This window comes from Trachypithecus francoisi, unplaced genomic scaffold (genome assembly GCF_009764315.1).
Source record: "Trachypithecus francoisi isolate TF-2019V2 unplaced genomic scaffold, Tfra_2.0 Lachesis_group16, whole genome shotgun sequence".
Lineage (NCBI taxonomy): Eukaryota > Metazoa > Chordata > Mammalia > Primates > Cercopithecidae > Trachypithecus > Trachypithecus francoisi.
In genome coordinates, this window is record NW_022681461.1 from 18,661,641 (window position 1) to 18,805,819 (window position 144,179).

Consider the following 144,179-nt stretch of genomic DNA (forward strand, 5'->3'; position numbering starts at 1 on the left):
AATTTACTAAGCTCTGCTGTTTCCTAGCCAGGCCACTTAAACTCACTCAGTTCACTTTTCCACTCATAAACTTGTGCTAATAACTTCACCTGTAGCAATGGTTTAAATGATTAAATGAGATTATGCATGTAAAATTTCCTTATAAACTGCTTGCTTCTTTGTAAAAGTTATTATAACTACTTTTTAGTTTTTCTTTTGCATCTTGATTAAATATAAAGACATTTTAGTTTTTCTTTTGCATCTTTATTAATTATGTCTCTCTCATTGGACTATAATGAGATTATAATCTCATAATTAATAATTAGATTCTTCATTCCACTTTTTCTCATTAGATGAGACCATATTCATTTTAATTCATTAAAATGAATTAAAAGTGACATAATCTTATGATAAATTATGACTTTCATTCTTCCAACATGTCTTAGTTGTTTTTGAATGTTTTCTAACCATTTCTCTCTCACTAGATTATAAGATATTTGAGTGTAAGAACTCTTTCTGAGACAGTTCCTCATTATTGATAAGGTCAGGTCAATAATTTGCAGAATATTCATTAAAATTATTTAGTGATCCATTTAGTCAAACATTTCAGGGATATTTCAGATTTGGTGCACCAGGAAACCACCCTGAGATGGAGGTTAGTATGCAGAAGATTTAGTAGGAAGTTTTCGTGGAATTTACATCTGTGCAAGGAAGGGAATTTGAGCAGCAGTACGGACTTGGCTAAGTCATCAGTCAACCTCAGAGAGCTGGAATAACTTCAGATTTGGAGATAAGAGGACTTTCTACCCCTGTGTTGACAATATTTGATTGTAGCCTCTCCCGTGGTGAGGCAAGACCTCAGAAGAAGCAGTTGTTCGCAACCAAGATGGTGCCCAAACAGGGCAACTTCTGCTAGCATTCCCAACTGATCAGAGAAATAATCCTTCATTCCTGAAGGTGGCTCTGAGTAGTGTACTGTAGCAAGGAGAGACATGAGGAAGAAAAGGAAGGAAGACAAGCCACACAGTTCAACATAACGTAACACTACAGATTTCCATTAAATCATCCTTCTCCATTCCACTTTCCTACACTCTCCCCACCACCTCCAACCCTCACCTACCCACCTCTGCCCCTGCTGCCACAACCAACACACAGAGTCTTAACATTGCACCCTTAAGGAGGAATAGTTTTACAACTCCTGGAAACAGATCACTTGTATGCCTTCCCTTTTCAGTCATTTAAAATCCTTAGATTTCCCCCGCTTTCAGAGGGTACTAAAGTAACAGATTAAACAGTAAAATGAATACCAATGTCAAAACATTTTTTAAAGTTAAAATTTCAGACCTTTCCATATTATATTAATAGATGACTCTAAATATAACTTTGAAATTTGCCCTGAATTTTAAATAAAAATGAATGATTCTTTTTTAACATGTGACAAATAGAAAAGATAAAATGATTCTTAATTGTTGTTCACAATTATTCTTTCTGTCACTTAAATGCAAGCTACTTAAAATACAGCTATAGACTTTGAAGCATTTATATTTAATTCCAGAACCTACCCGAGACATATAGTGCTGAATAATTTTTTTCAAGGAATTAGTATTGATTATTTTCTTTTACGTTGAGTACATATACTTTAGATTTCCTTATATACAGATACATTTGCTCCCACATAGATAAATGTACCTGTTTTCTTATTCTATCCATACTATAATTGACAGCAGAGAGCATGCAAGGAAATATAAAAACTGCCCTTAAGAGATGCTGTTTCTTTAGGCTTACAGCACACTACTTGCCTTTTTTGTATACATCTTGGTGCTTTCTGTCAGAATCAGGAAATCTCCTAGGAAAATCTTTCTTCTGAAATCTGCCCTTGCTACCTAATTCGATTATTTATTGTATAGCTCAAAACCTTGCATCACCGTGAGTCACTTATATTTTTATTTTTTAAGTTCTAAAGCAATTAGAATTGTGACTACTTCTGAGAAGTCTGAAAATTTTGATGGTTTTGCTATAAAACCACCCTCTTGCAGGGACATTAATGAAAGCAGCGTGGCAAGGGAGGAATGATGAGCATGGATGGTTTTCAAAATCCAGGGAAGCCAACTAAATGAGCACAGTGACAGCTGCTCTTTTGAATCTTTGGATTAGGAGAAATGTCTTCAGAACTATGGTTTGATTCTTTAGGAAGGCATGCCCTTCATGAATTTCAGGTTTTTTGCAGACATTCTCAACAAGGCCACCACTTGCCAAGAATAAAACTTCATAACTTCATATAACAAGAATCTGTATGGTGTACGCCAGTGGTACCTTTAATAACATCAGATCTAATATTTTTCCTGGCCCCTATTTTCTTTCCTCCAGGCTCCCATTAGTGCTATTTCTTTGCCTACACACGTTTTGTTCACTCCACAAAACCTAATTCTAATCCATTAACTCCAACTAAAATTGTCATGTCCTCTAAAGGGCCTTTTCATATCTTGTTCCTTCTCTGAATTTTCTAGCCCTTTATCTGAGTCTCTCACATTTCGGGTACTCATTTATTCAAAAAGTATTTGTCAAGTGCGAACAAGAGTAAAATAGGCAGTCTCTAAGGTGGCTCCGGAGACCCCTCGTCCTGCTTTCCATGCCCTTGTGTAATCACCTCCTTCCCTCAATTGTGGGGTGTACTTTGTGGCTTGCTTCTAATGAACAGAATAAGGAAAAAGTGAGGGGTTCTCAGTTCTGAGATGAGATTACAAAAGACAGAGTCTTTCATCTCCCTCGCTCTCCTTTACCCTCCGAGGACAGCCAGCGCCATACTGGGAGCTGCCCTATGGATAAACCCACGTGTCAAATAACTCAGTCCAATAACTTGCGAGGAACTAAATCCCACCAATAACCACATAAGTAAGCTGCATCTAGATCCTTCACCTACAAAAACTGTGAGAAGGAATATTTGTCATGTAAAGCTGTTAAATTTTGGGGGTAATTTGTTACATAACAATAGACAACTAAAACATAGAGCTAAGCACACTACTAGGAAGTGATCATGTCTTCTCTAGAATGGTCACTTTTTATTGCCATATATTTTGCTCCTTATTGGCTCACAGGCCCCTTGAAGACAGGATTCTTCTTCCGGGAAAGACGCACTATGTACATGAGGGTGTTCACAAAGTGCCCGCCTGCACCCAGCCCAGCCAAGTGAAGCCAGCTCGATTTCTTCCCTTTTCACTTTCCCCCTTTGGCCACCGTTTTTCCACCTTCATCACCCCCAAAAAAGTCTATTTTACCAGAAAGGGTCAAAGATGTTTGTAATGTTCCATCAAGGAAGGGCATAGAGGAGAGATCTGTGAGGCTAGAGGAAGAAGAAAAATCCTTAGCCAAAACTGCTAAAGAAGCTGGGAGGAGGGAGGAACCAGGAGAGAATGTAACTCAACAGCCAGAAGCAGAGAGCAGAATTGTCTTGGTGTGTTCACTAGTGAGGTGCCAGAAAGATGTGCTTAAAAAGAACAAGGGGAATTATATAATAACAAGAACAGTTGCCTGTTTAGACTGTGCTTCTTCAATTGCGAAACCAACCTACAACCCAAACAATGGGCTTTGTTCAGCAGCATGCTCAGTTATTCATCCATTCCACAGATATTTACTGAACACACTCTGCAGTCATGGTGCTTACAATCTGGTGGAATAGGCTGAAGACAAGTCAATAAAATACTAATTTGTGATATAATTACTTAAACTTATCCAATTCCTTGTTATCTCTTTCGGCAACTAACAGATTGCTTTTGCTTAATAGAAGATAACATTTGTTGGATAAATGAATGAATGAGAGCCTACATTTTGCATATTTTAGTAGTACCATTTATTCATTATTATGTAAGAAGTCTTGTGCTATATGTATTAGCTTGCTAGGGCTACCATAACAAAATACCACAAACTGGGTGGCTTAAACAATAGATATTTGTTTTCATGCAGTTCTAGAGGCTGGAAGTTTGACATCAAAGTGTTGGCAGGGCTGGTTTCTTCTGAGACCTCTCTTCCTCCCTGGACTGTAGATGGCTGTCTTCTCCCTGTGTTTTCACACAGTATTCCTTCTCTACAAATATGTGTCCTAATTTTCTCTTCTTATACATTCACTAGTTATTTTGGATTAGGGCCCACTTTAACGACCACATTTTAATTGAATCACTTTTTACAGATCTTATCTATTTATAGACTCACATCTCCAAAAACCGAGCTCCCCAAGTGAGCAATTGCTGTCCCCCTGAAGGGCTTACAACTCTAACGGGGTCCATGTGAGAGGGTCATGATCGATTGAGCAAGCAGCGGGCGCGTGACTAGGGGCTGCATGCACCGGTAATTAGAAGAGAACAGAACAGGACAGGGATTCTCACAGTGCTTTTTCACACAATGTCTGTAATCTATAGACAACATAACTGATTAGGTCAGGGGTCGATCTTTAACTATCAGGCCCAGGGTGTGGCGCCAGGCTGTCTGCCTGTTGATTTCATTTCTGCCTTTTAGTTTTCACTTCTTTTTTTAATTTGGAGGCAGAAATTGGGCATAAGACAATCTGAGGGGTGGTCTCCTCCCTTACCACGACAGGACAGAAAGAGATAATGCTGAGTCATGCTAGGGATGCAAAGATGTTACCAACAGGGCCACAGGATGACATTCATGTGTCCTGTGCACTTTTGCCTCTGTAATGCCCTTTCCTTTATTTACATGTTATTTAGTACATATTAAATATTGCATATGATATATAACAACTTATGACTGTGTTTGTAGAAAGATGAATGCATTGTTATATATTAAAACATTGTCTTTAACCTAGAAGTTCACATTTTTCTTTCTGATTTTAAAAGAAATTAAAACATTTTCATAGGCCCCTAGAAGTATCAAGAGTCCTCAGTACTGTGACTACTGCTGGTAAGTTCATCCTGGTTAACTAAAGAAATGACTCAACTTGAATTTTGAAGCATGAGTAGCTGTCTGGAGTAGTAGTTCTCAAACTTTACAGAACATGCAAATCATCTGAAGATCTTTTTAAACGATAGACTCACTTTCAGTATGTTGAGGTTGTAGTCCAAGATGTTGGATACTAAAAGTTCTCCGGTGATGTTACTGTGTAGGGACCACTCTTTAATAGTAAAGATCTAGAGCTATGTCTTCTACTGTGTAGTCACCAGCCACATGATGCTATTTTAAATTTTAATCTAAATTAATTAAAATTAAATAAAATTAGAAGTTCAGTTCCTGCATTGTTCTAACTGCATTTCAAGTGCTCAATAGACACACGTGATAATTGGCTACCTTAATAGTGCATTTATAGGGCATTTCTATAACTGCAGAAAGTGCAGGGGAAGCAAATAGTATTCTAGATATAGAAGAGCAGGGAGAGGCTAGGCACAATGGGTCCCATAATTGAAGGTCTATCAAAGCCAAGTAGAAATATGTGTTTTTGTGGAGTAAAGCATCATAGACTTAAACAGAATAGACTCTTCTCAATTCAGTCTGTTTCTTTACTTGTAGTGAAACCACTGCTGCAGATGTGTTTCTTGTTACTACCAGTGAATATTCATTCTCAAAGTCAGTTGCCCATATATGTGCTCTCAGGTGCCCTTTGGTTGGAAATTTAACTGGACTAAACCATTAGACGTTAGGCTTCTGCTTAAAGTATCATGAGTTTGGAGCAAAGATCTATGAAACCAAAGGCAGCTGCTGTGTGTATGTGCATGTGTGGTATGTGTATGTGTGTGTGTATGGGTGTAGACTGACAGCTTCATCCTTTGAACTCGGTTTCAGCAAAACTAAATGTCCTTCCTGAGGAAAGTAAAGTGAATGGTCCCTGTGAGCAGTCCTTGTGACTTTTCTTGATTGTCTCTCAGATTTGTCCCACAGATGTGCTGAGCTGAGGAAGTATTTTTCACTTGGTGACTCATTTATTTAGTTGCAACCTTTGTTATTTTTCAGGTTTATAAAGCAAATCAGAGTCCATGAGGAAAAGTGCATGTGAGCTCGTCAACATGCATCAAACACACGCAGGGCATCCACGCCACTGAATGCTTGTGCTCTAGGCTTTCATCGAAAGCTGAGACCTAACCATGCAGAAATCTCAGTTGACAACTCCTGGGAAGCATGTTGAACAATAAAACTAACCCTCAAAGGTTGCCAGGGCTTCAGGTGAGGTTGAACATGTCCCTGTGCTGCTAATTGTCTTTGTGCTAACCATCCCACAATGATGAGGTGTTAATGTTTTCCCCATATGGCTCATTAAACCCAACACAAATAATGAAACCCAAAAGCTTTGTGCTTTGCATAATGTCAAGCGAATCTGATCACTTTACAGTCCATAGGTTTTAAAGATTTTGAATCAGGATTTGTCCTGCTGAGGGAAAAATAAAAATAAAAATAAAAACTCCAAAGGAGTATCACAGCACATTTTGGCTGCAGGCCACGTATGAGCACAAACACCACTCTCTCTTCTTTCAGCTTAAAGTGCATGTGGCTGAGAACTTCTGCTGCAGCCTCTCCAATTTATCACTAAAATACCTATGAAGAAACAGAACAAGATAAAAATTCACACCTCCCCAAAATGAAGACTGATAGAAAACCTATTACTTAAGTCTGGAAATTCCAATTACTACCCAGCTCTAGGTGCTAGATTAACAAAAAATAACAACAACAACAAAAAAAACCACTTGTGACTTCGCAAGCCATGTTTTATGAAACAAAAAATAAATAGTGTAGGAAGTTATTTCAATTCTCTTCACTGTCTGTTTTCTGACAAACAATAAAACCAGGTAGATATTCTCCTGCTTTTGGGGACAGAGAATGCTGACCCCACCACCAATCTTTCTACATCCATTCCAGGACTAAAACTGTACCAAAAAAGAGAGAAGAAAAGTGGGTATGCACAAATAAATATGTGTGTTTGGAGAGCGGGGACACTGGGAGCTAAGAAATAACATCAGCGGGTATTTTGTCCCCAAATATTAGGTATAGCAAATGCAGGAATCTGTTTTTGTTCTTGTATTTTAACAGTTTGGAGGGTTTCAGAACCAGACACAAATATGAAAGGAAAATCCTACCTCATCTCAGTGGTATTTCAGAAGAATAGCTGTGAGGCATTGACAATTGGGGTGCAAGCTCTACATAACTACCGTTGTTTAAAACGACATTAAAAAGAGAACGTAAACTGACCCAAATTGGACAGTGGAGAGAGAAAACAAGAAATTAATTGCCCCAATGCTGGCAGTTATGCTGGGTATCTTTTTTTCTCACTCCAATATTTAAAAAGAAAAAGCAATCTGCACTCTTGTGTTTATTGCAGAACTATTCATAAAAGCCAAGATATGGAATCACCTTGGTGTCCAACAACAGATACATGAATAAAGAAAATGTTGTGTACAAACACAGTGGAATACTATTCAGCAATAAAAAAGAACAAAATCCTGTTATTTGCAACAACATGAATGGAACTGGAGGACATTATTTTAAGTAAAATAAGCATGGAACAGAAAGTTAAATGCCACATGTTCTCACTCATCATGGAAGCCCCAAAAAATTGATTTTATAGAAGTAAAAAGTAGAATAGAGCATACTAGAAGGTGGGAAGGTTGGGGGGAGGGTGGCATAGGGAGAGATTTCTTACATGATACAAAATTACAGCTAGATGAAAATAATAAGTCCTAGTGTTCTATACCACTATAAGATAACTATAGTTAACAATAACATATTGTTTCAAATAGCTAAAAACTGGATATTGAATACTCCCAACACAAAGAAATGATTAATGTTTGAGATAGTGGATATGCTAATTATCCTGATCTGATCACTATACAGTATATGTATTGAAACATCACTATGTACCTCATTAATATGTACAATGATTATATGCAGATTTAAGAAGGAAAAACCAACAAAAATGCTCTTAAAATGCTGCATAAACAAAGACAAAGAAGTATCGTGAATATCCAGAAGAACAACAGATTCACGAAGATGATTTACAACAGAAGCTAGAAGACATTGTTAGAAAACAAATCGCCATATCCAATAAGAACACACACGTAATGGCATCCCTTTAATAAATATGCTATCTAGTGGCCTATGGTGAAATGAAATAATGGAATAACAAAATATTGAAGAATTGCAAGAATTAAAAGAAAATCAGAATTGAAATCAAAGTTGAGAATATTAAAGAGTAAAATTAAAGATTTAGAAGATCAAATCAAATATGTTGAATAGTAATTTGAGAGCCTTTCTAGTTCCAGGTACTGATCTAAGCACTGGGGTGTGGTAATGTCCCATAAAGATAAGGCATCCGTTCATATGAAGCTTACATCTTAATGGCAATAATGTCAACAAAAAGTAAATCATAATTAAGTTCAGAAATGGATTAGTACTTCCAAGAACATAAAATAAGGTAATGGAATTGACACAGATGCCAAAAGGAATATTTTAGATTAGCTGGTCACAGAAGCCCCTCGTAGTGACATCTGAGTTGATCTTGAATGAAGTGACACAGCAAGCCACGGACAATTTGCAGGAAGCCTAGACCAGCTATAAATATAATGAACACAGACACCTTAAGGAAGATAAATTTGGCCATATTCATGAAACAAAAATGTAACAATCAATTAAGAAGGCAGAAGAACAGAGAGGCAGCTGAAAGATTACAATGTGAATTGTTTCTAGTACTGCCTAACTATGGGCTACAATTCCAGAAACATGAGTTCAGTTCAAGCTCAAATACTTGTTAGCTCATGGAGAAAGGACAGCAGGAACTAGGTGGATGAAGACGAACAAATTCCTGAGGATATCATTTTAATCCTTAGATGTAATTATGCCTGAAGCCTGACTCATCCTAGAACTTCCCAGTTACAGGAGTTAGCGCGTTCTCATTTTTGCTTCATTTCGTTTGGGTATTGTTCTGTAATTTTCAATATAAAGATAAAGTTGAAGTATTACTATTTGAATTTTTACCTTTGATAAACAAAGAAATATACAATTAGGCTCATTTAATTCAAAGTATGACAGTCAGTAAAATCAAATGAGCGTCTACTCTCCAGGTCACTGCAGCAACTATAGTCAAATAAAATATATTCCAATAACAAAAGCAAAATAATACTAAACATCAAGGAAAGCATTAAATATTATCCATAAAACTTAAAAAGAGTAAGATCAGACCTGTCTGTTTTGATGATTAGTAGGCATAATATAAATAGTCTAGTTCGAAGATGAGGGCTCTTTAGAAAAAAATGACAATATATAACAGTGTACTATCTACAAGAGGTATACCTAAAATAAAATGGGACAAAGTGGTCATTAAAATGTTCAGGAAATATTCACTAGAAGAGTATAAGCTAAAAGAAAGTGTATATTGCCTACCTAAAGTAAAATTTCAGAACCAAAAAAATGCTTTAAATGGCTCAAAGAGGGTAACTTTATATTAATAAAAGTGTCAAACAATAATGGAGCTATGGACAACCATGAATTATCTGAATTGAGGAAGAGAGCATAAAATTTATAAATCCAAAACTTTTAGAAAAATATTTGAAATGGAACACTTTTACATATTTTCTTTAATGTTTTATAATTCATCTTAACAAAAATAATCACTCGAATAATATATTTAGTGACATTGAATTAAAGTATTTTGGACTTAGCTTATTTAAAATAGAATATACATATCCAAGAGTCTACCGAAAATTTTATGTATTAGATTTGAGTGAATACAACAAGAATTTCCAAAGTCCGCAAATGACACAGACTGTATTCGCTAACAAAGAAATACAACTAGATATAAAAATATTCACATGTAGGTCTTGACTCAAAGAGGAAACAAAACAAAATCCATGGAAAATTTAGAAAGTCATGACAGTAAGGATACTACTCCTGAGACTAAAAATTCTACAGCCTAACATGCTTCCACTAAGGAACTAATAACTTATAAATAGTCAATAATTCATTCAATAACTTGATTTCTGAATAAAAGCCAACATACAAAAGAAGAGTTTATCAAATTTATTCTAGAAAAACAAATAAAATAGACAAAATTAGAAATCTAAAGATAATTTGACCACTATGAAAAAATTTAAATATTATTTCTAGGATAACATTTGTAATTCTAAATTGCCCTATTTTACAATTTCAGTAAAGTATATAATCTTTGAGGAATATGAGATAGTAAAAATAAGTAAAATTTCTAAATAGATATTTAAATTACCATGGATTAAAACTTAAAACGTGAACAAAATTTGTCTTTATGCATTTCCTCATCACCAGGTTTTTGTTACCAATGGGATCCTTCAGACTTTTCACAATCAAAAAAGATAAAACAGCACAGAAACAGAAATCAGAGATATTTCTTACTATAAATAGATACAAAATAATGATAAACTGAAGGCAATAGTATCTTTTTTAAAGTCTACTACTATGAGTATATAGGGATTACTCCTGAAAATATGAACTTTTTTTAGTATTAAGAAGCTAATATTAGGAAATCAACACATTCAAGATAAAAAATGTATAACCTCAGCAAATTTTAAACCACTTAAGGTTCATTTGAATAACATTTAAGAAAAATTATAACTAGAAAACTTACTCAAAATTATTTAAAAATATTTATCATGAGCCAGTAACTATCTTATTTTACTGAAAAAATGAGGAGTGTATCTTTATTCTGTTAAAATGTCTCCTTAAACAATATATATCAACTATAATTGTACAATAATCTCTATTTCCATTAAAATCTGAAACAATATAAAGATACCTCACAGTAAGTAACATTATTCGAAATTGCAATAGAATCTCTTATCATTATAGAAATGTGAGAGTAATTAAAAAGCGTATCTGTGGGAAAGAGAAGACAGGGGCACAATTCTTTGTGGGTTACACAATGACATATAGAAAACATGCACAAAACAATCAACCACATTATGTTTTACAATAAGTCAGAGAGTTAAATAAAGTGAACATTATGAGATGTTTATGTAGTATATATGTATATATGAATATGTTTGTGTGTGAGAGACACATGTATATCTCTCACACACAAGGTATAGCTTCTCAAAGTGGTATCAGTGAAAATGGCTGAGTAACAAATACAAAATTCTGTCCCTCCATAAAAGGGATAAATTTGCTGGGAAACCTGTCAGAACCAACTTTTTCAGAACTCTGGGAATTAATTAAAAGCTACTAAGGGAACACTTAATTAGGAAAAATAGCTGAATATCAGAAAGAACAGGGAGCTTTAACCTGTTTTAACTTACCCTGTTCTGATCTCCACTTCCCAGCGCAATGGTGGCCTTGAAGATCACAAGTCACACTCCTGGTACAGGTACTGATACTAGAGGAAGCAAAACAAACCTCACTTGCAAAAAAAATGACGATTGTTTGTTTTGACTATCTGGTAGTTCCTCAGAGGACCAGCTTAATGGTACTTTCTCACCTAACTTGAACTCATCCAGTGGTCACCCAGAGTGGGTTTGCTAAAAATGTTTAGAAAGGCAAGTGTTTTAGTTACATTTACCTGGCACTGTATAACAGTTGGGAAAAATAATAAACTAACCAAAAAGTTTAGGAGAAAAGAGTGAGGAATGAGATGCTTTGGGGAATAAGGACTTTGAAAAGTTCTGGCAGAATCCTGGGAATCTAGAAGGCCATGTGCATCCCAAAAAATACCCGAGAAAGCCCTAAGCTCTTACTTCTGATTGACCTCAAGGCTCTACACAAGCAGAAGTGAGAGCTAAAGCAAAGTTGTAAACTGCCTGAATGAATACTGAAAGTGTGCGTGAACACACACACAGAATCCATCTTAAATGACTGAGAAACATTTTTGGTTCCAGGGGCCTCAGAAAATCTGTCCAGTCAGTAGCTAAACACTAAGTCAATGAAACAGAGGCATTAGTGGCCACAAATGACAAAGAATACAGACTTCACAAAATATGTTCAGAAAAGTAACTAAACAAACAAAAACTGCCACAATCAGCAAAAATCAATCCTGGGAACTGGGGATAATCTAATTTCCAGCATTGCTACATTATAATATGTCAAATATCCAGTTTTCAACAAAGAATTACGAAGAATACAAAGAAACAGAAAACTACGTTCCATATAAGGAACAAAATCAATTAATAGAAACTGTCTTTGAGAAAGCCCAGATATTGGATACTAAGAAAACACTTGAAAGCAGTAGTATTAGGTCTGATCAAGAGTTGAAGAATACCATGGACAAAGAACTAAAGAAAATAATGAAAATATGTCTCACCAAATAGGAAATATCAATAAAGAGATATAAATTCTAAAAGGAACAAAATAGAAATTTTGGAGTTGCTATCTATAATGACTGAAATAAGATACTCACTGAAGTTGTTTAACAGAAGATTTGAGCAGGCAGAGAAAAAGGTAGGTAGGGCATGCAAAGGTAAGTTTATTGAGATTATATAGTATGAGAAACAGAAATATAAGAGGGGAGAGAGAGAGAGAGAGAGAGAGAGAGAGAGAGAGAGAGAGAGAGAGGCAGAAAGAATATTTGAAGACATAGTGGCCAAAAGTTCCCCAAATTTGATGAAAAACTTTATTTTACACAGCCAAGAAGTTCCACAAACTCCAAGTGCAATAAACACAAAGAGATCTGTACCAAGACACATTAAAATCAAACTGTCAAAAGCCAAGGACAAAGAGAAAACATATAAAAGTAGCCAGAAAGAAGCATCTATTATCTACAAGTCATATCAATAAAATAAACAGATGATTTCTCATCAGAAGCCACTAGAACCCAGTGAGATGGCATATTCAAAGTGCTGAAATAAATAGTCAACTAAGAATTATATATGCAAAAACATCCTTCAAAAATGAAAGAGAAATTAATACATTCTAATATAAACAAAAATTGAGAGTTTATTGATAGTAGGCTTTCCCTACAAGAAATGCTAAAGGAAATCCTTCAGCCTAAAATGAAAGGACACTCGACAGCAATTCAAATTTTAAAAAGAAATACATAATGTAGATAAAAGTAACTATAGAGATAGATATATAGAAGTCAGTGTTTATGTTTTGTTTGCAACTTCTTTTTTCTATGTAATTTTAAAAAACGACTACACAAAACAATATTAAATCTTGATTAAATTGTACATGAGTATAATATATGAAATAACAAAATAAAGAGGAAAGATGGCTATATATTTATTTATACTATTTATATATAAATATGTCACCCCATACCCCCTTTATGTAGCAACATTTATGTATACTATCATAACTAAGTTGCTATTAATTTGAACTAAATAATTATAAATTTAAATGTTAATTATAATACCCTAGGCAACTTTTAAAAATAACTCAAAAAGATATACTAGAAGAAGTTAAAGTGAGTTAAAATTTTAGAAAATAACTGTTTAACAAAAGAAGACAGTAATCGACAAATTAAGGAATAAAAAGATGTAAGATACATAAACAAATAGTAAAATGAGGCAATAATGGAAGTTGATCCATAACTTGACTACCTGTAAATGGATTAAAAATCTCAAATTAAAAGGTTGAGAGAGTATCAGAATGGATTTTTTAAAGTTATTTAACTATATCTTATCTATAAGAGACTGATTTGCAACACAAAGAAACAATCAATTTGAAAGAAAAAAATGGAAAAATGGTCCTCCATGCAGAGTAACAAAAAAAAGAGAAAGAGAAAGAGAAGCTATATACTAATATCAAACTAGACTTTAACACAATCATGATTTGAGAGACAAAGAAGGATATTAAATAAATAAAATGGTCTATTTATCAATAAGGTAGAACAATTATAAACACATATGAAGATTAAAACAAATCCCAAAATACAAGAAGCAAAAACTGAGTGTATAGGGTAAAAAAGCCAATTTAACTGTAGTAGTCAGAGACTTCAATACCCCACTTTCAATAATGGACAGAACAATTAAACAGACTATCAGCCAATAAATACAAGAATTAAAACCCACTGCACCATCAAGAACTAACAGACATCTATAAAACATTCTGTCCAACATCAAACTAAACATTCTTCTCAAGTGCACGAGGAATGTTCTCCAGAATAAACCATATGTTGAGTCACAAAAGAAATCTTCATAAATTTAAAAATATCAAAATAATATAAAGTGTGTTATTTGTATGACAATAAAATAAAACTAGAAATCAATAACAGAAGAAAATTTGGGAAATATATAATATGATACACAAATATATGTATATTAAACACTTTCTTAAATAATCAATGGGGCAAATAAGCCAAAGACATCACAAGGAAATAAAAATACAGATCAACACTTTTCATGAGTGTACATGTAATAATCATCAGTAAAACACTAGCACAGTAAATACCACAGCATGGTAAAAAGATTAAATACCATGATCAAGAAAGATTTATCCCAGAAATGCTAGTATAGTTAAACATACAAACTCAATTAATATAATACGCTACCTTGATAGAATGAAGAAAAAAAAAAAAAAACTCCACGTGATCATCTCAGTAGATCCAGAAAATCAAAATGTGTATTAGTCAAAATGGATAAATCATTTTGATTTTTACAAAATGCAATACTCTTTTGGGATAAAAACAGACAACAAACTAGGAATAAAAGGGAGTTTCCTCAACTTGAGAAAGGCTATATGTAAAAATCCCACAATTAACGTAATACTTAATAGTGAAAGACTGAAAGCTTTCTTTTTCCGATCAGGAACAGGAAAAGAATGTTGACTCTCACCTCTTCCATTCAACATTATACTGGAAGTTCAAGCCAGGGAAATTAAGCAAAAGAATAAGGAAACAAAAAAGAATTCAAATTGAACAGAAATTAGTAAAACTTTTATAGATGGCATGATCACTATATACAGAAAAGCCTAAGGAATCTACTTTAATAAATTATTGGAATTAATACCCTAGTTCGGCAAAGTAATAATATGTAAGATAAATATACAAAATCAATTGTATATCTACATATATGCAATGAGTAATCTGAAAATAAAATTAAGAAAATGTTTTCCTTTGCAATAGCATCAAAAATGTTAAAAAAGGAATAAATTCAACTGTAGCAGGACGAGCCACAGACAAAACTCTTCAGACACCAAGTTAAAGAAGGAAGGGGTTTATTCGGCCGGGGGCATAGGCAAGACTCCTGTCTCAAGAGCCGAGCTCCCTGAGTGAGCAATTCCTGTCCCTTTTAAGGGCTCACAACTCTAAGGGGGTGTGGGTGAGAGGGTCATGATCGATTGAGCAAGCAGGGGGCACGTGACTGGGGGCTGCTTGCACCGGTAATTAGATTGGAACAGAACAGGACAGGGATTTTCATAGTGCTTTTCTATACAATGTCTATAATCTATAGATAACATAACTGATTAGGTCGGGGTTGATCTTTAACTATCAGGCCCAGGGTGTGGCACCAGGCTGTCTGCTTGTGGATTTCATTTCTGCCTTTTAGTTTTTACTTTTTTTTATTTGGAGGCAGAAATTGGGCATAAGACACTATGAGGGGTGGTCTCCTCCCTTACAACCAAAGTACACTGAAAACTATAAAACATTTTTGATAGAAATTGAAGAAGCTATAAATCTAAAAGGATATATCAAGTTGATAGATCAAAAGACTTAATAGTGTTAAGACAGCAATACTCTAAATTTATCTACAGTTTCAATGCTGTCTTTGTCAAATTTCCAATTGCTTTGTTTCTTTTTTCCCCATAAATGGATAAGCCAATTCTAGAATGCATATGGAATTGCAAGGGACCCTGGATAGCCAAAACAATCTTGAAAAATAAGTACAAATTTTGAGGACTCACAGTTCTCTATTTTACAATTTATAAGGTTACATTAATCAAGTCAGTAATATACTGGCATAAGTATAGACATATAGATCAATGGAATAAAATTTAGAGTTTGGAACTAAACCCATACATCTGTGATTAACTGATTTTCACCAATCTTGTCAAGACCATTTACTGGGAAATAATAGTCTTTATAACATGATTCTGGAACTATGGGAAGATCACATGCCAAGGAATGAATTTGGTCCCCTACCTCACGTCATATGCAAAATTTAACTCAAAGTACATGAAAGGCCTAAATACAAGAGTTAAAACTGTAAAATCCTTAGAAGGAAACATAGGTGCGGTTGTTTGTGACTTTTGGTGAGGTAATGGTTTATTAAATATGATACCAAAAGCATAAGGAAAAAAACAGAAATTAATTTGTCAAAATTAATACTTTTGTGTGTTTCAAAAGACACCATCAAGAATGTGAAAAGACAACCCACAGACCTGAAGAAAATATTTGCAAAGCATATATGTGAGAAAAGTTTGCACCAAAAATATATGAAGAACTTTTAACAATTCAACAACAAAAAGACAATCAATGGACAAAGGACTTGAATAGACATTTCACCAAAAAATGTATACTAATGGCCATTAAGTACCTGAAAAGGTGGTGAACATAATTAGTAATTAGAGAAATGCAAATCAAGACCACAATGAGCTATTATTTCACATTCATCAGGATGGCTATATTTAAAAAAAAAAAAAAAGAAAAAGCAGAATAACAACAACAACCTCAGTACTGATGAAGATATGGAGAAGTTACATTGCTGGTGGCAATGGAAAATGGTGCATTCACTGTGGAAAACATTTTGGCTTTTCCTCAAAAAGTTAAACATACAGTTGCCTTATGACTCATTTGAAATTCCACTCCTAGGTATATACCCGAAATAATTAAAAATATATGTCCACAAAATCGCACTCATGTATGTTCATAACATTATTATTCATAATACCCAAAAAGTAAAAGCAATTCAAATGTTCATTATCTGATGAATGGATGAATGAAATGTGGTATAACTGTATAATGGTGTGTCATTCAGTCATAAAAAAGAAGTACTGATGCATACTATAAACATAGATGCACATTGAAATTATTATTCTAAATGAGAGAAGACAGTCACAAGAGGTCCCATACCGTATGATTCCATTTATATGAAATGTTCAGAAGAGGCAAATCTATAGTTGCAGAAAAGTGGTTGCCAGTGGCTGGGGTAAGGAGCTGATGGAGAGTGCCTGCTTATTTGGGTATATGATGTTTTGGAGAAGGTGATCAAAATGTTCTGGAATTAGATAACAGTGATTGTTGCACTATGTTATAAATATAATTTTAAAACTAATGAATTCTACTCTAAAATGGTTAAGATGGTTAATTTTATGCTACGCGAAGTTTGCCTCAAAAAATAAAAATAAAAAATATTTAAAAAATAGTGTTTTCATAGAAAAATGAATTAAAAAACACATCTTATTTAAAATAATCACCAAAAAAATCATAGAAATGAGCGGGAAATACAGAGGCATGGTATCTTTTACGGTGTCAGGAGACAGAGAAAACTGTTGTCAGCTATTCCTTAGTACTCACCCAAACTACTGGTCTTTGCCTTGTTCCATCGTCATAGAAATAAAATTTGGGATGCTCTTCCCAGGCAATATTCATAAGTAATGTTCTGGAGTTCAATATTGAGGGAGTTACTGGTTTAACATTGAGGAGAACAGAAATCTTCCCAGGATATTAATGCTCTAAGCATCTCCTCTGCTCAGAATATATGACCTTTCAGACACTTGAGAATATTGGGAATATAATTCTGGAGATACAGGCAGGAATATTTTTGGGTGGCTGAAATAGTACTGGCAGAAAAAAGTGTCTCCAACCAGACACAAGCTCCATGGGGTGACAGGCGGTTGTCTGCCTGGGTGTGATCTCGATTTAGTCCTTGATCCCAGCTGTTCTCTTTAGTCATAGCCAATTAGTACTTTTTAGGTACAAACTGAAACATACTACTTACAAATGGTCTCTGAATATATCAGGCTGGAAGACTGTATTTATCCTACTGAAATCTCCCTAGCTGTCATCTTTTCTATCATATAATTGTATACTTATATTGACAGAAAAGATGTTGGATTAGGGAAAACCTGATGTTTTATTGATTTTTGACATCATTTCTTCATAACTGTAGTCACAAGGTGGTTTGCTTTCACTGCAAAAAAATAAGGCTTTGAACATTTATTTTTTGTGACTAACTGGATGCTATCCACAGGAATAACCTCCATCCCAGAACTAGTGGACTTCAGACTTTTTTGTTTATTTGTGTGTCTGATAAAAATTTAAATGATTAGAAGTTCTCTTCTAAGATTATAAGGCAACAAGAGGAACTTAAATAGGACAAAGAAAGACTTCTTTGTGTGTTAAAACCATAGCAAAAAGAAAAAGTTGCAGGAGCTGAATTTTATAAAAAGAAAAGGAACTAGCAAATTAAAAAAAAAAAAAACTATGACAGAATATTAGATGTCAGATAAGGGTAACTATTTTCCTCTGGTGGTAATTTTTTAATTGTATATCTAAACTCTGAATAATATAAATAACTGTAGAGTATAATATGTTATAAAGTGTTTTCAAATACACTATTTAATCATCACATTTTTTTCTAAATGAGACAGACATATAGAGCTTAGAAAGTTTATGTAATTTATCCAACATCATACAGCGAGTAAAGGAAAAAGTGGAACTTAAATCTGTCTTTTGAAGGAAGTTCAGAATCCTTTAGAGAATAGGTTTTTAATAAGAAAAATGTCATTTCATATATTAAAATTGCTCAAATCTAAGCCTCCCTTGCTGGGACACCATAGATAGATAGATAGATAGATAGATAGATAGATAGATAGAGATAGAGATATCTATATATACATATATATATACATATATCTTACATGTTAACTCCTATTTATATTATTCTAAGTATGGAAATACATACAACAAACACAAAACTTTGCATTAAATATCATGGCAAAGATGAAGAGTTGTTTTGATTATAACAGCTGCTTCTATCTTTTCAACGAGCCACATCCTAACCCTCATCCTTTTCTACGATTAAAGGCAGTGATATCCACATATTTGGGAAAGAATATTAAAAGCTATTATAATGTCTTGAGTTTTACGTCAAGATGAAAATTAGTACATATCATTTTATCCCATACCAATGACTCAAATCACTGTTATTTTTCTTGTGTGTTTTATCTATAGTAGTAATTTAGTAAAATATTTGCACATGATATTTATACAGAACTATCTGTCTGTGATGTGATGGTATAGCATGCTTTATTCTACATGGGTTCATTCATGTGCCACCATTGTCTTTTACATGGTCCTCATAATCTATGGACCCAACTGTGAGTTGGTAATCCCTAGATATATGTCTTCCTGGGTGGATTCAGGCGATATCATGTAAATATGCCAGACAACTAAAGACAGAAGCAGACATACACCATTGGAATGGTTTCTCACTCATAAACTGTAGGATCATGAAATCCTAGACTGAAATGCCTACCTTTCAAATAGTGCTAGAAGTAAAACCCTAACTACTGAATGAAAGCCTAGCAGTAAACCCTTACAACTTCACCTGTTCTCTGTTGCTTCAAGTTCTCTTTCCATCAGTCCAAACATACCTGATTATCAAGATTCTCCCCCCATTTCTATTAGTAAAAGATCCACCCAGATATACAATATGATTTTAAATAATGTTAATATATTTAATTTGTGCAGCTTGCACTTCACAAAATAAAATCAGTTCATAAATTAAGAGAAAACCTGGGATAATGATGCCAGAAGGAAAATGGTAATAACATAGTGACATCAAATCTGTTCACTTAAAAAGCAAAGAGAGCAAGAGAAAGATATTTTCTGGCTATTAGGAAAGGGAGATATTTTCAGCATGACAGAGATGAACAGATATTACCTGCTATGAGAATAATGAAAGTTTCAACTGTAGTGACTTCAATCGTATGGAATTTATAGTAACTTTGTAAATAATACTAAAAATGTATTTAACAAGTGGGACTTTGTGGGCTTGAAACTAGATAATAAAAAAGCTGAGAGAAAGTGCCAAAGTAAAGTTATCACAACAATCAGGTTGAAAACAATATATACCAAATATTTTTGTGCTCTGATTTTTTCTTTGTAAATCCTTGCTTCATCTGGTAGTATGAATAAAATACATTTTTTGTAGTACAGGTACTTATCTACATTTTGATAGATAAATGTTTATACTAAAATACCAGCATTTTATTTGCCTGTGGTATTTAGTTTTCATTGCACATTCGTTCAGTAAATTCACTCTACGAAGTTTTTTGGGGTGCCAATTGTGTGCAAGACACTTGGCCAGACACTGAAAGAGATGTGAATTTACAGAGTCTCTATTTTTTTGAAATCACATTTTCTAATAGTGAAAGTGAAACATATACTTAAAAATATTCTCAGCACAAAATAGAACAAGATAAGAATCATTTTATATATTACATAGGTGTTACACAGGACAATAAAGGAAAGAATAAACTTAATTTGGTTGTTATGGAAAGCATCAAAAAGATGATTTTGAGATAACATCATAAGAAATTGCTTAAGTAGAAGGTGGGAAGAGATGGGGAGCAAAGACCTAGGGGGGAAATAAAGACCACACAAGGTCACAGGTCATGATAGTGTGTATGGCAGAGGCACCTTGCTCACAGCCCTTGGGACTCCTACTTCAGTGGTCAGCTTCTAACCACGAGTATCTTAACCTATTTGCTTGAGGGTGTTCTCCGAAGTGACTGGATGCCACTGTTTCCTATAGGGAGGCTGGCCAAAGAGCTGAGGAATTAATATCCCCTAAGAATTTGTGGATAAATGTCCAGCTCCCTTGCCACTGAAGACTCTACCCTGCCTTTCACAGTTCTCCCAGTGAAATTAAGTTCCAGTTCCTTCTAATAGAAACAAATCTACAAGCCTTTAGTGTATTCCTTTATCAGTTTCTTTCCCTTTCCTGTCTAATTTTTCCATTCTTCTACTGATGTTTCCTGTACTTTCCAAACAAACATGAATCCTTGCCCTAAGGCTGTTTCTGGGGTAACCTAAACCAAGACAATATATGTGTTCAAGAATGAGGAAAAGTTTTAAAAGTTGGGGGAACACAGTCCACATTAGGTGTCACAGAAGAAATGACTGGAAATATAAGGTGTATCCATTGTTTCATAAATCAGGCACTGTATCTACTATATTATTAGACAAAGTCATAATACATTAACTAAGGGTAGTACCTAGAGATAAGAGGAAAATCAAGAGGAAAAAATAAATTACTTCTTTTACTTCAAATCACACAAATGGAAACAAGATAGCTCTCTGTATGCATCAACTAATGTTTCGTGTTGATGAATTCATATTGGTTGAGTGACGGAAGATGGAAGTGGAAGGGAGTTTGGCATGAGGGTATTGGAAGATGTCTTCTGGTTTCCATCGGATTGTTGGTACCTGTGTTTTATAGGGACGAATGTGTAAAACATTTTTTTCCTTACATAATAGAGAAATGCTTTACACAGTGCTTTGAACATAGCAGGTCCTCAATAAATATAGATTTTAAAGAGCTTTTCTAAAACTGATTAACTTTTCTTCATAAGGCCAACCACAAAGTACTTTTATTTCTTGAGACCATCTTTTAACCACCATAGTATCTCCCAACTTCCTAAAACAAAAAGGTAGTTATACATTTCCTGTTATGGTCGCTGACCTTAAACCCTTGAGCAAATGTCATCCCCCTCTGTTAGACTTACCTGTTCACATTTCATTGAATTTTTACAAAAGTTTGAATGCATCTTAGTATTTGACAAATACTAACTTAACATCTGTTAGCTTATTCATACATATGCATCAATAAAATAGAGACATCTCTTGGTATCTTATGGGGATTGATTCCAGGACCGCCAGTGAATACAAAAAATCTGTGGATGTTCAAGTCTCTGATATAAAATGATGTTGTGCAGTCAGCTTTCCATATCTACGGGCTTAACATCTGCAGATAGGGAGGACCAGCTGTACTATCAAATAACTTGTAGGTATCTTCCAAAATTATCAAGGAGGCCATGAATGATATCTCAGGTCTCAGTCCGTGAAGTGGATATTTATTTCTTCACGAGTCATTTTTCTTACCTTTATTTTTAAACAATTCTGAAATTTCTATCTCAGAATTTTCAAATCTTTAGGAAGGAAATGAAAACAGTGAAAAGTGGATTCATTTTAAACTCTCATAAGACAAATAAAATGCAAGCTTTCTCATCGTTGTATTAGAAGTTTAAGGTGTTGGGATAGATAAAGGAGCATCTAGGAAGAGTGGACTTTGTACTTTTTCAGAGATGCTCATACTAGAGGTATGAAAAGCTTGTGTCATTTGTAAAATCAAAACGTGAAGCATGATGTACAGAAAAGTCTCTGAAAGAAAGCCATGGCCATTAGGAGGAAATCAACCCAGGTGGTTGCTTCTTTCTACTTCAGAAGTTCCTTCTCTCCCTCCATTTCAGATTGCTCTTACAGTGAGTTAACAAGCAATTATACATATTTTTAAAGGCCATCTCACTAGAGATGAATGATGCAAAAGACACTGTAGTTAGTTATGGTTCTAGGTAGTGACTTTTCATCTCAGTTATACAGAGAGAGCTGCGTTGTGTTTAACCTGCAGGAGTTATAAAGAAAACAGATTTATATTTTGCTTTTCCTTCTGAATTTTACTTCTTTTACTTTAATAAGGTACTTCAGAATTATAGAAGTAACAGAGGCAATAACAGTAGCATATTTTCTTCCATCTTTACTTTTTGTGGACATCATTAAAACCAAACAGATAAACAAACAAATGAACAACAAAAAAAAACCCAACCCAATTCTTTCCTGTTTACACTTTGAAAATGAGTTCTATGACCAAAGCTACAGCTGCTGGCACCAAACAGATGTGTTCTGTCAGTGCCTGACTCTGGCGCTGTAAGTTCAACTTACCCTGAGTTAACTCTCAGGGCATACATAGCAGGAATAAATTGCTACATTTTATGATAATTTCTGCCGAGAAGGGAAATGATTTTGAAAGGAATTGAGGAGAAAATTCACCTTCAGGGACTGACAGGATATTGATAGCATTAGACATCACAGTCATCCCCTATATAAGAGAAGGCATTTCTTGAACTTTAAAATGAAAGATAATTTGCCCAGGTTTAGTAAACATTCATTCCAACCTCTTTTTTAATGCCCTGAAAACTAAAAGTTATATTTCCCATTGAGTCAGTGTTAAATTTCTTGGGTATGTTAACGGTATTATGGTTAAGTAAGGAAATGTCCTTGTTCTTAGGATATTCATGTTGAATGATTTAGAGATGAAGTGTCATGATGTCTGCAACTTACTTGCAAAGAGTTCTGTGAAATCTAACTCACAGTAACAGGTGAAGGTATGCAGAGAATAAAGCATTTATTTATATGAGAGCGAGAGAGAGAGAGAGCAAGTGTAGCAATAGTTTAATAGTGACATAGGTGAATGGTTATCAGGTATTCAAACACTATTCTTTCAACTTTCTTGTAGCTTTCTTTCTTATTAAATAATATTTGAAAAAGTGATCATTTTCTTTAACGTTGATAAACAAAAGCATATTTAATTTCATATCAAATTCTGGTCAGAATGTTCTCTCTTTAACTGAGAGTTTGTTAAATGTGAGTCATTTTTTTGTTTCCCACCTTTTTTAGCCTTAGAAAAGAATGTCTTTCAATTCTTGGGACTTTAATTTTTCTACCTGATATACTACTGCATTTCTTAAAAAAAAAAAAAATCCCATATGGATTTCTAAATATGTTTTATTTCTTTTATTTATTTACTTACTTTCATTTCCTGTGTGATTAGTAGAACACAAGAAACCAAAAGAACACTAACCAAATAGCATAATTATTATAAAGATTAAATAAAGCCTGTCTGTTACTAAAAAACACAAGCTTCCCAGATTCTTTTGTATCCAGATTTCTCAATGTGATTTATATTCCACCAATCAATGCTCTTGTGTAAATCTTGATCTCTAACGTCATGTGAAAAGAGGGGCAGGGGTAGAGCATCTATTTAGCTGCATACAATATAGCAGATATTATGGTTCTAGAGCTGTCTCAGCAGCTTTCCATTCTGGCAGCTTATTTTCCAGGTTATGGCAGAAGTTGTGTGTTTTGCAATCAGAAGTGGCAATAGTGGATTAAAAACTTTCTGTAGAGGAAGAAGTAAATTTTACAATTATGTCAGAGGTGAATTAGTTCTGAGCCTGGAAATTATTCCTTGAATTGGGAGCCAAATAATTTTGTAAGTTTCTATTTCTTACTGTAAAAATTCCCTTCTGATTAAACTAACTAGAGTGAATTATGCTGTCTGCAATTTAACCTGAACAATATGCAAGGCCTCTGCTTTAGCCATATAGGAGCCATATAGGAGCTATTGCTCATATGTAAACGCCATACAGGGACATATTAGATAGGTGCTATCCTATCTAAACCCTTGCAAATTCATTTTAAATGTACGGTCTCTGGTCTCTTTCTCAGTCTTTCTGCTCTGTCTTCTAAAAGAATTATTCAAATTTTATTTAATTAAATATCAATTATTTCAAATAATATTATCTTCTTCACTTTTAAATGGTTACATTTCTCCTCACTCATTAACATTAACTTACCAACTGGCTTGCTTTGGCCAGTGGAATGTGATCAGAACATATGCTATGCCTGAGTTGACGCTTTATGAGTCATTGCCTTCTTCCGCCATTTTTCTTTCCTTACCCCAACAAAGATTATTTGCCTCACATAAGGTCTGCTCCCTTAGGTTGGAACCCAGAATTAAGAAGGTATAGAGTATAGAACCATCGCCAACCCAAAGATGACAGGTAATGTGAGTTTGATATAACTATTTGTTTTTAAAAACCATTTTGGATTTGTTTAGTGGAAGCTGCACTACTGTAGTTACAGTATTTGAATGTATTCCTTAGTTCTTTCTCTGTTCTGTAATTTCTAAACTTTTTCTAAACACAATTTAATTTAGAATTTATTATCAATCTTATTCATAGATCTTTTTGGAAGGGGTTCAGTGAGGGCATAATCAAGGTTTTCTGTTTTGAACGAATGCTGCTATGTACAGGGAAAATGAACTCTCCACTCCTTTACAATTAGCCTTATTCTAATAAACATGTTTGTCAATTGTTTTCATTTACCTTTTATTCATCTTTATGCAGCTTATAGCCCAGTACTTGACAGAAAATAGATGTTTAATGAATATATTCAGTGCATGAATGAGTGAATAAATTAATTTTTCTCAAGATGTGTGGGAAGTGGTTGGATCACAGGATTTTTAAGGCTTTAAAGGTGATCCATTTCTCCCAAACTAATCTTTTTGTAAAAGTTTTTATGCTGCTCCTAAATGATGAAAGAAAGCAGAGTTGTCATTGAAATGGAGGATTTAAAAGCAGGAAACATTCTTCTTACAGTTGTTTTAATTCCCTAATTATGGTTTCAATATCTTCTAGCAGCTCTCTCTTTTAAGAATAAATATACAGAAGGTTGTGGCTAGTGATAGCACCTCTTTTGTTTTCTTCTCACCTTCTATCTCCTTACCTTTCCAGGAAGACAATATGCCATTAAAAATATCAAGCTGACATCCAAAATGTCAATCTTGTAATTTATTTTAGTTCCAGAAGTATCCAAGAGAGGCACTGAGTATTAAAAATCAACACGGTATAGATCCACCTCCCCACCCCCTACCCCATTGCTATGAACCTCCTCTAAAGTGTCCAAAGGAATGTGGTCTCATCTATCTCTTTTGAATCACCAAATTCCTTTGCCTCTCAGGTTCTCTGGTATCCAGGTTATACTGGTTGATTTATTTTACTAGGTTGATTCATTTTCTTTTAATCATCTTTTTTTTAATGGGCCTTTCTTATCTACCAAATCAAAACCTAATTAAAAGGCATTTTAACAATGCCTTTAAAAACAGTAGGATATTTGTTGAGTGAAACTATGAATCCTCAATGTGCATTTAAATTTTCAGGGTGAAATATGCTCCTGGGACTTAAGACTAAATAATTCAGTTTTGTATGGACAATGTTAAGATCAGGCTGCATGAACAGGTGATCATCCTAGAAAGTTAGATGAATTTTCAAGACTATTTTGTTATTACATTTTTACATTAGTCAATCACATTTATCAAATTTCTATGGAAATATTTTTCTGATATTCTTTCCCATTGTCCTTCTAAACTATCAAAATACCCTGACTTATACTATTCTAACATTTTAATATCCTTGCTCTGCAAAGTGCATTTCATACCCAGAAGAGGTAGGGCAATCCTTTGTTTTTCCACCAGTCTCAACTTACGTTTCAGAAAACACAGGTACAAAGCAAAGAATAAGCTATTTAATTCTTTCTCTGAATTTTGTGATAATATTAAAAACTCGAGTAAAATATATCATGAAAACCAAGCTTAATGACAAATATAAACAGATTCCCATTTCTTAATATATGAAAGAAAAACACAGATTTAAAATATGGTATAAAATGCCCCCAAAAAATATCAGGGTAAAACAATTCCAAACTTAAAATAGTAGTTTTATTATAATTATTAGTGAGAAAAATTGCATTAGCATCAATAACACAGCTGTTGACATCTCATAACACGTAACAAGCTGTATTGTTGCAAAGCAGCCAGAATGAGTGGGAGCACAATAAGTGCTAACCTTGATAATAAATTAACACCGTGTTTTGAATACGCACAAAAAAATTGACCAACACAAGCAAAAATTTTTTCCACTTTCCCCCATGGAATTTTTTTCTGGCAGTAAAATAAATGAAATCATCACTTGACTCCTCACCTGGCACTAGGATCAGCTCTAGGTAAAATGTTGCTATCTGAAAGCCTCTGGTTCACTGCAATTTACAACGGCACGTGCATCAACTTGGAGCTTGTTAGAAATGCAGAATCTCAGGCACCATCCAGAACTGCTGAGTCTGAATCTGCATTTTCACAAGGTCCTCCAGGAGACTGGTTTGCACATTAAAGTTTGACAAGTCCTGCTCTAGTTCATCTCACTTGTTGCTTTCTCTTTTTGATCCACTTCCCTACAGGGTGTTCTTGCCTGGATAAATCATTTTTTGTACAGGGCAAGTAGACAAGTGGCTATTTTACAGGCAGAACAATATGTTCATAACCTATGCTTGCTGTTTCTTTCTTCTTCTAACACTGTACCCATCAATGCCTTCCCTGAGTCATCAAGCATGCTGGCCTGATTCAGGGCAAACCAAAAGATTTTCATCTCTCTATGAACGTTTCATCCTTTATTCACTAGAGCACAGAGAAAGAGAAGTCAATGTTGGCTGCTGCTTCTCTTCCTTGCCAACTTCCCTCTCCCCTGCTGCTTTCAGAAATAAGGGCAATTAACACCAGGGTGAGTTCAAAGAAAGCCCACTAGTATTTTCATCCATTTGCAAAATTACCAAAGAACCTTCCACGTTGAACAGTAACAGTAGTAGCTTTAAGCAAGCACACTGCTATCTAGAGGTCTGAACCATCCAAATGTAGAAATTATTGAATTTCCAGAGCAACGGACAATCTACAACTTGTGGTTATTTATATGTAAGGAGAACACATTTCCTGAATTGTGTTTGACAAATTCAAGTGTATATAAAATAATATAGAGCTAACTAGTTATGACTTGTTTTAATACTTCTGTAAGATTTTTTCTTTCTCTAAAGGAAATGTACATGTTTCTGGTATGAAGCATGAGCTCATACATAGCAATCCTCCTGCAAATAACAGTTATCAACCCTGGAAAAATCCAAAAAATAACTAATAGAAGGATTGGGAGGATCTGGAGTGACCTAGAGGGCACTGGGACTAAAAGCAACAATATTCTGGAGGGGAGTTGAAACTCAGAGCAAGGACCCTGTATGGAATGTGTTTTTTTGTTTTCTTTTGTATTTTTACAACTTTGCCCTGTGGACAGCCACAGCTGCAGTGGTGGCTAAAACTTTGGTTACAAAAAACTAATCTTTTTACCCAGAGGAATCAGAGAAAAGGGCTCTGGGCAAGGAGGACCAGAGGGTCACGTGGGAACTCCAGAACGGAGACAGGCAGAGAAGAAAATGACTTGCCGACCCTGGAATCAGCTTGCACAGGAAAGAGAGAAAGCAGCTGGGACTGAAGCTTACATAACTAAATTTAGAACCAAGCCACTGCCCACAATAGGTGTGATGATGGCAATTTAGATGACTAAGACACAATCACTGATTACATGGAGCTGAGAGTACAAAGTACAGATTACCAGTGGAGGCATTTTGAATATTTGTTGTCACATTTTTGGTTGCTATAATAATTACAGGATGCCATTAGCTTTTTTTTTTTTTTTGAGACAGAGCCTTGCTCTGTCGCCCAGGTTGGAGTGCAGTGGTGTGATCTCGGCTCACTGCAACCTCTGCCTCCCAGGCTCAAGCGATTCTCGTGCCTCGGCCTCCCAAGTAGCTGGGGCTACTGGCATGTGCCACTGCACCTGGCTAATATTTTTCTTTTTGTATTTTTAGTAGAGATGGGGTTTCACCATGTTGGCCAGGCTGGCCTCAAACTTTTGGCCTCAGGTGATCCACTTGTCTTGGCCTCACAAAGGGCTAGGATTACAGGCATGAGCCAGTGCACCTAGCCTTAGGATGCCATTAGCATTTAATGGGCAGAAGCTCAGGATGTCAGACATTTTGCAGAACACTTCCACACATGAAGACTGTCCCATGTCACACATGACTTACCAGTCTCTTACCAAATATTCATGTGGTGAAACCGTTTTTTAATGTTATCTGAGTCCAGAAAATAACCAATGAACACAAAGAACTTTCATGTAGTTTTAATTTACAGCAAATTCTCCAAGAATACAACTACCACGAAAGTAAAGAAATAATTCTATTTTCATCTGATTTCTTTTTAGAACTTACCAAGAGTTCTGCATGATTTCATAAACAAATGTCATACACAGTAAGCCTGTTTTACAATGTAAAACATGCTTATATTGTAGGTTTGCATACACAGCTGTCACATACTTAATGATTCTATGTATAGGAGCCAATGTTTGAATATCCTAGTTGTTCTGACATGTAATTATGTCCATATAGTTACACACAGAATAAATATCATTTATTATTGATTCCTTTCCTTGTATTTCTTTATATATTATAGGTAGCACATTTTCAAATTATGAATGTAGATGAACTTAATTTCAGTATAGTGGAAGGGGCATTAAAAGATAGATAGTTGGAACTGATCCTTTAATCTAGTGGGAAGGCAGGTACACAGATGATTACAAAAGCCTGAAACCCTTGTTATAATAGAGGTGCACAGTGTGGAGAAGGTGTTTTCATTTTCTATTGCTGCCATAACAAACTACAGCTAACTTAGTGGCTTAAAACAACAGAAATGTGGCTGGGACTGGTGGCTCACACCTGTAATCCCTCCAATTGGGAGGCCGAGGTGGCAGGAAGGCTTGAGCCCAGGAATTCAAGACCAGCCTGGACAACAGCCAGGCATTATGGTGTACGCCTGTAGTTCCAGCTACTCAGGAGGCTGAGGTGGAGGATCACTTGAGCTGGGAGATCAAGACTGCAGTGAACTGTGATCGCGCCACTGCACTCCAGCCTGGGCGACAGAGTGAGATCCTGTCTCAAAAAAAAAAAAAAGGAAAAGAAAAAACAATAGAAATTTCTTCTTCTCTGGAGGCCAGAGTCTAAAATGGGTTTCACTGGCCCAAAATCAAAATGTTGGTGAGCCCACACTTCCTCTGGAGTCTCTAGAGGAGAAGTCACTTCCTCGCCTTTTCCAGCTTCTAACAACTGCCTCTATTTCTTGGCTTGTGACTGCTTCTTCCATCTTCAAAGTACTCACTCCAGTGTTTGCTTCTGTCATTACATACATAGCCTTTTCCTCTAAAGCCACATCTCCCTCTGCTTCTCTTTTACAAGGCACTTGTGATTACATTTAATGCCACTTGGATAACTTAGAAGAATTGTCTTATTTTAAGAAGCTTAATTTAATCACATCAGCAAAGTCATTTCTGTCACATAAGGTAAGCTTTGCAGGTTCCAGGGATCGGGACTTGGACAACCTTGGGGGCACTAGTTAGCCTCCCATGGAGGGCTACATAAGAAGGTCTGCCTCAGTCAACCTGCATAGTTAAGGCAAGCCTCACGCGGGAGATAGTTTCAGTAAAAGGGCTAACAACCTTTTATGTTGTAAACAATTAATAATGACAACAGCAGAGGACAGACTGGGTAGAGTTTAGAAGGGTTTTTCCAGACTCAGGAAAGCTCAGGGAAACATCGTGAGTCATGAGAAAGAATATTAGGTTTGTCCAGGCATGGTGGCTCATCCCAGCACTTTGGGAGGCTGAGGCAGGCAGTTCACCTGAGGTCAGGAGTTCGAGACCAGCCTGACCAACATGGTGAAACCCCATCTCTACTAAAAATACAAAAAATTAGCCAGGCGTGGTGGCGGGTGCCTGTAATTCCAGCTACTCGGGAAGCTAAGGCAGAAGGATTGCTTGAACCTGGGAGGTGGAGGTTGCAGTGAGCCATGATCATGCCACTGCACTGCAGCCTGGCTGGGCAACAAAAGTGAAATTCCATCTTAAAAAAAAAAAATCAGGTTTGAAGGAAGAGTAGGAGCTTAGCGTTACTGCAACTTAAGACATAGTGGACAGTGGAATGAATCACGTGCAACCCTGTCTGGGATACAACACAAAAGGTAGTCGATTATTTTCCTGCAGAAAATGGTGAATTATTAAGGAATTCTAAGCAGGGCAGGAATAAAATCATATTAGAAAGAACACTTGGATGGGAGTGGAGCGAACTGAAGCGTCACTAAAACTGGAGGCTGCTAAGTAACTGGACAGTAACGCAGGTTGGAGGTAATGAGGAGCTGAAGAATATCCTCTAAGAATGTTTTTTTTTCTATTTCTATTTTCAAATAATCATCTTGTTTACCACCCTGTGTCTTTTAATGACAACCACTAAATTGCAGAGCTTTATTTTTTAAAACTATCTCAGAATTTTAATATGCTAAGGGTCACATACCAGGACACACCATCTCTGAAGATAGTCACAGAGCAGGAACGGGCCACCTCTCAGAAACCTCTGGGAAAACACAAATAAATCTCGAAAAGATCCACATTGCTGAACCTTTGCCCTACTTGACGGGAATCACCTTTAAGAAACTTTAATTTCAATCCCGAAAGCCCCAAAGAAGGGCTGTTTGCCACATCATTGTATTTTTTAGTGTTGCACTATTTTGCCTCTCAGAAAATTTTTCAAAGGAAAAGAGAATTTTTATTATAGTGTTTCCATTAACATCACCCCAAAATTAAAATGTGCTTCCATTTGAAAAATTCTCCAGAGGCTTCTCTTTTTATTCATTTTGTGACAAAGTTAAGATTAAAAGTCAGAAAACTTGTCCTTGGAAGAAAAAATGTTCATTTATTCAACATGATATTAAAAAGCATGCTTCTGAGTCTAAAGCACAGGTCAGCTCTCAGAGCCCATTTCTGCATCTGTAAAGTTGGAAGAGAAGAAATGTCTTACATTCTCTCCAATTGATCTAGAATTCTACCAGTAGGCAGTAGTGATCATAATTTAACATTCTCAGATGTTTTTCATATCACTGGAATGTAAATAAATATAAACAGACATTATAAGCTTCACTAAACCCCTTCCCTTCTTTCCCTTTTCTTCTTTCACTGTATAACCTTCCCCTCTAATTTATTTTTAATCTAACCTATTAAATAAGATTGACAGAAGAGGGAATTTAGGATAAGCAATGTTCACAACATCTTTTGATAATGTAAATTCTGCCATTGTTCAGGTATTCATCTCACCTAGTTCAATGAAAGGGAGGCAAGGAGGCAACCAGTGTCATAGGTCAGGGGTTCTCAAACAGTAGTTCCTGCAACAACAGGAATATGGCCTGGGAAGTTTATAGACGTACAAATTCTTGAGTTCACCCCAGATTTACCGGAGCAGAAATTATGAGGGTGGGACCTATCTGATTTTTTGTTTGTTTTTGAGATGGAGTCTTACTCTGTTGCCTAGGCTGGAGTGCAGTGGCGCAATCTTGGCTCACTGCAAGCTCTGTCTCCCAGGTTCACGCCATTCTCCTGCCTCAGCCTCCCGAGTAGCTGGGACTACAGGTGCCTGCCACCATGCTCAGTTAATTTTTTGTATTTTTAGTAGAGACGAGGTTTCATCGTGTTAGCCAGGATGGTCTCGATCTCCTGACCTCATGATTTGCCTGCCTCGGCCTCCCAAAGTGCTGGGGGTACAGGCGTGACCATCTGTGTTTTAAATAGCCTTCCAGATGATATTGATACACCTTAAAGTTTCATAAGCAGTGCCACAGACACCCCAAGAAGCCTCAGATTACTATCTGCAAAAAGGGGATAATAATAATAATAATGATAACTGCACAGGACTACTGTCATGCTTACAGTGATAAAATTCTAGAAAGCACCTAACAAAGGTAATACAGGTGCTAAATACATTTTCAGTCTGACCATAATAATTGCGCATCTGCTGAGTGTAAGGCACAACATTAGGTGCTGCAAAGGACATTAATCAGACTTTTCCTTCAAAGAATCTTTGGTCTGGGCTGAGGTTGAGGGAGTAAGCAATTTGCTGAACTATATCGGAAATTAGCAAATAAATGTTCTGTTAGGGCACTCCAGAGAGACAAAACCAATAGAATATAGATAGATAGACAGACAGATGAGGGGGGTTTATTAGGAGAATCAGCTCACGCAATTATGAAGGCTGAGAAGTCTCATGACAGGCACTCTGCAAGCTGGAGACGCTGGATGATTGTAGCATGGCTCAGTTCAAGTCCAAAAGCCTCAGAACCAGGGAACCTGATGGTAAAATTCTTAGTCTAAGACCTAAGGCCTGAGGACTGAGGTGGCCACTAGTATTAGATCCTGGAGTCCAAAAGTCAAAGAGCCTGGAGTTATGATGTACAAGAGGAGGAGAAGGAGAAGGTCCCAGCTCAAAGAGAGAGAGGAAGAGAAAAATGCTTTTCCCTCCTTTTTTGTTGTATCCAGCCTCCAACTAATTGGATAGTGCCTATCCAACTGAGGGTGGATCTTTTTCATTAAGTTCATTGACTTGCATGCCTGTCTCCTCTGGAAACACCCTCACGGATCCACCCAGAAGTAATGCTTTGCCAGTTCTCTAAGTATTCCTCAATCCAATCAAGTGGACATCTAAAAATTAACCATCACATGCCCTGATGAAGGGGAAGATAAAGACTGGCATGGGAGAAATCAAGGCTGCATCTGGTGGAGGCATTATTTGTTAGGTAGAGGAAGGCTTTGAAAGGTGGGTAGGATTTGAACCCATGAAGATGGAAAATAGGGCCTCGGATTGTGCAAAGTTATGGAGGTTGAAGAATACAGAACACATATGGAAAATAATTTAGTTAATTAAAATGTAAGGAGCACACTTTGGAGAAGTGGAAAATGAAGTTGCAAAGTTAGATTAACAACAGGTTATGCAAGGTACCAGGTTTAGGATTTTCGCCTTTGTTATTAACAGGAATCCGTTAAAAAAAATTTTGGATAAGACAGTGACATGTATCAGAGAGTTTCCTATGGCTTTAAAGTTGGGCATGGTGGCTCACACTTATAATCCCAGCACTTTGGGAGGCCAAGATGAGAGGATTGCTTGAGGCCAGGAGTTTGAGACCAGCCTGAGCAGCATAGTGAGATCCCGTGTCTGGAAAAAAAATAAAATTGCCGAGCATGGCGGTGCGTCGTGCCTATGGTCTCAGCTACTCGGGACTATAGAGAAATAGGAGGCTTGGGTTTTTTTGCATCTCGTAGACCCAGTAACTTTTGCAGTCCATATTTTCTGGGAGGTGGTTACCCAGAAATCACATCTTGACAGTCTATTTCTTTGGCTCTCTGGACAGGTCACTTTGGTAAAGCAGTTACAGAATACTGGTAATATTTGATCCAAATAAACACAGATATTATTGTCATATTGTCAATTAATAAAACTTCTGCACAAGTTCTACCTTGTCATGTTTAAGGTTGGTGTTTTTCCCCCAAAGAACATAGTGAGATTTTAGTCAAGGTGTCTCATGAGTTCTGACGCTGAATAGCGAGTTCTGGAAGCACAAAGAGGGTTGAGGTGAAAAGTTCACCTCAACATAGGGGGAGAAGTTCCCCTCTCTGATCTATATTTCCTTTAAAGTCACTGTTTACTCAGGGAAACAGGCAGGAAATACTCAGTACTAAAGTTGCTTCTCTCCATAGTTTTCAGTGAGAGAAAACAAAGCCTAAGGAATGATGAAGTGAAGGGGTTCAGTCATGAGGGCATTTTAAGGTGTTCACGGAGGTGTGATTTACCACCAAAATGTAAGGAGTCAAGCTGGGACAAACAAATTAAGAGGCAGTGGTAGTAAAGGCCTTCGTTGTCGCCAAGCAGCTTCTTCATGCTGCCTCCGCCACGGACTGGGTGAAAATAACTATATTTGAGTCAAAGGAAATATTTTGCTCTTGACATTTTGAAACAATTTGCTGGTAGTTTCTTTTAATATCCCCATCCCCACCTTTTTCATGTCGTCCGGCCTTACTTATTGGGCTTTTATGGTCATGAATGAACCAAATGATATGTTTATTACCTCTATTTTATCTGTACTTTTTGCCACACTGTCTCCTTCTGTTAATAGCTTTTGAATCTTAAGACATTCATCTATATTACTCAGAATCAAATTTGAAACTTTTATTAACATTGAATGTATTGTCTCCAATTAAATCTACAATGGGTATATAGTACGAATGAGAAACAAAATTTTGTTATTTTAAGTCACTGATATATAAGGGTTTACTTGTTTATGTATTAAAAGTCTTTTCTAATTGATAGAGTATATTATTTCAATAGTTTAATGAAGATAGTTGTGCTCTAAGGAAAATCCAGAGAAAACTAAAAGTAGAGAGTATAAGAGATGCTTAAAGAGCTTTAGTTTAGAACTATTCTTACTTTGCATCAGTTTCTCTAGAATTATCACCTAATCAGTTGTTTTCGTATTTAATTATGCATCAGGATCACATGGAAATATTGTTAAAAATTCAGATTCCCGACTGCAATTGCAGGTTTTGTGATTCAGGAGGTTTGAAATGGACCACAGAAGTGTTTACTTCAGGCCGGGCGCCGTGGCTCAAGCCTGTAATCCCAGCACTTTGGGAGGCCGAGACGGGCGGATCACGAGGTCAGGAGATCGAGACCATCCTGGCTAACACGGTGAAACCCCGTCTCTACTAAAAACTACAAAAAACTAGCCGGGCGAGGTGGTGGCGCCTGTAGTCCCAGCTACCCGGGAGGCTGAGGCAGGAGAATGGCGTGAACCCGGGAGGCGGAGCTTGCAGTGAGCTGAGATCCGGCCACTGCACTCCAGCCCGGGCGACAGAGCGAGACTCCGTCTCAAAAAAAAAAAAAAAAAAAAAAAAAGTGTTTACTTCAGCACATCTCCATACCTAGGATCCTAATGACAGTGACCCATGGGCCATGCTTAAGAAACACAAACTTTAGTTTTTTGGTAATCATAAATTATTTATTTTATAAAGGGTTAACCTACCGGAGATCTGGATGCATCATGGCTGATGGGACACATCTTTTGGTTCCCATAATGATATATTTTTCACTCTTTTAAGACAAAGACATGGCCGGGCGCGGTGGCTCTAGCCTGTAATCCCAGCACTTTGGGAGGCCGAGACGGGCGGATCACGAGGTCAGGAGATCGAGACCATCCTGGCAAACACGATGGAACCCCGTCTCTACTAAAAAATACAAAAAAGTAGCCGGGCGAGGTGGCGGGCGCCTGTAGTCCCAGCTACTCGGGAGGCTGAGGCAGGAGAATGGCAAGAACCCGGGACGCAGAGCTTGCAGTGAGCTGAGATCCGGCCACTGCACTCCAGCCTGGGCGACAGAGCGAGACTCTGTCTCAAAAAAAAAAAAAAAAGACAAAGACATTTATAACACACTTATGTGATTTCTGCCATCCAATATTGGCAGTCTCTGATGTTTATATGTGACCCAGACTGGCTTCAGTGATAACAGAAGTGAGATCCAGCAAATGCAATACAGCCACTTAGCATGACTATTAAAGGAGAAGTAAAGAAGAACCCCTTAACCAACTGAAGTGACAGCAGAGTGAGCTTCAGATCATCAGAGTATAATTGCATAAACTGAAATTGAGCCAGTAAGTGAAGGTCAGCAGTGAAGTAAGAAACAAAACACAGGCAGAAAGGAAGTGTTTGCATGGAATATGAACTGATTCTTTTTGGATTTGCACTAAAAACATTCCTTTATCTTCGTCCCAAACAGACTATAACTCAGTACTCACTGGGAGGAATGTTATCAGGTGCCAAAAGCCTTTTAAAACAGAGAACTCTGCCCGTGGAGTCACATATTCTATTTTTACCTATGCAAGGTAAGACACCCAAATCACACTTCAGAAGACGTGTGTTTTAGAGAATGTTTTCTGATTTTGCAAAATCTTTTGTTTTACTGGCGTGAAACAGTCTAATTCTTCAGAACTACTTTAGAGACAGTGACACCACATGTGTTCCTTTATGTCCCTGGCACAGATGTGTTCTGTGTAAAGGACTTCCCCTTTCTTCGTGAAGGGGAGTTTCTGCGTTGACTTAGAGGTGCTGACAACTCTGATTATCATCTTCCGTGGGTGTGAGAGTGGTCCAACAAAGCAGAAGTGGAACCTTGAAAGAACAGGGATAAAGTTGGACCAAAATTTTATACCTGAAAACATCTTCTAATTACAGTGAGCAGTTCTTTTGATGGCACACCAAATTAAAATGATTCTGAAAGTCTTTAAATATCACTAGAGAACCTTCTCTTGTGGCTTAAAGACTAGCCAAAGTGTGCTAGTCTGCTTTGTCTAAGCAAAGATTTTTTGCCTTGGGAAGTATTTGCCTATTGGTTTATTTTTGAATCTTTACACTTAGATTACGAACTCATTGAGGACAGTAGTTTCATGCTCCCTTTTGTGTTCTATTCTATATTGTGTTAAGACTGTTTTGATTGAAAGACATTGAAACTCATTTGAGATAATAAAAACAATTATTTGAAGAACTCTAATTGAACCTGTAATCCCAGCTACTCCTCGGGGGGACTTGCGCCAGCAAGTTCAAGGCTACAGTGAGTTACGACTGCACCAATACACTCCAGCCTAGGTGACACAGTGATAATCTGTCTCTTAAACACACAAACACACACACACACACAAACACACACACACACACACCCCAATAAAGAAAGAAAGGAGAAAAAAAGAAAATTAAGAGAGGAAAGAAAAACCTAATTGATGAGGAAAATAAAATAATGGCTCACACAAGGATATACACTAAGGCTGCTTTTAAGGGCAGGAAGTGAGGTGCAGCTGGGCCTCAAGAGGGATTAGAATTGAATGTCAAGAATTGAAATCACTCTTTCCATATTTCTGTAACCCCATTTCCTCTCTTATTTTACCACTCTCTAAGGATCAGCTTCATTTTCCCTTTCTTCACAGCATCCTATTGATTGTTCATGTTGCATACACTTAGCTTGCCCCAATTCAACAAGATCTTCCAGATTCAATACTAATTACCGATCAGTTACTTCAAATTGCTAAGAGAGCCAGACTGATTTGTCCCATGCCTTTTTATTTGTGCAGAGTCCTATCATTAGTTTGTATGTGGTCGCTCCCTTCAGGTCTATTGTAATGGCATAGTACATTGCTCATTAGCAAATTGGCAAAGGTTGTGTGACTGATCAGATTGTCTCATAAAGAGGCATAGATAATGTGGGACACTCAAAAATGTCTAGTACTTATCTTCAATACCTATGGGGCAAAAAAAGTATGTGTTGCATAAATGAACAAATAAAGGTGACAGACATTATAGGTACCATGCCAAACAACAATTTTCCCTTCTCTCTCTCTAAAATAATCTGGATTTGGTTCAGATATTGGGCGGAATCAGCTCAGGGTAAAAGGACCCAGTCCAACGGGTGCTGGAGATAATTCATTCTGGCTTGCAGGAGCCTATTGCGCATCACTCTTCCCAACTCTGCTTCAGTGAAGCCACATTGGTAGCCTGAAATCAGCCAGGATGGAAGTGTTTGCACTACAGAAATCAGCCAATACTACGATCAAAGAGTGTTCTTTTTTCCCCCTTTAGAGAAAAGATTATTGCACATTTACCACATACCACTGGCCCAGTCCTAAGTTCATTATTACTCTATGCCAATAATGGCAATCCCAAGTCTCCTTTGTCAGGAACTGGATAAGGAGTGGACCACTGGCTCAGTTCTACCACCGGGACCTGGGGCTTTCTGGAATTTTCTTCCCAAATAAAAAGGGAGGCACCCAAATTTCTTATCTTGGAATATTGTCTATTAAGAGTGTGATACTTGTAGTCAGTTTTCAGTCAGGAGGGACAAGCTTAAAAATAAAAACTAACAGGCTTGAAATGAATGAAAGAAAATATCAAAGAAACCTGGTTCCTTGACAACACCATTGAATTATTGCACCAAACACGGAGCTTCCCTGCCCCAGGATATCTTGTTATGAGTCAACAAATGACCATCTCTTAAGGCACTTTTAGGAGAATAATATGTAACTTGCAGCCAAAAGATTCTGATACAAGAGATAGATAAATTGATGGATGAATGGACGGATGAAGGGACAAATGGATGAATGAATGAATGAATAAATGAGGTCACTTATTTAGCTGTGTACTGGGCAAAGAATCCCTGAGACAACTACATGTATGCAACACAGATTTCTCTGTTGTATTTTTAGTATTGTCAAATACTATAAGCTTTCCTCATTCTTTTAAATCCTGGATGAACAGAGACCTTCCTACTAAAGCATGCACATTGCTCTTTTATATGGCTATATACATTTAGGAACATTATCAATGAAGAACATGTTGTTTTCTATCACTCAATACACACTAGAAAATATTCTAACTTATTTATTTATTTATTTGAGACAGAGTCTCGCTCTGTCTCCCAGGCTGGAGTGCAGTGGCGTGATCTTGACTCACTGCAAACTCCACCTTCCAGGTTCAAGTGATTCTCCTGCCTCAGCCTCCCAAGTAGCTGGGACTACAGGTGCACACCACCATGCCCAGCTAATTTTTATATTTTTAGTAGAAACAGGTTTTCACCATGTTGGCCAGGCTGATCTCAAACTCCTGACCTTGTTGAGAGACAGGACTAGCTGGATTTCCTAGGCCGAGTAAGAATCCCTAAGCCTAGCTAGGAAGGTGACCACATCCACCTTTAAACATGGGGCTTGCAACTTAGCTCATACCTGACCAATCAGGTAGTAAAGAGAGCTCACTAAAATGCTAATTAGGCAAAAACAGGAGATAAAGAAATAGCCAATCATCTATTGCCTGAGAGCACAGCAGGAGGGACAATGATCAGGATATAAGCCCAGGCATTCCAGCCCGCAATGGCTACCCTCTTTGGGTCCCCTCCCTTTGTATGGGAGCTCTGTTTCCACTCTTTCACTCTATTAAATCTTGCAATTGCACTCTTCTGGTCCGTGTTTGTTACAGCTCAAACTGAGCTTTCGCCCACCGTCCACCACTGCTGTTTGCTGCGGTCGCAGACCTGCTGCTGACTTCCATCCATCTGGATCCAGCAGGGTGTCCCCTGTGCTCCTGATCCAGTGAGGTGCCCATTGCCACTCCCGATCGGGCTAAAGGCTGGCCATTGTTGCTGCACGGCTAAGGGCCTTGGTTCGTCCTAACTGGGCTGAACACTAATCACTGGGTTCCACAGTTCTCTTCCCTGACCTACTCCTTCTAATAGAGCTATCACACTCACTGCATGGCCCAAGATTCTATTCCTTGGAATCTGTGAGGCCAAGAACCCCAGGTCAGAAAACACAAGGCTTGCCATCATCTTGGAAGTCACCCACTGCCATTTTGGAAGCAGTCTGCCACCATTTTGGAAACAGCCCACCACCATCTTGGGAGCTCTGGGAGCAAGGACCCCACGGTAACATTGTGATCTGCCTGCCTCAGCCTCCCAAAGTGCCCGGATTACAGGCGTGGGCCACCACGCCTGGCCTATTCTTTTAAATAAAAAGATATAAAATGTATGAGATCATTAATTTTCTATATTAGCAATTTAAACTCTATGGGACAATTTATATATGTGTGTGCATGTATGTGCATGCGTCTTTGTTAAGGATGACAATGTTATTTCATTTTATATTCATTACACAATTTCATGTTATTGTAATGGTCAAGATAGAAATAAACATTACATGCATCGAGGATGCGTCACAGTATAATTTTTATTTTGACTTTTTTCTTCCTTTGAGTCTAAGAGATGGGCTCAGGCAGCACATCTTTGCTACTGGGAAGAGAGTTCACCTGCAAGGAATCATTGTTTTCATCCTATATGCGTGTCAATAAATCCAACTTCTCTCTAGAAACGCTATTGAGTTGTGATTCCAGAGAAGAGGAAAGGTATTCCAATATATACTTGACCATGAATGTTACCTAAGAGGTGTCTAATGAAAGAAAATACACCAAAGCTGGCCACTTTACTCTTCTAGAAAACAAAATAAAAAAAAGTCAGGTAGCTGAGGTGAAAGCCTCTTTTACCAAGAGCCATTTTTTTTCAGTCCCCTATTACCCTTCTGATGACTAGCTATATGCATAACAATAGCAAAAATGTTGTTCTGGACGTTACTTCTTTCAGTTTCTATTAACACTGTAATAGTGCCTGCTTCCATTATACATTTCCTTGTGTATTTCAATCAAAATGCCACTTAGCTGCTGTTCCTAGAGTGCACTTAATATTTTCATTAACCAATAAAACCAAGAAATGACAAGGGTGCAGGTGGGTGCAAGCAATTAAACTCCTCCTCTATGTATTGTGAAATAGCAGTTGGGGAAAGAAAGAAGCCCCATTGAACACCTGTCCCTTCTCCTGTGAATGGCAGCAAGCAGAAATCCACTTAGCTAGCTATTGTCTGCTTATTTTCCTGACAGATCATGTGAAGAAGCAGGCAGTTATGGGGCCAGTAATTCAGAATTAATTTTCCCTTCACTAAAGTGCTGTGGACACTGAGTGCAGTAATGGTGCCCGATCAGGATTCAGGGGAGTAAACAAGACAATTTGAGATGATGGGCAGGAGATAAAAGCCCTGTAAGGGGTTGTTCCTCCTTCCAGTCTTATCTGTGGTTTTTGCTGGCAACTTTTATTATTATTATTTTTTAAAATCTGCCTCAATGAAAGTCTGAAGAGTTAATCATTAAACCATTTGTCTGGTGTGTGTGTGTGTGTGTGTGGTGTGTGTGTGTTGAAAGATAAGACGAAAGAAAACTCTAAGTGTTGCTCTCCATCTTTTCCAACTTTATTAAAAATGTTAGCTGCTGCAAGAGACAGCTGTTAAGCTACATATTGAGATTGTTTACGGAGCTTCCTCCTGTGAGCGTCTACCTCAATTGAGAAAACTACCACATTTCCTCTAATGAACTGAGACCTTTTGCTAACCCACTATTATTGCTTATTTCATTCTGATAGGAAACACCCACCCCTAACATGCACAACAAAAATTTGTTCTCACCAGACGGAATTAAAATTTTCTCTTGCTCTTATTCTTTCTGCCTCTTTTCTGTTCCCTCCCTCCGTCTTCTCCATTCTCCCTCACTTTCTCTCGTTTTTCTAACTCCCTGTTTCTAAATAGTAGCCACTCAAGTCATTTCACAGACCAGCTGAAAGAAGCCTCTGTGGGGATGAGCTAACAAGGAGGATTAGATACAACTGTTCTCTGGCCAGGTGTCAAGACCCTGTTGGCAGAGGAACAGCAGACAGATCTTGTGAATTATCTCCCAGTCACTGACGCAACCACTCAGAATAAATCAGGATTGAAGATTGATTTCTACGAAATTGCTTTATTACTCAGGTAAAATTTATTGATCTGTTATAGAAAGAAAAAAAACATAATCGAAAGAGGATAGTCCATGCCTAAATAGCAAACATAAAACCTCCCATAAATCCTTCCATTTCAGATATTTAGTGCAGAATATGTTCTTGAGGAAGTTCATCTTTGTGTAGATTATCTTGTCTGGGAGGAAACTTATAGAACCCAGGCATCTTAAAACCCATGAGTGAGTTATTAAAATACACACTGATAAGTATGGTGACCCTAATTTCCAAGCCCTAAATCAGGACACATAGTTACAAAAGAGTTTTTTTCCCCCTCTCTTCGTAAAAAAAATTATTCTGACAATAGTTTCCCCCATGAAAACACTAAATCTGAATAAAATCACTTAAAGTTATCTCTACCCAGAATATCTGAGTTGTAGACTTTCTACTCATCGGGGCCACTCCACTCATCTCACAAACTTCTCAACACTATTTTTTCATACTCACTCATTTCATAAGCATCTCATTCATTCATTCATTCATTCATCCCCTCAACCTTCAATACATGACTACCCAATACACAGGCCTATGTTGCTACACTCCCACTTTTATACCCTACAAATCCCCAAATATTTTTAAAAGTTAATTCTATATATGAACACAGCAGAGGAAAGTTGATGAGTTCTGCACCTGTGCATATCATAAATTCTTCTTCTTGTAACCACCCAGTGAGTTCTTCTTGCCCACTACCCAGATAGGGCCAACTTATCAGGGCAGGGGAATTGCAATAGAGAAAGACTTTTACATGTGTAGAGCCAGCTAAATGCGAGACTGGAGTTTTATTATTACTCAAACCAGTCTCTCTGAAAATTCAAAAATTTGAGAGCTAGGGTTTTTCAAAGATAGTCTAGGAGAAGAGGAGGGCATGGCTAGGCAATGGGTGCTTGCTGCTGATTGGCTGGTGGTACATTCACAGGGGTGTGGGAAATGATCCTCATGCATACTGAGTCACTTCTGGGTGGGGCCACAGGAGCAGTCTGTAGGTGGAACCATCGGTTGTCAGAATGCAAAAAACCTGAAAAGATATATTGAATGACCAATCTTAGGTTCTACAATAGTGATGCTATCTGAAGGAGTAATTGGGGAAGTTGCATACTTTGCAACCTCTGGAATAATGGCTAGTAATAGCTTATGTCTACACCTTAGCCAAATTTACACCTTACCCAAACTCATATTGAAGCCATAAACTATTCTCATTCTCCTAGTCTGGTGGCCTTTCATTAGCTTTACAAAGGCAGCTGAGTTTTGGGTAAGAGCTATTACTACTATGATATTATTTAATATCATTTAAACTATAAACTAAATGTCTCCCACAGTTAGCTTGGTCCAAGTCTAGGAATAATTAGGAGCAACTTAAAGGTTAAAGATGGGGGCTGGCCAGATCAGATCGCCCCTACTGTCATAATTTTCTCACTGTTATAATTTTGGCAAAAGTGGTTTCATTCTTTGTGGTGTTCCTTGCAGAGCCATCTATGGGGCTGGACAATAGGTACTGGATAGATGCAGCTCTTCTTAAATGAATTACCCTAGAGTTCCTATTCTACAGTTGGTACTTTATTTTCTAGTCCCCAAATTAGTCATTGTTTCCCTTCTCCCATATCAAAATAAACCTACGTAGGGTGGTGTTCAAAATATATAGACTATGTCACAATTTAGGAGTATTATTTTATTAGGCTATCTATAGGGTTTTTTAATTTTTAATTATTTTTTTAATTTTTCTTTTTTTATACTTTAAGTTCTAGTGTACATGTGCATAACATGTAGGTTTGTTACATATGTATACTTGTGCCATGTTGGTGTGCTGCACCTATCAACTCGTCAGCACCCATCAATTAATTCATCATTGATATCAGGTATAACTCCCAATGCAATCCCTGCCCGCACCCCACTCCCCATGATAGGCCCCAGAGTGTGATGTTCCCCTTCCCGAGTCCAAGTGATCTCATTGTTCAGTTCCCACCTATGAGTGAGAACATGCGGTATTTGGTTTTCTGTTCTTGTGATAGTTTGCTAAGAATGATGGTTTCCAGCTGCATCAATGTCCCTGCAAAGGACGCAAACTCATCCTTTTTTATGGCTGCATAGTATTCCATGGTGTATATGTGCCACATTTTCTTAATCCAGTCTGTCACAGATGGACATTTGGGTTGATTCCAAGTCTTTGCTATTGTGAATAGTGCCACAATAAACATACGTGTGCATGTGTCTTTATAGCAGCATGATTTGTAATCCTTTGGGTATATACCCAGTAGTGTGATGGCTGAGTCATATGGTACATCTAGTTCTAGATCCTTGAGTAATTGCCATACTGTTTTCCATAATGGTTGAACTAGTTTACAATCCCACCAACAGTGTAAAAGTGTTCCTATTTCTCCACATCCTCTCCAGCACCTGTTGTTTCCTGACTTTTTAATGATTGCCATTCTAACTGGTGTGAGATGGTATCTCATTGTGGTTTTGATTTGCATTTCTCTCATGGCGAGTGATGACGAGCATTTTTTCATGTGTCTGTTGGCTGTATGAATGTCTTCTTTTGAGAAATGTCTGTTCATATCGTTTGCCCACTTTTTGATGGGGTTGTTTGTTTTTTTCTTGTAAATTTGTTTGAGTTCTTTGTAGGTTCTGGATATTAGCACTTTGTCAGATGAGTAGATTGCAAAACTTTTCTCCCATTCTGTAGGTTGCCTGTTCACTCTGATGGTAGTTTCTTTTGCTGTGCAGAAGCTCTTTAGTTTAATTAGATCCCATTTGTCAATTTTGGCTTTTGTTGCCGTTGCTTTTGGTGTTTTAGACATGAAGTCCTTGCCCATGCCTATGTCCTGAATGGTATTACCTAGGTTTTCTTCTAGGGTTTTTATGGTATTAGGTCTAACATTTAAGTCTCTAATCCGTCTTGAATTAATTTTTGTATAAGGAATAAGGAAAGGATCCAGTTTCAGCTTTCTACTTATGGCTAGCCAATTTTCCCAGCACCATTTATTAAATAGGGAATCCTTTCCCCATTTCTTGTTTCTCTCAGGTTTGTCAAAGATCAGATGGCTGTAGATGTGTGGTATTATTTCTGAGGACTCTGTTCTGTTCCATTGGTCTATATCTCTGTTTTGGTACCAGTACCATGCTGTTTTGGTTACTGTAGCCTTGTAGTATAGTTTGAAGTCAGGTAGCGTGATGCCTCCAGCTTTGTCCTTTTGACTTAGGATTGTCTTGGCAATGCGGGCTCTTTTTTGGTTCCATATGAACTTTAAAGCAGTTTTTTCCAATTCTGTAAAGAAACTCATTGGTAGTTTGCTGGGGATGGCATTGAATCTATAAACTACCTTGGGCAGTATGGCCATTTTCACGATATTGATTCTTCCTATCCATGAGCATGGTATGTTCTTCCATTTGTTTGTGTCCTCTTTGATTTCACTGAGCAGTGGTTTGTAGTTCTCCTTGAAGAGGTCCTTTCCATCCCTTGTAAGTTGGATTCCTAGGTATTTTATTCTCTTTGAAGCAATTGTGAATGGAAGTTCATTCCTGATTTGGCTCTCTGCTTGTCTGTTACTGGTGTATAAGAATGCTTGTGATTTTTCCACATTAATTTTGTATCCTGAGACTTTGCTGAAGTTGCTTATCAGCTTAAGGAGATTTTGGGCTGAGACAATGGGGTTTTCTAAATATACAATCATGTCATCTGCAAACAGGGACAATTTGACTTCTTCTTTTCCTAAGTGAATACCCTTGATTTCTTTCTCTTGCCTGATTGCCCTAGCCAGAACTTCCAACACTATGTTGAATAGGAGTGGTGAGAGAGGGCATCCCTGTCTTGTGCCAGTTTTCAAAGGGAATTTTTCCAGTTTTTGCCCATTCAGTATGATATTGGCTGTGGTTTGTCATAAATAGCTCTTATGATTTTGAGGTACGTTCCATCAATACTAAATTTATTGAGCGTTTTTAGCATGAAGGGCTGTTGAATTTTGTCAAAAGCCTTTTCCGCATCTATTGAGATAATCATGTGGTTCTTGTCTTTGGTTCTGTTTATATGCTGGATTACGTTTATTGATTTGCAAATGTTGAACCAGCCTTGCATCCCAGGGATGAAGCCCACTTGATCATGGTGGATAAGCTTTTTGATGTGTTGCTGGATTCGGTTTGCCAGTATTTTATGGAGGATTTTTGCATCGATGTTCATCAGGGATATTGGTCTAAAATTATCTTTTTTTGTTGTGTCTCTGCCAGGCTTTGGTATCAGGATGATGTTGCCCTCATAAAATGAGTTCGGGAGGATTCCCACTTTTTCTATTGATTGGAATAGTTTCAGAAAGAATGGTACCAGCTCCTCCTTGTACCTCTGGTAGAATTCAGCTGTGAATCCATCTGGTCCTGGACTTTTTTTGTTGGTAGGCTATTAATTATTGCCTCAATTTCAGAGCCTGCTATTGATCTATTCAGGGATTCAACTTCTTCTGGTTTAGTCTTGGAAGAGTGTAAGTCTCCAGGAAATTATCCATTTCTTCTAGATTTTCTAGTTGATTTGCGTGGACGTGTTTCTAGTATTCTCTGATGGTAGTTTGTATTTCTGTGGGGTCGGTGGTGATATCCTCTTTATCATTTTTTATTGCGTCTATTTGATTCCTCTCTCTTTTCTTCTTTATTAGTCTTGCTAGTGGTCTATCAATTTTGTTGATCCTTTCAAAAAACCAACTCCTGGATTCATTGATTTTTTGGAGGGTTTTTTGTGTCTCTATCTCCTTCAGTTCTGCTCTGATCTTAGTTATTTCTTGCCTTCTGCTAGCTTTTGAAAGTGTTTGCTCTTGCCTCTCTAGTTGTTTTAATTGTGATGTTAGAGTGTCAATTTTAGATCTTTCCTGCTTTCTCTTGTGGGCATTTAGTGCTATAAATTTCCCTCTACACACTGCTTTAAATGTGTCCCAGAGATTCTGGTATGTTGTATCTTTGTTCTCATTGGTTTCAAAGAACATCTTTATTTCTGCCTTCATTTCATTATGTACCCTGTAGTCATTCAGGAGCAGGTTATTCAGTTTCCATGTAGTTGAGCGATTTTGACTGAGTTTCTTAGTCCTGAGTTCTACTTTGATTGCGCTGTGGTCTGAGGGACAGTTTGTTATAATTTCTGTTTTTGTACATTTGCTGAGGAGTGCTTTACTGCCAATTATGTGGTCAATTTTGGAATAAGTGCGATGTGGTGCTGAGAAGAATGTATATTCTGTTGATTTGGGGTAGAGAGTTCTGTAGATGTCTATTAGGTCCGCTTGGTGCAGAGATGAGTTCAATTCCTGGATATCCTTGTTAACTTTCTGTCTCATTGATCTGTCTAATGTTGACAGTGGAGTGTTGAAGTCTCCCATTATTATTGTATGGGAGTCTAAGTCTCTTTGTAAGTCTCTAAGGACTTCCTTTATGAATCTGGGTGCTCCTGTATTGGGTGCATATATATTTAGGAGAGTTAGCTCTTCCTGTTGAATTGATCCCTTTACCATTATGTAATGGCCTTGTCTCTTTTGATCTTTGATGGTTTAAAGTCTGTTCTATCAGAGACTAAGATTGCAACCCCTGCTTTTTTTGTTGTTGTTGTTCTCCATTTGCTTGGTAGTTCTTCCTCCATTCCTTTATTTTGAGCCTGTGTGTGTCTCCGCATGTGAGATGGGTCTCCTGAATACATCAAACTGATGGGTCTTGACTCTTTATCCAGTTTGCCAGTCTGTGTCTTTTAATTGGAGCATTTAGTCCATTTACATTTAAGGTTAATATTGTTATGTGTGGACTTGATCCTGCCATTATGATATGAACTGGTTATTTTGCTCGTTAGTTGATGCAGTTTCTTCCTAGCCTCGATGGTCTTTACATTTTGGCATGTTTTTGCAATGGCTGGTACCGGTTGTTCCTTTCCATGTTCAGGGCTTCCTTCAGGGTCTCTTGTAAGGCAGGAGTGGTAATGACAAAATCTCTAAGCATTTGCTTATCTGTAAAGGATTTTATTTCTCCTTCACTGATGAAACTTAGTTTGGCTGGATATGAAATTCTGGGTTGAAAATTCTTTTCTTTAAGAACGTTGAATATTGGCCCCCACTCTCTTCTGGCTTGTAGAGTTTCTGCAGAGAGATCTGCTGTTAGTCTGATGGGCTTCCCTTTGTGGGTAACCCGACCTTTCTCTCTGGCTGCCCTTAAGATTCTTTCCTTCATTACAACTTTGGTGAATCTGGCAATTATGTGTCTTGGAGTTGTTCTTCTCGAGGAGTATCTTTGTGGTGTTCTCTGTATTTCCTGAATTTGAATGTTGGCCTGCCCTACTAGGTTGGGGAAGTTCTCCTGCATGATATCCTGAAGAGTGTTTCCCAACTTGGTTCCATTTTCCCCCTCACTTTCAGGCACCCCAATCAGATTTGTAGATTTGTATGGGTCTTTTTACATAATCCCATACTTCTTGCAGGCTTTGTTCATTTCTTTTTCTTCTTTTTTCTTTTGGCTTCTCTTCTCGCTTCATTTCATTCATTTGATCCTCAATCGCTGATACTCTTTCTTCCAGTTGATCGAGTCAGTAACTGAAGCTTGTGCATTTGTCATGTATTTCTCGTGTCATGGTTTTCATCTCTGTCATTTTGTTTATGACCTTCTCTGCATTAATTAGTCTAGCTGTCAATTCTTCCACTCTTTTTTCAAGATTTTTAGTTTCTTTGCGCTGGGTACGTAATTCCTCCTTTAGCTCTGAGAAGTTTGATGGACTGAAGCCTTCTTCTCTCATCTCGTCAAAGTCATTCTCTGACGAGCTTTGATCCGTTGCTGGTGATGGGCTGCGCTCCTTTGCAGGGGGAGATGCGCTCTTATTTTTTGAATTTCCAGCTTTTCTGCCCTGCTTTTTCCCCATCTTTGTGGTTTTATCTGCCTCTGGTCTTTGATGATGGTGACGTACTGATGGGGTTTTGGTATAGGTGTCCTTCCTGTTTGATAGTTTTCCTTCTAACAGTCAGGACCCTCAGCTGTAGGTCTGTTGGAGATTGCCTGAGGTCCTCTCCAGACCCTGTTTGCCTGGGTATCAGCAGCAGAGGTTGCAGAAGATAGAATATTGCGGAACAGCGAATGTACCTGTCTGATTCTTACTTTGGAAGCTTCCTCTCAGGGGTGTACTCCACCCTGTGAGGTGTGGGGTGTCAGACTGCCCCTAGTGGGGGATGTCTCCCAGTTAGGCTACTCAGGGGTCAGGGACCCACTTGAGAAGGCAGTCTGTCCCTTCTCAGATCTCAGCCTCCGTGTTGGGAGATCCACTGCTCTCTTCAAAGCTGTCAGACAGAGTCGTTTGCATCTGCAGAGGTTCCTGCTGCTTTTGTTGTTGTTGTTGTTGTTGTTAACTGTGCCCTGTCCCCAGAGGTGGAGTCTACAGAGACAGGCAGGTTTCCTTGAGCTGCTGTGAGCTCCACCCAGTTCGAGCTTCCCAGCGGCTTTGTTTACCTACTTAAGCCTCAGCAATGGCGGGCACCCCTCCCCCAGCCTGGCTGCTGCCTTGCAGTTAGATCGCAGACTGCTGTATTAGCAATGAGGGAGGCTCCGTGGGCGTGGGACCCTCCCAGCCAGGTGTGGGATATATTCTCCTGGTGTGCCCGTTTGCTTAAAGCACAGTATTGGGGTGGGAGTCACCCGGTTTTCCAGGTGTTGTGTGTCTCAATTCCCCTGGCTAGGAAAAGGGATTCCCTTCCCCCTTGCGCTTCCCAGGTGAGGCGATGCCTCGCCCTGCTTCAGCTCTCGCTGGTCGGGCTGCAGCAGCTGACCAGCACCGATTGTCCGGCACTCCCTAGTGAGATGACCCCAGTACCTCAGTTGAAAATGCAGAAATCACCGGTCTTCTGTGTGGCTCGCGCTGGGAGTTGGAGACTGGAGCTGTTCCTATTTGGCCATCTTGCTCCGTCCCCCAATTTTTAATTCTTAATTTCAATACGTTTTTGGGGAACACATGGTGTTTGGTTACATAATTAAGTTCTCTAGTGGTGATTTCTGAGATTTTAGTGCACCCATCATCACCTGAGAAGCATACACTGTATCCAATGAATAGCATTTTATCCCCCACCCTGCTCTCACCCTTTTCCTCAAGTCCTTAAAGTCCATTGTATCATTCTTATGCCTTTTTGTTCTCATAGCTTAGCTCCCACTTATGAGTAAGAACATATGATATTTGGTTTTCTATTCCTGAGTTACTTCACTTACAATAATGGCACCCAATTTCATCCAGGTTGCTGTGAATGCCATTATTTTGTTCCTTTTTATCGCCTAGTATTCCATGGTGTATGTGTATGTATGTGTGAATATAATATATATATAACATTTGCTTTATCCACTCATTGATAGACATATGGGCTGTTTGCATATTTTGGCAATTGTAAATTTTGCTGTTATAAACATGCGTGTGCAATTATAATTTTCATATGACTTATTTTTCTCTGGGTAGACACCCAGTAGTGAAATTGTGCTGGATCAAATGAAAATCTACTTTTCATTCTTTCAGGAATCTCCACACTTTTTTCCATAGTGGTTGTACTATGTTTTTAAAAATGTACTCGTATAAGTACAGACAGTCCCTGACTTACAATGGTTCCAATTATGTATTTTCAGCTTTATGATGGTGTAAAGGCAATAGGCATTCATTAATAAGCATACTTTGAATTTTGAATTTTGATCCCTTAGGCTAGAGATATGTGATACAATACTCTCTCACAATGCTGGGCAGCAGCAAAGAGCCACAGCTTCCAGACATGTAATCACAAAGGTAAACTGATACTCAACAGTGTACTGTGCTGCCAGATGATTTTGTCTAACTGTAGGCTAATTTAAGTGTTCTGAGCACATTTAAGGTAGGTCAGTAGGTTAGGTTTTTTATTGTTTGCTTTGAGACAGGGTCACACTCCATTGTCCAGGATGGAGTCCAGTGGCACAATCACAGCTCCCTGTAGGCTTGACCTTCTGGGCTCAAGTGATCTTCCCACCTCAGCCTCCCAAGCAGCTGGGACTATAGGCACTTGCCACCACACCCTGCTAATTTTTGTATTTTTCTGTAGAGATGGGGTTGCCCGGACTGGTCTCGAACTAAAGTCCAAGCCATCTGCCCACCTCAGCCTCCCGAAGTGCTGGGATTACAGGTGTGAGCTACCACACCCAGTGAGGTTAGGTATACTTAGTGCATTTTTGACTTAATGATATTTTCAATTTACTGTAGGTTTATCAGGATGTAGCCCCATCCTAAGTCAAGGAGCATGTGTATAATGTACCTCAGATTTTTCAAAGCATTCTTTAATTAGTAGGAGAAATTTTGCATATCAACTAACAGTACTATGAACATTAATGAACAATTGTCAAGTCTGCCCTGCAGACTGGCCAAGCAACGAATGAGAGGAGTACTCAGATACAGGTATCCAGTGAAAGAGTGGGCTAGGGGACTACTGGCAATAGGGGCTGAAGAGAGTTAGCAGCCCCCCTAAGCAAGCAACGCTCACATTTATTTAGTACAGATTTAATGACAAAGGTGTGGTGCAAACACAATTTGTGGGTAATAAACTTTGTCAACCCCCCAAGTGGAGAGCAGTCCTACACACGAATGATCAAAAGTTGGTTTCTGGAGACAGGAGTAAACAAATGTATCTAGATAAGTTCCTTTACATTCCCTTGTTATCTGCCCTTTGCTCTTAGGCTCCAGATAAGAGAATTTAGCTGCCTTCAGTCAAATTTTCTTTCGAAGCTTTTGCAAAGCCTCCTGGCCTTCCAAGAAGGTTTGCATCTTTCCCTATAATTTCTCCCACCACCCTGACCAATGTCCTACAGAACATCACACATTTTTAGCAGTTGGCAATAAAACAGCAGACGTATGATAATGGCTAGTCCAGGGAATGTTTGGGTAGTGTTTGCTTCTTAGATGCAAGAAGCTTTAACTTTGGAAAGAATGATGAAGTAGATCCATGAGTCAGTTACCCTCAAGCCTGACATGTTTTAGGATATCATTATCAAATACAAATATGTAAGCAGCTAATTTTATGTGTCATCAAACTGTGATGATATACATGTATTACAGCAATACTGCATAGTCAGTGGGGTATAGTAGATGGCAATCATCACAATGATAGAGATTTTATACCCATACTCCATCAACAACCACTACCCACCACTGATTTATTGATAAAAACTCACTCACCCCCTCATGCTTGCTGATGTATGAATGATATGATAAAAGGTAAAATGAATCAAAATGTCTCTACATAATTGTGATTACTTGTGGTGTTACTTTTACAGTCATCATGAGAATCTTAAAATGATAGGTAAATAAAATGTGACATATCTGGATTAGAAGGAAATATAAGACATATTTCAAAAAGCAGTATCTGTTCCTCATTATTTTTGTTATTTGAAAAATATACATTGAAGAAAATTCCTAAATGTATGAAAATAAATTTTACACTTTTAGATAAAATTTATGGTAACATTATTACGTAACATTGTCTGTTATTGGTTTATCACATCACTTTTAGATGTAGTATATAAATGTATTATTATAGAACCTGAAAATTTCTGCTATCTGAAATTTTATCTAAAAATGGTAGATGAGAAAACTGTGCATTGTGAAACACTCATTGATTAAGCATACTTTAAGAAAAATTGCTAAAACATAAATGATATATTTTATGTTAACAGAATACTTTTACAGCTTCCTAAAATTAATGATGACAGAAAACTATCAACTTCTTCAATATGTCCTTCCAAGCATCGCGTAGATTTTGGTAAAGAAGAAATAATAGGTTACATATCTTAAGACAATCTATCTTAATATGGGGATGAATCTTAACTTTAATTACACCTTTGTTTATAATATTTGTATGGGGGTTGAGTTTTGATGGACAAAATAAAAACATTCTATGTTAAAATCACTTCAGTTTTTCTTAATGATCAAATATAATGTCTATGAATATTTAAATTTGTGTTAATCATAAGAAATAACTTTGCTTCCAGTTCTGAGGCCATATGTCTGTTTCAAAATAGTGATATCCAAAAACAAAGTATCATATGATAATTGTATCTGATGAAGCTAGGAAAGATAGTAAGAGAATAGTAGAGTGCTGCCCAAAACTCATCATTCTAAGTGCAGTTATAGAAAAGATATTAATTTGTTTGCTTTCCGTGTACGTGTGTCTGTGTGTGTGTGTGTTCATTTATCTGAGGGTGTCCATTTGGGCTACTATAACAAAATATTATAGATTTGGTAGCTTGTAAATAACAGAAATTTATTTCCCACAGTTCCAGAAGCTGGAAAGTCTAAGATCAAAGCAAATTTGGTGTCTGGTGAAGGACCAACTTTCTCACAGGCAACTTTTGCTGTGTCCTCATCTGGTGGAAGGGAGAGGTCTCTGTGAGGCCTCTTTCATAAGGGCACTAATCCCTTACAATCCTCATGACCCAATCATCTCCCAAAGTCCGCACTGCCTATTACCGTCATCTTGGGAGTTAAGATTTCAACATATACATTTTGCAGGGAACAAATATTCAGACCATAGCATTCCAAGCTTGGTCCCCCCAGATTCACATACTTTCCCCACACAAAATACTTCCATTCCATCCCAATAGCCTCAAAAGTTCTAAGTAGTTTCAGCATCAACTCAAAAGTTCAAAGTCTCATTTAAATATCATGTAAATAAGATATGAGTGAGATTCAAATAGGATTCACCTGGAGGTAAATTGCTCTCCAGCTGTGAACCTGTGAAACACAATTCCAGCATCCTTCTCTAATTCATAGAAACCTCCAGAAGAATGGACTCAATGCCCACTTCCATGTTTCCTTCACAGAGTTAGCAAGTTGCACAGGCAAATCAAAGTTGATCCAAAAGCATTTGGTTTATTTGTACCATTCACAAACATGCCAGTGGTGGAAAAACAAAACAGGCCAAAATATGCCTGTAAGCTTGCAGATTACTGTTTTCTCTTTTACCCCTAATACGCATTCATGATCATGATCGTGGAATTTTGATTATGTCTTCTCCTCAAACACTTCTGACTTGCCTGCCCAGTCCCTTTCTCATGGCCCCAAGAATCCTCTCTTCTCCTTTCTCATTTTTTGGATCAACTGTCTTTCTCAACAGTGATTTTCCTTCTTATTGACCATGACATGTTTTTCTAAATCTATTGATTTGATGAAGCCTACTTCTACCAGTAAGATATAACATACAAAATATCTTCAAATGAATGATGAAATGCAGAAGCTTTTACTATAAAGGCCATTTCCTATATATACACATATATAAAATATATTTCCAATTTGTTGCATTAGGATATGGAAAACATTAATTAAATACATAAATTAAATATATAAATTATATACATAATACATAATCACATATATAAATTAACAATTTTTCCATCTTTTAATGCAATAAATTCAAGCTAGCTTTATGGCAAGTCCTCTCATGTATAGCCTTTATCTTTTCTTTTGCCTGAGGTGAAGCCTCCCATCCAGAAGCCCTTCCCATTTACAAAACTTTGATGTCACACTTTCCACTGTTTTAGTCTCATATATGAGTACTTAACCAGGTGTATTATTCAGAGTTGCAAAGGTATTCATCTGAAAGAAAAATAAAACTACCTAATACAATTATTACATATATATTATGTTTAATAATATAATAATTATTTTAAAAGTAGAGGAAAGGAATTGAAACAGTGTGGGAGGTAGTAAAAGTAAGCTTAATTGATCATCTTTTATAGTACAATTCAAAGAAAAATTATAAATGTATACATCAAATAATAGAGCTACATGTAAGCCTATTTTTTACAAGTATGGTGATAACCACCAAATTAACAAAGATAGTTAAAACAGTGGGAGTTTCAAAATAGGAATGAGCATGAGAGTGGGAAATTGAGATGGGGATATAATTAGTTTACATTTTACACCTTTCTGTACTGTTTGGACTCTAAAAAGGAAAAAAAGTACATATAATTATTTTATGACTCCCCCCAAAATTAAAGAAATATGTACTCCCTGTAACTAAACTTTGTATTACCTGAAAATAAATATGCACTTACTCGTCAAGACACACTGACTTCATTACTGATGTAAAGTTTGTCACTGAATTTGCCTTCACTTTCATGAGTGGAAGGTCACCAAATCTGTCGTTTCTGTTACACAGAGGAAAGATGAACCTTTCCACCAGCTTGTCTTGAATATACTTCCCTACCTGGCTTTCAAGGAGAATGAAGAACACATAAGGTTGTATCAGTAGCTGTGGGACAGTGGGAAGACACATATTACAGATTCAGGTCTTGAACTCAAGCTCTGGCTCTGCTGTGTGATCCTCAGTGGGTCACTTAATGTCTCCTAGCTTCAGTTTCTTTTGTGTAAAGCCAGAATAATATCACTTCAAGTTGTTGAGGGGATTAATGGAGGTAATAAGTAGGAGGGTATTTTCTTATTCTACATAATGAAATGCTGTTAAATATAGTGGCTCACATGTCATTTGTTTTCTTTGTAACCCGCCTCTTGGCAATCACTGCAGCTATTTGTTTGTGCCTCTGACCTCTTCCTTTTCCAGTATCAGCCTAACAAGCAGTTTTCTCAGCTTAACTATAGCACAGTTACTCTTTTTGTTTCTGGCATAGTGTAAGAGAAATGACTGCTTTTCTAACACACCCTGGTTCACCTGGGTACAGAAATAAAATTTCTTTATCATATTATATTTTCAATCTAAATGATTTACATTTGCCTGGATGAAGCATGGCTATAAGAACATGAAAGGTTAATTCCTTCTCCCTCATAAAGGAAGTTGAACACTGCTTTGAATTATTGACCGAGAATGGCTTTTAAGGGTCATCTAAACAGTAAGTTGTGAATTGTAGCCTCCTTGTCTGAACCCAAAGCCTGGCTGTCTTCTTAAAAGTGGTTAAGTGGAAGTTATTGATGACAGCTCTAGTGAGATTTGGCATTAGGCTTTAATTATACCTTGAAAGGCAAGGAAAATGGAAAATGAAGCCTAATTCAATTGAACAGTTAATCACTAAGCAATAATCACAAAAAAAAAAAATTTCACCCAAGTGCAGCTCACATGGAAGATTGGTATCAGTAATTAGATTTATGCTGCTCTTCTTAAGATTTTTTGGAGCAAGAGAGGGATGTTTTATTTAACCTATTTGAAAATCTGTATGCATGGACATATAAACCTGGGACTTCCTTAAAATGCAAGAATGGAACTAAAGATACTCATTATTTTAAGTCTCCCAAGCACATTAATCTTGAGTTCCTGGTCAGTACCAACCATGTTAGAAATAGTCAAGGTGCAAAGCAGAGAGGCGTTACCAAACAAAGACTCATATTTTGGAAATAACTCTTATTAAAACCTTAGAATGTGATTACAATGATTGAACACACTAAAGGTACATTAAAATGTACTTAACACATCAACATTTCTGCAAAATTTTCTGGCGGTTTAGTTTGTGCATTTTACTCATTGGGAAATATAGGGGTGTGCAGCTTGTTTATTTCCAGTCTCTGCCATTATCCAGTCAAATGGAGCTACTTACATCAAATACAGCATTGTTCTAAGACATTCCAAAATTCAATAAACTCTTTGTAAGACTGCCACAATTTTACCATGTTGAACCACATGATATTGCTGATGTCCAAGCACTTTTTTTTACCTAAAAATACGGTAGCGTCATATGGTTCAACCTATTAGAAACAGACAAATTATGATCAAGTTTCTCTAATTCTGGAATGGAGTTGGATAGAGTTATAGTCATGACCTCCATTGTTTAGGGAAACACTTTGGTTGAAAAAACTGAGTGGCACTTATCTTTGCCTATTAAAGTTGAACATTAAAAAGCTTCATTAATTCATGTGACTCTTCTCCTCCTCCTGAAGCAATTTCAAATGAAAAAGCAGTGACACTAAAAGATGTTAACAGAGTTATCTCTGCAAATATAGGTTAATTTTTCCTATCTATAATTTGCCATATTTTCCAAATTTCCATGACGAACAAGTATTTTAAAATCAGAAACATGTTGTTTTTAAAAATTAAAGGAAGTTGAATTTTAAATATCACATTAAAATCTGAAAAGAGCAAGTTGTATAATAAATAGGACTATTCCTTCGGAAAAAATACCTATGAATAATTCTAAGGAGTGACTTGTTTATTACCATCACCCACACCCCCAATTTCTCTTCCTGTTGACAAGTAGTCAGGGTAGTTGACACTTCCAGTTTCACTTGAGCTGATTTGTGACACTTATTAGTCAACCAATTTAGGAGCCCAATGTGCTTTGGTGGTCTAATGTCACCTCTGGTCACATATTAACCTCATTTTGGCTTAAATGCTCCATTTAAATGGGAAACCCTATCCAGCTGGCAGGGGAATAGCACTTGCTTTAAATTGGACATTATTTTGAATTACAGTCAACTCTGTAATTCAGTGTGATGTGGCTGCTAAAAAGCTAAGGATCTTAGACTGCATTAATAAAAGTGTAATTTCTGGTTTATGGGAAGTAATCGTCTTTCTATATTCTGATCAAACCACATCTGGAGTATTATGTTCAATTACAGGTCAACATTTTAAGTACCATGGCAAATTAGAATATGACCCGAAGAGGAAAATCAGGATGGGAAAGGGTCTGAAAGCCACTGTCATTTTTAAGGAACAGGAAATGGACAGAGGACTAGGTGGTATAGAGAACGTAATAGCTGGCTTCATATGTTTAAACTGGCTGAACGTAAATGAGAGATGGAATCCTGCATTGTTCAGAAGCAACTTGAATATGGGTTTTACATGAATGCAAGAGGATATTAAAATGGAGCATCTTTTATCCCTCATTTGACTGAGACCACAAAAGGCTGGAGACAAGCCATTAAGTGGCAAGTGTTTCAACAACTTAACGTGAGGTGCCTGATCGTCTGAGCTCCATGTGCAAAAAAGGTGACCAATACAGTTTAATAGGTTACCAGTGTAGTATTCGAGAGTGAAAGTTGTCTGAGAGAGTTGTTGGAGAGCAACAGCATTGTCCCTACCCTGAAGGAAGAAGGACCAGGGGTCCCAACCCTTCCCAGAAAGCAGAGTGAGACAGGTGGAAGCACTCAGAGAGCTTGATTTATGCCTCTGGAGTACACGGAGCACAGAGACTAATGCGAGACCCAAACCAGCAAAAGCCCAGAGGTGGAGGCTGTGGTTAGCTAGCCACACTGACCTCGGACAATGGAACAAGGAGAGGAATCTCACAAGGAACGACCTGAAGCTGGCCTTCCATGTGTGCTACATAAAGCTGCTCAACTGAGTTGGCAAGCAGAGGCTGAAAGACACCCACTTCTCTGATCCACATGAATGGGGACACATCTACCCACTTGAATGGGATGCATATTCACTGGGCACTTATTTTTTGTCAGGTACCGTGGTAGTTACTGGGGATAAACTTCTGAGCAAAACAGATGCAAACCTTGCTATTACAGAGCTTACAGTACAGCTGAAAACACAGACATCAAACAAGGAATCATAAGCATCACGAGGATAACAAGGTTAACTAGGGATTATAATAACACCAGACATCACCTAAAAACTGCTGTGTTCCAACCCTATAACAATACTGGGTGCAGATATGATAAGCAAGAACCCAAAATGAAAGAGAGATTGATGAGCTGTCCTCCTAGGTACTAGCCTGTTTGGACCAGTTTGGCCAACCTATGAAGAAGCAATATAGCAGTAGTGTTAAAAGTTTATGGCCGGGCGCGGTGGCTCAAGCCTGTAATCCCAGCACTTTGGGAGACCGAGACGGGCGGATCACGAGGTCAGGAGATCGAGACCGTCCTGGCTAACACAGTGAAACCCCGTCTCTACTAAAAATACAAAAAACTAGCCGGGCGAGATGGCGGGCGCCTGTAGTCCCAGCTACTCGGGAGGCTGAGGCAGGAGAATGGCGTGAACCCGGGAGGCGGAGCTTGCAGTGAGCTGAGATCCGGCCACTGCACTCCAGCCCGGGCGACAGAGCGAGACTCCGCCTCAAAAAAAAAAAAAAAAAAAAAAAAAGTTTATAAAGTGAGGCTCACTCCATTACCATACGTATGTATTTTATTTTATCTAGGTAACTGTAGGGAAGCACTGCAACATTTAACAAGAGATCTGAAAAGCATTCTGTTCCTTTCCTAGAAATCTTTATTGCTGCAAATGTTCGTCATTCTTATAGAGAGGTGAGTGAAGACAGAGGAACAAAGACCTTTGCTATATCTGGGTTGTATTATATTAGTCAGCTTGGGCTGCTATAACAAAATACCACAGACTGGATGATTTAAAGACATTCGTTTTCTCACAGTTCTGGAAGCTAAAAGTGCAAGATGAAGGGGCCAGCATGGTCAATTGCTGGTGAGGGCTCTTTTCCTGCCTTACAGATGGCTGCCTTCTTGCTATGTTCTTACAGAGTGGAGAGAGAGAGAGAGCTCTCTTTTCTGGTATCTCTTTCTTTTCTTCTAAGGGCACCAGCCCTGTTAGGCTAGGGTCTCACCCTTATGACCTCATTTAACCTTTATCACCTCCTCACAGGTCCTATTTCCAAATACAGTCACCCTGGTGGTTAGGGCTTCAATATATAAAATTTGGGGAGACACAGTTCAATTCATAGAATGTATTTTCAAAAAGACCAAAAAGACCTGGCTAGAATTTTCTGACAAAGAGCCCAGATAAGCAAACATTAATCAAAACTAAAATAAACAAGTGTCCTTGCCTTGCCCTGAGATATAGAGTGGGGCTGGAAAGCTGCTCTAGTAATCTTTTGTGACAGCAAAACAGAAGCCTTTGAGACCAAATTCAAACATTTGAACAAATGCTCCAGCTTTCACAATGACTTTTTGATGAGAGTATGAGGTGGAGGGAGAAGTTGGGCATAGTATCTCCTGATAAACTTTTTCCAGTCCATACCTGTGGAGACTTACCAAATCTCATTGCAAAGGCCTGGTATATACGGTCCACCTGTACCTCCTGCATTACTACTAGTGAGCTGTGAGTAACAACAGACTTTCTCTTTGAAAATAAGAGCAGAAGCTGAAGATATCCTCTTTTTAGCATGATCAGTGTATGACAAAGCATTGCATTTCTCCATGAGGTTGGAGTCATTAATGCAAGTAGTGAACTGGGTAATAGACACAATTTGTAGTAAGATGTGTTGTCAACCTCTCCATAAATGCTGTAAAGCCACTCTGAGTGTTTTTGTGATTAGCCAAATCTGGTGTGTACTAGGTTGGCAATATACAAAGCCATGGAAAGACTAAGAAAGACTCAAAGACCGTGACATTAATCTACATGGGAATGCAGCATTTGAATGTTAAATAAATAATTTGTCAAGCATGCTTTTTAAAAGATTTCCTTAAAAAATAATTACACATATAATACTACAACAACAATCAAAAGCAAAAAAAAAATTGCTTCCAATCTCAATCTCATAATTACAACAAAACAATTCAGTGTCTCCTTTTCTCCTTGTCCATTTGAACAAGGAAATGTCATATACACAGAACAGAAAAAGGAACATGTTTTGGGACTGACAAAGTAAAGAATATCTGTGTACTGTAAAATAATGTAGTAAGGAATTATAACATTGGAAACACAGAGCCAAAGCAGTAGTAGAGTGACTATAGATAGCTTAGTGGAACCATGTGGAAGACTGACTTTCACTTCTTTTAAACCTTAAGAAATTACTGCCAGGAAAGTGACTCTGTTCTCAGTCACTACTGTGTTGTGGCAGTGCATAAATACCGACTGGAGTGCCAGCTGGTTAGCCACATGTCCCTGGGTCACCACGATGCTTCTGCTCATTCAAAAGGACTTTACCAGGCTTCAGTTGACACGTGTTCCACAGCGACACCAAATGGTAACAAGAGAAACAACAGCAGCATACATTGTGACCCTCTTCAGATGATTATATTTCTTGGTTTTATTTCCTCCGTGAACTTATCACCAATGAGTATTATTCTCTGAACCAGATAAACATATTTGAAATTTTTGAAAGTAACTTACAGGTTGGGATTAAATACAGGAGAAGGATTTTCCTGGGATAAAAGTAATGGGGGACAGGAGAAGGATAATAATGTTAAGTTGATTTGTTTGAATAAAACAGGGGAAGAAAAATATATAAAGAAGAAAAATAAAATGTGCACAAGATCTCTGCCCACATAAAACTTGTTGACATTTTAATCATTAAGAGTTTTACACATATATGACTGGAAGATTCAAACACTACAGGAAACTAGAAAATGAAAATTAAGTGTATCCTTTACTCTTCTGCTCTGCTAGTGCATTTAACCAAGGAAAGTGGGAAAATTCTGCCACTATATTTAAAGAAGGAAAATGTGAAAATTCTGGGTCCTCCCAGAAGCAGACACTGAGCTAGAACTAGATGTGCAAAAAACTCATTCGGGGAAGTACTTGTGAAAGAAAATAGGAAGAGAGTTGAGAGAAGCTTGACGAGCAGTCAAAACATGATGCAGTTCTGACCTGAGGGAAGGAGGTGTGGAAGGAAAGAGGCGAAGTTACAGCTTCTTAAACTTGTGTACAGTTTTAGGGAAATTATAGCAAGACAATTTAGGAGTCCTAAGTCCAAGATCACTTGTCCAAGAAGACCTCTGTCTCAGGAGCAGGCCTGTCTTAATATCCCTGCTGGGCTCAGTCACTAGCCAGGAGCAACCAGTGAGTGAGAAGCTTGGCTTTGAGCTCAATGCAGCAGTACGTTTTAAATGGCAGTAGTTGGGGTTTCCCGTCAATTATGCTCTCCGCAGCCAAGATTTGAGGGGTGCTTTCTCTTGGCTATTCTCTTAAGCAATTTTTGCCATTTCTCCCATAATTTTGAAAATAAATATGGTTTCAATCATCAATTTTTATTTATAAAAATGACTCCAGTCTATAAACTGTTGTGCATCGTACTAACAATGTAATACATCTTGATATTTCCCTATGGTTTCACATAGAACTACCTACCTATTTTTATTATTTGCCTAGTATTGTGTCCTATAGTTATAAGATAATTTTTAACTGGACTGATAACACTTCTTTTTAACACAAATTTTGCTACTAAAAACTTCTGTAATAAAAAATTATCAAATTCCACAGTGATAATTTATAATTATATTGATAAGGTATAATGATGGCATCACTGAGTGCCACTGTTGGGTTCCTGCAGACTCTGAAAGAAAAATTCGCATGCAGGAGGTTTATTAAGGAAAGCTCTTAGAATTGGCACCCAAGGAAGCTGGGGAAAGGGTGAAGGATCAGGCGGTAGGAGAAGGTGGCACAGTCTCAGTGACCCTGGGGGACTCTAAATCTCAATGGTCCTTCAGAGATGCCCCAAGTTAAATTAAGGGGATCTTCATATGCCCCAGTTGACTAATTCTTGGATATGAGTTGCTGTGAAAAACGGCTACGATCTTGAACTAGGCAACTCTCTTCAGTTGGGGAATTTTCTAAGTGTGCTAACACCTGGGAGCTGTTGTCAGCTCTCCCAGCCCCTAGAGAAACAAGTCCTTCTCCACGGAAGGGGGTTCTGGGCAGCACATCACAGACTCCATCATCCATACACCAAGTTTAAGTGTATATAATTTTTTTTTAAAAAAAAACATTGCTAAATTCCCCTTCAGAAAATTCCAACTATAAAGGAATGCTTGCTTATTTCTCCGAATCCTTGGAAAATCAGCATATTATCATACTTTTATTAATAGTTTCACTGGTATAATAGATTAGAACTTGAGTATCATTGCCATCTTTATTTGAAACTTTTAAAAATTTATGAATGATATTGAGCTTCTTCATATTAGACACTTGCTTTTCCCTTTTCTGTAAACTGTCAGTTCAGATCATTTCTATAGGGTTGTGTTAGTCTTTTTCTAATTGATTTGTAAAAATTCTATGTTAAACTAGCAAAACTGACTTTGTCACCGTAAGTTCTGCAAATACGTTTCCTACTTCATTCATGGTCTTTTTGCCATCATAAAAATCTTAATTTCTATATGTACCATGTACAACTTTTCTTTATGAATTCTATAATTTTATGCCTTCCTTTCTGCCAGTTAATAAATACCCAAGCTTTTATCTAGAAATCTCATATGTTTTCTGCTTTTAAAACTTTTGTTATTGTAAAATAATATACATAGAAAAGATATAAAAGGCATAATTGTACAGTTTAATGAATTATCACTAAGGAAATATCTTACGTAACCAGATACAGGTCACTCAGAGCATTGTCAGCACCCCAGAAACCTTCTGTGTTTCTCCTTCCAACCATAGCCTCCTCTGCACCCCCGAAACCACTACTTTGACTTTTATGATATTTATCCGCTTGTACCTTTAGTAAGTTTCACAAACCAAACATGGTCAAAATGGAACCCTTGTCCCATGTCCTCTTCCTGTTACCACAAGAAGACCCTGCTCCTTATCTGCTTTTTTCCCATCTTGGTAAATAACACGCTGTCTAGCATAGCTCAAGTCATCCCTGATGGCTACCCTTCACTCCCACATTTGATCCTTCGCTTACCCTGGTACCACTACCTGAAGACCATAGCCTAATCGGTATATTTCCATGGCTAACTCCCTGCATCAAGTCCCCACATCTCTTTCCTGGAGAATTTCAAAAGCTTCCTTACCTGTCTCCCAGATTGTTTTGTCTGTCTATCAGACATTTTCAGTAGTGTGCTAGCAAATGTTTACTAGGGGAAGAAAACCTTTACTTTCTAGCATTTGCTCATTTCCACATTATAAATACTCCCAACATGGCTGATTTCAAGGATGCACTTGTTAAGCAGAGGGCTTGCAAAATTCCCGCAAATTTAACAACAGTTGCTTGGAGCCTATGAGGTCGGCTCCAGCATATTACTGTCCGGCCTTCATATCATACTCAGAGGGATCTTTGCAAAATGTGAACTAGATCTCCTTCCATATTTTTCTATAATACTTAGCATAAGGATTTACGATAGGGATTTACTGATTTTTATTTCTACTTATAAGCTTTCCTTCCATTTTATAATCCATATCAAAATAAATAAAATCTGGAAGATAACCAAATGACAATTACAAATTACTTTTTACACATATGTGCTCTCTTCAGATTTATTTTGAAATTAAATCATATTTATAATTTTTGTAATTCTATTTTACTAGATTTTATTCCTCACCAGAAAAAAAAAAAAAGTATAGCAATACTTCCGGGTTCCTAAATTCTCCACATTGATTCTTCTCTTAATCAAACATTTTTATCTACACATTATAACTTCATAGATCATTTGTGGGTGATATATGGTATGTACACTATGTGCCTACTCCCTTCTGTTCTCACCTATGTCTAAGAATCTTTCTGTCTCGGCCGGGCGCGGTGGCTCAAGCCTGTAATCCCAGCACTTTGGGAGGCCGAGACGGGCGGATCACGAGGTCAGGAGATCGAGACCATCCTGGCTAACACAGTGAAACCCCGTCTCTACTAAAAATACAAAAACTAGCCGGGCGAGGTGACGGGCGCCTGTAGTCCCAGCTACTCGGGAGGCTGAGGCAGGAGAATGGCATAAACCCGGAGGCGGAGCTTGCAGTGAGCTGAGATCCGGCCACTGCACTCCAGTCCGGGCGACAGAGCGAGACTCCGCTTCAAAAAAAAAAAAAAAAAAAAAAAAAAAAGAATCTTTCTGTCTCTTCCTTCCACATGGATAGCATGTGTAAGAAAATCTTGGGTTTGGTAGAGAGGTAGATATTGTTGCTAGAGAAGAATGCATTCTAATAATCTTGTAAAATATATTTTCTTTGCAGTAGAAAGATAACCAACAATTTTTTTAGGTTGCATAAATTATAGATCTTGCCTGTTCAGTTCCAGAAATAGGCAGTATACAATTGACAAAAGATCTCCTTGTTGTCTTTCAAGATAGAAACTATGCAGCAGGAACCATCAATGTGTCTGTCAGTTCAGTTCCACAGAACGAGTTACAAGTGGACATCCCTACTGCAGCAAGACTGTTGCTCTTAATTACAATAGTGTTGCAAATTTTCTTCTATTTTTCCCCCTGTGCTTTTAGGGGTGTTTTATTTAGAATTTTAGAGACTTTATATCAATGACTGCTAACCTGGCACTATTTTTCAATACAGAGTCCTAACCATCTTTGAATTCTGGTTGTCTAGTGGAATACCTGAAACTTCAGCCCTAACCTCCACATTTGCAGAGGATGACAAAGCACCTACAATTCTAGGCCTGAGCAAATTGGGTAAAGTGTCAAAGTACTAGATAAAAGGCTAAAATTAGATGCGTTGATTGTTGGTCAGTTCGAACCAGAATCTTTGAGTTAGAGTCAAAAGTTAGGAGTTAGAAAGAGTAAAAAACTTTTAAGATCACAGGGGCTTTTGAAAACTGGAAAGGAAACTGGATTTAAGAAAGACCAGGTTAGAAACAAGCAAGTTCTGGGCAGTCTAGAATTATCATCATAAAAGTAATTAGAACTTCCTTATCTTAACTTCACCATTCAGTGGATGTCTGGTAAGTAGTATTTTCAGGTAGAGAGTTGGAGAGAAATTCCTGGCCTATGGCAATGTTTCAGTATTTTAGCTCAAGTTTTTCAACAGCTGTGATGAATGTGCAAGTGGTTTATTAAGCAAGTCACCCCAAGAAGTATCCGTGAGGATATGGAGCAACATTATAGATAGAGAAGCCAAGAAATAATAACTTTGGGTCATTTCCAGACCCAGCCCGATTCCACAAGAGATCTGAACATTCATGACATAACAGAGTTTGTCCCGTCTCAAAGCAAACTGATGGGATTTCGAAGCTGCCCCTAGTTAGTCATTGACTGAAGGCTGTCCCTGTAGGGCTATAAATTCCCCAACATTTTCAGCTCTGTCTGGGGGAAGCTGTCCCTGGGGTTCACAGATAACTTTGGAACAAAGTTGCAGGTACAAGTACTGATAAGTAATATGCAGTCAAGGACTGGGGGACAAGTATAGAGAACTGCAGGCATCTACTCTACTTCTTAAATGTGGGTAATTGTTCAATGGATGATGGATGACCAATCAGAAAACCTCAGGACTCCAAGCAACATGCAGTGTAGTTAGGAGGGAGCAGGCAAGGTTTGGACAGATAATAAAATAAAAAGTGTAAAAAAGGAGGTACAGAGATAAACCTTATCTTTCTCAAAATTATGCCATATCATGTACAAATTTACTTATACCTTCAATGGAAACATCCAATATGCTGGTTTCTTTCCTAACTCAAAAACCTGTTCTTGGTTCTTAGAATTCCTTTAAAACATTGTTAATATTGTTATAAAGGGTTTCCTCAGGTGAAATCCATTTTCTGTGTGATTTTTCTTTTTTTTTTTTTTTTTTTTTGGTCTTTTCTTGCAAGCTACCCAATCAGAGTCCTTCCTACATAGACGTTTTTTTTCCCTCTGTTAGGGCCTTGCATCAGCAAATCCATGTAGGGTAGAATATAGAAAATAATTTTCATTCAATTGCTCATTTGCTTACTCACTCATTCAATGGTAAATATGCATTGGGTCCCTACCATAAGACAAGAACTAGGAATGGAACGGTGAATGAGGCAGTTCTTTCTCTAGCTTCCAGGGACATACTTGTTTGTCATGACTTTCTTGGTGATGGGCAAAACTTCACAACCTCCTCAACAAGGTAATTTTGTGAATGTATTCAAAACAGTTTATTGAGCATGCACTAGGTGAAGACTACTATACATGTTATGATGAATAAAAAATCAGTCCTTTGTGGACATGGCTCTTCAGGTGTTTATAGCCACTGTGTAATTAATGAAAGATCTCCTTGTTGTCTTTCAAGATGAAAACTATGCAGCAGGAGCCATGAATGTGTCTGTCAGTTCAGTTTCATAGACACGATTACAAGTGGACATCCCTACTGTAGTAAGTTGGCTCTAATTCTTAACTAGACTAGCTGGAAGTCTGGGAGTGGTGGGTAGGAAGATTATTAGGCAGCCTCAGCGTAGTCTCTAACTAATAGATCAATTGAAAATAAAAGGAAATGGGGTGGCAGAATTGGTGTATCATGACCATTTACTGTATGTCAGGTTATGTCAAAAAAAACAAAAAAGAAAAACCTTTATATGTGTGCTGTCATTTAATATTAAGAAAGTGAGCCTTTTCCTAGCCAGGGGAACTGAGACACACAACACCTGGAAAATTGGGTAACTCCCACCCTAATACTGCGCTTTAAGCAAACGGGCACACCAGGAGATTATATCCCACACCTGGCCAGGAGTGTCCCACGCCCACGGAGCCTCCCTCATTGCTAGCACAGCAATCTGAGATCTAACTGCAAGACAGCAGTGAGGCTAGGGGAGGGGTGCCCACCATTGCTGAGGCTTAAGTAGGTAAAAAAAGCCCTGGGAAGATCGAACTGGGTGGAGCTCACAGCAGCTCAAGGAGGCCTGCCAGTCTCTGTAGACTCCACCTCTGGGGACAGGGGACAGCTAAACAACAACAACAACAACAACAAAAAAAAAAAATAGCAGCAGAAACCTCTGCAGACACAAACGACTCTGTCTGACAGCTTTGAAGAGAGCAGTGGATCTCCCAACACGGAGGCTGGGATCTGAGAACGGACAGACTGCCTGCTCAAGTGGGTCCCTGACCCCTGAGTAGCCTAACTGAGAGACATCCTCCACTGAGGCAGACTGACACCCCACACCTCACAGGGTGGAGTACACCCCTGAGAGGAAGCTTCCAAAGCAAGAATCAGACAGGTACACTCGCTGTCCAGCAGTATTCTATCTTCTGCAGCCTCTGCTGCTGACACCAAGTCAAACAGGGACTGGAATGGACCTCAAGCAATCTCCAACAGACCTACAGCTGAGGGTCCTGACTGTTAGAAGGAAAACTAACAAACAGGAAGGACACCCACACCAAAACCCCGTCAGTACGTCACCATCATCAACGACCAGAGGCAGATAAAACCACAAAGATGGGGAAAAATCAGGGCAGAAAAGCTGGAAATTCAAAGAATAAGAGTGCATCTCCCCCTCCACAGGAACGCAGCTCATCGCCAACAATGGATCAAAGCTGCACGGAGAATGACTTTGACGAGATGAGAGAAGAAGGCTTCAGTCCATCAAACCTCTCAGAGCTAAAGGAGGAATTACGTACCCAGCACAAAGAAACTAAAAATCTTGGAAAAAGAGTGGAAGAACTGATAACCAGAATAATTAATGCAGAGAAGCCCATAAACGAACTGACAGAGATGAAAACCATGACACGAGAAATACATGACAAATGCACAAGCTTCAGTAACCGACTCGATCAACTGGAAGAAAGAGTATCAGCGATTGAGGATCAAATGAATGAAATGAAGCGAGAAGAGAAGTCTAAAGAAAAAAAAAGAAAAAGAAATGAACAAAGCCTGCAAGAAGTATGGGATTATGTAAAAAGACCAAATCTATGTTTGATTGGGGTGCCTGAAAGTGAGGGAGAAAATGGAACCAAGTTGGAAAACACTCTTCAGGATATCATCCAGGAGAACTTCCCCAACCTAGTAGGGCAGGCCCACATTCAAATTCAGGAAATACAGAGAACGCCACAAAGATACTCCTCCAGAAGAGCAACTCCAAGACACATAATTGCCAGATTCACCAAAGTTGAAATGAAGGAAAGAATCTTAAGGGCAGCCAGAAAGAAAGGTTGGGTTACCCATAAAGGGAAGCCCATCAGAATAACAGCAGATCTCTTGGCAGAAACTCTACAAGCCAGAAGAAAGTGGGGGCTAATATTCCACATTCTTAAAGAAAAGAATTTTAAACCTAGAATTTCATATCCAGCCAAACTAAGTTTCATAAGTGAAGGAGAAATAAAATCCTTTACAGATAAGCAAATGCTTAGAGATTTCGTCACCACCAGGCCTGCCTTACAAGAGACCCTGAAGGAAGCACTAAACATGGAAAGGAACAACTGGTACCAGCCATTGCAAAAACATGCCAAAATGTAAAGACCATCGAGGCTAGGAAGAAACTGCATCAACTAACGAGCAAAATAACCAGTTCATATCATAATGGCAGGATCAAGTTCACACATAACAATATTAACCTTAAATGTAAATGGACTAAATGCTCCAATTAAAAGACACAGACTGGCAAATTGGATAAAGAGTCAAGACCCATCAGTCTGCTGTATTCAGGAGACCCATCTCACATGCAGAGACATACATAGGTTCAAAATAAAGGGATGGAGGAAGATCTACCAAGCAAATGGAGAACAAAAAAAAGCAGGGGTTGCAATCCTAGTCTCTGATAAAACAGACTTTAAACCATCAAAGATCAAAAGAGACAAAGAAGGCCATTACATAATGGTAAAGGGATCAATTCAACAGGAAGAGCTAACTCTCCCAAATATATATGCACCCAATACAGGAGCACCCAGATTCATAAAGCAAGTCCTTAGAGACTTACAAAGGGACTTAGACTCCCATACAATAATAATGGGAGACTTCAACACTCCACTGTCAACATTAGACAGATCAATGAGACAGAAAGTTAACAAGGATATCCAGGAATTGAACTCATCTCTGCACCAAGCGGACCTAATAGACATCTACAGAACTCTCTACCCCAAATCAACAGAATATACATTCTTCTCAGCACCACATCGCACTTATTCCAAAATTGACCACATAATTGGCAGTAAAGCACTCCTCAGCAAATGTACAAAAACAGAAATTATAACAAACTGTCTCTCAGACCACAGTGCAATCAAACTAGAACTCAGGACTAAGAAACTCAATCAAAACCGCTCAACTACATGGAAACTGAATAACCTGCTCCTGAATGACTAGGGTACATAATGAAATGAAGCAGAAATAAAGATGTTCTTTGAAACCAATGAGAACAAAGATACAACATACCAGAATCTCTGGGACACATTTAAAGCAGTGTGTAGAGGGAAATTTATAGCACTAAATGCCCCAGAGAAAGCAGGAAAGATCTAAAATTGACACTCTGACATCACAATTAAAAGAACTAGAGGAGCAAGAGCAAACACATTCAAAAGCTAGCAGAAGGCAAGAAATAACTAAGATTAGAGCAGAACTGAAGGAGATAGAGACACAAAAAACCCTCCAAAAATCAATGAATCCAGGAGTTGGTTTTTGAAAAGATCAACAAAATTGACAGACCGCTAGCAAGACTAATAAAGAAGAAAAGAGAGAGGAATCAAATAGATGCAATAAAAAATGAGAAAGGGGATATCACCACCGACCCCAAAGAAATACAAACTACCATCAGAGAATACTATAAACACCTCCACGCAAATCAACGAGAAAATCTAGAAGAAATGGATAATTTCCTGGAGACTTACACTCTTCCAAGACTAAACCAGGAAGAAGTTGAATCCCTGAATAGACCAATAGCAGGCTCTGAAATTGAGGCAATAATTAATAGCCTACGAACCAAAAAAAGTCCAGGACCAGATGGATTCACAGCTGAATTCTACCAGAGATACACGGAGGAGCTGGTACCATTTCTTCTGAAACTATTCCAATCAATAGAAACGAGGGAATCCTCCCTAACGCATTTTATGAGGCCAACATCATCCTGATACCAAAGCCTGGCAGAGACACAACAAAAAAAGAGAATTTTAGACCAATATCCCTGATGAACATCGATGCAAAAATCCTCCATAAAATACTGGCAAACCGGATCCAGCAGCACATCAAAAAGCTTACCCACCATGATCAAGTGGGTTTCATCCCTGGGATGCAAGGCTGGTTCAACATACGCAAATCAATAAACGTAATCCAGCATATAAACAGAACCAAAGACAAGAACCACATGATTATCTCAATAGATGCAGAAAAGGCTTTTGACAAAATTCAACAGCCCTTCATGCTAAAAACGCTCAATAAATTTGGTATTGATGGAACGTACCTCAAAATCATAAGAGCTATTTATGACAAACCCACAGCCAATATCATACTGAATGGGCAAAAACTGGAAAAATTCCCTTTGAAAACTGGCACAAGACAGGGATGCCCTCTCTCACCACTCCTATTCAACATAGTGTTGGAAGTTCTGGCTAGGGCAATCAGGCAAGAGAAAGAAATCAAGGGTATTCACTTAGGAAAAGAAGAAGTCAAATTGTCCCTGTTTGCAGATGACATGATTGTATATTTAGAAAACCCCATTGTCTCAGCCCAAAATCTCCTTAAGCTGATAAGAAACTTCAGCAAAGTCTCAGGATACAAAATTAATGTGCAAAAGTCACAAGCATTCTTATACACCAGTAACAGACAAACAGAGAGCCAAATCAGGAATGAACTTCCATTCACAATTGCTTCAAAGAGAATAAAATACCTAGGAATCCAACTTACAAGGGATGGAAAGGACCTCTTCAAGGAGAACTACAAACCACTGCTCAGTGATTTCAAAGAGGACACAAACAAATGGAAGAACATACCATGCTCATGGATAGGAAGAATCAATATTGTGAAAATGGCCATACTGCCCAAGGTTATTTATAGATTCAATGCCATCCCCAGCAAACTACCAATGAGTTTCTTTACAGAATTGGAAAAAACTCCTTTAAAGTTCATATGGAACCAAAAAAGAGCCCGCATTGCCAAGACAATCCTAAGTCAAAAGGACAAAGCTGGAGGCATCACGCTACCTGACTTCAAACTATACTACAAGGCTACAGTAACCAAAACAGCATGGTACTGGTACCAAAACAGAGATATAGACCAATGGAACAGAACAGAGTCCTCAAAATAATACCACACATCTACAGCCATCTGATCTTTGACAAACCTGAGAGAAACAAGAAATGGGGAAAGGATTCCCTATTTAATAAATGGTGCTGGGAAAATTGGCTAGACATAAGTAGAAAGCTGAAACTGGATCCTTTCCTTACTCCTTATACAAAAATTAATTCAAGACGGATTAGAGACTTAAATGTTAGACCTAATACCATAAAAACCCTAGAAGAAAACCTAGGTAATACCATTCAGGACATAGGCATGGGCAAGGACTTCATGTCTAAAACACCAAAAGCAACGGCAACAAAAGCCAAATTGACAAATGGATCTAATTAAACTAAAGAGCTTCTGCCCAGCAAAGAAACTACCATCAGAGTGAACAGGCAACCTACAGAATGGGAGAAAAGTTTTGCAATCTACTCATCTGACAAAGGGCTAATATCCAGAACCTACAAAGAACTCAACAAATTACAAGAAAAAACAAACAACCCCATCAAAAGTGGGCAGACGATATGAACAGACATTTCTCAAAAGAAGACATTCATACAGCCAACAGACACATGAAAAAATGCTCATCATCACTGGCCATCAGAGAAATGCAAATCAAAACCACAATGAGATACCATCTCACACCAGTTAGAATGGCAATCATTAAAAAGTCAGGAAACAACAGGTGCTGGAGAGGATGTGGAGAAATAGGAACACTTTTACACTGTTGGTGGGATTGTAAACTAGTTCAACCATTATGGAAAACAGTATGGCGATTCCTCAAGGATCTAGAACTAGAAGTACCATATGACGCAGCCATCCCATTACTGGGTATATACCCAAAGGATTATAATCATGCTGCTATAAAGACACATGCACACGTATGTTTATTGTGGCACTATTCACAATAGCAAAGACTTGGAATCAACCCAAATGTCCATCAGTGACACACTGGATTAAGAAAATGTGGCACATATACACCATGGAATACCATGCAGCCATAAAAAAGGATGAGTTTGAGTCCTTTGTAGGGACATGGATGCAGCTCAAAACCATCATTCTCAGCAAACTATCGCAAGAACAGAAAACCAAACACTGCATGTTCTCACTCACAGGTGGGAACTGAACAATGAGATCACCTGGACTCGGGAAGGGGAACATCACACACCGGGGCCTATCACGGGGAGGGGGGAGGGAGGAGGGATTGCATTGGGAGTTATACCTGATGTAAATGACGAGTTGATGGGTACAGCACACCAACATGGCACAAGTATACATATGTAACAAATCTGCACCTTACGCACATGTACCCTAGAACTTAAAGTATAATTTAAAAAAAATAAATAAAATAAATTAAAAAAAGAAAATGAGTTACATTATTGTTATCCGCATTTAGTAAATAAGAGAACAAAAACTGAAAAGATTTTTTTGTCCAACTTTACAATGTAAGTGGTTAAAATTGTCTTCAAAGTAGGATATTTGACCATAAGCTCATGTTCTTCTAATACATCATGCTGTAGGTATGAGCTGAGTGGAGTATTAAAAAAAAAAGTAAAAGAAAAAAAAAGAAAAATAATACATCATTGTGGACACTGGAGAGTATTTGAAATAATATTTCTTACCCTCTGACACTAAGACAGAAAGTCTATTTAAGAACTCTCTAAAACTCATTAGGCTGAAACGTCATAGAAGGGAATTTATAAATAAGCTAATTATGAGATTGTAGCTGGACAGAAGGGCTGGGAGAAAGGAAAACACATATCACCAAGAAAATAATTGAGGTATAAGGAAAAGGTCTTCAGTCCTTTCACTAGTAAATGAATACTCCGAATGAGCATCTGGACTTTTGAACACTTGGAACACAACCAAAGCCCTGAACTTTCCAAAGCTCAAGCACAACTAATGATTAGTCGGCCTAATAAATATAAGGTTAGATTATCACACCCCCCCATGTGTGGAAGAAAAATCAATAATACCAGCTTCATATTAAATAAAAGCCTTTTGGTTCTCAAACACAGTCTAAGGGCAGATACATTTATGAACTGAAAGTATGATGAACTCAGTGCCGGTCAAGGGGTCATTGGACTCAAGACATTCCTGAAACACCACATTGTTTATCATTTCTTACTAAGTATATTCTAGGTCATAGGTCATTAAAAAAGTATATCAGCAACAAACAATTTAGCAACTCTTCATGTAGAAATAGGTTAGAACCATGTATCCTTTAAGTTTTCTGCTTAGCTGTTGAATTTCACATAGGCACATTTGAGTTTATCAAACAGCATTACTGAGCGTCTAATATATGCTCATCTCTGTGCTAAGTACTGTGAGAGACAGAATGATGCATTATCATTAGAAGATTATACTATAATTGAGGAGATCAGTGTAAATATCAAATATCCTAGATTTTTCCAAAATAGATCCAATTTCAAGCATTTTACGCCATTGGTAAAAATGTGTCTTCCTTTTTGGTTCAGAATATATGGGCAACATAGAAGTTATTTCTAGATATATGAATAAAATTCTGAGCAACAGACGTTAAGTGACAAGTGGTCGTACCTGTTAAATACCTTTTGAATCCATCCATTTCTCTCCATCTTGATTGCCAGAATTCAGCCCTGGTCATCACCAATTGTTTTACCTGGATTGCAATAATAGACATTTTTCTTATCTCCCCCCTCTTAAAAGACCTCAAAACCATTTTTTTCTTCACCCTGCAGAAACATTTTCTATGAATAATAAATCTTTGCTGAAAAGACTTCCCTTTGCCTTCAGGATAAAGTTTGAACTTCACAGCATATTTTACAAATTATTCAAGAGCCCTGTTGCTTGTCACCCTCTTTAGCCTTACCTAGTAGCAACGTACATTGCTCAATGTACTCTCTGGCCTTTCTGAGCTCTTTCAACTCTTTCACTACTGTCCTTTATGCTGTATCTTAGTACTGTCTGTTACCTCTGACACTGTCACCCTCTCTCCTCTTGCCCCAATACACATTTTTCAGATAACGTAGACATTTTCTAGATCATTCTACTCATCCTTCTAATCTCATCTTAAATGTTGTTTATTCGGGAAGACCTTCTCTGTTTTCTATACTACATTAAACTACCATCACTGTGCTTCCATAATACTTTCCTGCTGTCTCCCTGCCCTGCAATCATCATAGTTTATTTTTTTGTTATTTGTTAATGCACTGTTTTCTCTCCACAGCGGTAAGAATCATAGCTATCTCATTCAACATAATAATAACAACACGGTTCATGAAACATTTTAGGAACTAATTCATTAGAGTGTTGATAAGGGTAGAAGATATTCAAAATACTAAATGACTAGTATGGTATATTAGTCCGTTCTCACATTGCTATAAAGAAATACCTGAGACTGAGGAATTTATAAAGAAAAGAGATTTAATTGATTCACATTTCGGTACAGCTACAGCGGCGTCAAGAAACTTACAATCATGGCAGAAGGGGAAGCAAACATGTCTTTTCATAAGGTGGCAAGAGAGAGAAGTGCAGAATCAAGGGGGAAAGCCCCTTATAAAACTATCAGATCTCATGAGGAGTCACTAACACAAGAACAGCAAGGGGGAAACCACCCTATGATTTAATCACCTCCCATGAGGTCGCTCCCCCAAGACATGGGGATTATAATTCAAGATGAGATTTGGGTGGGAACACACAGCCAGAACATGTCATTCTGCCCCTGGATCCTCCCAAATCTCATCTTTCTCACATTTCAAAAGATAATCATGCCTTCCCAACAGTCCCTCAAAGTCTTAACTCATTCCAGCATTAATTCAAAAGTCCACGTGCAAAGTTTCATCTGAGACAGAGCAAGTTCCTTCCATTTAGGAGCCTATAAAATCAAAAGCAAGTTAGTTACTTCCTAAATACAATGGGGATACAGGTATTGGATAAATGCTCCCATTCCAAATGGGAGAATTTGGCCAAAACAAAGGAGCTACAGGCTCCATGCAAGTCTGAAATCCAGTGGGGCAGCTGTTAAGTCTTAAAGCTCCAAAATGATCTCCTTTGACTTCATGTTTCACCCATGTCATGCTGATACAAGAGGTGGGCTCCCATGGTCTTGGGCAGCTCTGCCCATGTGGCTCTGTAGGGCACAGACCCTGTGGCTGCTTTCATGAACTGGCATTGAGTGTCTGTGATTTTTCCAGGTGCACAGTGCAAGCTGTCAGTGGATCTACCATTCTGGGGTCTGGAGAATGGTGGCCCTCTTCTCATAGCTACACTAGGGAGGGCTGCAAAGGAGACTCTGTATGTGGGCTCCAACCCCACATTTCCCTTCTGAACTCTCCCAGCAGAGGTTCTCCATGAGGGCTCCATCCCTGAAGCAAACTTCTGCCTGGATAACCGGGTGTTTCTGTACATCATCTGAAATTTAGGCAGAGGTTCCCAAACCTCAATTCTTGATGTCTGTGTACCTGAAGGCCCAATAGCATGTAGAAGCCACCAAGGCTTGGGGCTTGCATCTTCTGAAGTGATGGCCTGAGCTATACATTGGCCCCTTTTAGCCACAGCTGGGATGCAGGGCACCAAGTCCTGAGACTGTACAAAGCAGCAAGGTCCTGGGCCTGGCCCATGAAACCATTTTTCCCTGCTAGGCCTCTGGGCCTGTGATGGAAGGGGCTGCTGTAAAGCCCTCTGACATGCCCTGGAGACATTTTCCCCATTGTCTTGGTGATTAACATTTAGCTCTTCGTTTTGTACGCAAATTTCTGCAGCTGGCTTTAATTTCTCCCTGGAAAATGGATTTTTCTTTTCTACCACATTGCCAGGCTATGAAATTTTTAAACTTTTATGCTCTGCTTCCCTTTTAAACATAAGTTCCAATTTCAGATCTCTCTCAAGTTTACAGTTCCACAGATCTATAGCACCAGGGCAAAATGCCACCAGTCCCTGCTAAAGCATAGCAAGAGTGACCTTTGCTCCAATTTCCAATAAGTTTCTCATCTCCATCTGAGACCACCTCACCCTGGACCTCATTGTCCATATCACTATCAGCATTTTCGTCAAAACCATTCAAGTCTCTAGGAGGTTCCACACTTTCTCACATCTTCCTGTTGTCTTCTGAGCCCTCCAAACTCTTCCAACTTCTGCCCATTACCCAGTTTCAAAGTGACTTCCACATTTTCAGGTATCTTTATAGCACTGCCCCCCTCCTTGTACTAATTTACTGTATTAGTCTGTTTCCACACTGCTATAAAAATTATACCCGAGACTGGATGATATATAAATATTATATATTGTGAGGTCCAATTAACTCACATTTCTGCATGGCTGGGGAGGCCTCAGGAAACACACAATAATGGTGAAAGGGGAAGCAAACACATCCATCTTCATAAGGTGGGAGGAGAGAGAAGTGCAGAGCCAAGGCGGAAGATCCCCTTATAAAACCATCAGATCTCATGAGAACTCACTCACTATCATGAGAACAGGATGGGGGAAACCAGCTCCATGATTTCATCACCTCTCATCAGGTCCCACTCTCAACACATGGGGATTATGGGGGATTACAATTCAAGATGAGATTTCGGTGAGGACCCAGAGCCTAACCCTATCATTCTGTCCCTGGTCCCTCCCAAATCTCATGTCCTCATATTTCAAAACCCATTATGCCTTCCCACAGTCCCCCAAAGTCTTATTTCAAAGTTCAGAGTCTCATCTGAGACAAGTCAAGTCCCTTCTGCCCAGTAGCCTGTAAAACGAAAGGCAAGTTAGTTGCTTCCAAGATAAAATGGGGGTACAGGCATTGGATAAATATTACCATTCCAAATGGGAGAAACTGGCCAAAACAAAAGGGCTGCTGGTCCCATGCAAGTCCAAAATCCAATGGGGTAGTTATTAAATCTTAAAGCTCCAAAATAATTTCCTCTGACTCCATGTCTCACATCCAGGTCATGTTGATGTAAGAGGTGGGCTCCTACAGCCTTAGGCAGCTCTGCCCCTGTAGCTTTGCAGGGTACAGTGCCCCCACCCCAGCTGCTTTCATGGGCTGGTATGGAGTGCCTGTGATTTTTTCAGGTGCACAGTGCAAGCTGTCAGTTGATCTATCTGGAGTCTGGAGGATGGTAGCCCTTTTCTCACAGCTCCACTAGGCAGTGCTGCAGTGGGGACTGTGTGTGTAGGGGCTCCAACTCCGCATTTCCCTTCTGCACTGCCCTTGCAGGGGTTCTTCATGAGAGCCTTGCCCCTGCAGCAAATCTCTGCCTGGACATCCAGGTGTTTCTATACATCCTCTGAAATCTAGGCAGAGGTTCCCAAACCTCAATTCTTGACTTCTGCTTGCCCGCAGGACCAACACCATGTGGAGGCCGCCAAGGCTTGGAGCTTGCATCCTCTGAAGCAATGGCCCAAGATGTCCGTTGGCCCCTTTTAGTCATAGCTGGAGTGGCTGGGGTGCAGGGCACCAAGTCCTGAGGCTGCATACAGGAGGTGGGCCCTGGAGCTGGCCCACGAAACCATTTTTCCCTCCTAGGCCTCCAGACCTATGATAAGAGGGGCTGCTGAGAAGGTCTCTGAAAAGGTCAGAGACATTTTCCCCATTGCATTGGTATATTAATCTGTTTTCAGGCTGCTGACAAAGACATACCTGAGACTGGGAAGAAAAAGAGGTTTAATTCGACTTACAGTTCCACAAGTCTGGGGAGGCCTCAGAATCATGGCAGGAGGCAAAAACACTTCTTATATGGTGGCAGCAAGATAAAATGAAGAGAAGCAAAAGCAGAAACTCCTGAAAAACCCATCAGATCTCGTAAGACTTACTCACTATCAGAAGAATAGCACAGGAAAGACTGGCCCCATGATTTAATTACCTCCCTCTGGGTGCCTCCCACAACATGTGGGAATTCTGGAAGATACAATTGAAGTTGAGATTTTGGTGGGGACACAGACAAACCATATCACTCGGTGATCAATATTTGGATTCTTGTTACTTATGGAAATTTCTGCAGCTGGCTTGAATTTCTCCCCAGAAAACAGGATTTTCTTTTCTACCACTTTATCAGGCTGCAAATTTTCCAAACTTTTAAGCTTTGTCACCTCTTGCATGCTTTGCTGGTTAGAAATTTCTTCTACCAGATACCCTAAATTATCTCTCTCAAGTTCAAAGTTCCACAGATCTCCAGGGTGGGGACAAAATACCACCAGTCTCTTTGCAAAAGCATAGCAAGAATCACCTTTATTCCAATTCCCAAGAAGTTATGTCAGAGAAGTTTGAACCAGAGCAACTTCATCTTGAATAGGAGCTAGGTAAAATAAGGCTGAACCCTACTGGGCTGCAATCCCAGATAGTTAGGCATTCTAACTCACAGGATGAGATAGGAGGTCAGCACAAAATACAGGTCATAAAGATCTTGCTGATAAAAACAGGTTGCAGTAAAGAAGCTGGCTAAAACCTACCACATTCAAGACGGTGATGAGAGTGACCTCTATTGTCCTCACTGGTACACTCGCACAAGCATAGGAGGAGAGAACCCTATGGAATGACTCTGGGTCTCCAAAATTAACTGTAGTATACTCAGAAAACCAAGGATTTTTAATAAGTTTATCCATTAAAGTAATTTAACAGTTTACAAATGCCATGGCAATGTTAGGAAGTTACCCTATATGGTCTGAAAAGGGGAGGCATGAATAATCTACCCCTTGTTCAGCATGTAATCATCAAATAACCATAAAAATGGGCAACCATCAGCCCTTGGACTGCTCTGCCTATAGAGTAGCAATCCTTTATTCTTTTACTTTCTTAATGAACTTGCTTTCACTTTATGGATTCACCTCGCATTTTTTCTTATCTGAGATCCAAGAACCCTCTCTTGGGGTCTGGATCAGGACCCCTTTCTGGTAACAGTTCCTCATCTCCATCTGAGACCACTTCCATCTGGTCCTCATCTGGACTTCATTGTCCATATCACTATCGGCATTTTGGTCAAAGCCATTCAACAAGCCTCTAGGAAGTTCCAAACTTTCTCATGTCTTCCTGTCTTTTTCTGAGCCCTGCAAACTGTTCCATCCTCTGCCCATTACCCAGTTCCAAAGTTGCTTCCACATTCTCAGGTATCTTATAACTATGCCCCACTACCTCAGTACCAATTTACTGTATTAGTTTGTTCGCACATTGCTGTAATGAAATACCTGAGACTAGGTAATTTATAAAGGATAGTGGTTTAATCGACTCACAGTTCTGCATGGTGGGGAAGGCCTTAGGAAACTTACAATCATGGCAGAAGAGGAAAAGGCATGTTTCACATGGCAGCACGTTAGAGAATGCACAGTAGGAAGAACTGTTAATCATTTATAAAACCATCAGATCTCGTGAGAGCTACTCAGTATCATGAGAACAGCATGGGAGAAACCACCCCTAAGATTCATTCACCTCTCATCAGGTCCTGCCCTCAACATGTAGAGATTATGAAGATCAAAATTCAAGATGAGATTTGGGTGGGGACACATTGCTTAACCATATCATATGGTGTGGGCACCACCTGTTTGGTGCATGAGTGCATTGCAGTTGAAAGCCTGCCCTGAACACATGACCATAAAGAGTGATGACTACATCACTGCAGTTTAGGGTGGCTCAGCAAGATTTTATGTATAACAAAGAGTGTTTCTACTACAAAAAATAAAACTGCATAAAAACATGAAAAGTGTGGGCCTTTTTTCCAGGTTATTCGTGCCGGATAAATTGTTTGAATAAGTAAATGATTAAATGCATGGGCTCTGGATACAGAAATATTGCCTGGAGAATAGCAAGGAGTCCATGGACACGGTGAAATATTCAGAGGAGAAACACACACTTCCAGGAAAGAGGTCTAGGCAACTTTGCCCTGTTACCTTTTCCTCAGCACCTTACCAACTGGTACATACCTCTATCCCACATCCAATAATTTCCTCATTGTCCACCAGTAAGCACAGAATATCTAGCCAAACTCATGACTACTCAGCTTTAAAAATTTGAAAATGTGGTTTGTATCTAACTTGTGCTGGTATTGAAGCAGCTGGTATACTTTACTGAAGACTTGTAAAAACAGGTTTTTCTCTAAGAGTCCCATTGACAGGTCTGGTTGTGATATCACCATTGCTGAAGTGGAAGAGAAATGGGATGTGTGTCTTCAGGGAACTGAGAATGGGCAGACATCAACATTCAAAATAAAAGGTTCCTCCTAAATATTTAGTTATGTCTTGATAGAGTGAATTATATGTGAATTTTTTTGAATATGAAACAGGAATTGACCCAAGACATCAAGTGTTTAAGGGTTAAATAAAGGGCTTGTTATTGAATTATAAAGCTTACTTGATTATAAAAATCTATACAACATTAGGCCTTTAAGTGCAAACACAGAAAACAGTGCTTCTCTCGGTATTCATACAGTATGTCTGTTTGCAGATGTTAAAGTGAATTTGACATAATGGTAAGTAGTTCAAACAATCTATATTGCTGGGAGCTTTTTCCTCACAAGAGATTGATTTTCTAGCACCATCAGCAGCACGTCCAGAAATACCTTCAACTTTTGTTTCCCATCCTGTAGGCCGGGGATTTTGTGTTTCACACTGTCTGCAGATATTAAGCAAACTTTTAAACATTTAACTGAAAAAGTTAATGAATTATTTTACTCTTAATTCTGAAATAACTTAAGACTCATTTTCCTAAATAACTGCTTATTAAGAAAAGTTTGTTTTGAGTAACCAGGAGAAGGAGAATAATGGAGATAACTATATTAAATTATCAATAAAAGTCTACTCAGAAAGATAATATATCCCAACAAGAATTTGAGGAGAGGGATTTTACTACTGGGGAATAGTTGCTAAAAAGCTGGGAGGCCCAGAGAGAAGGCCTTATGATGAGACAAGTGACAGGATAGCAACAGCAGAAGTCTCTTGCCACCCCTAGGGCTGGAGAGACAACATGAGGAAATGTGGCTACCAGAGTTGATGCTTTGAGGCCATCCAGTTGGCACAGAAACCATAGAAGAAAGTACCCAGTGGGAGCTTTGATCTCAAAAAGATGGCAGCCACCTGCAACAGAGAAAGAGAAGTACATATACCCATTCATCCCTTCCTTCAATGTCCTACCTCTTTCTCACATTAATGGATCCCAGATGGAAGCTGTTGACCACGGAGTCTGGCACATGAAGTGGGCATAGCCCAGTTGTTTGCGATACAAAGTAGAGTGGGGAGATGTTGAGGAATGGATCTGAGAGCAAACAAGCAGATGGTCTGTACACCAGATGAGAAGAGAAAATGAGAAGACAGTTTCATGCTGGGAATTCAAAGCAGGTCCAAGGTAGTACGGGTCCATGGCTAAGGGGGGCTGCCCGTTAGTCCAGGTGGAACTTGAAGTTAGGCCACTGGTTGCATGCCATTTTGGGTTTGTTACTGAGATTGGAGCAGGGTTCTGGACAACAGCTGTGGATAAAGTTCTTAATGAAAAAGAGAAGAAAAGACATAAACTGGCCGAGAGTAGGAAGAGAGATCCCTACGGAATGACTCAAGGTCTCCAAAATCAGCCATAGTATACACAGGAAACCAGGTATTTTTCAGAAGTTTATCCATTCAAGTACTTTAACTGGAGAAGGGACATGAACATAGCTGTGTTTTGGAAGGACAGTCTGCTGGCATCAGTCTTTAGAAGGAAGGGACCAGGGACTTTTCCAGTAAGAGCAGCTTCAGTATTTCTTCTTTTGAGAGCATATCTTGCTCCAGGTGCTCAGAGAAGAAAACCAGATCGGTTGTTAGTAGTGACAATGGAAAGTCCCATCTTTGATATTAACTCCCTTTTTCCCTATAACTGACCCCAAAGTAAGCCCACTTCTAGAACTATCGGACTGGATCCAATAGGCCCTTGTCAGTCAACCTCAGAACCTTCACACATTCTGAGGGTGGTTCCATGTAGCAAGGAGGCATTTCTTTACACACCAGGCTCTGACATCTCTGTCTCATTAGAGAGCCTGTAGATTTAGGTCTTACCCTGCATGTCATCTTAGCAAAAGGGCAAAAGAAAGAGCACCTCCAACTTCTACCATTAGATCTTAGAAAATAAGTAGGATTTTTACTCAGAGACATACTGTCTCAGAGTTCAACCCCTAACTCTGGTCTAGGGACTGGGTGATGTTTATCTTGTTTATGTTAGTATGAATTTAAGAAAACGTGTTTTTCTCTCTATGGTATTTGTTTAATAAGCTTTATATCCAATTATGGTGTGATGAATTTTCTTTTCTGAGGAATTTTAGGGGTATAAAGAAGAGACATTTTTGGAGGCAAAAGCTCTCAATGTTTAAGATGAGCTTCTTTCACATTTCCTGGGATGAAATTGCAGCAATCATTTACTGACATAATTTGTGTATTCTCAACTGACATTGTAATGATAATATTATATTAATCCACTCTTAATTATCTAACTTTCTAAGAAATACAAATAAAAATGTAATATAATTAAAAATATAAAGAAAAATAAAAATGCATATTCAAAGGAAAGCTTTTTTTCTTAAATACTTTTTTTTATAACCTTGGAAACTTCAAACTATTTGCTGTCAGGATATGAAGAACTTTGGTGGAAGTAACTGATTTGCTGAATGCTGTTACAGGCTTTTGTAATGGCTCTGAATTCATTTCAGATAATATAAAAGGAAAAGAAAACCAAAAAAGGGTAAGAATTTAAATAGTAAGTTTGATCTTTTATGGTATTCCCAAGTTCGGGGCAATCACTCAATCTTCCATTGAATGATTCCTTCCAATAACAATACAGTCAAAATGTCCTGCAGACATTTCCAGGAGTGAAGACTGGGTAAAGGAGCTCACATATACACAGATACAGGTATTACTCATTGTTAATAGTACCCTACACTATAGAGAAATATAATTTATTCACTTTGCTCCTAAGACATTTGGCCATATGGGACTCTACACTTGGACTAATTTCAAGATACTTAAAAGCTTTTCCTCTCCTTCATCTATCTTTCCTCTTATGTCTCCCCCACCCCATTTCCTTCTTCAACCTTTTTCTTTTATACTTGTCTTCATTCTGAAACATATGTAAAGTGGATTTATAAATACATAATAATACATTCAGTTATATTGTATATTATTTCAATATTAATACCTTTTAAAACATGAATAATATAGTAAAACAAAAGGGAAATGGGAGTAAGAAACAAGTAATAGTAATAAATATAGGAACTACATATTGAAAAATATTGTTCTTCTGCTAGAAGATGGCCATGAATTTGACTCTAGATTTTCTAGCCATCCATAAAAAGGAGAAATCAAAACCAGTTCTGAATAAACAGAAAAACACAAAATCACAAGGAAATTTCTCTCACTGATTTTATAGGAAGGATGTGAATTTAGGTAATGAAGACAACATTCTTACAACAACTAGAGAAACAAGAATCATTGAATTATTAGTAATGATATTCCTCAACCTAGGCACAATAGCCAAGACTTATTCTGAAAACAGCAAATCTATAGGAATAGTAAACTCATTAAAAGTATTCACTTTAACTTGAATTAAGCAGAACAAACTTTCCCAGACCTAGATTAGTACATAGTCCTAGAAATTGTTCTATAAAATAAATACTAAATGGTAAGAAAATAAAAAGATGAATGATTGGAGATCAGCTCTTTCTTCACTTGTCAAATGTATTCAAGTAAGTCCTCAAAACTGAATGTCTCATAATTGCATACCAAAGAATTCAACGCTTTTGTAGACTGTTTATTTTCAGGGAAACATAATCTCATACTTTGCAACTAAAATCTAGATACTTTCATTGGTTTTAAGTGAATTTACATGGTTCTCTTCAGTTTTAGAGGGTCATTTTTACATATTGAAGATAAATATGTACTTATTCCAGTAGAATTGCCAGGCATATGCTGGATATATTATCTATTTCACTTCTTTAAAAATGAATATTGCAAACACAAATGAGATCCAAAATAATTAGGCAAATATCAACATCTGAGTAAAGATCCACTCATTCATTTTAACTCTGTTGCAATGAAATTGCTCCCTTTCCAAGTACTATCACTATATTATATTGAATTTCCACATAAAATGTGATCTCAGTTGAAAAAGAAAATAATATTAATTATATAAAAATAATATTTGCAAACTATTATGTAGCATCTACTGTATGCTAGACACTGTCCTAAAAGATTTACATATATTAACTGCTTTAGTTCTCATGAGAGCCTACGAGGCAGGTATTATTATAATGCCAATTTACAGCTGAAGAAACAAAACCATAAGGCAGTTAAGTAAATTGCCCAGTGTCATATAGTTGGTAAAGACAAAACTGGAATACACGGAAGAATGTTTGATTCCACAGTACACTCATGACTATTGTTATTTACTTACAAAGCAAAATTGCTAAACTGTTTCTGTCTAATGGCAGTACTAATATTTATGACAAAAACAATACAGGTAACTATAAAATATTCAAAGTGATTTTTATAAATATTTTAAATAACACAACCAAATTAACATTATCCTTATTCCAACAATGTTATTGCTGAGAGATTTTTCAGAAGTAATTAATCCACAGCTAATTTATTCTGTAAAACCTAGTTACTTTTAGCCACATATGATTTTATTTCACCAAAAATTATTTAACACACTTTATCACCAATGCCATGTGTTAACATTTTTATTTTTTGAATAATTTATAGCTATTTCCAGAAACATAAACTACCTTCAAAAAAGCAAAGGTTGGCAATCACCAATATCATCCAAAACGATAGTTTCATGTTTCACTCATGAGATATTTACTTAGCTCTTGAGATGTGACAAGACCACGAGGGTGCTGGGGATACTAATATATATAATGAGTAATGACTTTCCCAAGTCATTATGTGATTACCACCTCCCTGCCTCCAAAGAGGTCACAGTTTATTGATCTCAACAGGCCTATATGATTACCGTATATAGTGGAAGTGATATTTAAAAAAAATAACAGCATGGGGCTATTACCTTAAATTGTGGAACAGAACAAGAACGTGAGGAAAGGCTTCCCAGATAAGATAAGATACTACCAGAGCTGAATTTTGAATGACACAAGGAAAACAGCTCACTTATCAGGATGCCACATATACAAGAAGCATGGAGGTTAAAGACAGCTCCGTTCTCTCAGGGACTCCTAGAGGGTTAAGGCACAAGACAGAAAGTAATGAGATGAGATGATGATAGGGAAGTGGAGACTGGCCAGATCACAGAAGGCCTCTGTGAGAAAAGTTTCCGCTTCCAAACACTGGAGAGGGTGAGACAGTACGTGAAAGTTGTAGGCAGAGGAATGAGATAAAGAGGCTTGCATTCTATAGAGATAATTCTGCCAGGAGGATGAAAAAAAGAGAAAAAGATGGTGGGGAAACAAGACTGGAAAATGGAAGATGTGTTTGGAGGCTATTAAGGCAATCCAGCAAGAAATGATGAGAGTGATTCTGAAGGCACTTCAAAAAGAGCTACAAAGAATGCTTTGAGAAACGGCAGGTCCTGTTGATGCAAGTGTAGAGGCTCCCTGATGAGTACTTTTAAGAATCTGGAACTCATTTAGAAGTGTGTTCAGGCATTTTTGCATGTGTGACAAGGACAGTTTTCCAAACAATAGTCCTTGAATTGAAAATTTACTCCTTGGAATGTGCATGATACTCATCACCATAGAGATTGCTTTCGCTAAACCCTTCAAGAAACAAGCTGCTTCTCCCTGAAAATCCCTTTATAAGCTCTTCTGTCTCTTAACAAGACATGTAGAGCCCCAAAGGTTGGCAGAGAGGAATGTTCTCTTTTATCTCCATTCGGAATTCTATTGAGTGGCACCTTAGATTGACCCTAGTGCAATGGCAAGAATCGAATTAAATTGACTTCCGCCCCACCCCACAGGACCATTCCGGTCAACCTGCAGCAGAAATTGACACTGCAAATTTACTCAGTTACTGAGATCCCTTGCTTCCAAGAGCTGGAGCTCCTCCAGCAGCTTGGGAGACTCATTAACATTCACATCTTTCCCAGCCTCATTATCTCGCCCAGATGTTTCTGTGACTGCCCCTTTAAAGCATCTCTGTCTATATTTTATTTACATTTGTTCAGCAATATTGATGCTTAATGAATAAATGCACTAAACTGTCAGTACTGGAGACTAATTAAATCTATGTATGAGCCTGAGAAGCTGATTGAAAAATTTGCAAGTAACTAAACTGGGTTTAAATAAACACTTTAGTGTAGTGCTTTAATTACACTTTAGTTTGTAATGTAATTTTTGGCTGTTTAAACTATGATTTAGGCTGAGCTAATTACAAATGATTTTCTACTCTGTAATTAATAATAACAAAATTGTAATTAGACAGCTGCTCTGGATCAGGACGACAGTTTGTATGTGCTGGCTCAGGATGATGGGTCTGGCAGAGGCACAAAGAGAGCACTTGAGGGTTGGGGCAGCCAGCCCCTCTCCAAGGTTCATTATTAAAGAACAAGGCCTGAGCATCTAGGTGAGTTTTATAATCCCAGCTGATGCTAGGGAAAAGGGTTTTTTATTTGTTATACACTAAGTGTCCCCAGACATTCTCAGTCCTCTGGAAAAGCACTGATGATACCAAATTTCCCTTTATTCCTAACTGTAGCTTCCAACTCACTCACTTTTCCTTTTTGTCAGAGATTAAATCAACTGGTATTAGTATGTCCATCAATAAGTCAATTCATCATCATCATCATCATAGTAATGATTATCATAACTTAGATGTTTTTTTCTGGTTATGTTTGCTGCATAACACATCATCCCAATTGTAGGTCATAAAACAGCTATTCCATTATGGTGTAAGATTCTATGGGTCAAGAACTTGCACTGGGTGCAGTGGGTGTGGTTTGTCTTTGCTCCATGAAGTTTGGAGCCTCAGCTGAAAAGACAAGAATGACTGATGAAACTAGAATCATCTAGAGGCATTTTTTAGTCAGCGCTTCCACCCCGACTCTCCATGTGGCCAGTGCTTCCTCAAAGTGTGGCAACCTAGGGGTAGTTGAACTTAGTACATGGGAGCTCAGGGACCTCATGAGTGAATTCTGGAAAACAAGGTGGAATCTGTATTGCCTTTCATGACCTAGCCTTGAAAGTCACATAGCATCACATCCACCATACTTTGTTGTTTGTATCAACAAGCCCATCCAGATTCTAGGGGTGATATAGCAAGACGGGTAACTAGCAAGGTGCTATAGAATGAATGCTTGTGTCCCCTCAGAATTCCTATGTTAAATGCTAATGCCCAATAGGATGGTGTTATGAGATGAGGCTTTGGGAGGTGATCAGGTCATGAGGGTGGAACCCTCATGAGTGGAATTGGTACCGTTAGAGACTTAAGAAAGCTTCCTTGACTCTTCCATTATGTGAGGACACAGGAAGCAGATGGTTATCTACAAACCAGGAAGTGAACCCTCACCAGACACCTAATGTGTCAATACCTTGGTCTTGTGCTTCTCAGCTTCCAGAACTGTGAGAAATAAATACAGGTTGTTTATAAGCCCCCCTCCTCCCAGTCCCAGTTTATGATAGCTTGTTATAGCAGCCTGAACAGAGTAAGACACAAGGTCACATTGCCAAAGGGCATGTGGGATGAAGATGCTGCAGCCATCTTTGGAAAATGCCACCTGCCACAGATTTGCAGATTTTATAGTTTTTGAAGTGCATTTGTTACATAATTGGATATTTAAAACCACATTGATGTAGGCAGGACAGTAAATGCTACCTTCATTTCACAAATTGTGTTCTGTGAAAGATAAATAATTACGCCTTTGGTATGTGACAAAGGTGGATAAGACCTAAGATTCAAACACTTTATATGTCCAATTGCCAACCAGAATTATGTAAAAAGAAAGACCTGGTTCTTTATCTCTTATCATAGACTTAATTCTGAACAGCTTACTTCAGCCCATTTGTCTCATTTGAAGTATTTCTGCTTCCAGATCGTCACCTTGTTTCTTTGTTGTTCACTGCTCCATTTTTGTCCTCTGTCACCCTTACTACTTGTAACCCATGACATTTTAAAAAGAACATCATGTTTGTCATTCACATAATGTTCTTGTTCAAATGTCAGTTGAGGTGACCAAAGTTAATTTAACAAGTAATCCTTCGAAACTTCATTCTAGGAATTGGGTGCAGTGATAGTCTTACCTACAGAAGAAACCAGAACAAAATTTCTAAACCTCTCTGCCTAGCCCCCTTTCTCTCCCAACTCTCTCTGACACACATACACTCTTGACACTCACACACACAAAGAACTTCCAAAGGGGACGCCTGAAGTTCTCCAAACAGGGAATGAAGCTCATCATGATGTTATGTTGTAGACCAAAATGGAGGTCCTGTAAGAAACCTAGCCCTTGTTTAGTAAATCTCACCAGCAACATCAGAAAATTTTAAATAATTGAAGGCTATATATAATTAAGCATCAAAATATGCAGTGAAAAATGGCTATGTAAATTCAGGTAGACAGATGTCAATAGGAGAGGAAAATGGACAGGTGTCATGAAGGAGTTAGATCAGATTTGCATCTTATTCCGCTTTAATCGAATATGGGAGTTGACGAAAATACTTTTTATGGGTAAGAGATCAGCATCAGTAAGAACACAAAGGAGAGAGTAAGCATGGCACATGGAGATGAATGTTTTAACAATGTTTATAATGGAAAAAAAAAACTGGGAAAAAAGCCCAAATACTCAACCACGAGGAATTGTTTAAACAAATTAATGTATACCTATTTAATACAATATTTTCTAAATATCTCCTGGATAGAAAGAGGTGAGGTTATGTCATTTAATGAATCAAAAAGGGATGGAATTGAGTGTATACGTGGAAGTATAGACTTTGGGGAGAATAAAATGTTCAGTTTCCCAAACTGAAAAGGATGGATGAAGGAATGGGTATACGAGAGTTTAGGGACAAAGATAAATATGAAAGAATGCTCCAATGGTTAACTTACCACTGAAATAAGAAGAGAGGGCCTCTGCTTACAGAAGAAGGTCTAGAGATGCATTAGCTTTTTGAGAACACCTTTCTCTAAGTTACCTGTACTCATTGGTATACAAGTTTGACTGCCATACCAAAGCCCTAAATACAAGATATAAATGTATTTCTCTTCCATTAAAGAGTGTGAGTGTGTGAATAATTTGCCACTCAAGAATGTTGGGGAACCAGGTTCATACCCTCTTATTGCTTTGCTCTCCCACCATGACACTATCATCTTCCATTTAGTCCAAGATGCTTTACCACCAGGTTCTTGTCTCAATCAGTAGATATAGAAAGAAATTGTAATGGGAGAGCGCAACTGTATTTTTCTTTAAAGACATTTTTAAAACCACTTTTACTTAGTTGTATGACCATGCCTAGGCCTGAAGGAAGCTGGGGAAAGTGGTTTTTAAATGAACATTCATGTAATAAAAATATAATGCTATGGGAAAAGAAGGGAGTATATACTGAGAGACAACGAGGAGTTTCTGACACAGTACTATTACCAGTAATTCAGTACAAGGAATAAAAAAAAATTCTATGAGATCCAGCCTCTGTCTAGCATCCAAACACTCACTGGAGTCACTACATAATCAGAATCCTCTCAGGATTAAATGTGAGTAGGACATATTTAATTTTAAAAGAATTACATCATACACACACATACACACACACACCCACACACAGCCCCCCCCCCCCCACAAGAATCACTAAAGTGCTGGTCCTAGTTACAGCAGTAAACTGAGTCATGAGAATAGTAAATGCAGAAGCATGTTGAATTATAATTATATAAGTAGCATGAATGACACACTCTAGCTAACGTTTTATGAGTAAGACCTCAGTTGAATATTGTTTACCTTCTACCCTGCAATGTTTACATGTTGCTTTAGAAGTTTCATATCACTTTCTGAATGAAAGTTCTCATTTCCATTCCTTTATTCTTTCACTCTGCAGCTCATGCAACCCTTTCAAAAATTTAACATTTAATTTTTTTCCTCAAACTTCTCACCTTGTGTTAGTATGCCCTTATTTATTGTCTCTCAGCCAAACACTGGATTTTCCTTTATTTTCTTTCAATATTATTAGTGATATTAGCATATCTCTAGATGTAACGTGCCAGCATTTTCATTCAAGTATCATTTTTCACCATTCACCAACTCTGTTCACTTACCAATTTTGTAACAGAAATATCTTTTGCTTCATCTTGTGTTACAACTTTGGAATTTTTTATTGACTATCTCCTTTGCTTGAAATATATTTTATATGTCTCCAAATCCTATCAAGTCTTAAACTTCTCAGAAAATCATCCCTGCCTTCCTGATGCTTTTGCTGCCTATTTTATGATTATTCCTAAAATTATAATTTATTTCATGGCAGTTCATCTAAATCCATCGATAACTGCTCCACTGTCTACATTTACAAATCAAACTCTTTGATCTGATCCTCAGTATCTTCCATAATTTGCTCTAACCTTATGTCACTCTAATTCACCATGTTAAGCATTTAGCCCCTCACTACTCAAAGTCTGTACTCTGATCAGAACAGATCCACCTCATCTTGAAGACTCACTGAATCAGAATTTGCCTTTGAACAAGACTCCTCCCTTTTCAGGTGGCAGATTAGCATTGGTTTCAGCACACAATTCTTGGCAAAAAATTAAGACCTTACTCAACGTTATTACTACAACCTTGTGTTCATTCTCCTGTTCTTTCGTTTTGTTCATTTGCCCTGGATAGACTATAATCCAACTTTGTCACAGGCCCCAGTTTGCTTTTTCCTAAAAGCTAATTCAAGTTTTACCTCTAAGACTTTTTAATTTGGTAAATACCTGATTTCTGATGTGACAGTTTTCTAGTGTAATATTCGAGAAAAATGGCAAGCTGGGGTCTCTGGGCTCTCATGAATTTACAGGTTCCTCCCTCCACACTGGCTCATGAGACCTTCAGGAATTGGGCTTGCCTCTGTGAAAACATTAGCTAGAGTGTGTCATTCTAGAGCTGCATCCATTGACTTATAACCTTGAAATCTTGCCTGTCCTTTGCTTTGCTTATTTGCAGATTTGGTTGTAATTCAAAATAAAAACAACATTAATTTCATCCAATTTTTTATTCTATTGTTAGCTACTCATCATTACTCTCATCCTTGTAATTATTGTTACGATTATTATGATTTAAGACCAAGATGTCATCATCTTGAACAAAAGGGTGAAAGTTGACTTTACGTCTGATAATTGATGTATCATGGCCAAGGCTGATGATCTGTTGACAATAAGGATCTGGTTTCCATAGTGAATAAGCTTCTTAGAGAGAGCCACTGACTCATTTTACTTGTATTATTTCTACAAGAAACATGGCATATCGTCTCATTATAGCTAGATAATGGTGGCTAACCGTCTACCTGTAGGAACAATACAGCCACAGAAGAGATGTCCTGCCTTTTTAGAAAAAGCACAAATTAGAATTATACAAGATTTTACCAAGAAGGCTTTGAACTCACAAGTGTACAATACACTTAAGTATTCCTAAGTTTTTTTTAAATTAAATGCTACCACCTTTTATGAGTTTGCATGGTAACTTCAGTCCTCAGACTATACTCTCTGGGTCCACTTATTCTCACACTCATGCCAGTCATGCTTTCATTCCCAAAACTGCATGGAAACTACTATCACAAGAGTCTGCATATCTTCACATCCAAGATATGTAGACTCTTGTGATAATTAATCATTAATTCTCATCTACTTGAAATTTGAATGGCAATTGACATCCTTAATCACTCCTTCCTTCCTGAGACTTTTTCTTCTCTTGAAGAAAGAGAAGGTTTGTAAGATCAGGTGATTTTCCTTCTACCCCACTGGCTTCTCCTTTTCAGACTTCTTTGTCAACTCTTTCTACTTTTTCTAACTTCTAAATGTTGATATTCCTTGGGATTAGTGGTCAATTTATTTCTTCTATATCAGATAAATTCAGCCAGTCCTATAATTTTCAATACCATTAAAACAAACATCGATAATCATTAATATTTACATTTTTAGCACAGGTATTTCCCATAGACTCTAAACTTTTGTAGCCAATAGCCTATCTGACTTTTACTTGAGTTTCTAACAAACATATTAAACTTCACACATCCAAAACAACTCTTAATTTCCTCCTGCTATGGTTTGAGTGTTTGTTCCCTCAAAAACTCATGTTGAAATGTAATTGTCATGGTATTGGGAGATGAGAACTTTATACATGGTTAGGTCATGAGAGTTCCACCTTCATGAAAGGATTAATGCCTTTATTGTGGGAGTGGGTTCATTATCATAGGAGTGGGCTGCTTACAAAAGGATGAGTTTGGCCCCTTCCTCTCTCTCTCTCACTCTCTTTTTGCCCTTCTGCCTTCCACCATGCTAAAAGGCACTCACCAGGTGCCAGCTCCTTGATCTTAGAATTTCCAGCCTCCAGAACTGTGAGCCAATACATTCTGGTCATTATAAATTACCTAGTCTGGTATCCTGTTACAGCAGTACAACAAAGACTAAGACACCCTCATCAGCTCTTTTGACATTTGCCTACTAAGCAAAAGGCAATACCAATTATCCGACTGTTCAGAGCAAAAACCTTGCAATGATACTTGGCTCTTCTCTTTTTCACACACCTTGCTTCCCATCCATATGCAAATCCTGTTGGTTCTATATACAAAATATATTTCAAATCCAATTGAAATACAAAATATTTCAATCCAATTACTTCTTACCAAATCCACCACACTACTGTGCAGTACCCTCTGCTGAACTTCCACACTTTCTTTTAAATGGTCTTCTCATTTCCACTCTTGCCCTAATATAATCCATCCTCTTCCTGCAGGCAGAGGGGTTCTATTAACATGAGTCAGATCCTGTCACACACAGCCTAATACTCTCCAGTGGCTTCTCTTTACACTTACAATAAAATCTAATTTCCTATCTTTACTACCGAGGTGCATTCCCTAAGATATTTCTGTGGTGTATTTCCTGTCTTGCATTGCAATGATGTGCCTAGGTGAGATGGGAGAAATTGTTTAGTGTATCTTAAGCTGGATTTCAGAGCTGTGGTGCTCTTTCTGGGGCAGCCATTAGAAACAATGTATCAGGGTGATCAACTTTTCCTAAGTTGACTGGGAAAATCCTGGTTTTAACATTAAAACCTTTGTATTCTTGGAAAATCCCCTCGGTTCCGGAGAAATTCAGACCATTGATCACACCACAATGTGTTCACACCTGTGACTATTGAGTCCTTTCTCACAGTGGCTCAATAGAGTCATTTTCTCTTATTAATCATGTATTTAAATAGGCTTTTATGGGATCTAACCACAAATTTGCTGTACATTATACACAACTACTCTAGATTGCACATAACCAGTCTTCAAGTTAAGAGAGAGGCTACAAATTGTTTAGAAATTTGTGTGTCTCCTGAATATGAATGAACACATAAAATCAAAAGGTATTTTTTGTATAAATTTATGGGATAGGAGTATAATTGTCTCACATGGATATATTGCATAGTGGTGAAGTCAGGGCTTTTAGTGTATCCATCACTGGGGTAATGTACATTGTATCCCTTAAGTAATTCCCCCTCCCACCCCACCCTTCTGAGTATCTCTTGTCTATCATTCCACACTCTACGTCCATGGTATATATGTTATTTACCTCTCACTTAGAAGTGAGAACACGTGATATTTGTCTTTCAGTATCTGGTTTGTTTCACTTAAGATAATGGCCCCCAGCTCCATCCATGCTGCTATAAAAGACATAATTTTACCCTTTTTTTTTTTACAGCTGAATAGTATTCAATCACATATATATATATATTCTACATTTTCTTTATCCAGTCATCCATTGATGGACACAAGTTGGTTCCACATCTTTGCTATTTTAAATAGTGCTATGATCAACATACAAGTGCAGATATATCTTTGATATAATGATTTCTTTTCCTGTGGGTAGATATCCAGTAGTGGATTATTCCATAGGTGTATCTTGCAGGAATCACATTTACTCACTAGGACCCAAAAATAAGGAAAGCACACCTTTTAACAATGAGATGAGAAAACACTTTTCCCATTAGTGCAATATTTAATATTGTTCTATCAGTAGGAAGCTAGATATAGACTAAGTACAATAATATACTTTTAATAAATCTCCAAATAAAATAAATATAAAAATACACAAGAATAGAACTGCTACTTTAATTGTTTTCTACCCATAATAAGTACTTTTGTGTTGAAGAAAGCCAAGAAAGAAAAAGAACAGATCCCTTGGAACAGGGTCACCAACCCACAGGCCACTGACCCTTTCCGGGCCATACAGCAGGAGGTGAGTGGCAGGTGAGCGAGTGAAGCTTCATTCGTATTTACAGCTGCTTCCCATTGCTTGCATTACTGCCCAAGCTCCATCTGCTGGCAGATCAGGTGCAGCATTAGATTCTCATAGAAGCACTAACTCTATTGTGAATTGTGCATGCGAGGGATCTAGGCTGTGAGCTCCTTATGAGAATCTAATGCCAGATGATCTGTCACTGTCTCCTATCATCTCCAGATGAAACAGGAAAACAAGCTCAGGGATCCCACTGATTCTACATTATGGTGAGTTGTATAATTATTTCGTTATATATTATAATGTAATAATAGAAATAAAGTGCACAATAAATGTAATGCGCTTGAATCATCTGGAAACCATCTCCCCACCGATAGTCAGTGGAAAAATTGTCTTCCATGAAACCAGTTCCTGGTGCCAAAAAGTTTGGGGACCGCTGTCTTAGAGGGTTGCAATTAAAAGTTTTATAATTTTATTTTTGGCAGCTAAACAACTGAACTGCAAAAACACATTGATCCCCTATTTTCAGATTTGTAACACAATAAGAACAATGCAAATGAGATGATATTAGATATCTGTTTCTAATGAAAAGTGTTTCTATATTATTTATATTAAGTATCTACTTATAAAACATTCACTTTATTACCATTACATGTATAAAAATCATTGTTCATGATCGTGTTCCATTATGCCAAATCATTTTAAAATTATTCATTTTAAAATATTTCTATTTTAAAAATTTATTAAAAATAGACTAATGCCTTCATAGCCATGATTAGACAGTATTTTTATAAATAACATTCTGTTTTCTTTCTAAATATACATACTATTTTTTCCTTAACTGTTTACTGGTTCACAATAATCAAAATTTTTTCATCTTCACTTTTTTGAGGGATGCAACAAACACTTTTGGTTAAAAGTGCCACCTTAAAATATTTATTAAACAAATCATAAATGTCTAATTCCTTCTTCCATTTAAATAAGCAGGAGAAAGAATTAAATAATTCTGATGACACGATCTGTGGTTTTTGCTGATTTTCTCCTTGCCTTAGTGGCTTATCATCTTTAGCCAGTGAATTATTCTTTCATTTTGAGCTCATCTTGTCCCTGATGGCCCAATTATTGCTTCTGGGTAATGACCCAGTCAGATCTTATTTAGAAAGAAACTTACTCTTAAACAGCACACAGTGATGCCTTTTTGACCTCAAAGAAGCCACAAAAGACATCTGCATTATCATACAGAGTAAAACGGGTCCAGTAAAATTAGGTTCCAGCTGAGAAGAAAGCTTCCTGAAGGCATTTGGTGCCTCAGAGTCATGGACTAGATCAAATTTTCCATTAGAAATAGGAATCGATTTCATTCTTCATTCTCCCAGATGTCATTCATAAAAAAGTATTAGGTGGTCATGTTTGACCACAAGGTAGACCCTTTTATGCAGTCTTCAATCTGCTGTTACTTAGCTAAATAATCCAGTTCTTTAAACAGTCCTCTTCAGATTTGTTTTCACCCCTTCATCATTACTGCACATGGTATTTTTAGTCTGTTCTGTTTTTCATGTTTTAAAAAGCAAAGACCAAAACTGGTTATTGCAAAAACTGATTTCTCAGTGCACTAGGGAGAAATGCCCTCTAGTGTAGATGCACAAAGAAGGAAGTGCTTGATTCTTCTTTTTATAGTGAGAAAATCTTAACTGAGAAAGACAGATTACATGGAAACACGTAATTGTTCAGTTTATGTTGAGACTTATCCTCTGTTTTTTGAAAATTCAGACAATTCAAACAAAAATTCAAGATAAACTTGAAAGCAGGAAGCATCTGGTTTTGGGGGACAGCTGATACACTTAGGCTGTGAGGAGAATAGGATGGTAGGAGAGAATGAAGTAGTAACATTGACGGCGGTGGGAAGAAGCAGGGTGTCACACCAAGGCCAGCCAAGACCCATGCAGCATTAAGGCCATGGGCTTCCAAATGGGGACTTCCCTGCCAATCGTTTATTAATGTCACTTGAGAAGTTTTGTGTGTTCCTTGCCCCCTTGGCAAAAACTGAATCTATATCCTCCCCTGTCTTTTAGCATTCTGCATCACTATTTCCACTCAAATGACAGTGGGATATTCTAAGGAAGTAATCAGTTAATAGTCAGATGTTATCACCAAATTATGAATCTTTCTCTGATGAAAGGTGATCATAACTAATTTAATGCCAATAATTTTTTTTTCATCTTTTTGGTGCAGTAAGAGGTTGTCTTTTCATCCCTACATCATGCATGAATAAGTACAAAGTCCCCTAGTTCTCTTTACTGAAGTATAGCTAATTACCCTGAAAGGACGAAACAAATCATAGTTATGAGCAAGGTGAAGACATTTCCCTCCAACTCTGATCAAATTCATTTCTCTTCCTCCTGTAACCTTATAACTCCAACTCAAGGTGTATGTTTCCAAGGAAGGTCATGTTGTAAAATATGACTTTAAGCCCATAGATTTTACGCAACAGTCTCATCCTGAGCAAGCATACTACATAAATCCAGGTATTGTTGCTGTTGTCATTAAATCATGTTAGTGGCTTAAAGCAACATTTCTCAAAATGTTGTCAGCTGACCAGTGCATTAGCATCATCTGGGAACTTGTTAGAAATGCAAATCCTTGGCCCCACTCAAAACCTGCTGAATTATAAACTCTAGGGGTGAGGCCCAGCAATCTGTTTTCACAAGCCTTCCAGGTGATTCTGATGTACAGTAATGTTTTGGCAATCACTGTCTTAAGAAATAACACAAAATATTTGAGTCAGGTAACATAGATCATCGCTAAGAGCTGAAGAATTAACAAAGACCACCCCAATGTGAACAAACAGATGATATTTATCAGAGCTTTCTAGGGCAAGGGAGTCAGCTACCACCAGTTGCATCTGGCAGAAACTCAAGGCAGGCAGGGGAGTGGGAAAGCTTCACAGTTTAGTTTTTTAAAAAGGCAGGGGGAGGGCTTCAGATATGCTTGGAGAAGCTGAAGTTGGGCTAACTAGTAGTGGAACATCTTATGTGACAGATTTCAGAACATATGTGACTTTACTTGATTTCGAGTTGGAAGCAGGGTCAAAAATAGAGAAGCTGGCAATCATTGACTAAGTTCTGACCATTCTGGGCCAACTGTGGCAAAGGTCTAGTCTGGCTTACTAGATTGGATGCTATAGGGGTTTGCGGGTAAGGGTCCTAGTTTACATATGGAGGTCTGGCCATCGTCTATTGGTATGTTCAGTCTCACAGCCCCTCTTTTGGTCATTCTTTCAGTTGAGTGAGGTTGACAAATTCAGGGAAAGCTAACGATCCAGATCTTCATTGCTTAAACACTGTCTGCTTGTCTCCATAGTTAATTGTATCATGAGGTCCTCTTGACTATTTTGTTGTTGCATCCTTGTGGCAAGCATTTGCCAAGAAAGTTACTCCTCAGAATCACTTAAGATTCTGACTATAATGTAACAAGCCAGCATCACAACCACTATGACCAAAACAAAAACAAGTAAAAGTCCCTGTAAGATCTTTGGAGAAAAGAACCCCAATTACTCAACTCAGGCCAAGAGAAGTAATCTTATAAGTCACGAGGACCAACCTTAGAAAGCCATGTAGCTGTATTCATAAGGCAATATATAAATAGCTGTTCTATCTTGGCAGTTTCATTGATCCAAGTTCAGCAAGAAATATCAGCAATGGCAGAAACACCAAAATGATTAGCCAACAAGAAATCTAAAACAACGCAATTGTCTATCACTACTCATGCCCACAAGACTAACCTGTATTTAGGGCAAGGGGAGTAACATCAATGAAATCTGTTAGTTAGTGATACATTTCTTACTGTCTTTTCTCTTAGTATGATTGCTACCATTGGTAGCACTACTCTGATTGCTTGTATATACAGTGAGTCAGTCATTCTCCCAGGAGAACCACCTCACTAATTGAGGATAATCTCTTTTTGAAGCTCACTAAGTTCTCTGTGCACAGACAAACCTCAGCATATTATTCCTAAGATGCATGAGGTGCTGGTATAAAGCAAGGAGTACCAGACATTCAGGCCCTCAAGGAAGTAGTATCCAGCAGGAGTACGTGAAGATTTTTTTCTTTTAAGGAGTTGTTTGTAACACAAGGTAAGAACCAAGGCCTTACAGTAGCCGGATTTGGAGCGCTATTAATATTTTTCAGGTGTCAAGTATTTAGCTTATTGCCTTATAAAGGTTGTTGAATTCAAATTTGGACTTACCTAGGGTCCAATCAATAGATTTAAATAATTTGACCTTTTTCTGAAAGGGAGAAACACTAGCAAAGTAACAGTTTTATTTACTTAAGGTCATTTTGCTTAAGGTTGTTTGCTTAAGGTCATTTTCCATGTAGATTCAAGTGGAAACACTGTCAGGTGTTATTTCCCATGGTTTCATTTTATGAGACCAGAATTTCCCAGAGATTTTTATCATGGTGATCCAGTGATGGATGGCATGTGCAGCAGTTGGTGAGACTGAAGGCAATGAAAACAGTTTGGAAACCTAAGAAGGGCATTAGAATGAGTATGTTCTGAACTAATAATTATAATAAAAAGGAAAGAGAAAAAGATTATTAGAGTGAACAACAAGAAAGGAAAATGAAAAGAGGTATTACTATAAGCAGTGAAAACAAAACAGGAATTAAACAGGAATCTTGGTCTGATGTCTTGGGCAGAAGCTGCCTGCTTTCTAAAGTCACTGCCTTCTTCCATTGTTAAGTCAGCTCTCCTTCTGAAGATCTGAAGATCCTTCATTGGATTCCATTATTAGAGTAGACTCCTGATTGTGAGGAATTCTGTAGTGTTTTTTTTTAGTTGTGAAACATGTACCTAGGGATTGACCTTCTAGAGTTTCACTTCTAAATTTGTTATTAATAGTACTTAATAAGTTTATTTCCTATGAATGTTCAAGAGCAGTTTTTCCATGATACTTTCTCCCAATAGACAAAAATCTCCTGGCTGAAAATTGTTAAACAGTAAAATTCATAAAGATGTTGTGGGGAGGCAGCCTTAACCTGTTGATAATAAGATTGGGTATAGTGCCTGAGTCCCTTGAAATATTTTGCTATGTCCGTGTGCAGCAGAGTCTAGTATCAGAAGTGAAATCACTAAATGCAAAGGCCTTTCAATGACCAGTTCATAGGCAGACAACTGATGTGTTCCCAAGTGAGTGAACCATGTGGATATAAGGGGTAATGGGAGTACATTTGGCCAAAGAAACTCAAGGGTTCCAGAAAGATTTTCTAAGTGTACTTGACAGATGACATTAGTTCTTTTCATCTTTTCAGAAGATTGTGAGTAGTAAGAGTAGTGTAGTTTTTGAGTAAGGAGTAACACCTTACAGAGTTCTTTTATAATGTTTCCCATAAATTGATGCCTCGGTCATTGAATATAGAAATTGATAAACCTAGGTTAGACACACAAGATCAAACAGCATTTTAGAGAATGTAAAATGTGTACCGTTTGAGCAAAGAAAGGGTTTAACACATCCTGAAAATTGACATTTGATAATGAGAACATATTCAGATCTCATGGAGAATGAAAGCTGGGGGGAAAAAAGCCATCTGAGGTGGCCAAATGACCCTTTAGGCTTTGATTCATGTCCATGCTTTAACTTCAGTTTTTCTAGCATGATAATTTTGACATGACACAATTGGAAAGCAAGCTCTCCTGTTTTTTAAGTTTTCTAACAAATACTGATTTAAGATAATAAGCCATTTGTCTACAGCATGACTAGTGGTTTTATGAGAAAATAGCTAATATCTATTTGAAATAATCTGATGCTACCAACTAGCTACCTTGTGATCATCAGAGATTATTTGAATGAAGGGTAGAACCAGATATTTTCCGCTCTTGCTTTTCAAAATAAGGAGCTACACAAAGATATTGCTTACTAGTCTCTGAACCCTTCCAGAGGCTTACGCTTTAAGAGTGTATACAGGACTACAGTCTTGATTAAAGTTGCTGTTTGGCATAACCAACTTCCAGAGACTTTTCTTTTACCATCCATATTTTAATAGGCAGCTTCCTAGGAAGTAAGAGTTCATTTAAAAGTTCCCCAACTTGTCAATTTTGGTAGGTGTTTCAGTGGATGTAAAGATCCTCCTTTGTTTCCAAAACATCAGAAAGTCATGTATTACTCCAAAAACATGCTTGCTATCTGTATAAATGTTTATGTGCTTTGGCATAGTAAGCTTTAGTAAGTGCAATAAGTTTAGCAATCTAGGCTAATTTTACCCTAGGTAGAGCCCTATTTCAATAAGATGAGCCCAATTTAATGAGACCATATCCTGATTGACAACCTCCATTTTCAGCTTTGAGATATGATTCATAAACAAATAATAGGTCTCAGTCATTAATGAGAGATTCTAATATGTGTAAGCAAGGTAGAGAATTTTTCTTTCTCAGATGATACAATCACAAGGATCTTTTTTGCTGGTAGGGACACAAGAGTAGTGTCAGGATTCAGGGTGTTGCATCAGTGAATAGTAATGCAAGAAGTAGAGAGTAACAGAATTTCAAGAGGCTAATTGGATGACTGAGGGTGTGTGTTCTTAATCAATAGTGATGCTTTACTGTGTGAGAAACTATGAGGTCAAACGGGTTGCTAGAACTAGTTCAGCAAAGCATTAACAAGTGTGAAGTGACAGCTATTGCTCCAAGGCAAGGGAGGTAAGACTTTGCAACCAGGTCAAGGGTCAAACTATTCTAAATGATGGGTTTTTTTTAATGATTCCCACAATGTTGAGTTAAGATCCTAAAGACTTGTCCAGATTGCACACATACAAACAGAGGGCTTTTTGTAGGTAGGGAAGACTTGTTCATGTTTGAGCTCCTGGAGAAAGGAATTTCTTTCACTGACAGTTTAGTCAATTTATAAACAGGTGTTGCAATCTCAGAAAAATTTGACACCCATTTCCTGCAGTATCCAAATAAGCTCAGAAATCTCCTCAACTGTCATTTTATTAAGAGTCTACGATAAGTTTGGATGCTCTTTAGTCCATTTGAAGATAAGTTCTCCCTCCTTAAATAGGTCACACCATAAATAATGGACTGTGCTTTGGCAGATTGGTAGTTTATCTTTTGAAATTTATGTCCATTTTCTGCTAAGACCAGATCAAGTAAATAGAATCTTTTTATACACGCTTCCTTGTTCTCTGAACAAAGTATTTTTTCTTTAAATAAATCATCTATGTATTGTTTGAGAACTGAGTCACACAGAAAATTTATGTCTTTTTAGTTTTGAATGAAGACCTAGGATAAATAGAAGAGAGCTTCAGTAAACACCTGGAGCATAACTTTCCACAAATATCATTGTCCTCCATAAGTTTAGGCAAAATGGTATTGATTGTCCTGAGCTAGGGGAATACTGAAATGGACAGAAAAGAAGACCATTATGGTGAAAGAGGGTGCTTTAGGAATTGATGCCAGGATTGTATGTGGGTTAGGTACCACTGGGAAGAAAGAAAGAATTTTGTGAAATAGCCTGATTTCATGAACGAATTGATATCATTGTTCATTTGGTTTATTTACTGATGGAAGAGTTATAAGGACTACTGCAGACTATGAAATGGCTTTTAGATAGAACATCTTCAACTCTAGCTTTGAGTCTACTTTAACTGGCTTTAAGGGGTATTGTGGAAGTAGACAGTTTGGTAGGACCTTTCTGAACTTTAATAGATTCTTCACTAATTATTTTTCCTACTTCAATAGAAATTTTACTCCATAAAGTGTCAAGTATGGTGTCAAGATCTTTAACTGGGGTATACAACAAATATAATGGAGATAGCAAAGGTATATCCAGAGCAGACACACTATGACTCTGAATATTGGAGTTCTCTGGGATCTCAAGAAATAGTCCCTCTGTACACTTAATATTATAATTCCATTTGCAAAGTAAGTATCTTTCTTTTAAATTTTCAGGGTGGTGTCACAGAGCAAAAAGTAGTGTTGTTCAATTGAAGGTCCATGGGTTATGTTTAAGGGCTAGAAGATGGGAAATATCTGTGGGTTATTATAAATACCTAGTACCTGTGTACTATGTTTACTCCAAGGAAGAAGTTGAACAAAGACAAGAAAGTTTAATGAAGGAAGAACAGTGCCCATAGCTACCAGGAATTGATGAGGTTGACCACCTATATTAATAGATACTTCACCTTGACTTTTTAAAGGTAAGGCATGATACTGGGTGCTTTTTTCGTTCCTTGGAGTACTCCCTTTGACCCGAGTTGAGATATGTCTTTTTGTCTTGGTGTATATTTTGTAAGATTGAAAACTATTTTGCTTAAAATATCTCTTCTATTTAAAATATCTACAAGTAACTGAGCATGGTAGCTCATGCCTGTAATCCCAGCGCTTTAAGAGACTCAGGCAGGAGGATCACTTGAGGTCAGGAGTTTGAGGCCAGCCTGGGCAACATAGTAAGAGCCTGTCTCTACGATTTTTTAAAATTAGCCAGGCATGCTGGCACATGCCTGTAGACACAGCTACTCAGAAGGCTGAGGAAAGAGGATCCCTTGAGGCCAGGAGTTCGAGGCTGCAGTGAGCCATGATTGTGCCACTGCACTACAGACTGGGTGACAAAGCAAAACCCTGTCTGTAAAAATACATATATACAGAAAGAATTATATCATATATATCTCTATCTACCTACATAGATATTGTTATAAATAGATAGATCTCTATATAGAGATATCTATATCTTGTGTGTGTGTATATATATATAGAGAGAGAGAGAGAGAGAGAGAGAGAGACAGGTAGAATTATATCATTTGTATCTACCTACCTATCTATCTATATAGATATTGCTATAGATAGATCTGTAGAGATATCTATATCTTGTATATACATATATATGTGTATATATGTGTGTGTGTGTGTATATCTAGAGAGAGAGAGATCTATATATAGCCATAAGTGTCTTTGTCAATGGTGATCTGTTGGGAAATGTGCCACCAGCTCTTCAATGTACAGAGTCAGAAGTTTATTTTGACTTCTGTGTCATAGTGTTCAAGAACAATTGCAAAATGTTCTACAAACTGTTAAAACACTTGTAATTCAGGTAAAAGGGATACTTCCCATTCATATTTCATCTTTTCTCTAGTTGCATGATGGAATTACGGCCTGATTTATTTTTATTGGAAATGTTTCAATTATGGCTCTTAGAAAATGTTCTCCTGCTTTTGGATCTTTAAAAAAAACTTTGGGTTTATTGTAGAAAAGAAATATCTCTAGGTTAGTTCAATCACCTATAGCCATCCAAGATTTCACATCTGACCTTCTGATCAATATGTGTACAAGTTGATACAGGTCAGGCAACCCTGGGTCATATGGATAAAAAAACATTTAAGTTCTTATACAAGTAATTTATGGTTTCCTTTGAGTTTAGGGGAAATTTTTGAATTTATATACAGCTTTTTATTTAGCATGGGTAAGGCTTAAATTCTACAGCTGCCTATAAACTTAACTCATGGGAAAGATGGATCTTTAGAGGCAACTGGTATTCTTGGGTCTTAGAAGAGGCGTTGGGAAAAGGTAAAGAGTCTGGACAAGAAGGGAAAGGAGTCAGTGGAGGTATAGATGGAGAGAAATTAGAAGGACAAGGGGAAGAAGAGTGTCAGATACAAGGAATCAAATGAAGAACAAGAAGTCTGAAGATTTACTGGAGAAATAAATCTACAAGTGCTCCTTGCTTTACTATGCGGTTACATCCTGATAAACCCATCCTGAGTTTAAAATATTGTAAATCCAGAAAACACTTAATACACCTAACCTACCACATTTAGGTCTAGCCTACCTTAAATGTGCTCAGAACAATTATATTAGCCCACAGTTGGGCAGTATCATCTAACACTAAGTTTACTTTATAATAAAGTATTGGATATCTCATGTAAGAGTATTGTGCTACATATTGCTAGCACAGGAAAATACCAAAATTCAAAATTTAAAGTTTGTTTTCTACTGAATGCTTAATCACTTTCACACCATCATAATGTCAGAAAATTTTAAGTTGAAACCATCATAAGTTGGAGGCTGTCTGTAGTTTGTACTGCCTAAGTTTGTCAGATTGCCCATTGGATTTGGCCAAAGAACCTTTTAGTGAAGAAATTTTTGAATCAGAATTTTGTGTGGTGGTCTCTATATACCAACAACAAAAAAATGCCACTCATGTTCTCTTTGTTTTCTAAGGTGTTTCTCAAATAAATGTTATTCCAGTTAAATATTCCCCAGCATGGACACTGAAAACCCAGATTATAACTTGGGAAAAGTTATGCCATTCAGGGAGACACACATAGGGATTAAAATTTCAATGAGAATATATATAAGAGGCAGGAATGTCTGCAGGAGGATGACAGGATTTAGGCTTAGATGGTCTCATAAGATTTGGCAATAGCTGGTCAAAAAGTGATGCTTGTCCATTTCCTGTCTCAGGCACCAAATCTAATAGTTGGCCATTTTTAAATTCAGACTAGACAATCTTCACTCCACATCAGAAAGAAAACCAAAAATATTGTTCTTTCTGTGTCAAAGCCAAAACATCAGGACTGAAAATCTAGGTGGAAAAAGAGCTTTGTCTAATATTACTGGTGACCCAGAGCAAAGTTTGTCCAAATGGATGCCTGTCCAGTGAGAACAACACTCACCTGTTTGTGTGGCTGACTTATGTAACAGGGTTATAAGGTATGGTTGTGTTCTAATCTGTGATTCTCCTTTTGACTAACAATTTTAGATAGCACAAAACAGAAGCACAAAAGGGAAGAGAACAGGATGAAAATGAATGGCCTGATTCTAACAAGAATGCCAAAAACTGGGAAGCAATAACAAAACCTGGGTGCCAAGCAGAATAAATAGCTGTGGAGCTCAACAAAAAGACAGCAGAGTTCAGACCGGGTGCTGGTTTACTGTGTCAGCACGGCCTTCACTCATCGTGATCAACAAGACTCAGGGCCTTCCATGGGTAATTTTACACCAAAGTGTGGGCCCCATGGTGATGAACAGTTCAGGTTATATCTTGGTGGATCCTCCAGGAAAACTGCAAAAATACAGGAAGACCACCCAAGTGGGAACAAACAGAGGCTATATGTTTTAGAGCTTTCTATAGTAATAGAGTCACCATGATTTCAATTTGACAGAGATTCAAAGGCAGGCAAAAGAGTGAGAAAGCTTTGTAGTAAAAAAAAAATGTGGAGGGAGGATTCAGGTACACTCTAACAGAGGTTGTTGGGATGGAGAAGCTAGAGGTGGACTAATCAGAATCTTATACGATTGCTTTCAGGACCATGCTTGTCTTTCTCTGGTTGAGTGAAGGAGAAACTGAGAAGTTGGTAGTCATTAGCCAAGTTTTGAGTATTCTGGTATGATTGCTACAGAAGTTGTGGTTTTGATTCATCAGCTGGTTGCTACAGAGGATTTGGATTAGAGTTCTGTTGTCATATATGATCGGGTTTATAATCTAATTTTGTATCTTTGCTTTACTTATCTTTTTTTTAGGATAGCAGGGGAAATGAGAGCAGGAAGTTGTAATAAAGAATGATAATCATTCTATTGCAATAGACTCAGGAGATTATTCAGTGTATGTGCCTGTCTTCTATTAGAATGGGTAGCTATCAACTAAAAAGAGAGAAAGTGATGAGAGCAATAATTCTAAAGTTAAATAATAAAAACTACAGATTTACTAATGGTTTATCTCTTATTTTGATCTTTGGACCCTCTTTCTGTCATATACCAATCATCTTTGGAGCACAGATATACCTTAGAGTGGGAAATATATAAAAGCCCTACTCTTTACCCTTCTAACTCTATTCTTGTTCAGGGGGCTTTGCACCCAACTCATATATTCCACTCAAGTGTGTACACACAAAGACTTGGGCTCATTCACATTCTGATTCCAGCTTTATATCTGTAAATTCCATTTTATTTGGATCTGTTATCTCATGCTTCCACACACTGAGGTCATTATCTTGAAGCATCTAGAATTATTTTGCAAAATGATCTCACGTATGTCTCTAAGAGCCTAAACAGGTTTTGTTCCCAGGTCAGTCCCCTCAAGGGAGGATAGGGGTGCAGGTGTGAAGGGTAGCCAGAAGGGTATTTGAATTTGGTAAAAACAGAGATTGTAGGTGCAGGTTAGGATGTCCTCACATGTACACATAAAGGTTTCTCAGCATGTTAGTGTGAATATGTCTTGCTCTTGTCTCTTACATACTGTTTTAGTCCATCTTTACACCTCTATAAAGAACTACCTGAGACTGGGTAATTTATAAAGAAAAAAAGGATTAATCATAGTGGAAGGTAAAGGGGAAGCAAGGCATGCCTTCCATGGTGGCAGGAGAGAGAGAGAGCAAGGAGAGAACTGCCAAACACTTGTAAACCATCAGATCTTCTGAGAACTCACTCACTATCATGAGACCAATATGGGAAAAACCACTTCCATGATCCAATCACCTCCCACCAGGTCTCTTCCTTGACACATGGGGATTACAATTCGAGATGAGATTTGGGTGGGAACACAGAGCCAAAACATACTGGTCCACCCCTGGAACATTTTTACTCCAAATCTCATATCCTTCTCACATTTCAAAACACAACCATGCCTTCCCAACAGTCCGCCAAAGTCTTAACTCATTCCAGCATTAACTCTAAAGGCCAAGTCCAAAGTCTTATCTGAGACAAGGCAAGTCCTTTCCACCTATGAGCCTGTAAAATCAAAAGTAAGTTAGGTATAATGGGGTTACAGGTATTGGATAAATGCTGCCACTCCAAATTGGAGAAATTGGTCAAAATAAAGGGCCCACAGGCCTCATGCAAGTCCAAAACCTGGCAGGGCATACATTAAATCTTAAAGCTCCAAAATAATCTCCTTTGACCCCATGTCTCACATCCAGGGCACGCTGATGCAAGAGGTGGGCTCCCATGGTTTGGATAGCTCTGCCTATGTAGGTCTGCAACATACAGCCCCTGTGGCTGCTTTCACAGGCTAGCATTGCATGCCTAGGCTTTTCCAGGCACATGGAACAAGCTGGCAGTGGATCTACCATTCTGGGGTCTGCAGGACAGTGGCCCTCTTCTCACAGCTCCACCAGGCAGTGCCCCAGTGGAGACTCTGTATCTCCAATCCCACATTTTCCCTCTGCATTGCCCTAGTATAGGTTCTTTATGAGGGCTCCACCCCTGCAGAAAACTTCTGTCTAGACATTCAGGCATTTCCACATATCCTCTGAAATCTAGGTGGAAGTTCCCAAAGCCTAATTCTTGTCTTCTGCATACCCACAGACCCAACACCATGTGGAAGCCACCAAGGCTTGGGGCTTGCAACCTCTGATGCAATGGCCCAAGCTGTACAATGTCTCCTCTTAGCCACAGTTGGAGCTGGAGTGGCTAGGATACAGGGCACCATGTTCCAAAGCTGCACAGAGCAGCAGGACCCTGTGCCTGGCCCACAAAACCATTTTTCCCTCCTGGACCTCTGGGCCTGTGATGCAAGGGGCTGCCATGATGATCTCTGAAATGCCCTGGATATATTCTCCCTATTGTCTTGGCTATTAACATTTGGCTCCTTGTTACCTATGCAAATTTCTGCAGCCGGCTTGAATTTGTTCCCAGAAAATGGGTTTTTCTTTTCTACCACATGGTCAGGCTGCAAATTTTCCAAACTTTTACACTCTGCTTCCCTTTTAAACATAATTTCCAATTTCAGATCATCTCTCTGTGAATGCATATGACTATATGCTTTTAGAAACAGTTAGGTCAAACCTTGAATGCTATGCTGCTTAGAAATTTTCTTCACCAGACACCCTAAATCATTTGAACTCTCAAGTTCAAAGTTCCACGGATCTCTATGGCAAGGGCAAAATGCTGCCCTTTAGTCTCTTTGCTAAAGTATAGCAAGAGTGACCTTTACTACAGTTCCCAATAAGTTCCTCATCTCCATCTGAGGCCACTTTAGCCTGGACTTATTGTCCATATCATGAACAGAATTTTGGTCAAAACCATTCAACAAGTCTTTAGGAAGTTCAAACCTTTCCTATATCTTCCTGTCTTCTTCTGAGCTCTTCAAACTATTCCAGCCTCTGCCCATTACCTAGGTCCCTGGTTGTGTCTACATTTTTAGGTTATCTTTATAGTAGTACCCCACTATCCCAGTCCCAATTTTCTGTATTAATCAGTGTTCATACTGCTATAAAGAACGACCTGAGACTGGGCAATTTATAAAGAAAGAAGGTTTTAATTGACTCACAGTTCTGCATGGCTGGGGAAGCCTCAGAAAACTTAAAATCATGGTAAATGGCAAAGAGCAAGCAAGGCACATCTTCCATGGCAGCAGGAGAGAGAGTGAGGGAGGAATCACCAAACACTTTTAAACCATCAGATCTTGTGAGAACTCACTCATTATAATGAGAACAGCATGAGGGAAACATCCCCCATGATCAAATCACCTCCCACCACGCCCTTTCCTGGACACATGGGGATTACAACTCAAAATGAGATTTGGGAAGGGACACAAAGCCAAACTTTATCGCGTACATTCAAACAACTGAGAAATTCAGTTTGGAAACCCATAGGCCTCCTTTTTTCTGTTCTATATGGTCTTGTTATTTGTGGTGTGTTCCAAGAATCACAAGTATCACCTGGGAGCTTGTTAGAAATGCAGAATATTAGTCCCCATTCCAGACATATTTAATCAATTATTTTACCAAGACCACCACCAAAGTGACTCATATGCTCCTTAAAATGTAAGAAACACTTCTATAATGTTAGCTTTCTTCTTTCTTATATTCACTTAAGACTTACCCACCCAGGGAGGGCAGGTGCCATGCCAGCTTACATATTTATCTTAAATGCTTAGGGTAGTCTGACTCGCAGTATGCATTTTGTAATTTAAATGAATTAATTGATGAATTATTGAAGGAGACAGAGAGTGAATGAGTTCCAGGTTTTTATAAAGTTGATACACTAATCTTCAAATTTGTTCTGTTAAGAAATGTATACATTACCCACCTAAATGTCAAAATGCAACCATAGCATCATAACTAGACTAAGGGGCTAGACTTGACAACTCCAAGACCCTCCGAATAGTTTTCTGTACAGGATTTGGTGAATTGAGGCCATGTCCAGTTTTTCCCTATACTACTCATAATAAATCATGCCTATGAACACCTGTCAGTATTCATAACTGCTTTATGCTTTAAGAACTTCAGTAGGATACTGATATACAAGCAAAATTCACCTGGACATGGTGATAGTGTCTAAGCACTTTTCCCTATAATATCTCCAGTTTTATATAGTTCTCCTGTACTAAATTGGCATTGTAATTTTTTTTATATAATAAATAGTGTTTCTCTCCTTGAGCCTCATGCAGTATTTCAGACAATAACATGATTTGTTTCTTCACACTAGTGTTACTTTATAATCAGATTGCTATAAAGCTAATTAAATGCTCTTCAACTATCTAGTTAGAACTTCGAAGGGGATACTAATGTCTTCAAGTCCTAAAGTTACATTTAAAAAATCAGGCATATTCAGTCACACATTTGAATTTTTTTTTTTTAAGTAGTGCCCATAACAAAATACTGGTTTGGAAAAATAAGGTAACAAACCTAAAGAATTTCTGGGTTTTAGCATATTTCATTCATTCAGCAATTAATTCATTAATTCATTCAGTGAATATTAACCGAAAGGCTTCTCTTTATAAAATTCAGCTCTAATCAATGTGAAAAATTGAAAGCAAAATACAATAATTCCTACCTTTCAGTGGGTCTCCAACATTTTCCTATACAATTCTTCCAGGATGATGGTAACTTTATTTTTTCACATGTTTAGGAATTCCTAAAAATGATTAAATATATGATGTGGTTTAATATTTTAATGCCTTTATTCCACCATTCCCTAATAATTCATGCATTTATTCATTCAACAAATATTTTTTGGAATACAGCAAATACCAATATGTTGGCCACACAGTGGTGAATGAGAACAACAATATTGCTAACCTCTTGGAACTTATAGTCTAGTGGAGAGAGACAGAAAATAAATAACTAAACTGTATATGAGATCATTGCAGAGAGTGATAAATTCTATTAAAAAAGAAATAAGGACAATAGAAATAAAAATAATTGGGGGATATGGGCTCTTTTCGGTAGGAGAGCTAAGCTTTATCAGATGAAGTGATTTAATTAGAGATATAAGTAGTAACAAGGAGCCAGGCATGTGTTCATCCAGGAGAAAGATGATCCAAGCAGAGAAAGCAGCAAATATAAAGATTTAAAGTGAAAACAAGCATAGTACGAAAATGTTCAAAATTGCATTCCCAAGTAAACTAGTTTCACAATGAAATATACTACGGTCTTTAAATTACAGACTCTGCAGAAATGACTTAAGATTTCTAAAACATAAATGGTCCTTCAATTTATATTACAAAGCTCTTATGATTTATTACCAAACTAGACAAATGAAGTACAAAAAATACAGAATTATAATCATTATAGAAGAAGATAAAGAAAATTTCTCTGCATTCCAACTATCACATTTACCAACATATTTGCATCTGCATTTGTACACTTTCTCTACCCCAATGTAAATTACTCCACTTACATGCTAATTAGATCTAAAATTTCTTGCTCATTCAATGATTTAGTTCCAGCAACCCTATCTCTCTATTTCCGACTTTCTCCTGAATTATTCCCATCCACATACAAAAATGTTTTTTCTTCCATCTTTTAAAAAATGTAAAACCTCTTGATTGCACTCTTATTTAATTCCTGTCCTATTTTTCTGTTTCCCCTTATGCAAAACTCAGGAAACGTTTTTGCGCTCACCATCTCTAATTCCTCCTCTTCTATTCTTTCTTGAACGCATTCTAATCAGACTTGACATTCATATCACTTTATGAAAATACCTCTTGTCAAGATTGTGAATAGTCCCCCCGACCCCACTGTCAAGTCCAATGGCCAATTCTGTGTTCTCATCTTACCTGAGTAGTGGACAGCATGGTGCGATAGCTCACTCCCTTGCATATATTTTACTTGCCCCCCAGAAGAGTGCTCACCCCTGATTCACTTCTAAATGTAGCCTATTTCACCAATTTTTAACTTTTAAATAATTTGATTTTTTTTTCTTTTTTCACTACCCTTACTCCTGAGGTTAATTCAAGTTTTATGGCTTTATATATTATCCACATACCAACAACTCGCTACATGTATCTTCAGCCCACTGAATTTTATACTGACATAGGATCAATTCAACTGCATTTGACTTTCATAGGTGTCTCTAACTCAGCATGCTCAGATGGACATCTTGCTTCTCCCCAGGTCAAAGCTATTCCTCTTTAGGCCTCCCCATTTCAGTAAAAATGGCAACTGCATTCTTACAATTTAAAATGTATTTCTCAAAAGATGCTTACTAGCTAATTAGTGGTCATATACAGGCTGAAAATGCCATGAGGCTTTGTATTTGTTTGATTTTTATAATTTACTGAATTTCCATATACTTATTGAACTTTTGAAACCATAAGAATTGTTACCAAACTAGATGAAAAAAAAAGTATAAGGACTATTAGTTCTTACAGTTTTGTTGATTATTTGGGGTTTTTAGGTTGACAATCATTTTCTTCACATAATTCACATGCTAGTTTTAGTCTTCCTTTCCAATATTAAAACTCATTTCTTTTAAATTTCAAATTATTAAAATAAAACTTTCAGCAATGTTAAACGATAGCACTTCTGTCAACCTTCTAGCTTTTAAAGACAATACTTCTGATGTACTTTAAAATATAATGCTATTAATTGAAGACAAATACTCTTTATTATATTCAAGAAATATTCTATTCTTAGTTTTCTAAGAATTTTATTAGACACAGCTTAATTTTATTAATGAGCATTGTTTCAATGATGATCATGTTCTTTTAATTTTATTAATGGGTTGAATTTTATAACTGGATTAAGTCTTTCTTGGTCACTGTATAGTTTTCTTGTACCAACATGCCTAAATTGATTCAATTTAGGATTTTTTATGCATGTAAGTTGATTGATAAGTGAATCTTTTATTTATTTATTTATTTATTTATTTATTTAGAGATGGGGTCTTGCTCTCTTGCCCAGGCTGGAGTGCAGTGGCATGATCACAGCTCACTTCATCCCTGAATTCCTGGGCTCAAGGGATCCTCCTGCCTCAGCCTCCCAAGTAGTTGGGACTACAGGCATGCAGCAGCTAAGTTTTAAGAATTATTTTATTTATAGAGATGGCGGGGGCGGGGGAGGTCTCACCATCTTGCCCAGGCTGCTCTTGAACTCCTGGCGTCAAGCAATCCTCCTGACTTGGCCTCCGAAAACGCTGGGATTACAGATGTGAGCAACCATGTGCCCAGCCTATGCACCTTTCGAGTTGTCTTTGTCTGTTTCGAGTAGGGTTATATTAGCTTTACAGACTGAATTGAATTAAGCCTTTTTAAATGTGTGTGTACAGTGGTGGTGTAAATCTCACCTATAAAAACATGGGCTGCAGCCTTTGAGGGGAGCTATTTATTGCTAACTTTTTCAATCTCCTATTGTTCTGTTTCTTTTATCTACTTCTTGTTGAGACAACTTGGTTTACTTTATATTATTCCTAAATTTCTCTATTTTATCAAAACTGTTAAACTTATTGATATCAGCTTTAAAAGACACCTTCTTACAAGTATTTCAATGTATCTCCTACATGTGGCTCTATCTTCCCCCTACTTTAATATATTTTTGTTTTCTCACTGTTTCCCCAAGCAAACATCCTGTGAGGTTGAGTATTTTTATTAACTTTTCAATTATTTATCAATGTATGTTTTTGGTTTCCTTAATCATTAACTTCTGGTTTTAGGTTTTGCCCACTTTTTCTTTTCCTTTTCAATGTTTTAAAATTGTAGGTATTCTTTTTCTGCCACTTGCACTTGAATGTTTTATTTTCTCCTGTTTTATAATAAAACGATTCCAGACTATGGGTTTATCACTGAGTATAGCTTAATGTGTTGTTATTCTTTTTTTTAGTAGTATACAATTACAGTTTTGATGTCACTTTATTATGAGTTAATCTGGATAGTAACTTTTATTTCTAAATGGTTGTTTTTTAATGTTGTGATTTTTTTCATTTGTGATTTCCAAAGGTAGATCACACAATTATATGTCATTGTAATTGTGAACACACAGACACACACAAACACACACCCCATAGACTTGATCATTAACCTGCGAGTAATTAAGAAGACCACAAGAGAGTTTAACTATGGGCAGAACCAATCCTATTTTTACTACAGAAAGCCTTTCGAATTTCCATGTGAAGAAGGAAGTTCAGATGGGCAGAGAGACTTGTTAGAATATGTAGAGTAATCCAGGCAAGAGATCATGGTATCCTGAAATAAAGGACTGTGGATATAGAGAAACATGGATACATTTATGAGATATATATCCTGTCAGTAGTATTGGTTAATGAAGGATAGAGAGTAAAAAAAGATGACACTGGGGATCCTGGCTTGAGCAACAGTTGATGCCATCCACTGAGATAAGGAAGAGGGAGGAGGAGCAAAGGTGGAGGGAGGAAAGAGTTGAGACAGGTAGTTTCCAATGCCTATAAATCTTTAAATTGAGATGATAATAAGGAAAAAGAAATCTGGCTATTTTATTGCATTTTTTTAAAGGAGAAGAAAGAGATAAAAGGTCTAGGTAAGAGATGAAGATTTGGCGGTCATCACTGTATGTCTGATAACAGAACTCGTTGAATAAGTGAGATTATGTGGAATTAATCTCTAGGCTGAAAGAATAGCCTACAATTGAACCTTAAATTCTGAGAAAAATCTTTATTTCTTCTTTCTCATTTTTAAAGAAGTAAACTCTAAAAATATTAATATATGTAATCTCATACATAATTCTGTTTACTGTATTTCAAAATGGAGTCATTTTATGCATACCTCTCTTAATCTCAACTTTCTTCCTCTAATTCACATCTTGTAATAATCCTTTAAAATGAGTTGGTCTGGCTGCATTTCATTCCTTTTAATGTCTGCATTATATTCCATAGGGGAGAGAACAATAAATTATTGAACTATTTTCTTAGTTAAGCGTTTTCTTTGTGTTCTATTTTGTGCCAAGACAAATAAGACTGCAATAAACATCTTTGAAAATTAGTCCTTATATATTAGTAGTTGGGCGCGGTATGTTAGCAATATCACATGGTGAAAACTTGACTCCAGCCTTTTTTTTTTTTTTTTTTTTTTTTTTTCAGCTCTACATTAGCTTAAAAGATAGCAGCTTTTTCCCGGTGTGATAAGAGTGCTAGCAGCCAAGCTTTTTAATTTCGTTTCTAGGATGTGGCAAGTGGGTAACATGACCCCTTTATCCTGCATTCACAATGGGGAAGAGCGTGGTAGATTAGGCTGTATTCTGGCTTGACTGAAAAGGCTGAGTTCAAATGTTCAGGTTGACCAGGATTAACTGCCTTATGCACTCGGTTGTCACCAGTTTCCAGAGACTTTTCAGGAAACCACCTTCTTTTCTAGGAGGCTGGTCTATAGGAGATCAGTCTTGGGCAGAATAATCCCTAACTCTTAATATTTTTGGCTAGTTTTCTTTTAATTTCTACTCTTCCGCTTCTCTCTCTCTCTCTCTCTCTCTCTCTCTCTCTCTCTCACTCTCTCTCTGTCTGTCTTCCCTTCTCCATAAATCATTTCAAAAACTCATACATAATTGGTAGTTGAAGTGATTCAACCACTTTGGGAAACAGTTTGTCAGTTTCTTTAAAAGCTAAACATATGCTTACTACCCAGCCTGGGAATTTCATCCTAGGCGTCTGCCCAATTAAAATAAAAACATATGCCCACAAAAAGATATTTACATGAAAGTTCAAAGTGCATTAATCATGGTAGCCTGAAACTGGAATCAATCCAAATGCCCATAAGGTAGTGAATGAATGAATGAATATATATATATAGTGTATATATATTATATATTATATATGTAATATATAATATATATAAGACCATTAATATGTTTCTACTAGATAGTGACACTCTAATTCAAGAATTCCATTTCCTTCTATCTATATATAATGCATGAAATAGGAAACTGCTCAGCAAAAGAAAGAAAGAAACTATGACACACAACATAGATGAACCTCAAAAATATTATACTCCATTTAAAAAGTCAGACATTAGCCACTATAAACTATATTGTTTCTGTTACATAAAATTGTAGAAAAAGCAACATAATAGAAATTGAAAGCAGATCATCGGTTGTCTGACACCCAGGGATGACAGCAGGGATTGACTGCAAAGGGCCCAGACAAACACTTGAGAATTGTATCAGTTTCCTGTTGCTGCTGTAACAAATTATCACAAACTCAGTGGTTTACAACAAACAAACACAGCAATGTTCTTCTAGTTCTAAAGACCAGAAGTCCAAAATGAGTCTTAAAGGGTTAAAATGATGCACAGACACGCTCCATTGGAGGCTTAAGGGAGAATGTTTTCTTGCCCTTTCCAGAGTTTAGAGCTGAGTTGCTTGCATCCCTTGGCTCATGGTCCCTTCCACCATCTTCAAAGTTAATGGCGTAAAATTTCTCTCTCTGACTCTACTTCCATTGTTTCTGTCACATGGTCTTTATCTGTTCTATCAAACCTCCTTATGTCTCCCTTGCCAAATTTAAAACAAACAAGAACCAATAAGGAAGAAGCCAATGTCAGAGGGACCGACAAGAAGAAATATACAATGCTTGCAGTAACACACCAATTAGTTCATAAAAGCTTTTGGATCTGCCAGTCATATTCCATATGACCCCTGACATTCACTCCCCATTATATTCTGTAAATATATTGACCCAAGGCTCCCTTGAAAGAGAAATACATAAAGAGATGTGATAGACAGAAGGGCTAAAGATGTAAAAGATTTGATAGACAGAAGAGCTAAAGTTGTATCTACAGAGGAGATAAACATGTAATTGCATTTGTTACAGCCAGCTGCTATCACAAACCAACCTGCAAATTTAGTGGCTAATGCAGTACATGTTTTTGGTTTTTCTTTTTCTTATCTAGAAGACTATTAATATGTTTCTACTAGATAGTGCCAGTCTAATTCAAGAACTCAATTTCCTTCTGTCTTAAAAAAAAACACACCTCATAAGTATTAGCATCGCCTGGCTCAAAACTGGAAAACTCAATTCTGTTCTCATTCCATTGGTAAGAACTAGACACATGCCCATACTTAGTTTGCAAGAGGTGCTCAGAATTGAAGTCCTTGGATGGAAAGCTGCTCCCCAGGAAATTTCAACACTGTGGAGTACAATAGTGCCAGTGCCACATTTAAAGCAAATGAGAACCAGGAAGGAAGAAGCCAAAGTCAGAGAGACCTACAAGAAGAAATATACAATTTTTGCAGTAACACACCAATTAGTCCATAAACGCTCTTGGATCTGTCAGTCATATTACATATGACCCCTGACATTCACTCTCAATTGTATTTTATAAATATATTGCTCCAAGACTGACTTAGAGCAAGAAAGTTTTACAAAGACCTGACAATCCAATATCTCATCTTAATTTCATGCAGTTCATACTCTTTATCATATGATGGTCCACAGTCCATTACTGAAGGATCAGGTATTCCTAGTCTGTGAACAAGGAGATTAAAAAATATACTCCCAGTCTATCTTTAATTTCTCCTTCTAGTTCTAAGGTTTTTCTTGTACCACTTATGATTTTCCAGTGCCAAATGCATCATGAAGTCATAGCAGAATCTATGCTATCTAAATTTTACTATCAGGGTTCTGATTTTTTCTATCCAAAGGGCACGTAAAAGCCTGCCCATTCTGCCATATGGAGATAAATCAAGATTTCTAACATGTAATGAAGGAGTGACCAGACTCAAAGCTTTTGCCCATCTGACTTTATTCTAATTCTTGAGGAGAAACATGAATCTTCTACAAACTGAATTTACTAGCACAAAAGACAACAGTAGAATAACAAAAATAAAGGTTTTTGTAATTGTTTCATACCTAAATGGAAGTTACATAAATAGCATGTCATTGTGTACAGTTACTCTAGATTTGTGCCCAATTTGGGAGCACAAATCTAAGCTCTCATCTGTTCATACTTTTTCAAGTATGCAGGCACCACAAAAAATGTCCAAGCAGAAAGTGAATTGAGCACTTCTCTGGGATCATATGGATTTCTTCAATCTGAGACGAAGTATAACTTCTAGAAAACATGCAGAAGGGAGAAGCCAATTTTTAACCTACATTTTAGGCATCAGAGGCAGCTTCAAAATTAATTCAGATACGTAGCAGGCAAAGTTTTGACTAAATATATCATCACATAAAATGAGTTAAACATACTCTTTGCCTTCAAATATATAGTTTAGCTGTGAGGGGTAGATACTCCAAATATATAAACATACACACACACGTATATATACATGTACATATATACATATACATGTGTATATACCTTCGAACTAAAAATGTATACATGCTCATTCATAACACATCTTTATGAAAACTGTGAATGGACATTTTGAATATTTATGATTTGAAGATTACCAAAACACATGTTCATTTATGTTAACATACTCTGCAATGTCAAAATGTATACCAATAAATAACTTACAGTTTGATTAGGTCACTCTCCATTGCTCCCTTTTTTGTTACTGTTTTTTGGTTTTTGTTTTGTTTTGTTTCTGTTTGTTTGCTTTTTTTTTTTTCTTTCATTGTTCCCTTTATTCTGTAGTATAGACAGGTCAGAGTGCAAGAAGCATCATTCTTACCGTATTCTTTGTGATTGGTGCTCCTCAGAGTTGTATAGTCCATCGGTGTCAAGCTCAAGGCCAGCACTGAGCACCATGGTAAGATGGACTGAGAAAGGAAAACTTCCTCTCTGCTACACTCATGATAGCTCATTTATTTATATGGCAACTATGATGTGTTCATTGGGTATTTAGTTAAAACATTTGTGCTCAAACATGTTTTGGCCATAGGCTAGATATTACAAAACTTACTTCAACTCTCTGAAGTTTTAACCCAGTTTTTACACAGGAATAATGATACCTTCCATACACACTGTTATGAGGCTTGGACTAGACTAACGTTGTCAAGCTAAATAACCATGCTCAAGTGCTCAGAATTGATAGAGACTACTATAGAATTGAGGGTGTATTCTCATGAGAAGAATAGAAACATACGGGATGTCTCAAACAAAAAGGGATGTCTTAAGGTCATTTTTATTTACAGACTAGCCCTGAGGAATGCAATCTCTCATGAATATATTAAGTTTGCAAATCAGCAAGTGAGTGGGAATCTATCCGTTCTGATTAGTGTCTCTACCCCCACAGACAGGAGATTTCGAATATCTCAAATGTCAGCATTCCAGCACTGAGCAAGCTGCTCTCAACTTCTATTCTGTCTGCCTTACTATTAATTAAGGCCTACAAAAATCCTGTCTCATGTCTTGCTATCCATGCACACATCTTTTGCCTTCCCAGATCGAAAGTGGCTTTCAATCTTTGATCACCTTTCTTATCTTTGCATGCTTCCAATTTTCAGCACACATCCTGTGAGCATAGTAAATGCTCAATAAATGTTAGTTGAATTGAGGAGTGCTAAGAAGCAAAATAAGTAACACGTTGGTGAAAGAAATATGTATTATAAGGCATTCTATACTTTGAAGGACTCGGAAGTAAAACAAAGAATCTAGGGACTTTTAGTAATTGAGTTGGGGCTGTAGCTACGAGAGGGTTGCACACACAGAATCAAATCACATAGGCAAGTGTTGGCAGCAGCCTGGCGGGAAAGAACAGTTTGTGCTCTCCAGATACACACCAAATAAGTTTGGAGAAATATGGTAATTGTTACTAATATGAAATTGACAAGAGAATGGGGAACCAGCTTGCCATCTGATTACTACTTAGTCAATATTCAAGCTTATAAGAAAGTGAACAGATGTTAGCCAAAGCAGATGTGAAAATACACATAATAAAGACTAAAGGGATTTTGCCACCTGCTTATAAGAGTCTATATTTTGGATGAAAAAACATTCAAATTAATTCAACAAAATGAGGTACATTTGGCTCACGTATTCCATTTTTGCTCATTTATTTCATTTCCAACAAAGTTTATGAAAAGTTTGAGATTAGGCAGTTGACAAAAATCTCTCATGAATTTTGCAGCTCAGCAATCCAAAACCATTCCTCTTTTCCTTGGCAGGGTCCAACAAAGGACCTAAGTGGGGATTTCTTTCTTATAACAAGGAGTGTTACCAAAACAGGTAGGATCAAAGAGTTGAAAATATCAAGAACCTGAAGTTCAGAAGTCAGAAGGCTACAAAATCATGTGAGGCCCAAGCATCAATATTTGTTTTTAAGGATTCAGGTAATTCTAATATATAGCTAATGTTTGAGAAATACTCGGTTAGAGATAAGACAGACCTTCCCAAAAGCTAATAATGGGACTTGACAACCAAATTCTCAGCCATTCTCTGGAACCTAACTTGAGGGGGAAGAAAGTAGCAGCAAATACTTCATGATATCAGCTCCAGTCAAACACATTTGATTTCACAACTCTGGGCAAGAAAGGACAAGAAGAAGGAGTTGAATAACATGGTGATACAGTTCATAACAATGTATTGTATTCTTGAATATTGCTAAGATTAGATATTAAGTGTTCTCAACACACACAAAAATTATGTCTGTGCAGTAATGCATATGTTAATTAGCTCAATTTAGCCATTCCAGAATGTATACATATTGCAAAACATGTTGTATACTATATCTATGCAATTTTTATTTATCAATTAAATACATAAATAAAAAAGGAGAAAAAAGAGGAGGAAGAGGAGGAGGAAGAAAGGGAAAGGGAATGAGAAGTAGGAGGAAGACAAAGAGCAGGAAGAGAAATAGGAAGAGGAAGAGGAAATATATTAATAACAGCAGCAAACACAAACTCTGTGCCAGGCACTGTTCTAAGTGCTTTGAACTCAAAGCTCAGAATAACCCTGTGTGGTTCATGGCTACACTCTCCGGAAGGAGCTACATTTTCCAATTTTCTCCTTTGCTACATTTGAAATAGATGTTGGTATCCTTGGGAACTGAGAAAATTTTATAACCTGTTTCTTGCCTGTAGGATGTTGGGGCTCCTGGGTCATTTTAAGTTTCCATTGGCCTGACACACTCGAGTCCTGGCTCATGGTTTCTTTGACAACACAACAGTCTCAAAAGTTGAGTAGACTTCTTACCTGTTTGATGGTAGTCAACTCATAAGCCAAAAGTCATAGCCATTGATTGTTTTTTTCTAGAGATCATTCTTGATCTGCTCCATTTCTTCACTCTTTCAACCCCTTATTGCTAGACTTAGTGGTGAATAACTTGGGCTCATCTGTCTTCCTGGGTAGACCTGTACTTCCAGCCTTTTTTTCCTAAGAGGCTTTGTCCAATTGATATAATGTGTGGGTCATCACTTAACCCACTCAGAGTTTTGAACAGTGAATGGGACAGCTGTACTCTTGCTTTGATCACTACTATAAGTATTAACTTTAATCCACTTGGTACCTTAAAGAATTTCTAGATCTTATATTTTTATTTGTTATAAAGAAGAGTGCCTTTCCACTCTACATATTGCCAAATTTGTGGATATTTTCTAATCCCTTTCATTCATGTTTGCAAATCAGGGTGTTCTCTTCTGAGGTCATCTCTTTGACTAATACATTGTGAAATGTAGCCAACATCACCAAACACACCGCTAATATTTATATTTCCAATGTCTTTCCCTGGGACCATATGTTCATTAGTTACCTGATCTGCTTTCCATGTTACCAAAGATTTTACCAAATAACTTTCACTGAAAAGTAATGGAATATCATCCCTCTAAATTCTGATAATAGGCTTGTTGTCCACATCTAGTTTTTTAAGGCAATGCCATATATTTATGTTTTTTGTTATGGCACCATCTTACTTTGAGTTACCAATTAACCACCTTAAATACTCAGTGCCATAAAGTAATATGGTTTATTTCTCACTCACATTTTATGTCCATTGCAGGTTAGTCAGGGCCTCTGCTCCATGTGGTCTTTACTCCTGACAATAGAGGAGTCACTATCTGGATTCTTGTAAGTTGCTGTGGTGAAGTAAAAATGCAGCTTTTCATTTCTGTTTCACAACAGAAATTAGATTCTCCATCTGAAAGTGAATGGGGTTCCTATCTTTTATAACCCCTTGGCTAATATTAGTCACACAGTCCCACCTACAGGAGGGCTAGACAACACAATCCTATCATTAGCTGAACAGTACTATTGAGGACCAATCTTGTCTCAATAGTGAGGCAATAGTGAGGACCACACTATTGCTAAAGTGACCCAACTAAATTATGTCAGATTGTGCCATTCAGAGCACCTCCAGTTGTTTCCCACACCACTCAGCAAAAGAGCCAAAGTTCAAACGATGGCCTCCATAGTCCTCCATCATCTGGCCTCCTGCTACCTTATGGCTGCATCTCCCATCCTTTCCCCTCCTCTCTGCTCCAGCTGCACCAGTCTTTTTAAAATACAAGGTTCTTAAAAATTACTTTTATCTATTTTATTCACTGGAAGATCTTAAGAGCCTGGTACTACTAGTTGCTCAATGAGTACTTCCTGGATGGAGAAATGAATGAATCCATGAACACAATGCTGGTTCCAGGGCCACAAAGCACTGACTGGGACACAACATACCAGGAAGAGCCTTGGATTTTTTGGAGGACAAGAAGAAAAGGAAAAAGAGAAAGATGAAATGGAAATTAGCAAAAACAGGAAGTTTTTCTTTTTCCTAATTTTCCCTGTAACTTGTTCAGGTTTGTGAAAGGATCAATATTTAAGAGGACACAATATACTGAAGATAATATTTCAACCTAAATTTCTTCTCTCCATTTTCCTCCCATGACTCTTGATCTCCCACTGATTTGAAAATCTGTCATGCTTACATTATTAGCACTGAAAAAAATGTGGTTAAGGAAAATAGAGATTTCCCTAAATTGTAAACTAAGGGAAGAGTCTGTAAACTCACAGGAAAGAAAGTAAAATATGAACTTCCTATTTCATATTTCAAAATACAAACTTCCTATTTCATATTTCAAAATATGAACAGGATATACTTTTACCTCGGAGATCTATCATGATACCTCCCACATGTAGGATGGAGAGATCTAGAAGAAAGAGTCATCAATCTCCTTGACATAACAGGTGGTCTTCCCTCAGTTCAACAAAATAGAAAACTAAGGCAGAGAGCAGTGTAATGAATTGTCTAGAGTCACAGAAATTATGAGCAGCAGAAGTTAAGCCTCTACTACAATTGCTGAGCCCCGAATTATTTGTTTCTTTTCTGCCCTATAGTGCCCACAAGAAGGTCTTATTCTAAATTCAACGGGAGGCAAGATTCGGTAATTTTTGCTTAGCACAGCAAACCTGAGTCAGACAGCAGAATTTGAATTTGAGAAATTAATCTCACATTCTGAAATAATAGATTAAAATATTTAACATCAATCTTTGCAAAAATTTACATATGAGAGAAGTTTGATGGACATTTGTGAATAAATAGTTTTATATCCTTTTTTTCCTAAGAGAGTAAAAACAGCTATAATTTTGTGTATTGCTCGTCTTCCTTTTACAACTCCTGGAACATAGGCTAAGTTTTCTGCTGAGCCAAAAACTGGCCCACATAAAGACTTAGAGACTGCCTGGCCCAGTATTTTCTGGACATTTTTGACTTGCAAACCCCGTTCACATACATTCACATAACCTTTCAAAACAGGAATTTTAAGTTATTTCAATTGTTTTTGTATCCAAAAAGATGCAAATTTAGGTTAGAAATTTCACTTTGTATATCAGTAAAAGTTCTTTCACTTAATATGTTATTCAGTAGTATTAACAATATATCATAGAGGCCCAACAACATCAGAATACACATTCTTGAATACATATTCTTCTTAGAGCATTTGCAAAGATTGCCCATAGGCCATAAGACAAGCCCTAATATACATAAAATAATTAAAATTATACAAAGTAAGACCACAATAAAATTAAAAATGAAATAAATAACAGAGGGATTTGAGAAAGTCGCAATTATTTAGAAAGTAAATGATGCATTCCTAATAACGAATGGGTCACGAAGAAATCACAAGGGTAATTAGAAAATACTTTGAGATGAAAGAAAATAAAAGCACAACATACCAAAACTTGTAGCTATAGATAAATCAGTTCTTAGATGTCACATATGCAGTGGCAGAAATTTTGAGCTAATGATGAACTAAGTCACGAGCACACCTAACTAACTGCAACTAACTATTCCCAGAACGTGGACATGAATAGTATCGGACTGCCTTATTTAAAAGGAGCCTATCAACTTTGACTTGAACCACTTCTTACTTTCATCCTCTAAGCATTTGCAGGCAGTTGATTTTGGCCAACCAAGTCATTATGCAGATAAAGAATCTGAGTTCTAGAAAGGATGACATTTGTTCACTGTCACACAGATGAGTAGTGACAGAGCCAGTAAGTAAAGCCAGTCTTTTGGTGACTTTTGCATCCAACCATGCTTACACCAGCCACTTTTCACACATCCATGGCTGCCAACTCATGAGTTTGGTGCTGTTATTAATAAAGCAAGATGGCATATGTTTTGTTTCCATGCCACATCATAAACAAACCATACCATGAAGGCACTCAAATTACACAGAAATCATGTTTATCTTTCTGAGGTTAGTAAGTCACAATTTGTTTTCTTCTTGTATGATGAAACCACCTTCTTGATTTTAGAAATTGTTTTGCTTTGGTCCAGCCTCTTGGGGTAAATACTTGCATAATTGTATGCAGTGGTATAGATAAAATACGGCCTGAAATTTGTGCAGATGCTCTTTTTTGAAGTTACCTCTGGAGATGATTATCTGGTATCATGACTACATAAGGACAGCAGGATAAAAACAGGTGTCCCCTTTTGTTAATAAAGACAGCAATTGTGTCTTTGGCAGGAAATCCATATAGTTTCCTGCTCTCTTCTATGGACTATAGATCATGATGCCTGCCATAGTGGAATTTATCTTTCAAGGAATGTTCAAAGGACTTATAATAAGCTTAGATCTCATTCAAATCATGGAAAACAGTAAATTGTTTGGAACTTTTTGGAGTTTGGTATGTTCTAACAGGAAGACTCTGTCCCCTGTTCTCCTCCCTTCTTATAGAGCAGGTGTGAAAACACACACACGTCAGTGGGGAAGTAGCAGAATATTTGGGTGTCTGGCAGCCTTAGTCTATATGTTAGCTGTTTAGAGGAATTGCTGATGAGACCGGCTAGTCAGAATATAGAAAACTTGGGGCCCAGAGAAAGTTGCACTCATCCTGCTAGGAATAAAAATCTTTCTCACCTATTGAAGTCAAACTCAAGAGCAACTCCACCACTGGGAAAGGGAGAATAGCTGCATTTGAACATACCATCTAGTATGCGCTCACAGAATCACTATAATCCTGTATGCTGAAACGTGGGGTCTTTTAAAGGCTTCAGTAGTAATACCACTCATCCTCACCTAGGTTTTGAGTAAAATGAGAAACAAAACAAAAAGTTAAGTCCAATGGGAGACCCGATTATGACATTATTTCTGCTAAAGACTTATGGGAAGATATAACTCAGGATGAGGCCATACATGTTTCCTAATACTGAACTCTAGAATCAAACAGACTTTCCCACCCGGTCAGCAGCAATTCCGGACCTAGGAAGACTCTCTAGGGAAGACCTACAGCACTGAGGGGCTGAGGATGTATGACCTCTAGGACCAGATCTGATCATAAGAGACAGAAAGGGGAGCTGGATCAAGCATGTTCCACTTTTTCTTCTCATTATTACCAATTTGAAAAATGATCATACCTTCCTTTGGGGGGAGTGTGTGAAGCAGGTGGAGGCAGCTCAGGAGTGTCATACAAGTGGAGCTCATTCCCATGAAAGGTGGCATCAGGGGTGAGAAACAAGCGGCCCATGCCAGGAGTATCCGATTTATTATTAATCTTTATTAAAGTATCCTACACCACAAGAGCACATTTGCTAGACAAATTCCCTATGTTTAAATCTGTGCGTAAGTTTACATCCAGTCAAGTCTGGGTTCTGCGCTGATAACACATTCCTTGACAGGCTGTTCACTCAGCTATGGCACACTTGCACACAGGCTCTGATCATCCTTCCATAGGAAGTCATAGTCAGGAGCTTGTCTCCCAGTGATAACGTCTTGGTTCCTTATCACCATGACCTTGGTATTTGAAGCCATCTCCCTTTAAAGAGCTAATCAAAATAGGAAGTCAGTTACATTGTGTCATCTTCGCCATGCCAGATCAAAGACAGGGGCTAATGGCACAGCCAGAGCTAAGCTAATTAGGAAATGTCTATATAATGCTAATATCTTTGTTCCAGCCAATGGACGGAGATGACATAAACCACAGGCCCTTTTTGCAGATATATAAAGGTGTAGTGTACAGGCATTTAGCAACAGGTGATTCAGTTCAACAATGTCAACAATTGTAATAATAGATTTTTGACTTTTAAGAACTATCATTTCTCTAAAATTATTGCTCTTGAATCTGCTCCCTCATTATGTCACGTCAGTTCTGGCTTCCTCATCATTTGGGAATTGTCTTTAAGACTACTACATCTTTTTAAGTGTTTCCTTAGGATGTCAAACTGCATGTCTAATTTTTCTGAAACACAAGGAATTCTTTTCCACTTTCATACTCCTTGGATCCGTAAAATAGTTCCACAACTGTCCCTCAAAATGATTTTTCCATAATGGTGTTGGTGTTTTCTTGATGTAATTAGCAAAATACTAACTCTGAATTGGTAATAAAAAAAAAAAAAACACTTAAAATTTAAAAAAAAGTCAGGGTTAGAAGAAGTTATTATCTATTTTTCTAGTATGAGTTGATCATAGAAGGATAAGGTTTATATTGGTATCAACAGTACATTTTTTTTTTCCACTTATCTGAATTACTTGGGTAAGTATTACAAAGATGATTCATCAGGAACCAAGAAAAATGTCACATTCAAGATCACTCAGTGAATAATACTTTTGGGACTTACATTTTCATCAACTAAAAAAAAGATCTCACAATATAAAAATTTCACTACCACCAAGAAAGCCACATCACATTCAGCAGCTTTTAAAATGTGCACAACTTAACTTGTATAGAGTCATGGATTGGTAAAAATGGAAGGTTTCATTGTGTTACCTTGTCCATCCTGTGTCTCATATTCAGAAGACTTGCAACAACATCCCTGGTAGGTTTTAAACAATAGAGATATTACAGTCTGAAGCCCTCAATCTATTATGTTAGAAAAGGCAAATCGAAAATTTATGTTACTATTATCTGATACATTCTATTATCTAACTGTCATAATGTGTCTTCCGAAACAAAAGCAACTCAACCCTTTCATTACATGATTGGTGTCCTGTCTTCCTTAAACCTTTTCTTCTCCAAGGCAAATGCTCTGCATCCTTAACTGCTCATGGGACTCATATGGTAGCCATAATCAGTCTGATAATGCTTTTTTTTTTAATTTCAATTAATAACTATTTAACTGAATAAAATGCCCCCTGGGAAAAACTTTTTCCAAAAATTTAGTTTCTCAGAAGCCAACTCCAGTTTATCTCATCATTTTGTCTTATTTCTCCAAAGTGTATGTGAAGTAGACACTCATTTTTCTGGCATTCTCTGGAATCTTTACCATAATTTGGGAAATAACCATTTTGATTTTTCCAATTGTCCCTTGGCAATGTAACACAATCACACTGTAACTCAATACTGTTCGGATAAGGTCTGGTCAAACAGATTGAGAAGTTCACATCAGAGTCAAACCAGGTCAATGAAATGAAAACGTGAGAATTTTCCTGGCATTCTGTTTAAGCTGGTCAATCAGAAGCCTGGAACTGGCCCTCTTTGGGACAGCCTGCTTGAGAATGAAACCAATACCATCAAGAGATACAGAAGAGACTGAGCGAAGCAATGTTCCAATGACCAGTATTTGAAGTTCTGGCTGAAGTTAGACTTGCTCTGTTCGCTTCTCAGTTACAAATACACATCTGTCTTCTTTCCTGTTTAAACCAGATTGAGTAGCATTTTGACCAATGTCTTCCAAAAGCTTCCTAATTAATGTACTAGATATACATATATATATGTTAAGATATATACATGTATGTGTATAATATATACAGAGAGTTTATTGAGAGAGAGAGAGAGATCCTTTTTATAGAGACGTAGATATAACATTTGACTTCTGGTACATAGAACAAGATTTATCTTCTTCATCTGGAACATTGTGTAATTACTATATTATCATTGGTTCAAACATGTCTTCTTTTTATGTTTTATTTTATCAGATATTTCCCCCTTCAAGTCAGCCTTTTTGCATGCTTCTGCTCCCAATCCACCCCTTACAAGTTTTACTTTTTTATGTATGTCAACATACAATACCTAGCAATACTTTTAATATATTTTTTATTTGCATAAATAGCATTAAGCTATATGACCCTTCAGCTTATCATTAATAGCGTTTTGATCCATTCATATTATTACATGTACAACTAGTTCATGTATTTTGGGTCCAGTGTAGTAGGCCCTCATATGAAAATTTTACACTGTTTTCCCATGTATGTATTTCTAGATTGTTTTCAAGTCTTTGCTACTTCAAACAATGCTATTATTAACATTCTCATATGTGTTTCTTTCAGCATCTGAGCAAGACATTTTCTGAAGTGCACACTTAAAGGTGCAGTTTCTGGGTGTTACAATATGCACATATTCAATTTCCCTCAATCCTGCCAAATTGTTCTCCAAAATAGCTGTACCATTTTCCCTTCTATAGATGTGCATAAAGGTTTCTTTTTCTCCATATCCTCCTGACCCCTTGGTTTATCTTATCTGGATATTCTTTCTCTCCCCTTGGTCACATATTAGTCATTGAAATCATTTGCATAACTTGGGTTTTGTTTTCTGATTTGTTGGTCATGACTATAATTATAATTTGTCTCCTCAGAAAGCAATTTTCCCCAACCAGTCTCAGGCCGTGACTGACAGCCTGCATTATTTCTTAATTCTATTTGAAATTTATTACTATCTTTTCAAGGAAGAGAAGAACAATTGTATAAATTGTGCAATTTCCTGTGATAGCATTTCCTAAAAACCTATGAAACAAAGATCTTCATCCTTCTCAAACTCTTCCTAACGGCATTTTCTCTAAATGATCTTTTATGATTTATCATTTTTTATTGAATGATTCCCTCACACCTCATTTCCGTCACTGTACATAGTGCTGTTTGACCAAGTGTAACATAAATTCCCCTTGCAAAAGAAAAATAGAAGAATCAGAAAAAATTAATTTTATTTTTCCAGCAATCACTTTGCAACTTCCTATGTTGCAAACATGGATAAGAATCCTAATATCCCCAGTCTGTCTGAGGGTCTGGGCCATGTTCCCCTTTTATCCTGGAAGTGAAACAAAGGAAATAGTCCATCTTGTAAAACACTCATTCAAATTCCACTCTCTATGTGATGGGCTTCCTACAACTGCTACATAAAGTGTCAATTGAAACCAGCCTTGTCATAGAGACTTTTACAAAATATGAACAGTGCTAAATACCTCAAAGTGAATCGATTTCCACTGAAAGTGTTTTAACCTCCTTTTAGGTCAAGAAATAGCAATTTTCTGAGCTTCACTGTAACCTGAGAATTAATCCTAAGAGGCAGGTGTGCACTGCATACATCATTTGTTTCACAAAATTTATTGAAGATGCCTTTGTATAGGACTGTCCTAGTAACGCTTTTCCCTTCCTTCAGGCGGAGGTGCGGTTCTGGAGCAATGGAGTGGTGACACTTGGAGGGTATTCTTTCTACTAGAGATTGTTTCTTTGTTACTTTCTTTTCTTTTTTTCTTCTTTTTTTTTTTTGGAACAGTGTCTCGTTCTGTCACCCAGGTTGGAGTGCAGTGGCATCATCTTGGCTCACTGCAACCTCCGCGCCCCGGGTTCACGCCATTCTCCTGCCTCAGCCTCCCGAGTAGCTGGGATTACAGGCAACCACCACCATGCCCAGCTAATTTTTGTATTTTTAGTAGAGCCAGGGTTTCACCATGTTGGTCAGGCTGGTCTGGAACTCCTGATCTCGTGATCTGCCCGCCTCAGCCTCCCAAAGTGCTGGGATTACAGGCATGAGCCACCACGCCCAGCCAATTTGGTACTTTCTTTAAAAACAAAATTAGGTTTGACTACTTAAGATGTGAGCCTCTTTTAAATTTGTAGAGGTAGAATGGGCATTGGGTAAATATCACAGACGAATGAACTGAGGCTCTGAGAGGTTAAAAACTTTAGCAAGGATTCACAGCCGGGGTTATGACGTGCTAGACCCGAGCACAGGGCATAATCATGAACTGGAAGAGAAAGTACTGGCAAAGAATAAAGTGACACACACAATGGATAATGGAGATTGCTTCCATATGGCCTATGCTCTGTAGGACTGACATCTCAGAGTGGGGGCTCATATGTATGGGATAGTAACAATGATGATAATTATTGGCCCTAACAGTGACTGCTCACTATGTTCCTGACACTATTACTAGTCTAGATACTTTATTAACTTACTGAACCCTTCCAACAGCTCTATGAATAACTGTTACTATCTCCACTGTAATGCTAAAGAAACTCAGAGAACTTAAGGCAGCAACTCAGAATTACACAGCAAGAAGCCGAGTGCATAATCACAGCTGCGCACCAGCACCCGTATGCTTAAAAACTGCATGCCTTGCCTCTGCAACCTAAACAGTACCACATAGAAACTCTACACACATGCTTTCTTGGATGGAAAAATACCTATCCAAATACAGGCAGTATAAAATCATTGTTTCCTACAACCTAGCCTGTCTAGAAGCTGTGCTCTCTTACCCCGAGTCAAGAGACTCTTTATAGCTAGATCTCTTAAGCATCCATGGTTCAGTTTTTCTTTTCTTTGCCTGTACAAGACGTGGAAAGGCAACCCATATTCTTCTCTTATTTCACTCTTCACTAAATAATATTGCACAGCCCTTTCAGAAGCTAGACAGGACTCATTCTGTAGGAAAATTATCTTGGCTTCTTTCTTCCCTGGGCCCTGAAACACTGTTACTAATAAAAGCCTGTCTTTCTAGTACTGAGATGCCCAGTAGAGAGTGTGAATCAGCCCAGGAAATGAGTATTGGTCCTATGAAATCAGTCAGTCCCTTGACCCTCTTCAATTCTCAGATGACTTCTCTTCTCTCTGGCACATTATATCATTTTTTCCCCTCTAAATGGTGATGCATTTACTGATCACTAATATAATTCTTCATTCCTGGGTCAAGGGAGACTTTATGCTGACATATAGGTTGGAAGAAGGAATGGAAACAATTATTTATGTAGAAGAATGACTCAAACGCTCACTCGTGTTTTCATTTTTTTCTACGGCTCTAGCGAAAGGTCCAAAATGATGTCCTAAGAAGGCTATAGGGGAAAACAGACATGAGTTCTCTCTGCTGTTTGCTGTCAGTTGTATCTGTCTTCTTCCATTTATTCATTAAAGAATAACTTATCCCTCGTCCATAAGGAGGAATTCAGCAGAATGAGGAATATGTGTTGTCCCAGGGAAAAACAGAATGGGAAAAGCAATGAACCAAGACAATAAGATGCTTCTTCTCCAAAGCAACTGGGGAGAGAAAGCATTGCACGTTTAAATAAATAATGGCTATCCTCATATGGTAGATGACAGTGGTGTATTATAATTTTTAAGGAAGAAAAGACGAAGTGTTGCTATCAATGCAGACTTCCTTCCTAAGACCCAGAAGTATGGCTCATTCCAGTCATGACACAAGATATTGAAAGTCTCTGGAATGATGCTGCTACTGCATGTGTAAATCTAGCCCTAATGCAACTTCTAAGCACTTAAAGTGAATAATAGATACTATAAGTACCAGGCTTGGATAAAGCTAGGCACCAACATGAAGATACGTGCTTGGTAATGGCAGTATTTGATGGAACAGAGCAGGTTCCCCCTCCTGAGTTCCTGAAGGAAAACAACACAGTGTTTAAGGTTAGAGGCTCAGATTCTGTAATGCCTAGGATCAACTCTTGGTCCCAACTTGTATTTGTGATCCCCTTCCTCCTAACCCTAAAGTATCTGATCCATAGATTTTTTAGATATTTATCTCCAAATCACCAATCCTCAGTATTACTTAATAATTATATGCATTGCTACCATTTATTACATGTTTATTTAATAAGTTCTAGGTATTTTAGGAACCTTTCACACATTGGTAACTTTAGTCCTCCCAGAAACCCTATGAGATAGCTACTGTTATTTTCATACCATTTTTCAAATGAGTAACTGAGGAACAATATGGCTAAATAACTGCACATAACATTTCCTCAGAAATTCTGAGGAAAGCCCGGATATTGTTAAGTCTTCACTTCCCTCAAATGAGTTCTTCTGCTATGCCACAGAGAAAGTAGTTACTTGCTTTCAAGAGCTATTAAGTGATCATCCTTTTAAATAGGTTTTATTCCAGATTTAAACTGGCTTTGTAACATTCATCCTATTTAACAACAATGTTGTGTGTTGTGGATTTACTTTCCCAACAAACATATGAGATGAATAGCATTGCCAAATCCATCTCCTTCAAAATTCTCTTTGTAATAATCTAGGAGGGCTTCCAGACTAAAGAAAGTTGCTTTTACTGTAGGAGTACTTATTTAATTCAGCTAGACTTTTGTTGGTGGTGTTAACACAATCGCACTGGATGGTTTGTGCATTCATTTTAGTTGTTGTTCCTACTTACTGCCCCAAAGCTGGAAACAGGGAAAAGCTAGTGTGAGTACTTCCTAGTTTTTGCACATTTGTAACATTATTCTCAGCCTGTCTGAGGGTCTGGGGTATGTTCCCCTTTTGTCCTGGAAGTGAAACAAAGGAAACGGCCCAATAGTTAGGTTGGAGAAGAAAGTCTGATAAGGTCCATAGACTATTTCTAAGGTCAAGCACTTATGGAAGGTAGAAAGTCAAGATATCACAGATAAGGTGAATAATCTGAGGAACCAAGGGCAGCACAAGGTTCTGTGTTACAAAAGGTAAACAAAGACCTACTAGTGATCCTGGAATTTAGTTCTTGCCAGCCCAGAACCTCCTACTCCACATGCCCAATCCAGAACTGCTAGTGCATGCAGGAAGCCTTACTGTTCACAGAAGACTGAAAGCAAGGATTACTAGAAGTTTCAATGTGAGGGTTATGTTAGATAATGATTTAGCAAGAAATTCAGAATATACCTAAACAAGTCCAATCTGTTGCTTCATCAACTTTGATGTTGGCTTGCATCACCCAAGCAATAAAGGAAGCATTCTTTGTTTCCTGTTAGCATTTGTTTTTCTGCAAGCCAAGAGAGGAAAAGAAATATTTCAACAGAAACAGAGCCCTGAAGCCACATTTGAACTGTCAATCATCCTCTTCCAGATTTCTAGCATGGACCCTGGTTTTCTAGTGCCCATTAGCAGATGCTTCTTCAACAGGGCCAAGCTAGAGGTGAGAAATAGAGTGTTGGAGACTGCTTTCAGCTCTGAGAATAAGATTCTTCCGATAGGAACTCAATTTTCCCTACTTTTCACAGAAGACCACAGCTCATCTTCTCACCATGCCTTATAATATTTCCAGGCCTTTCTCCCCATCTTCTTATACCTACATATCCTTCAAGACCCAACTCAACTCAGGCCTCTTCTCTGCCATGGAGGCAGGCAGTTCAGATGTTGGCTTTATCAGTTCCTAGGTGTAAAACTGGACAAGTTATTCAACATCTCTGACCATTCTAAGTTGTGGATCCATAATGCTCACCTTGTAATGCTGCTGTGAGGATTAAATGAGAAAAATGTGTATTGGTGCTTGGCATTTTGGAGGTATCCACTAAATGCTTTCTTTAGCATGATATATGTGACTTTCCACATATTCAGGTCAAGTACTCATCTGTTGTTAAAGATAAAAACTGCAGGTCAGCAAGGATTTTAGATCTCTAAACTACTTAAGAGAGGTCAGATTTCCCATTAGACAAAACTACAGTATGTTTATTTTTATTAGTAGTATCACCATTATTATTAAAGCAGCATTAAAAGCTACTATTTAATGAGCACTTTTATTATTCCACTGAATCTTTTCAACAGCTTTGCTCTAGATGTTTTTGTTATTTGTTGGAATTACTCCAAAGCTTAGCAGCTTAAAATAGCAACTAACTGGGCTGGGCGTGGTGGCTCATGCCTGTAATCCCAGCACTTTGGGAGGCTGAGGCAGGCAGATCACGAGTTCAGGAGATCAAGACCATCCTGGCTAACATGGTGAAACCCGTCTCTACTAATTAATAAATAAATAAATAAATAAATAAGCCAGGCGAGGTGGTGGGCACCTGTAGTCCCAGCTACTCGGGAGGCTGAGGCAGGAGAATGGCATGAACCTGGGAGGTGGAGCTTGCAGTGAGCCAAGATCGCACAACTACACTCTAGCCTGGGAGACAGAGTGAGACTCTGTCAAAAAAAAAAAAAAAAAGCAACTAACTGAATGAATGTACCTCATGGATTTGTGGGTAAGAAATCTGAACAGGGCTCAGCAGGACAGTTCTTCTCCTCCACGTGGTATCAGCTGAAGTCACGTGGGACATTCAGCTGCTGGGTAGGCTTATTTGGAGGATCAAAGATGTCTTCATTACTATGTCTGGTGTGGTGCCGGGGATGGCTGGAAGAATGTGCCCTGCTAAGGAAGTCAGTTGAAATGCTGACATAGCCTCTCCAGCTTTGTGGTTTTAGCATAGTCAGCCTTCTTAAGTGGCAGCTTAGAACTCTTAGGTAGGAAACTTAAAAGACCAGTACAATATGGGATGGTATGTTGAGGGACTTTATGAAGTTCTTGTTTCTTTCTTGTGGTTATTTTTGAAAAAGACCAAAGCTGTGCTAATTTACAGACATTATCTGCCAGTGTAACTTGGATGGCATTAATTCCCTCTTCCAACAGTCCAACTCTCTTTGTTCTTTCTCTCTTAGTCTCATCACAAAGTTACCATTTGGTGAAATTTAGAGCAATCTGCATCCTAGTTAGGAAGTAAAAGCTTCCAGTTCCTTAAGGCCTACGTCCAGATATTGCATTTGGCAAATGCAATTCATGATTCATAACAGCATGATGACTTACCCAAGATCATACATCTAGTGGAAGAAGAATCTTTCAGAAGGTCTGACACCATGCATACCATCAAGTCTTAGTCATTTGCATTAGATAGTCTCTCTCTCTCTCACACACACACACACGCACATGCGTGCGCGCACACACACACACCAGCAGAGCTGGAAACGATCACTTATTCAAGCAGTTCTGTTACCTCTGCGGAGAAGTGCCATGGGAATTATAAAGGCAATCAGCTTCCCTGCTGCAGTTGAAAAGTTGGTTAATGTATTGGCACTAATACAGCACCTCTTCCCATCACAGCAGAATTGGCTGTTACTGTTATAGCTGGATTATGGCCACTTCTCCCTCCTTTGCAAAATTTAAGTCTGTGATGTTCTCGTCAAGGGAAATGATGATAGAGGTACAGCAGGCTGGTGATTAAATTTGCTCAGCAACAATCCGTAAATAACCTACACATTCCATTTGCTGGCTTTGATTTGGTCCCTCACTTATACAAAGGGCAGACTTCTGGGTATTGCAAGGGAAAACAGGCTGGGGCATGGGCAGGGGGCCACATGGCAGGGGGAGGGGAGGAAAAGCATAATGTGAGAGTCAGGTTGGTCTCACTTCAAATGAGAAGTTATAGGCCAGGCATGATGGCTCATGCCTGTAATCCCAGCACTTTGGGAGGCCAAGGCGGGCAAGTCACTTGAGGTCAGGAGTTCGAGACCAGCGTGACCAACGTGGCTTAATCCCATCTCTACTAAAAATACAAAAATTAGCCGGGCATGGTGGCAGTCACCTGTAATCCCAGCTACTCGGGAGGCTCAGGCAGAAGAATCTATTGAACCTGGGAGATGGAGGTTGCAGTGAACCAAGATTACACCACTGAGCTCCAGCCTGGGTGACGAGAGTGAAACTCTATCTCAAAAAAAAAAAAAAAAATTATAAGCAGATTGGCATCTTAAGCAACCTCAGGAAAAAAAAAAATGAAACTGGTCAGCCTTTCTTGCCCTTTTTAACTGTCTACTCTAAATCTCTTTCCTCCTTTGCTCATGTTTTACCTGTGGCAGGTGGGCTAGTACCATTCACTTCTATTTAGCTGGAGTCTGACAGTGGAATCCAGTCTCTGCTCTCCCTCATTGCAGGTGATTACACTGAAGGGAGCAGAAGAAATGGGAGGCCATTATGCCTGGGTGATAAGATTCCATGAATCTCATTATAAGGGTCCTCCTCAATTTTTGTTCTTTCATTGTGCAGAGGCCCCAAACTCTGTTAAAACTTATGTACAGAAAATGCATTTATCTACAGCCATACCACCCTGAACACGCCCGATCTCATCTGATCTCGTAAAATGCATTTGCACTCTTGCTTTAAATGCCATCAAATGATAACCTGATAAGAGAGAAAGAACCAAGAAATCTGGCCTGTGGACAGAGGGAATGGATGCAATCCAAATTGCACTGGTGGGGAATTTCTATAAATTAGCACAGGTTTGATTCTTTTTATGAATTACAACCACGAGGAAAGAAACAAGGACATCATGAGGTCTCCATTCACAATCTCACATTGTATTGGTCTTTTAAGCTAAGCTGTCCTTTTTGCCTCTATGTTGTTTCAAGGAAAGTAAACAGAGGGAAAAGCACTTTCTTTTTCAAAAAGTAGCTTTATGAGGCATACTGTTTTTGTTCCAAGACATATAATTCAACTATTTTAAGAGCACACTTTAACAATTTTTACTACATTTGCAGAGTTGGGCAACTGTCACCACAATCTAATTTTAGAAAATGTCCATCACCCAAAAAGAGATGCAATATGCACTTGCAGTCACTCCACATTCCCATCTCCAGCTTCAGGCAACCAGCAATCTTCTTTCTGACTCTCTAGTTTCACCTTTTCTGGACATTTCATATAAATGGGATTACATGGTTTAATACACAAATTTATTAAATATAAATAGGATAAATGTAATCTCTTATGTTTAGTTTCTCACTTAATTAAATCTTTTTCAGGTTCAACAATATCATATCATATACTAATAGTTCAATCACTTTTATTGCCAACCATATTCCATTGTATAGATATACCATATTTTGTTTATCATTCATTAGCTGATGGACATTTGTGTCATTCCCACCTTTTAGATACTCTGAACAACGTTGCTATGAACATGCATGTTCAAGTCTTCATGTCGATACACATCTTAATTTCTCTTGGTTGAACATCCAGGAATAGAATTGCTAGATGATATAAAAGATCTACAAATATACAAATATAGTTCACATTTTAAGAAACTGCCAAACAATTTTCCAAAGCAGCCGAGCCATTTCACAATTCCAGCAGCAATATATGAGAGTTCAAATCTCTCCATATCTTTACCAAGAATTGTTATGGTCTCACTTTTTAAATTACAGCCATTCTATTGTCTGTGAAGTGGCATCTCATTGTGAGGTGAGCATTCGTAGGATTCTTATGTATTACTTCTAAGATTACTGCTGTTAATGAAGAAAATGAAATTCTTTCATATTTCAGGAACAAAATCTGTCTCTTTTCTAGGCATTTAGAGACTCAAAGTAGAATTTTACAAATTTTGTCTGAGGATTAATTCAAGTCATCTTGGCAAATAGATCCAATCATCTCAAAGACATGCATATTAATAGACTGAAATTTTATTTTTAGTGTTATTGTGGAACATGTCAAATTTATAATTTTTGTTCATTACTGAAAGCATAGCTCCTATATATGGGAGATGTTTTAGTAAAAATGTTTATCTCCTACCACTTCCTACTAAACATACCCAGGAACCCTTGTATTATTTGCTTGCATCTTATAAAACACTGATTGTAGCTGGGCATTGTGGTTTATGCCTATAATACCAACACTTTGGGAGGCTGAGGGGGAGGAATGCCTGTGGCCAGGAATTTGAAAGCAGCCTGGACAACATAGTGAGACCCCATCTCCACACACAAAAAAAATTAACTGAGCATGGCGGCTCACACGTGTAGTCCCAGTTACTCAGGAGGCTGAGGTGGTAGGATTGTTTGAACCCAGGAGTTCGAGGTTATAGTAAGGTCCAGTAATTTATATATGCAAAAAACAAGGTTAAAAATAGAATACTGATATAGCTTAATTCCATTTAAACACGGGAGTGTAAGGTATGAAATGCAGTTAATGAAAAAGAACAACCTTCCCAAGTAAAAATAAGCATGCACACACACACGCACACACACACCACCAGTGCCACCACCAGGACTACCACCCCACCATGTACTTGTTTAAGGAAGAATTGTATTCAAACTTGAAAATTGACTCATAAGATTGGTTCTCTGCTTTTTAAAGCAAATGGCACTTATTTTGTTAGATCCCAGGATTTCTCAACCTCTGCACTGTTGACATTTTGGCTGGATACTTCTTTGTTGTAGGGGGCTGCCTGTGCATTATAAGATGTTTAGCAGCATCCCTGGTCCCCATCTACTAGACACCAGAAATAACCAGCCCCAATCCCACATTGTGACAACCAAAAAAAAAAAAAAAGTCTTCAGACATTGTCAAATGTTCCCCAGGTTGAATCACCCCTATTCAGAACAACTGATGTAAACTGAAGGTATATGAACTAGATGGGAGAAACTTAATAAATAAACATTGAAGTACTTATATAAAAATCACATTGCAACCATTCGGCAATAGCTTACACACTTAACCACAATTATTACTCATCGCATAAGGTATCTTTGCCCTTGAACAAAACAGAGATTTTCTGCCAGCTCCATCCCTATTTCTTGGAAGTAATGCTGTTTCTTTGACCCTTGTTCTCTCTTGTAGTTCAAATGCAGCTTTGTTTACCAAAGTCACATTTGGAAAGGCATCCATCTGTAACAAGCAGTCAGGCCTTTTGTTAATGTTTGCTATTTCAAAAGGTTTAGCTTGTCAAATCTTAAAAAATTCTCTGATATCAAAACCCCCCATCATTGTATGTTAGTTTCATTCATCCGAATATAGTTTCCACTAACAAAGCAACACTTATTTCTTGCAATAAACAGAAGTACATATTTTATTTGCAGCATTTTTGATAAAATATATCATGAGAAACTGAGGCAAAGACATATCAAGAGCTTCTCAAAAGAAACAAGAATTGGAAGAAGCAAACATTTTCTGAAACATCATAAAGATTTGTGACTGTTTATCCTCCAAGAAACTCTTTTCTTTCTGTGCATAAATGATTGATGTCCACTTACAAGAAGCAACTCAATGTAATTATTTAAAATATTAAATATAAGTGCTAAAGTATTGCATGGCTTCATATTCACATAGCCAACTACTCACTAGATAAACTCTCAAAAATCTTACAGTGTCTAAAACTCAATCTAGCCAAAGTTGAATTAATAATATGTCTCCCCCCGCAAAAAAAATTATCTGTCACAGTGAATATATCACTTATTTCTTCTTACACTATCTGAAAACCTCAAAATTATATAGACCCAGCTAGTTTCTCGTATTCAATTTTTTCATCTCACTGCCATAACCTTTGTGCAGTCCTCATATTTCATTTCTGTAATATTAAAATAAATTAATAGTGTCCTTTTATGGGCTTGTATTTCCCCCAAATTCCTACTTTGAAGCCCCAAACCCCTAGTACCTCAGAATGTGACTGTATTTGGAATATGGCCTTTAAAGGGATAATTAAGTTAAAATAAGGTCTTTGAGGTTGGCCCTAATTCAGTGACTGGTATCCTAATAAGGAGATATTAGGACACATAAAGGGAAATGTGAGGTCACAGCAAGAAGGGGAGCATGTGTAAGCCAAGGTGAGAGGCCTCAAGAGAAACCAAACCTGCCAACACCTTGGCTTCGAACTTCCAGCTCTCAGAACTATGAGAAATAAATTTCAGTGTAAGCCACCCAGACTGTGGTATTCTGCTATGGAAGCCCCAGCAAACTAACACATGTAACCATTCTCTTTGGTGCTAGTTTACCTCCCTCTAGTTTTCCCTCCACAGCACAAAAGTAGTGAGACTTTTTTTTTTTTTTTCTGTCTAAACTTCATACCTGGCAGCTCCACATCCAAGCTTAAAACCCTCCAAAGACTCCCAAGTTCTTAGAACGGTGATGTCAAGTTTCATCAGATATACAAACATCAACAGATTGGTAGTGGTAGATATCCATGCCCAGAGGATTCAGAGAACACCATTGAACTTGGCAAGAAGAATACTGTATGATTGACAAGCAGGCCGTGCATGTGGATGAAGAATGTGATTGCATGCTTGCTCCCATTGCAATCTCCACCTAGGGGCTAAAATATCTCCTTAGCTTGGCACACCAACAACAACCCTCTGACCTTCTGAACCTCTACCCCTCTTCTCATGCTTCCAGCTCTTGTACACTACACTCTCACCCTAGTCACAGGTCTCTAGAATGTTACGTGATTCCGTGGTTCCATGGTTCAGTTTCGGTTTCATTTCCTGATGGGAATATCTTTTCTACATTACTCACCTTTTGTATATGTACTTCTATTTCTAACCCCAATTATGCAATTTTTTAAATAAAAAATATTTAATCATTTCCAGCATGGAAAACTACTCTCACATTTTTGTCTCATTGTACTGCATCTACCCTAGCCCCAGAAACACTTTATTGTACTTTGTTTTCACATGGCTACCTTTACCACTAGACAGTGCAGTGGCCTCCTTAAGATCAGGGATCGGGCCAGGAACAGTGGCTCATGCCTGTAATCCCAGCACCTTGGGAGGCTGAGGTGGGCGGATCATGAGGTCAAGAGATGGAGACCATCCTGGCCAACACGGTGAAACCCTGTCTCTACTAAAAATACAAAAATTAGCTGGGCATGATGGTGAGCACCTGTAGTCCCAACTACTCAGGAGGCTGAGGCAGGAGAATCGCTTGAACCTGGGAGGCAGAGATTGCAGTGAACTGAGATCACGCACTGCACTCCAGCCTGGGTGACACAGCGAGACTCCATCTCAAAAAAAAAAAAAATCAGGGATCATGTTTTATTCATCTCTGTATTCTCATGTGCTCACATATTGTGTTTAAATAAATAAAATGAAAGAATAACTGAATAAATGAACATGTAGCTTTGGGCTGAAAGTATTTCTGGTAAATATCTCCAACAAGTTTTTGTGATACCCATTCAGAAGGGTCTTCATACTTATGAAGAGCAAGAAAAGCTCCACAGATAAGTGGGTTTAATCCATAGCTACAATACAGAAAATATCAAAATTAGGACTGCCATCCTTTGGGCAAGATATACTCAAACATAGTTGCATTCTTTGATCATAACAAGATGGAAATTTTAGAACGTCAAGAAAAAAGTGACCAATCAAAGTGGTTTTTGTTAGTCCTGTATGACAGCTTTCTGCTGAAAGAGAATTTCTTCTAATATCCAAAGTAGGAAATGTAGGCTGTATTTCCTTACTTGACTCTGTATGTGAACAATGAAGGGGCTTGTTTTAAGACTAACTTCCTGGCATAACAAGGAGGCTGCTTCAAAAAGGAGAAGATATTCTAAACCATTGTATTACTTCCTCTGGGGCATAAACTGCCACATCCAACCATGATGATATTAGCTCATTGGGGAATCTGACACACACATACACACACAAAAATTTCAAAATGAGAATTTTCATGGAAATTTCACAAACATGACATTTTATTTTCTCTTGTTATATTATGTATAATTTATCTTCATGGAAAGAGGCCCAAATATCTTAGCAAACTTGCTTAATACTCAGTTTGTTATTTTTATATTCTTAAGAAAAATGAAAAGAGAGATTGTAACATGGTGATGTTAAAAACCTTCCCTGGGCAAACAAATCCCCTAATTTCTTCAAGTTTCACCTCCTATATTTACACATTGAAAGCAGCTACATAAGGTAGTAGGGATAATGGATAATACTTTTCTATAAAGCTATGTGTTTCCATTGCCTTCAGTCCTATCTTTCTCCTTCCCATTCAAACAGCGATGTTAGCTTCATATAAGTATTGTCCTCTGAGGGAGGGCAGACACTATCCAGGACCAAAATCCAAGTTCAGTTCTTAAATATATTTCTTAAAACCACAGCAGATAAAGTGTGAAGAGTATACACTTCATCTGGGTAATAGCTGGGCTTTACTGAGAAAAAAGGAGGACTGATGTTTCCAAAGATAGTATTAAGTATCAATAACCAAGCTTAGAATACTGAGCAGAGAGTACACACTAGAAACCATAGAGAAGAGTGCACAGTGAATGTAGAAATTATCTCCTCCACCCCAAAAGGTAATAAGTGCTCAACCAGCAGACTTCGAAAGAAAACTTCAGTGGGGAGGCTGAAATAAAGCAACTCGTGCTTGTCTTAAGAGCCACAGATCAATTCCTTACCCAAACACTTCTTAGACCCATAAATCAAAGATGGCGAAATGAGAGAGAAATCCAGTGTGGGTAGGAGACGTCCCAGAACAATGGAGTTACTGCTGTGTGTTCCCCAAAGCTTATCTCAGGCAGATTTCACACCTCTGAGCAAATCCCTGAGATGTGCACGGTGCTGGAGGCAACTGAATGTACAGGGAGCAAACTGATAATGACTGAGGCAAGTGTTCCAGCAGATTCTCTTGAAGGGAAGGAAACTCCAGAAAGTCCCTCATACCCCAGAGATGCACAGGACAGTAGCTGAGAATCCTAACCCTCTGAAGGGCTGACAGGGGCTCCGAGGACCATCAACTAGGAAAGTCCTGCGTTTGAACAACAAAATGCAGAGCACATGAGCCTCACAGCCAGAGCCACAGCAGAGTTCAGGCAGATCAAGCCATCCTTCCCTGGAAGCTACTGGGGTCAGAGGCAACCCAAGAAGCAACCAGACCCTACTCTTTCAATGCCCTGTGGGGAAACTGATCATGTCTTGGGACAAAAAAAAAAAAAAAATGCTGAAATGGAGGGGCAAGTCTTTAAATTAACTGAACATTTACACAAAAGAGACAGGGGTTTAAAACTAAACAGATAGTGGAAATAGTTTTTCAACAATGGTGTAGATGTTGACTTGAGAGCAAATATAGACTAGTAGAGAAAATTGCCTTTTTGCACATCTGGGTTGATATTATAAAATTTAAGCAACTATAATATAAAATTCTATACACATATGGGCAGTGAGAAGAAGGTTTTATGGTCTGAAACAATTTTCACGCCATATGTCATAATAGAAGGTCTTCTAGAATCCATGTGTGTCCAACAATAGCCACTGAAGGGAAGCTTACCAGAGTGCCATCGTGTTCCTTCCCCTAAGGATCAGACTTGCTGACTAAAGGTACACCTTAGTTTTGTTTCTACTATCCCTCTGCTTACTGATCCATTTGTGCTATTAGGCCTGAAAATAATCTGGAAACCTAATCAAAAGCCATCATTGTGCTCAGCGCTCTGAACGTCGAGGTAAACAAGGAAACAACAATGTTCTCAAGGACCTCAAAAACTGCCAGCAACTACACACCCACCAGAATGATACAAAGGCAAAGGGGGGCATATGAATCCGGTGAGATGTAAAACAACTGGAACTTCATTTAGTGCTGGCAGGGGTCAGAATAACCACCACTCTGGATATCTGTTTGGGAATGTTTACTTAAGATGAACTTATCCATACCCTTTGATCCAGCAATTCCACTCCAAAGTATGTACCCAACCAAAATATGTATCTATGTTTCTTCAAACGATCTATACGTGAGTGTTCCAAGTAATATTACTCATAGTAGTGAAAAACAGTGTAAGTTCCCATCAAAAAGGGCTAAACTACATAATTGTGTAATGAAAAAAACATTCAACAGTAAGGAAGAATGAATTAAACTGAAATATACTAGTTATGAGTGGATCTTACAAACATGATGATGAGTCTAGGACGCCAGACTCAAATGAGTACAAATAGTATAATTCACTATTTGCAAACTGCACAAAAGGCAAAACAAATCTAGAAGACAGGAGAGTGACTAGAGGCTGAAAGGAGGAATGAGAAAGGCATATGGGTTTTATTTCTTGATCTTAGGGCTTTTACTCAGGTGTGTGTTCAGTTTGTAAAAATTCAGTGACTTGTACATTTATGA

The 144,179-nt window shown here is 37.8% G+C and overlaps 1 long non-coding RNA gene across 1 annotated transcript; it reads right to left on the reverse strand.

The window, feature by feature from the left end:
• Window positions 1–11,236: 11,236 nt before the first annotated feature.
• On the reverse strand, window positions 11,237–110,733 carry LOC117099310. Its single transcript, XR_004443758.1, has 3 exons — window positions 110,653–110,733; window positions 107,430–107,432; window positions 11,237–11,314 (listed from the first exon to the last, which is right to left on the reverse strand). It is a non-coding gene; the product is annotated as an uncharacterized LOC117099310 (long non-coding RNA).
• Between the last annotated feature and the right edge of the window lie 33,446 nt (window positions 110,734–144,179).